At 40.6% G+C, this 109,370-nt stretch overlaps 4 protein-coding genes and 1 pseudogene across 6 annotated transcripts; all 5 read right to left on the bottom strand.

Moving 5' to 3' along the window:
* Positions 1-19,330: 19,330 nt before the first annotated feature.
* Positions 19,331-54,578, bottom strand: LOC117554419 (Na(+)/H(+) exchange regulatory cofactor NHE-RF2). Its single transcript, XM_034228869.1, is given in 7 exon segments — positions 19,331-21,329; positions 21,434-21,552; positions 22,240-22,393; positions 29,780-29,995; positions 52,624-52,917; positions 53,838-53,885; positions 53,887-54,578. Coding segments are annotated over 7 exon segments (1,155 nt in total). The 5' UTR covers positions 54,046-54,578; the 3' UTR covers positions 19,331-21,164.
* Positions 54,579-61,145: 6,567 nt separating this feature from the next.
* LOC117554443 (somatostatin receptor type 5-like) lies at positions 61,146-71,846 on the bottom strand. 3 transcript variants are annotated; one of them, XM_034228890.1, is made up of 4 exons: positions 71,586-71,846; positions 64,723-65,432; positions 63,403-63,813; positions 61,146-62,744 (listed from the first exon to the last, which is right to left on the bottom strand). In XM_034228890.1, exons 2-4 carry the CDS (start codon positions 65,407-65,409, stop codon positions 62,658-62,660), a joined length of 1,185 nt encoding a protein of 394 aa, XP_034084781.1. In that variant the 5' UTR covers positions 65,410-65,432; positions 71,586-71,846; the 3' UTR covers positions 61,146-62,657. The 3 variants fall into 3 exon arrangements, with proteins under 3 accessions (XP_034084781.1, XP_034084780.1, XP_034084779.1); XM_034228889.1 differs by having other exon boundaries at positions 71,575-71,846; XM_034228888.1 differs by lacking the exon at positions 71,586-71,846 and adding an exon at positions 70,662-71,559.
* A 1,092-nt stretch (positions 71,847-72,938) lies between these two features.
* LOC117554444 lies at positions 72,939-78,021 on the bottom strand (annotated as a pseudogene).
* Positions 78,022-96,119: 18,098 nt separating this feature from the next.
* Positions 96,120-98,734, bottom strand: LOC117554440 (myeloid-associated differentiation marker-like). Its single transcript, XM_034228886.1, has one exon. It carries the CDS (start codon positions 98,571-98,573, stop codon positions 97,722-97,724), a length of 852 nt encoding a protein of 283 aa, XP_034084777.1. The 5' UTR covers positions 98,574-98,734; the 3' UTR covers positions 96,120-97,721.
* A 1,407-nt stretch (positions 98,735-100,141) lies between these two features.
* LOC117554441 (myeloid-associated differentiation marker homolog) lies at positions 100,142-102,898 on the bottom strand. Its single transcript, XM_034228887.1, has 2 exons — positions 102,282-102,898; positions 100,142-101,161 (listed from the first exon to the last, which is right to left on the bottom strand). Exons 1-2 carry the CDS (start codon positions 102,546-102,548, stop codon positions 100,571-100,573), a joined length of 858 nt encoding a protein of 285 aa, XP_034084778.1. The 5' UTR covers positions 102,549-102,898; the 3' UTR covers positions 100,142-100,570.
* Between the last annotated feature and the right edge of the window lie 6,472 nt (positions 102,899-109,370).

The following is a 109,370-nucleotide window of genomic DNA, read 5'->3' on the forward strand; positions in this document are numbered from 1 at the left end:
TTGCATCATGTGGATATTTGTATTTGTTAAAATAGGATATGATATAACACCTTTAATAGTACAAATAACTTTTCAAAGAATTACATAGACAAAATTATCGTAAAAAAGGCCCACAGGATATAAAACCAAGGTAAAAGTCATACATGTTTTTGTTGAGTTGAGCATTATGAAGTCTATTGAAAGATGGCAAAGATTTTTATAAGGTCAAACCCAAACTGTGACTTTTGAAGCTGAGGATTTTTTGACAGATACGCAACCATGCTGAAATAGTGATACAATCGTTACCTTATCAATTCTGAATGTTTTTGATAAAGTTGGTGAGAAGTGACTTTGTCTCTTGTTTTGGTGAAACTTTAAGCTGCTTTTACCCAGAGGGACTTAAACTGGGGCAAAAGTGCAGGGTTTCAGTTATCAAAGCAAAAAGAGATACACAAATGTTCCAGATAACTTAAGCCTGATGCTTTTCAAATATGAAAATGAGTGAGAGAAATCTTTGGGTATGATTCAACAGATACAATGTAATTGAATTAAATTTGAGTTTGCGTGAGACTCTTTGTGGTGTCACAGCCAGGGCAATTCTTCTTCCATGTGTTTTACTGATAGCGAATATAAATAATCCTATATACATCACCACTGTTTTAAATCAACGATTACTAGTTGTGTTTTCACTTAGAAAACATCTGAAACTTATGAACATCAAGGTCTTTGCAGATTCAAACCTGGGTTAGGCTGTTGTAGTTTTGCGTGTGTGTGAGATGTTTGTGTTCAAATCAAGCTTGATCTGCACCTGTCAATAATAGGACCCCCTTCCATCTACACACTATACCCTTCCCCACAGAGAGACAGTAACATGAGCTTCAGAGAGGGGCTATTAGAGGCTTTATGACTTCCCCTTCTTTCCCCGAAGACTTTGGGTGTGTGTGTGTGTGGCCATGTCTGTGAGTGTGTGTGTGAGCGGCACAGACAACCACGCCCCTGCGAGGGAGCGGACGTCACACATTCCACAATCACATACACACTCATGTGTCTCTTAGCAACACATACACAGCTTAGTGAAATGACTATGCCAGTAAGACACATCACCGCGGCACATCGTTTATCCTCAGATGGGATAATGTTTTGTTTATGGACCTCAGTTTCTATGTTTTCTTCGGCGGGGATTTACAACTTTGCATAGCAGCCGGATTTGAACGAAGTCTAATGAATACCTTACCTTTTTGATTGTTGGTTAGCAAAGATTACTTGTGGTGTGGCTGAAAACTTTCCCAATCTGCATCATGTGTTTTTTCTTTTGTGTAGAAAATTTGTATCAATGCATGAACGCTGATTATGTGTTCAAATTAGGCCATTGTAAGACTCATTGTATGAAAATACAATGAGTCTGAAGACACTGTAGTATGTGATAAACTCGTCTCTGGTAAAAACAAATTAAAAACAGCCCCAAAAACGTTTCCATCCCCGGTCTGTGGTCTAAACCTCAGTGCGTGCCATGCACACTTCCCTTTCATTTTGCCTCACAAAGATGACAATTAGCGGACCCGCACGCAACACCAGTACTGTAATGAGTAAGATGACACACATCTGTAGCAAAGATTCTCTCAAAAGCTACTCAACAACTTTCATTTCTGACCAATACCACCTCTTTCAGCCTGGATTAAATCTGATCCAAATAAACGTGGTATGAAGCTGTAGATAGGCAGCCATTTCTGGCTTCTTTTCTACCAATGCCAGTTAACTGAGAGCAACTCTGGTTCGCATGTTCTGCAATCATTCCTGCTGGCAGTAAAAACTGATGCTGCAAGAGACTGCTATGCTTCTTCTTACCCTGAGGGCATACTCTTTATGGTTCTGTTAAACATTATATACTAGCCTATATATATTATCTACTATAGACATATCTACACTATGGAAAGTGTAGTGATATGTTAGCATGGTTGTAAATGCTCCAGCTGCGTATGCCTTTCAACTGTTGTGTCCATTTTCAAAAGATAACGTGCAGGTGTACCTATGGCAATGTGTGAGTGTGTGTGCAGTTTGTGTAAGCATGTGTGTATAATAAAGAAGTCATTCATTACAACTTTGGCCTCGAAGGTCACTGTTAGCTGCAGATCTAGAGCTCCAGTGGGTGAATGTGTCGTCTTTAGTTAATGGTTCATTGAGAATATTGTTACATTGTACTGTATATCCTGTTTTACGTTAAAGGTTGACGTACAGACCTTTATGTTTTTGACTGTAAAAACTGTTTCAAATCATGACTTTCAATGTTTAATCTCACAGTTATTTTTGATAGTGTATGTGTAACGAAGACGTCGTCACTATTTGCATTACAGCACTGACAGTCATTCAAACAACCATACATCCATTTGGTCATTGTGTTCCTGGGTCTCAAACAGATCATCAAAAATAGTGCCGCTTTAAATAGCTGCAGGTGTGCTCATTTCAAAAGTACCATGTTAACCAGGAAGCATGGGTAACACTATTTCCTTATAACAAAACATGTCATTGTTTGGGGGTTTAATAATCAGAAATGAGTAGAATCTGATGATTCATTATTTTAAGATAACTGGGTGTAAATGTGTAGCTTATTACAATTAAGTTAATTAATTTGATCAACAGTTGGTTGGCCTATGGGGAGGGGCTTAATAAGCCTCTCGCCACAAATGCTTTGGGGGAGTCTAATGGTGGCTGTATAGCAGACAGGTGACCATAACAACTTTTTTTCAGCAAGCTGTATATGTATATTTTTCACTCTCTGTTTTTGGGTTGGACGTCCAAGAGAGTAAGTTTTTTCCACAATTTTTTGTATATTAAATCTGTTTTTGTCATCTTATAATTATATTCTTAATTATTTGACCCAAAGCTTTTGTAAAAAAAAGTTTGTGTCAAACGGCTTGTACTGTATGTGTGTGTGTGTGTGTGTGGGGGGGGTGTGTGTGTGCGCGTGTGCGTGCGTGTGTGTGTACTGTTTGCATGCCTAGATGTGTGTACGTCATGGGGTCACACGGGATGTTTGACTTGATCGTCTTAGACAGTGAGTCAGACGACAGTAAGCGACTGGGCCACTGGGTTTGGGAGTCAAAAACAGAAGAAAAAAACTCCATCGACTTCCATTCGGTCGTCATGGTGAGTCAGATCCAATTATGCAACAAGCAGTGGAAAATGGTTTTGGAGAGAAAAAGAAAATGTAGGAGAGCGAGAGAAATAGCTACTGTCGGTGCCAGCTGATCTGTGAGGTTTGAACGTTAAACTTATTTAGCCAGACACGTTGGCTGGAAAGGCTTTCGTATTGACAGCAGCAGTTTCTGCACGGAGAGGCAAAACTTGTCAGCATGGAGTCCTTCGTTGTCTCTTTTTACATTTTGCAACTTTTTAAAGCAAGTCAGCTGAATGGTAATACCATGTATAAGGGTGATGGCATTGGTGGAGGTACATTTACTTAAAGGTGGGGTATGTAATTTATTTCAGAAACACTTTTTGTTATATTCCATGGAATGCTCTTAACATCCCGATAGCAATGAATATATTAAATGCTTTGACAATAAATACATACAAAAATCTGTGGAAGCCGTGGCGCTGTAAAAAGCACGACCAATCATTTTAGCCGGCCCTCCTAAAATAACTGGATGGCCTACCTGCCTGTCAGCCTTCCATCTGTGCACAAATTTATCTTGTGCCCTCATTGGTCATGTGCGCGTTTGTGTGTGTTGGAGGAGCGGCTCTGTAAGGAAGTGGCAGATTTTTTCCGGTTGTGTATTTTCAAATTCTAGGGCACTCAAGCTGGTTTCTCCAAAAATGACACCTTTAAGTATTGTACCTTTTGGACATTTTGGTACTTTATTATTTTTGTATTGCTATTTTATACTTTAAAATGTATTTAAACACTCATGGTTAATTGTACAAAAACCTGACATGCTGATATGGTTTAATGCAGTACAGTACTAATCTACACAATATTTTTACTATCTAAATGTGGTCCTCATCGACAAATTACAATCCTAAAATGCTCTTGTAAAATAATAATATTATAATAATGTGAAAAGATCCATTCTGCATAACAAGTAATTTCACTTGTGTGGCATTTACTGAATTTGAAAATTATCTCTATCATGTGCTAAACTGGTGCTAGATAGTGCTATCCACCCTGCAAGCAGTATTATGCACCATGCTGGAAAAGACAGGGCAACTTTTCTGAATCAACTTCTCAAATCTCATCCCTCTTTACCTTCTCCCAAATTCCCGGTGCTCTTTTTTTCCCTATCCACCCATGACCAACTCCCGGGACATTTTAGGTCACCCTTTTTACACACCTCATCCAAGCTGGACCAAGTCACTGGAAACCAGTCAATAACTCGGTCATTCAGCCCAAAAGAAGACCAGCATAAACTCAAACCAGGCAGCTTTGAGGCTTTAAAATGATCCACTTGACTTTGACTGTCCTTATTTTTTCTTTCCTTTACTCTCTCTCTCCTACCTCTCTGGTGTTGGCAGTTGCCGTGGAGACAGGACACACAAACACTGTGGCGGTAGACAGGAAGTGCTGCGGAACCACAATGGCGTCACTGCGGCTCTGCACTCGCTCTCCACTCTTTCTCTCCTCTGTCTGCCGGAGCCAGCTCGCATGCTATTATCCTTAGCAAGCTAAATGTAGACCACACTGCTCTCTCCTTCTCTCTGTTCGCTCTCATTTCTCTCATTATTATTAGCATTGCTTTTTCAGCTGTGTCCCTCACTCTCTCTCTGCCTCTCTTTCTTCAACTTTTATGCTACATTAGCTGGAAAAATCTCTGTCTGATTTGCGGTGTCTGGATGCCTGGTGTCAGTTGATGTGCTGAAAAGCTGTCGTTAAAGCGTTTTAAAAGTTCGACCTGTCTGCGGGGCGTTCACTGCCGAGAAGCTGCTACCCTGTTTCAAAACTGGGTCAAGAATGTGTGTACTGTATGTTTTGGAGTTTGCGTGGATGTGTGAAAAAACGTCAGTGGATTCATAGTTATAGGTACAAGGGCATCAGATTATATGCATACTGTATGTGTACTTTATATATCATCGAGTGAGTCACCAGGTGAAGTCAGAGGCTAATATAGCAACAAGGGCAGTACCACGGAGAAATATAAAGAATGTGTGTGGTCCTATTGCAGAGTCTTACATCAGGTTGACATTAGTGCACATCCCTCCTGTTTTCGCTCTGTCTTTTTTACACATCCCAGCTCTAAATATACTCCTCTGGAAAAACCCCTTGAGAACATACCGCCCTCTCCCACTCAACATGCTAAAAATATCCAGCCAAGACCACCTTAACTCACTCGCTTTACATTCTGTCCTCGCTCCCCCTCTCACTTGTTCACCTTTTGTACTCAACATCGGTTCATTATATTACATGACCCTTAACTCCTTTATGTGACGTGACCTTTCTTTTTTTTCCCTCCTACTTACTTTAACACCCCTTTCCGCTTCCACCTCCTCTCTGTATCGCTCTACTGATAGCGGCGTCTTCTTCCAATTCCTCAAGGCTGCTTTGCATTTCCAACCAGTCGCTGGACCAACCAGCTGGCCAGCTGATGTGGACTTGGCTGGAGGTCAAACCAGGTGAAACACATGAGTTCTTCTGTTACCAGAAAAACAGAGGTGGTTTTTGGAGTCAGCTCATAGTATACTAACAACTGAGAGAGAAAATCAAGGAGAGTTGAGAGATTAAAAACACATGTGAAGACCTAAGATTCACCCACAACTAACTACAATGCAAGCAGTCTCTTGACACCGTTTTTTCCCCACAACTTTCACACTAGTAGGGTGATTGCTGAGGACCCAAGGAAGTGCAGTATTGAGTGTGAAGTTCTTTGGATGAGAGGTTCCTGAAAAAGCTGCAAAAAGCAATACCATGGCCAAGCTATCAGACATGCTGCGTTCATAAAACAAATTCCATATAAAAACATAAAAGACAAGGGCGAGATTGTAAACAGGAAACCTATCCATGAGCATAATCATTAAACAAACACTAAAAATCAATGCCAAAATATCATCACATTGGCTTCTTACCCCTCTCTACTCATTAGGTGGATTCAGATTGAAACAGCAATGCGGTAGTAATTGTGAATTGAATGAATGTTGTTGATGGTGCTATGGCTGTAAAAAGAGGAAGAGGAAAAGGAAGCGAACCATCGAGAAACATTTGAGAATGAAATGTAGTTGTGAAACTGGCATATGGATATGTTTGTATTTTTCCATTTGAGGAACTAATTAAAAATAGTGAACTGTATACATAAGACAGTCATTTTCTCAATGTTTGTTTATGGTGGTCAACGAGAGAGGAAGCCTATCTGTGGCCATATGGAGTTTCTGTTCCTCCGTTCAACCGCTGACATAATTTGGAGTGACACACAGCCGGTGGACTTCCTCCATCCCATTAATCACTTGTGTGTTAACAGGCACACACACTCTCCCCAATTCCTGTAGCCTTTACAGCTCGGCACCACATTCCGCCCTCCCTTGTTAGCTTCCCGGCTTTAACATCAGTCTCCAACGCTTTTTCCCAGCTGGCCTGCCCACTTAGAAGTGACCTTTGACCCCTCCTCCTTCTCCACTCCATAAAACCTCCAACCTCCATGCTTTCTCCACCTGCTGCTCACCTGCTGTGTGAGTGCTGAAACCAGACGAGGGAGGACCTGTCTTTAAACTGATTTTTATCAAGAAAGGCCTCTCTTTTTTAAAATGTAGCTTTGTGTACTTTGGCTTTCTCGAACGTGTGTTGTAAAACAAAAATAAGTTGAACAACCCGAAAGCCGTTGGTGGACAGGTGATACCTCTAGCGTGTTTGCTTTACAGAGGTGAACCTGACAAGAAGGATTATCAACGCTGAGCTCTGATTGGCTGATTATGAGCTGAACTTTTGAACATTTGAGAGTTGAGGAGAGTGATTGAAAGTAGGGTTAACAAAGACTCAAAGAAAATGACACATGGTTATTTGATTTGTTGTAGATTTTCAGGGAGTTTGTTTGGTTATAGATATTGTTGATTATGTACATTTTAAGCCTTAATTTATGCAGTGCTGGCAAATTATAGTACTGTATAGTAGTGCCAAAGCCATAGCAATTAAACATGCTGTTAACTGAATGAAGAGGACAAGTAAAAGATGGAAAGAGAGAGAGAGAGTCATAAAGCCAGAGTGGAAGTTAGTAGTCAGCTTTATGAAGTGATGAGAACGAGCAGTATATCAACTTTTATGATACTGTAAAAACACACAGATACATCTCAGTAGGGAGAGTTAGGGGTCTGCACAGAGGTCTATTTCTGCCACTAGGGTCCACAGTAGCCAAAACACACATTCAGTGTGGGATGAGCAGTGGTCTGTCACTGTGTGTAAATCACAAGCTACACACATAAATCTGCAGACTCCTCAGTGTAAACAAAGTTAGTCATCGCCACCGCCTAAACTACTCCTTCACTGAAACAAAAAGGAGTAAGACAAGTCATTAAAAGAGTAAAAGTAAAAACACAAAACAACTCTTCACTCTTGAACAAGTTTTTTCCAAGTTTGTCAAAGAAAAAAGATTTGCAAAATTAAACAAAATTTGTTGTGAAAACCCGGTGGCTTTTCCAAAACTGTAGGCGTCAGGCACTAAATGGGTGGTTTAGCAAGTTAAGCCAAGGTGTGCACAAACTGGGTGTGTCTGTGTGTGTGTTTCCGCTACCCCCACCCATGTGAAGGGTGCTCTTGGGAGAGGGTATGTGCCTGCACTCGTGCCCACTGTTACTTCGGCTTCCCTCCATTTTGGCGTATTCAAGCTCCCAACCTAGCCTTCTGTCTTTGTTCCTTTCATATTTCTTACTTCATTTTGTTTCTGTGTTTTATGATTTTTGGGGTAAGCACAAATCATCGAACTTGTTTCCCTTGTTTTTTCTGCCCTCTCGTTCTCCCTCTCTCTCTGTGTGCATGTTGGTGTAGCTGTCCTTATTTGGCTTCTCTTCGAGTGAGTGGGAGCGTGAGTATGAATGTGACTGTGTGTGTTTCCTCCTGACTGTGAGTCACTGCTTGTCTGACTCACGAGCGCTAACAAAAACACAGAGTTACCATGGGGACCCACTCACCCCTCCTCTCCCTACCTCCCCTCCCCTTACAGTCTCAGCTCTCCCTCCTTGCGGGCACCGCTACATCCCGGGCATCCCTGGCACTGTTACATGGGTGGGATGGTGGTGGTGGTGGGAGAAAACAAGCATAAAAGTAAAGTAAAAGCTGGTTAAAAGAGGAATAAACTGTAAACTTAAATTCAAGTCCAGGAGCCTGCAGCAGGACATAAACCTATTGTGCTAGACAAACAATAAACTATCATCAATAGTAAGTAAAAAGGTTTTCGCTGGCTGTGACAGGGGAAACAGAAAAGTGCCCACCTGTGGCTCTATTCTCTGCTTTTGTTCGCTTGCTTTTACTGCTCTGAAATTGCAGCCTGCTTTGAACTGGGCCTGTGTTTGATGTGCTGGCGTCAGTTCTCGGCCTTGCTAACCTCCTGGGAGCTTGATAATGTGCGCACGTGTGGCGTTACATTTCGACAACCATCAGGTAGGGCATTGGACGTACCCACAGGCTCACTTTATAATCCCTACTTCCTGGATGTTAAATGCTGGTGGTGCGCCACCCAGTGGATCTATTCCTAGCGGACAGATGGGACAGATAAACTGTACTGTATCATTGGGTTATAATGGCAGGTAGTGTTCTGGACATTTGAATAACACTCTGACTGACCAACCAATAATTGAAGAATGTATGATGTTTAGACGTTAACAATTACCCCAAAGAGACTTTTCCCCTCGAAACTACTCCCATTAATTTCCCTTAAAAAACTGTTTGAGGTGAACCCAATATTTCAGAAATATAGCTTTTCAAAACACACAAATAATTTTTCATTTGGGAGTAGAGCTGGAGTGTTTGGTTGAGGATGCTGAGGAAACATTTTAGTATTATGAAAACCTCTCCTCCTTTTGTACGCCACACTGGAGTCATATCAGAACACCTGTAGTTCAAACCGGAGAGACGTGATGTATGGAATACATATTTATTGTTACACGTCATATGAATGAAATGATTGCCATGATAATACAACAGGAGAATGTAATGGTGTTTGGCGATTAGGCCCCGGTTTGCAGGATAATCATTCAGGAGGGAAAGAACCGCTCCGATGAAATCCCCGGGGTCTAGACACTGGTGGTGGTGATAAGTAGGTGGGATCGGTCTGAAGGAGGAAGGTTTAGCTTTGTCCTGGAGGAGACGGGAGGCGAGAGGGGTGGAGGCGGGTTGCGTGTGGTCACCTGAAATGACAACTGACAGGGAGGAAGAGCAGGCATTTAAGGAATTTAGCATGTGCAGCAATTGGCTGCTGAGGGGTGACGCCCTCGCATTTAATGAGGGGGAGGGAGCAATAGAGTGACATGTAGGTGACTCATTGTTAGGTCTTCCTTATTGAACTTGCGCTAAAGCTTTCATCAGTATACTAAGACCAGTGTCTATTTAAATGTCCAACTTCTAAACCTTTGAAAAATACACAACAATAACATCCACATAATGTGCAATAATACTTTTTCAACATCACGTGCAAACTTACATTCTATTACCAGTGGCAATATTACTGCACACATTTATTTTTCTATTCAGGTTTACTTATGTTTAGATTAGATTACTTTTATTGTTATTACATTTTGAAATTATGTGAGTAGTTTCTTTTAAACACTTCAGGCAGCTCTTGTTTTTATTAATTTATTTTACATTGCTATTCATTAGTGTTTCTTCCTATAACTGTTCATGTTAGTCATTCATATTGTCATTTTTGGGGTAGTCTCTAGAATATTCTTCTGGATAAATAAGGCACTATTTTTTATTTTATCTTGTGTCAACACATCAGATTTAGGCCAGAAGGTTGTGAACCACTGGACTGGATACCAAACTGCCAGGGGTGGGAATAGGCCTATGTAACATTTTACTACACAAACTACTACTCTATCAAAGGAGTAAAACTATACAACACTGATTGAGGATCATTATGGGTTTGGTTATCATTCTTGTACTTCAGAATGGATTAAAAAAAAATCCATTCGATTTCATATCACATAAACACCATATCCCGACGTGCATTGCGGCGTGATTTTAGCCTATCAAAACCTCTGAAAAAAGAAATGTGTCTCTCAGAATCGAAAGAGAAAACCCTATGGGAAAAACACAAAAGCATTGTACACAATTTAAACCAATTAATGTCGTATAATTAACTAGGATAAACTGATGTTTTTTAGTGGATGAGTACTGCAGATATCACTGTTAAATCATTTGATCGCGCTGTCTTTAAACAACTCTCCTGTTATCTCAATCAGAACAACCTTCTGGATCCGCACCAGTATGGTTTCAAGGCAGGTCACTCCACAGAAACTGCTCTCATTGCTGTCACGGAGGAACTGCACACTGCCAAAACTGCATCCCTCTCCTCTGTCATCATCCTGTTGGACCTGTCTGCTGCATTCGACACGGTGAATCATCAGATCCTCCTTCGCACTCTCCAAAAACTTGGAGTTTCAGGCTCTGCACTTTCCCTCCTCACCTCATACCTGAAAGACCGTACCTACAGGGTGACTTGGAGAGGGTCTGAGTCAGGCGCGCCGGATTCATTTTAGAAGTGGGGGGGCCAAAAAAAGTGCGTGTGTATGGCCCAATCCCAAACCACGCCCTACACCTACACACACACCCTCCGTGACGGAGTGAACTCCGTGGAGTGACACATGAGGCTCCCTCCTGTCTGTCAGATGGAGGGAGTAAATACAGCAGCAAGCTTTGGGACAAACTCCCCTCTCTCTGGCAGAAACAGGAAATGCGTAACTGTATGTAACAACGGTTTCAAATCAGCATCTCTTAGACAAAACATTTAAATGAATAACTCAAATAAAACTCCAAACATCTTTGGTTACTTTTTTGTAAAGCTCTTTTAGTTTTAAACCTGATGTTTATAAGCTTCTTAGTTTTTGCAATAGTCTGTAAATATACACAGCTTTATAATAAAATGCACACATTTACCTTTTTCTAGACTAAACACAGGTATGATCCTAAGTTAAAAAAATACGAGGTTATCATGAGGTTGTTAACATCGCAATTTATCACTATCGTTTAGTGGTTTTGCAAAGAATGAACCACTCTCTGTTTTTGTACCATTCTGCGTTGAAGTATCCTTCTCTTTGCTCAAATAATCTACTAGCGGTCTCCTTTTTTCCGATAGTTAGCTGTACAGCTTTACCCGCCTCAATGTCCCGACAACAATCCTCCATGCAGTCGGAACCAGCCTGTTTCGGTTCAACGACGGCGGCGGTGGTTTTGACAGTTTCTGCGGCCGCAGAGGTGCTGCTTTTGGGTTCATCTGGCTTCGCTGTTTCTATGATTGATGAAGGTCCAGGCTCCGGAGATGTGGATGTCAGGGATGTGACCTTCCAGTTGTTACATTTAAGTTTAGATTGACTGTATTTGTGACCTGCTCCATCGAAATCAGTCGCATTGACCCGAAGACACATTTTGAGTTGTATACACGGTTGGAAAGAGGATATTCCTAGCTTTCTAATGATATCAGGATTGTTTTTGTACTCCAAATATTAAGCGAAATATGTCACATTATATAATGACTATCACCGAGTCCTCATTTTGAGAAAAAGGCCTTAAAAGTTTCCTCTTCTCTGGAATCCATCGATCTGATTGATTATTAGTGGAGCAAATGATCAAATACTACGGAGGGAAGATATTTTCGTTTGGAGGGGAAGCTCGCGAGTGTGTGTGTATAAGTGTGTGTGTGTTTGTGTAATTTTGCGTTTGTGTGTATTGTGTTTGTTTCCCGGGGAAAACACTCACGAGAAACACTGGCTGTTGTTATGCCTGCTATGACGTTAAATTACTCCGTTCTCCGCTTGTAATTATGCCGTTACAAGCTTCAAAGTTGTATTTATCATCTTAATTTGCCGAAACAAGTTTAATATTCTGAAAGCCAAGACTTTGTTTAATTAAAATCAGATGAAAACAAACTGTAACGGACCCTGCCGTGTTATCTATGATTACTATACTCTTACATTCATAATTTCAGCGGAGGGAGGGGGGCTGCGCTGCTGGAAGAGCAGATTGCGAGTGAGAGGTGCCTGTCTTCGTCCCTTTACAAGCTTAAAAAATGTATTTATCGTGTGATTTTGGAAATAAAAGTTTCATATTCTGAAAGCCAAGACTTTGTTTGTTTAAAATCAAACAAAACACCCGAACCCTGAAAAAATAGTTTTTTACGTAAATCCACGTTTATTCTGAAATGAGCCGTTGCGACTTCCGACTGATTTCGATAGAGCGGGTCACATTTAGTTTTCTTCTGCGCTGGTTCTTCTGACATGTTTGCAAGTGTATATATTATTTCTAGGTTAACGGCTGACACACACAGAACAACGTAACAAATAAAGTAAACAACGTAACAAATAAACAAATCTAAGCTTTTTTATTGGTTGTAATTTACATGGATACATTTGAATGGTGTGACAATGTCCTATTTGATTGGGTTACAATGTACATATTCTTCCTGTTATGTCTGCCTGCTTTATTTTACCTAATGCAAAGTTACCTGCTGCTCCATCGAAATCAGTTGCATTGATCCGAAGACATATTTTGATTCCTAGCTTTCTAATGATATGAGGATTGTTTTTGTACTCCAAATATTAAGCAAAATATGTCACATTATATAATGACTGTTACAGAGTCATCATTTTGAGAAAAAGGCCTTTAAAGTTTTCTCTTCTCTGGAATCCATCATTTCTCATCATCAATCATCATGATTGATTATTAGCGGAGCAAATGATCAAAATACTACGGAGGAAAGATATTTTCGTTTGGATTACTGTACTCACGAGAAACACCGGCTGTTGTTATGCCTGCTGTGACGTTAAATTACTCCGTTCTCCGCTTGTAATTATGCCGTCACAAGCTTCAAAGTTGTAGGCCTATTTATCATCTGAATTTGCCGAAACAAGTTTAATATTCTGAAACCCAAGACTTTGCTTATTTGAAATCAGATAAAAACAAACTGTAACGGACCCTGCCGTGTTATCTATGATTACTATACACCTTACATTCATAATTTCATCGGGAGGGAGGGGGGCGGCGCTGAGGAACAGCAGAGTGGCGAGAGCTGTCATCTTCCCTTTACAAGCTTCAAACATGCCTGTAGCTAGTGAGATTTAATATAACAATCAAAAATAACAAAATATACACAGCTAGATCAGATCACGTTTTAGATGCGACTTTAGAGTAGAGGGGAATTATTGAAACGGGATTTGTACAGTTTTCCGCGGCACAGTTTCATGGAAACACATGAGCTTTTGGACGACAGTCAATATGGATTCAGGAAAGATAGATCAACATCTATGGCACTAATGGAATTAAGTGAGGAAATAGCTAACTGCATGGACAATAAAAAACAAGCAGTGGGAATATTTATAGACTTACAAAAAGCATTTGACACCATAGATCACAATATTTTACTGATAAAACTGGAACGGTATGGCATCAGAGGGGTGGGATTAAACTGGGTGAGAGATTATTTAAGCAACAGACAACAATTTGTTGAATTTGTTGAAAACATAAAACAAATCCACAGATACAATTAATACTAGATAACATACACATAGAAAGAGTATATGAAATTAAGTTCCTTGGTGTGGTTTGAGACCACAACATCAGCTGGAAACCTCATATCACTCATGTAAAAGCAAAACTGGCTAAGACTATCGCAATATTGGGAAAAGCCAGATACATTCTGGACTATAACTCATTGTATACTCTATATAACACACTAATATTGCCATATCTGATTTACTGTGTGGAGATTTGGGGAAACACGTACAAAACCAACCTATAGCCGTTATGCACAGTACAAAAAAGGGCTATAAGAGTTATCAATAATGTTGGATATCTTGAACACACTAATGTATTATTTTTGAAGTCACACATATTGAAGTTCATTGATCTGGTTAAATTTAAAACGGCACAAATCATGTACAGAGACATAATCTACTTCCTAGGAAATTAAAAACATTGTTCATAGACAGAGAGGGTGGGTATAATTTGAGAGGAAATCTACATTTTAAACAACTCAAGGTCAGAACAACTCTGAGAAGTATAAGTTTAACAATCTGTGGGGTGATTTTATGGAATGGTTTGGAGCAGGAGTTCAAACAAAGCACAAGCATAATTCAGTTTAAAAGGATGTACAGAAACACTTTTTGGGAAAAATATGAGAATGAAGAAAGGTGATTGAAGACGAGAAATTATTGTATATGTATGTATAAATGTAAATCTAAGTAGGAATAACTTGCATAATGATTTAAAGGACAATCATTGATCAAGTAAGGGGTGGGAATTAATAAGCATTTGCTTCCTCCTACTCCCTTTCGGACACATATGATTTATTATTATTATTAATATGAAGACTTTTTTTGTTTTGTTTGTTGAATATACAAATATTACCATGAATGTGGATAAATACTGTATTATAACAATACGGTATTCTGTTTTTCACATTTGTTATTTTTTATTTGTTATTTTTGAATCTGTTCGAAATAAAGACTGAAAAAAAAATAAAAAAAATAAATAAATCTGCTGCTGCGAAAATGTGGGGCAGGGCTGAAAAGTGGGGGGGCCAATGGCCCCCCCGCTTCCGGCGCCCTTGGTCTGAGTCCGACCCTTGTCAATTAACTACGGGGGTCCCTCAGGGCTCTGTTCTTGGTCCCCTCCTCTTCTCCCTGTACACAAACTCGCTCGGATCAGTCATTAGCCCGCATGGTTTTTCTTACCACCGCTACGCTGATGACACCCAATTAATTCTGTCCTTTCCCCGCTCAGAGACCCAGGTCGTCGCACGCATCTCTGCTTGTCTAGCTGACATCTCTCAGTGGATGTCTGCTCACCACCTCAAGCTCAACCTTGACAAGACTGAGCTGCTCTTCCTCCCGGGAAAAGATTGTCCAACTCTTGACCTGACAATCAACATCGGCACCTCAGTTGTTTCCCCGACTCAGACTGCAAGGAATCTGGGTGTGACCCTAGATAACAACCTGTCCTTCACTGCAAACATCGCTGCTACAACCCGTTGCTGCAGATACACGCTTTACAACATCAGGAAGATACGTCCCCAGCTGACTCAGAAAGCGACTCAGGTTCTGGTCCAGGCTCTCGTCATCTCACGCCTAGACTACTGCAACTCCCTCCTGGCTGGTCTACCTGCATGTGCCATCCGACCTCTGCAGCTCATCCAGAATGCAGCGGCTCGTCTGGTCTTCAACCTTCCTAAATTCTCCCACACCACTCCGCTCCTCCGCTCCCTTCACTGGCTTCCGGTAACTGCTAGAATCCACTTCAAGACACTGGTACTTGCTTACCATGCTGCGAATGGATCTGGCCCTTCCTACATCCAGGACATGGTTAAAACCGTACACCCCAGCGCGTGCACTACGCTCTGCATCAGCCAAACGACTCGTTGCGCCCTCGCTGCGAGGGGGACCCAAGTTCCCATCGGCGAAAACACGTGGGTTTGCTGTCCTGGCTCCAAGATGGTGGAATGAGCTCCCCATTGACATCAGGACGGCAGATAGCTTGCACATCTTCCGGCGCAAACTGAAAACTCATCTCTTTCGACTCCACTTCGAGCGTTAGAACTATTAACGAAGCACTTTTATACTAATAAAGGACTGGCTTACCTAAAGCCAGTTGAGTAGCACTTGAAATGTTTGGCTCTATGAAAGCTGATGTACTTATATGATTCTGTTTTCTTCAAGGTTGTGTCTTCCTGGTCGAATGTACTTATTGTAAGTCGCTTTGGATAAAAGCGTCAGCTAAATGCAATGTAATGTAAATGTAATGATCATTGGTTTTATTATGAAAACGTCGAGACCGGAAATACTGTTTTCAACCCGTAACTTTACATGGAAGCTTGCCGCATATACACGTTCTCCTGACGAAACCTCAAATCATCTTCGTAATATCTATCAAACTATAGATCCTACATAACGACTGGACGTGGATTCTAAAAGTACAATATATACTTCTCGCTAGAAATCTAATCATAAAGCGTTTTAATGGCCAAACTATCCTACAATTTAGGATTTTACAGAGAGGGTTATTTGTGAATAAACGACCATCTGTAACGTTTGCATTCAACGGGAGCACTAGAGGCCGACAACTTTAAAACGTAATTATAGGTCGTATTAAGCGCTTGAACAAACGACATATTTGGTCGTAATAAGGGCTTAAACAATCGACCCATTTGGTCGTATGAGTTGGAGGACTTGTTGTTTATTTGTTACCTTTATTGATTACATCCACAGGGCAATCATGTTTAGTGACGCAAATCAAACACACCCATTGATTGCGTCCTCAACAGGTGCATGCTGGGACTAGCTAACACCTATGGTATGTTTTTAAAGCTCGGTTGGATGCTACACAATCAGATGCTGTTGGTACCTGTACATGTGGTTAGATATGTAAATTGGAATCCCTGTACATGTTGCTATGATGTTCTTTTGTTGTTTATGTTTTTATGTCTTCATGTGGAACCTATACTGCTGCAGGTCTCCCTTGAAAAATAGATCATTGATCTCAATGGGATTTCACCTTGATAAATAAAGGTTTTGAATTGAATTGAATTGAATGCATACCGCTAAAATGCCGATGTAAAAATCTGGACCCTCCAGATGGGATTCTGCTTTTAATAAGGAACTTTTTACCTTCTTTGGGTGTCATGGGGCCTTCGCGAAAATATTCCCTGTTCTGTTTGTTTGCAGAGCCTTTTCTCAAAATGTTTGAAAACTTTAAGAAGTGCATTTGGATCGAGAGATGAAGTGGACTAGTTTGCCTATTTTGATTTGAAGAGGACCGTGCAGAATAAGGAGAACTCCGTCTAACAGGATGCCGTTCATACAGGTGAGTGCAACAACAGCAACACACTTCCTGCACTCACTGTACACATGAAGCCACTGCGCATGTGCACCACGACACTAAAAACTGTGCGTCTCTTCCTTTCTGTTGTGCATGAGTTTGTGTGATGTTGCTGCAGCGTCTGTGGCAGGCACGTGCACACATAGACATCAAAGTGGGCTTGAGCCCCTGCCCTTTTTCTTCCTCCAGAGAAAGTGCCCTTTTTATGGGGTGCTTTTTTTTCCATTTGTTTTTCTCCAATAAATGAATATATATCTACTGCTGTTTGCGCACAGTTTCCCTTTCCAAAAATATATTGATTGAATACAAAATAAAAATATCATGTCGGGAGATTAGACTGTGAAGTTCGATGCTCTCTCTCTACCCTTCCTCCCTCCACTTCTCGCGCACAGCGGTGCGGACAGTCATCGGCAGTCATTTCAGACCGACAGGTAGCAGCACCTCCCACCTTAAAGTCCCATGTTATGCCGGCTTTTCTTGGCTTGTCTGAAGGTGAGTGGAGATGAACAAATGACTAAACTGCCAGTGCCTCGAGTTTACAGCTAATTAGCCAAAAGACAGAAACAAATATAGTTAAAGTAGGGTACAGCTAATGGATAAGTTAGCTCAAGGTTTAGCTAAGGCAATTTATCATGGGCATACAGGCTAATGTAGGCCTACTGCACTTAGGGGGAGACACTACAGGTGAATACAGTACAATGTGTATCTAATAACGTAATCACAATCACCACATTGATATGCAAATTTGGCGTTAACTAGGCCTAATTAAAATGCGCAAATTTGCATGCAGTTACCAAGGCATTGCAGGTGAAAAGGATAAAAAACATAGCACCTCACAACTTCCCCAGATTTTTACTTACGTCAAGTCAGTATTTCCCCCGGAAATGTTATGTTTAAAAACTTTAAATGCAGATTAGTTTTATATCTAAGAATTCAGACATAACGATCTTTTTGCCTGTAATGTCCTGCCTTAAACAGTAACTTCATAATTTTGATTGTTTGTTGCTCATTTAATAACTATTAATTGTACTAGTTTGTTGTCTGCTCTTGTGCTTAGTGAATACTAAAGAAGACCATTGTCTCTGTGTTAGCTGATTATTTTTGTAGAATTCTGTTGAGTATTAAACAATTGCGTGAGTGTGAGGGTATTAAAATAAATTGGTCAGTAAGTCAGAGATGTGCAACTATTTTTTACTTTTTGTTTTAAAACATTTTTTTATAAATTATTATGGGAAGTGCCCTTTTTCTCACTTGAGCTCCTGCCCCCCAAAAGGTCTGTGCACGTCCCTGGTCTGTGGAGTTTATTGTTCATACCGCATGTGTTGTCTGTCTGCTTTGGCCATGTTTAATTCTGCCGATGACTCTATAATATGTGGCATGGTAGTTTTCTAGTCTATTACCGCCGTGGTGTCCATAGACACCATGCTTTTGTGTCTTTTCTGGTTAATTCTAGTAACGGTAAACAGAGTAAGGATGCTGTATAATTCATAATCAGTTGCAAGCCTTTATATGAACAGGCTCCATCTACAGAATAGATGTTCTTGTTTGTTTGGACATCACTTGTTGCTGATGTTGATCATTCATAACACCCTCCTCAACATTAACTCAGAAAAGCTCAATTTTAACTGACCAACCCTTTACTTGTATGCAGGTCAATTTTTACCCTTGTATTTCGACTGTATTGAGATAAAGCTAGCACCAACAACATCAACAGTTTATGCTGTTTACACGATAAGGCATCAGTATTAAAAATCCTGAACAAAATACTCGAAACATTTGTATTTTTGGCTAAACCTGTCCATTTTGCTTTATTAAACTCACTTACATTGTTATGTCAGCAATTTTATTTAAGTAACACATCCTTATATTTCGTCCAGCACTTTCTTTCGGCAACTTGATACATGCAGACTGAAGGGAGATTTAGACCAAAAATACAGCTGCATACTGTACTCCTGACCCTGTATGCTGCCAGACAGAGAATCACATGAAAGTACGGAGACACACTCTTCCCCGTCAACCCCTCACACACATGCACAGACTCTCTCACACACACCAGACACACAGTTCAATTACTTTTGAACTCTATTTAACCTTTGCTTGGCCTTTAAGCTCTCAGCAGCTGGCTGGTGGAGAATTGTGAGAACTGAAACTGAAAACTGAACACTAGCGTAATCCTCTGCAAGAGAGAAGGAGGGAATTAAAGAGGAATCATAACAGAGAGACTAATAACGAGGAAGAATGTGAGATAATACATTTCCATTCACACAAAGAGCTTTAAAACAAAGTGTGTGCCTTTAGAGCAGATAGATGGGAAAGCAAAATGTTAAGTATTGAAGAGACCGACTACAGAAGGCATGAGAGATAATGACAACAGTTTAATATATTCAAAAACACCATTGTCACACTTTATTGAAAAAAATGCCACCTGCCGTGTGCTTTTACTGTATATATACATGAGCCATGGTATCATAGAGTTTTCTTTACTGTGACTGTCAGAACATACATAGTGAAACGCTAATGCACACACAGAATGATGTACAAAGATGAATTAGGACACTGTAAAGGTATGAACAGGTACAAAAAGACAAGTTCTCCAATTTGCACTTTCACTTGTTGCAATGCATTGTATCAACATAGCTTGGATTGCGGCATGTATACCTTCTCTACACTCGTACACATTGTGCTCCAGCATGACAGCTGTGACCCTGTGTGTATAATAATCCTCAGTAAGCTCAATGGCTCCTGCATTCTCTTTCACTAGATCCCCCGGAGCATCTCTGACCTCACTGTGCAGCCTTAGCTACACCTCTCTGCCCCACAACCTGCTCACACTCTGCTCACGTTGGACCCCATCACATCCTATAACTATCTTTCACGGCTATAGTTGCACTTCTGAGCTCATTCCCGGCCCTGACCATCATCTAATTAATGGAATAGTACAGCATTTTTGGGAAAACCCCTTTTCACTTTTGGTTGGAAAGTGTCACCTGTGCTAAATGTGAAGCTACTGCAAACGGCAGGTTAGCTTAGGTTAGCATAAAATAGAAAAATGGGGGAAACAGCTTGCTTGCCACATCTTAATCAATGTTTTTAATATGTAAAAAAATCACATTTGTTTAATAGGTACGAGTGTAAAAACATCCACTTGCAATTTGTGCCGGACTGTTCCCTGGCCATGACAACTAGTGGACACCAAAATACGTTACTCTTCTTAACTAAGTAATAGTCCTCTAGTGTCACAATAAAACCAGCCTGCTTAACCATCTTCTCTGTTTTATTTCCCGGGCCAAACCGGACCTCTTATTTGTGGAGCAAGATTGCCCCCTGCTGTACACATCAGGCCTCCTCCAATGATAAACTCTATTTGTACTTTTTGCCCAGACAAAACCTTCCTCGCCTACTTTCCAGCTTCCATGGTTAAATGTATCAATACATTTGATGTTAGTGGTGCTTCCCTTTGTTGTGCACCGGAGCATTTTGGAAAAGAGTTTAGTGGTAATACATTATTAAAAGTGAGTGCTAAATAACACGGAATAATGTGTTATTTAGGATAATGGATATAATGGATAATGGATTACCTTTTTGAACAAAAGCAGGGCTGATCTGATGACCAGTTAATACACTCTGTAAAAATACATGTAGGAAATGCTGCAACCAGAACACACAGCCATCCTTTTCTTTATGCGTGATAATAAAATAGATCTGCGTGGGCTGAAGGTGGAGGCTCTGAACTCTTTCACAGTGATCTTCTGCCCATCTTGGGCTTCCTCTGACTGATGGGCCAAAACTCCCACATTGTCCACAATCATTGTTGTCACAGTGTCCATAAAGCTCTTTTAAAATGCATGAAGATGGGATAATATTTTCTTTTTATAGTTTGTTTATACTTTTCTCTCCCTCATTTGTTTGAAACAAGTCTCTAGAAGTGTGGATAAAGGAGGATTAAAGTGATGGGGATGTACATACATTTGTAAAAACTTGACTTTAAAATATGCTTTTCCTTCATAGTTCCTTCAGTCAGTTAGCACTTCCTTCATGTTGTGCTTTAAAAAGGAGAAAATAAGCTGTTAAAGAGTCTCTGAAGTGGCTTAAAAAGTCAAATCCATAGTACAACTTTTTTCCTTTTGTCTTCTTATATCGTGATATCCTTCGCAGAGCGCTCAAACATCTGTCATTGGAAGGGAAAGTCTCAGAAGTTGCTGAACAGCTCATATTTCTTCATCCAGTCCATTTGTGGAGCCTTTCTCTTTTCTTTGTTATGGACCTTCATCTTTTCCTCTGCTGCCGTAGCGCTCAGACTCAGACCCATCTCAGCGAAAGGGTCCATCAGCTGGCTGCCTTCATCTTCTGCCAGCTAAATGGGAGATGGAATTAAAGACGCACAGACAGAGATAAAGGTTGAGGGTACTGACTTCTAAGTAAAAGACCAAACAGAATACATGTAATCCTCACACCCACCTGTGTGCTGTTGCCCTGGCTGCTGAGGTCGGAGCGTGTGGACCTGAAGGACTGCGTGGTGGAGCTGCCGTTGATCTGAGGGTTCGGGGAGCCGTTGGATATGGAGGGACCGTCATAGTCTATAGAAAGGAAAATCCCATTGATTCTTGTTGTCTTTATACATAGTCGATATTCAAAGGAATGGGTTCCCAGTCCAACAATGTTTGTATTAGGGTTCCCTGAGGTCTAATCCAAAAAAAGGCTTGTTTCCTTCCACTACGGTTTATTGTGAGGTTTTTAAGGAAGGTTATCATCATGTTCATCATGTATGTACTGTATGTTAAATCTGTTTCCAGTGCACATGTCTCACCTGCTTACTTAAACTTTTCCACCTCAGCCGAGTATTACAACTTTTTTGCAATATTGAAAGGTTATTTTGCCCGTTGAATGAGAATGCAACTAATGTTTTAGTCGAGAACTATATACAATTCTTAAATGTTCTTGGTTTCCCAGAAATAACCATGTCATTTTCCACTCATTATAGGAAAAATCAGTTGATTTAAATTGAATTACTTCCAATAATGGTTAATATAACCTCTGATATTTTAGTTGAGCATGCAGGAAATGTAAATGTACACAAAGAAACAAGTGAGAATGTAGCTGATCTTCAAGTACTTTCCAAAAAAAAGTGATTGAACTCTAAAATAGTAACCAGTTTTGTTGACCACCTCAGTCTTTGCAGTGAAATACCTGCTATCACTATCTATTATGAAATGACCATAACATGCATGTTAATGTGGTGTTCTGACAGTTATGTGCAGGTTTACCTCTGAGATGGCTGATTGTAGGGACGACCCCACTCCTCTTGAAGTGTTCGTCTGTCTCTTGGTCCACCACCAGCAGCCAGGTCTCGTCTCCCCCTTTCTTAACGAAGGCCACCACCTCTGCATGCCGCATGCCTTCGATGTTCACACCATTTACCTGGAAAACAGAGAAAAAAAGAGAAGGGTTTATTTGGAAAGAAAGAGATTTTTTTTCCTAAGACAAACTTTTCCATGTCCATGAATTGCTTAAATGACACTCAACTTAGTTTTGAATGCAACACCTGACTCAGTAAACCATCTTCCACGACTTTCATTTATACCACACTGAGAGCTGTGCTACCTAAATTATCCAGTAGGTGGAGCTGTGGGACAATATACTGATTACACATTTTTCAACATGACCTCTCTACAAAACGTTACGCAAACTCTTGTTATGAATTCTTGAAACAGGGTTTGAGGGAAGCATTAAGGGCAGCTCTACAGGGCAGCTGTTGAGTTATGATTTACCACGATTAAAGACTCCTTCAATTCCAAAAGGGGTTACAACAATCGTCCCTCAGAGGGACAAAATGATATCTGCACGTGATTGACCATTTATGTCACAATATTGGCATAACAAAACAGAATAGCCTTTCTCTTATCTTGATGCTGTCTACATTTGGAGGCCTGCTTTGTCTAGACCCTGGCTTCTCTGAGGCAGGTAGCTTCGCACCATGCCAAGTTAGTGTTGGTGCACAATCAATTATTGATGGCTCTCCTGGGCTCCGGCTATAGTGCGGGTTTCAGGTGTCCAATTCCTGAGGGGGAATTTGTTTAAAATTCACCGCTTATGACAAGATGGGACACATTAGTGAAGCAGAGGGAAATAAACCCTTAACAACTGCTTTTGGGCGCCTTGGTGTGTGGAAAGTGGGTTATATATAAAAAATAAGACAAATGGGTTGAATGAGAGAGACGTTATGGGCTTTTCAGGGAAGAAAGGAAACAAGATCAAGAGAGAGTGGAAGGAAGATAGAAAAGAGAGAGGAATCGACAGATGGAAAATGTGAACTGCTCCTCTCCTCTGTTAAAAAAACGTATCCTTTCTTCCCAGGACTCATGATAGACAAGCAGACGGACATACAAAAAATAGACATCAGTCAGCCAGGGACCCAGACAGACAGTTTGATATAGAGAGAACAAGCATCTTTGTATTGGGCCAAACAACAGGTGTTGTGTCATGTTTCACAGCCCTTCATTAGCAGTCCATCCCACACAAGACAATACACTCTGCTCCCTGCGCACAATGGGCTAATTAATACGAGCTGCAGGAACAGTACAGAAGCTTATTTCTCATGGGAATATTCCTAAGGGAACCTCTCGATACTTGTCGTGTTTGTCTGTGTGTGTGTGTGTGTGTGTGTGTGTGTGTGTGTGTGCGCATGTGTGTTCAGGTGTATAACTCATGAAAGTCATGTAGAGTCCAGCCACCTGACACATTTTTGATGTCGTTTGGTTGTGTTAGTGCAGCTAGTCTAACCTTGGATCAATCAAAACAAACAATTTCCGTTGCGTCTGCACATCTGTGTGCACGTTGCATGTGTGGCAATTAACTCTTCTGTCTCCAGTTTAATTTAGCAAAGAGAGACGCAATCTCATAAGCTCCTTTTCACACTGACCATGCAGCAAACAATGAGGTGATTAAGATGAAGTCTGCACCCCATTGTTAGAAAATCTGTTATAGATAATGCATGATTCAGCAACTGCACATCCTGTTAGATAAATGAGTGGAAAATGTAATGTTCCCACAACAGCTGTGATGTTTTCTTTTCCAGTGGAAAGAGTACTTATCACTCTGCGTAGAAAGATTTCATGGTAATGTCTCACCATTTGTTGTTTAAAACGATGGACAGATCATTTTGTTCTTTGATCATTTTGTTCTATGCTCCTCAAAACATACCTGCATGACTACAGTTACAATGAAAATCAATATGCATCTAAGTGGCTATGTGAACAGTTTGACCATGGTCACCAAATCTGGTCTGTCAGGGATTTTTGTGTGTGTGCAATTCAGTATCTCGCTTGTTTTTTCATGCATTTGTATATCGAACCTAAAGGAACAAGGACAGATTTACTTTTTTATGTTTAAGTGGTGCACATGATATCTCTGAATGTATTTATTTGTGTCTGCTAAAAATAACTTTACAAAAGAGACTTCTGCTGTACTTAGGCACAGCGAGGCTAATAACAGAATGTGAATGACACCACAAAGCTAAAAGATGATGTACTGGAAACTAAAACATTGGACCTGTGCAAAATGTCATGTCAGTCCCTCCAATAGTTTAGTTTATGTCCATCTGGAACAAAGAGGGTTACAGACCGACATTACCACCCATACAGCCACATTGCTAAAATGGTTAAAGCTAATAATTTCTGAAGCTTTTTATAGTTGTCTACAGTCTTGTGCATTAAAAATATAAAAGTAAAATGCCTGACAACAACTTAGAATCAAGTTTCTTTGATGTGGAACAGCGTGAAAAGGTTGATCCAGGTATCAGGTGGGCTACCAAGAAGTTAACCTCAAGTGTGAGTATGGTGCACTTTTCTATGTTCTTTAGTGTCACTCTCAAGTTTGTAAAGGTACAGAGTACGCACTGTTGAGCACAGGCTGAGCAGAAAGCCTGATGAAGCATTCACTGGTGTCACTGCTTCTGCCAAGCATCGACAGCTGGGCTCTCATCATAGCCTTTACAGCGCTAGCTGCTGATACACCTCCAGCGTAATGGGGCGTGGTGAGAAAGAGACGGAGAGAGAGAGAGATCTGTCATGGTTGTTCACCTCTCTAACGGGCTGCTGACAGATAACACAAGCGCTGTCTTGACGCATGGTTAGACGGTTGCAATTATCAGCATGTGGACACACACACACACACACACACACACACACACACACACACACACACACACACACACACACACACACACACACACACACACATGCGCGCACGCGCACACACACACACACACACACACACACACACACACACACACACACACACACACACACACACACACACACACACACACACACACACACACACACACACACACACACACACACACACACACACACACACACACACACACACACACACACACACACACTACAGCCACCCAACCCGACGGGGACTCAGATTTTTCTCTCAACCAAACTAAAGCACTGAGATAGTTATTAAGCTAATGTTAAACCACATTTTCTACCAGGACAATCATAAAGTTGACCTTAAAGCGTCCCACAGGAAATGCAAAATGCTTCCAAAACAAAAACAGTGCGAAGTCTTATGCAAACAGAAAGCAAAACGAGATTCAATGTGTTAAATTCTATTTGTATTACATTCACACAGTCCCAGGCTAGCAGTTTACCATGTTGTCTTTGTGCTAAGCTAAGCTAACCAGCTGCTGGCTCATGTTATATTACACTTGATTCATCATTAGGAAAGAACATTATCTTTTTGTTGTGCAAAGCAACTTTCATATCTCTGCAAGGGGCTTTTAGGATATTAGTCTCCTATCAAATAATACCAGTAGCTGTCTGGGAAATAAGAAATTAACCAAAGATTTGATTGAAAAGTTGTCTTAAAGGGCCCATGTCATGGCCATTTCTACTGATCATAATTCCATTGTTGAGGTATACTAAAATAGATTTATACTGTGCAATTTTCCAAACTCACATTGGTTTCTCATACAGCATCTCTGTAAAGTATGTGAATTCACCGGTATTCACTCTCTGTCCCAAACGGCTTGTTGAAGCTCCTGCCCCCCCCCCCCCCCCCCCCCCCCCCCCCCCCCCCCCCTCTGTGTGCCCAGTATTCACACGTCACAGTACCCAGGAAGTAAACAATGGAAAATGAGAAATCTCCAACGAGGCGTTTTGGGGCAGCATAGACTGTGTTAGAGTTTTACTTGCTAGAGGGTGTACTTTGAGGGGTTTTGACTCTGCAGACCGTTTACATGCATATAAACCTTCATAACACACAAGGGGACGGGTAATAACCGGAAAAGCATGACATGGGCCCTTTAAACATGCAAAAAAAAAAACGTATATGTTGGGAGATCCTATATATTTGAACTCTGTTTAGCCTCCCTATCAGACCCCACTGAGTCCTGTTTGGCCTGGTCTGCACCCTGATGTTCAGCCAGTGAGCACAAAGGTCATGGGAATGAAGGATGAATGTTGTGTGTGTAAACTCAGATGGAAAACTGCTTATAATGAAAATTATGATGTTACTGCCAGCGTAATTGGTTGTACTTTTCATCGTGGCAAACTTGATAAAACACGCATGACCTTGTCACCTATTTGCTCATGTCGAGATGAATCGAATATCTTTTAACTTTCATTTGACTGACACTTAAATGCATGAGATTCAGTTTGGGACAGAAACATTTAGAGTCTGCTTTTGTTATCTGTTGTTGGGGACACTCCTTTTGTCCTTGCATCTTCACTATCCACTGCTTTTTTGTAATCCAACACACACTGTCTACCTCTTTTTCTCTATGTTTTAAAAGAAGCGGCATACACACACACTCCTCCTCCCCCTGCCACCCCCTGCGATCGGACTGATTTATAACGGACTCTCCTCCCCCCTTTGACCGGCCTCTTCTCTCTCTGCAGTCTGACACACAGTGAAGATTGAGTCCAGGCTTCAGGTCCTGTTATCTTTAGTAACAGAGGCCTGGCAGCAGACACACGTGTGACTCCTGCCTTGTTAATTACAGCTGTGACAGTTTATATAGATGGGGTCACATCTGTATTTGATCAAGTGTGAAAACGCAAACGTTTCTGTAACTTTAGACAAAAGGTATATCTACTTTTGTTTTGGACCAGCTCTCTGTATAATGATTCTTCCACAGATGACTGACTTTTATTTCTACTATTGTTGGATTGAGTTATTCTCGAAGAAATGGACAATGACATCTGTTGACTTTTAGTGACGTTCTGAGCAGCCTGGAGCTACTTTAGCTGAGAAGCACTGGTAAGCAGTGCTGTGTGTTGGTGTGTTGGTGTGTCATGGATTTAATGCTAAACAGAAGGTCAAATAAGTGTACATGGAGATTTATTTGGAGATAATGGACTGGATGGTTGTGTGGAAATGTGGGCACATGTGTAAAATCAGGAGTGTAGGCACACAGCAGCACACGTATACAGTTCAAACACACCTACAAAGCAACAGAAAAAATGACACAACGCAGGGCGAGAAGAGGCTTATAGACAGGGGTGCACATAACTTTTTTGCCCTGGTTCTCAAAGGAGCACCTGGAGATGTTGCTTGGTGCTCATCCTTAAAATGAAATAAACCGTAACTTTTGAGGGGGTCTTGACTTTATTTGCCAGACACACGGCACAGAACACACATGCAGAGGTGAACACAAGACAACATTAGCACGACCAGTAATCCTACAAGCTGTCATCACTACCCTCCTGACTGTTCTCCTCACTGTCTTCCTCTCTGTCAGACATGGTAGCTGATGATGTAGGCCTACTACTTCCTCTCTGGTTGAGTCTGCGATTAGCTGCTTGCATCCACAAGTCAACAGCTGGGTTTGGGTCGAAAGTCTCTGTTGTCATCTTAGACAAGTGGATGTAATCAAATAAGTATGTGAACATAACCAATAGCCTACCATAGCCAATAACAAATTAATGTAACTTATTTTATTTGTGTTGTTCATATCTTATTTTACCTTAACATTTATTTATTTATGCATTTTTTTTAAATCTCCAGTTTTAAAGGATATTTTTGGTTACTGTCCTATAGTATACATTGGAATGATTTCAAACCTGTTTATCCCAATAATTACAAAGGAGTGCCTTGGAAATACGTGTTTGCATAAATTGTGACCAAACCGTCTGAATTTAGACTAAGAGTCCTTTACCTCACTGAGCTGTAGTTAACTTATCAGCCTCTCAGTCTGACTGGAGAGGACTCTCCCTCCACATTATTGTAGAAACATCTTCTTCTTATCTCCGTTAGAGCAGCTAACACGGCACCAGATTATAATAACAACAGCGCTGGTACCACCCTCCCTCTCTCCCTCGCTCACTCGCATTTTGTCTGTGAGCTGCGGGCGCCAGATAAGCCAACATCCCCCATTTTCATCACTTACAGCGCCCATCATACAGGGCAAATGAAAGGTGGAACCGGGGTGAAAAGGGTGTTACATTTACTTAATTGTAAATATTGTTACATCAAGGCCGAAAATTAGGATGAGCCCCAACGGTCAAAATGTTTTTTTCCCTCCCAGAACTGCCAGCGCAGCGCCTCCACAGATCTAGCGCCCTAGGCGAACATCTAGCCAGTGCTACGGGCCGGCCCTGAGTTCATATCATGGTTAATATGCAACTCGCAAATATCTTTCTCTCTCTCTTTCTTCTCTCTCTCTCATCTCTCCTCTCTCCTCTCTTTTCTCTTCTCTCTCTCCCTCTCAATGATGGTACGCAAATGCGCTTTGTTTCAAATGACCCGGTGCTCTTTGTTTGTTAGTTATGTGCAGCCCTGCTTATAGAGGGATTTTCTCACACCCAGTAAATCATATTACTCTCAGACATCTACCAGATTAACCCAGAATAATTCATCAGTAGTCACCTCATTAGTATGGGTTCATTTCTCTGCCTGGGTCTGCTGTCAAAGTTCATACATGCATGTAAACACTCACTTAATACTCCTTAATATTCCTTTAAGCTTATCACAACCATGGAGGTCTCTCGCCATCCCATTAACTTCTGACACAAAAACACTCCTAACTGATCCACCACATATGCATATACACTGGGGCTATAACCTTGTATTTGTTTATGTCACATACACATCTGTTTTTGTATCTGTATCTACAGCTGCACTAGTTCGTTTTTGAAAATCTACTTTTCATTTTGTATCTTATTTCTTTTTCTATTGCAATCTATGCTCTTATAGCTTCCAACTCAATAATATGTTAACCATCATACAAGTCAAATAATAAAACATGCAATACAGAATTGCATTGAGCCATATTGCATGCATTTTCTTAACAAACTCAAGGTGGAATTTATAGTGGCCAGAGTTTAGATTCATTAAAAATGTCAACAAAAGGTTTTGAGGAAATATCGTATAGGCAAAAAAGTGCTACAGTCATCATTCTACAGTTGGTCAAATATCAAAGGATATTGAAGTGTCAGGAAGTCCAGATAAATACATTGAATTAATCCCACCCTTTGGGAAAAAATATACAAACCTATTTAGCTTGCTTTGTTTCTGAGGAACGCTCTCAAGACACAATTTCAGAAACTATTTGTATTTGTTTATAGGTAAATCTATTCATAGCTAAATAATGTATCTGTTAATCTTTACATCTAATCATACACAACAACAACAATTATAAAATGCAGTCCAATCAGCAAAAAGGTAACAGAGCTTCAAATCTGACCATGTTCACACAAAACGAGACCAGAGGAGGATTTACTGCAGTGTTGTTGTATTAGATTGCACTGTTCTGTAATACCCAGACAATACATCCACGCTCCTTTGTCCTACCTCAATCAGCCTGTCCTGGGCCCGGAGCCCGGCGTGGTCTGCAGCTGATCCGGGGTCCAGGGAGCGGATGTATTGTCCGGGCCTGGATCGATCACTGTGGAGGTTAAAGCCGTAGCCGGCGTCAGACCGGATCAGGTGGCAGAGGCGTGGAACGAGCTCGGACGGGTCGACCGGGGGCCGCAACTGGACCTCGGCTTCAACCTGGGCAACAGCCTCCTGCAAGGGAAAAGTAAAAAACATAAATGTACAAGTTCATACTTTAGTTACTGATGACAAACGGGTTAAATTCTGAAATGCTCGAGACATGGGATCATTCTCAGAAAGGAGCTAGAAATTAAATCACAACATTTATATTGCCTTAAAGGTCTCCTATTGTACTCTTTTTCATCAATATATTATAGGTCTCAGATATATACAAAACATGTCTCTGAAGTGTTTGCTTCGAAATACCAAACAGATCATGCATTGTAGCATCCCATAATCCCCTCTGTTTCAGCCCTGTTCCAAAAGTGCTGATTTTCTGTCTGTTACTTTAGATGAAAATAAGGAGCCCCTCCCCACGCCCCTCTGAGAGATATTTGGTTACAAATAACACAATGGTGCTCTAGGAGGAGATTCAGGTGATAATTTGATCAGCTAATTTCCTGTAAAGAAATCACGTTGTTTATAATAATAATAATGCATTTTATTTATGGGCGCCTTTCAAAGCTCTCAAGGACACCTTACAGAGCATAATTAAAAACAAGCAACAAAGAAGATCACACAGTAATACAAGACTTAAAAACAAAGACTTAAAAACAACAATCAGTTTAGAAAAATTATTAAGATTGATAGTCAACCTAACCTCATACAATGATTCACAAGATATCTTGGGCAAGCCCTTGCAGTGCAGAACCTTTTTAGGCAACACAACTACATAAGCTCGTGGAAAAGATTGTGTATTGGGCTAACATTTGCAACAAAGTTGTGTAATAAATAGGTAAATGCTAATTTCTGGTTTCACAGTCTGTTGGGTGAGAATCCATTGTTTTTAGACCCATCCAATCACCCCGAAATCCTCCATTCACAGTCGCCCTTTATACGTCACGTCTCCTGTTATTTTAGAATTTGAGTGCATTTATTTTGTATAAGTATGGATCCTAATAGTAATAGTGGTAATAATAATAATAGTTATTTTCTATAACATCACTCTTTCCTGATGCATCTCCTTTGTCAAAGTTGTTGAATAGATTGTATGTACTTGGAGTGAAAATGTCCATTTGCAGCTCATCACTGACAAGCCTTAAAGCCTGCGTGAAGACATTTATAGAACCTGTATAATCACACTGATTTTCCACCCACACACCGGGTAAAACATGTGCAGTGAGAGGGATGAGAGCTGGTGGCCAGCTCTGTAACCTCAGCTGATATTAGCTGTGAGGTTACTGACAGGTAGAGTGGGTGTTGGGTGACCAAATATGAGTCTACATATGGTGCACATACTGTGTTCATCGGACAGATCTGTATTACGTAATCTGATAACTCCATTGTTTCATGTGAAGCAACTATCATGGTCCGTTTTGTGCATGCTAAAAATACAAATGGAGTATGTGGGTGGCATGAGAGAGAGAAAGAGAGACAAAAGTACGGTAGAGAGGAGAAGATGGTTCATGATTTATAATGAAAGAAAGAAACATTTTTTTTAAACTTCCCCTTCAACATTCTTGTGCAATTATTGCAAATATATTTGAGGAATTATGGCTGAGTCTGGATCACCACAACAGAGCCTGCAAACGTAAGCCTCGACAAAAATAACACAGATGGCAACATATAATTCTTTAGGGTAACTGTGATCTAGGCAGTCTGCCCTGAGACGGAGGTAGAAATCAAGAGCAAACACTCTAATGAATCCCTCCAAATCTTCCTTTCCTGGCCAGAAAGGAAGTTCCTGTGTTGGGCAGCTGGGTTAGATATTCCAATATATATATATATCTCCCTCCTTGGAATATCTAATATATTAGCATCCTGGGATCGAGGCAATGAAGAAACAGCAGAGAGAGGGAGAGGAGGAAAAGAACAAGCAAGGAGGAAGAGAGTGCGTGGGAAGGAAGAAAATTAGATGCAGCGAGAGGATTGAGAAGGAGAGTTCAAGAGGAGAAACAGTAGATTTAAGAACAGCCTGCAGAGCCCAGAGAAATACTGCAGACTGATAGATAAACAGAGCCTTACAGAAAAATCAAAATGACAGAAGTTTACAGTTAGCGACCATGGAGAGGAAAAGAGCTCGCAGTGGAACTCATTTAACATAAACAGTGAGAGTAGCACAGCTGGGAGTCATTATGTGGGGGAGACGCAAGTGTCTGCCAATCTAACCTCTGACTGCCTCTCGATGAATGTCCACACCCACTAATCACCCCCTGGGGCCTGTACCATCTCTCAACGTCTCAGTCTTTGGTGTTTAAGTGCATTTTGGACCTTTTTGATTTGGTCTTTTGGTACTGTGGGTTTGATCTAACAAGCTTAATTGTGCATGTTTGTGTCAGTGATGGAGGGAGACAGCACGACTGTGTGTCCTTGGTTTATTATTGATAGTGCATAGATCCAACTGTCCTACTTGTGTGTTAAAGATAGAGATTTTAGTGTCAGGCAGAGGGTATTTGAGGGCCTGAAGTTACCATTCGCTCTCTACCATACGAGAGGTCATTGATTGAAATGGGTTCACCATGTTTGTTTGAACTGTGGGTGTTGAAAATGGAAAAATGTGAAAAATATTTGTATCTGAGTGGAGGAAAAATAGATGTTTTCCATCTTTGTCGGCAAACAGGCTGTCATCAGGAAAGCGACCGCTTATCTGCATCTGTACATTTTTCAAAACAGTCCCAATGGGAGGAGACGCAGTAACTGGTTGGAAAACACTGTCCATGTTTTGTTCCAGGCCCATAAATGTCCACATGGAAAATTCTTCAATTAATCAGAGTGCTTTTTCTATACGGAAAACAATATGGAATATTTCACGCCCACAGTAGAACATTATGGAGTTTGGTAACACAACACACACACACAGTGACATTCTCAGACATACGTACTGGCCTCTGTGTGACTGTGGCACACTGAGAGGATGTAGCCTGTTGTCAATGGGACAAGTGCCATCCCATGAATTCCTTTAGCTTCCTGTCACAATCAGCCTTTGTTTGTCAGTCTGTGTGAGTACATGTGTGGGAGAGTGCAGTGTACACGCAAGACTTGTGTTTGACTTTGTGGTTGGGTTACGCCACTTTGACTACATTATAAAATACACAATTTTTTTTGTTTATTATAGTGCAACATGAATTGTCACGCAAGGTCAGACAGGGGCTGCAGCTTTGACTTGAAAGCCCATGTAATTTCTTTGAACTTTATAAAGGTAAGCTACATTTTCACAAAACACCAGCCCCCTAGGTTACAGTTGCATTGCCTATGGAAATATCAGTTTCCACACAACCGTAGCTAGCTAGCTGAACAATGTTAGCTTCATGAGTTTTTTGAAAATGCTGTGTCTATCTGACTTTAACATATCCAGCTAACATTAGACAAATCTGAATCTTACATTAGAGGCATCAAATAATCAAACGCTGGCAAAACATTCTGTCTAAACGAACAATTAAAGAAGTTAGTTAGTAGTAAGCTAGTTCAGCGGACATGCTAATGCTGATAATTACAGCTTGATGTATATGCTGTGTTTTACATTTTGGTGATGATTGGATAACCTTTTTTTTTTTTTTATACGTTTAATGTTTATATTTCTCTCTGCATGCGACCACTGGCAGTGGCGTTGGCAGTTGATGAAACTAGATCGCAGCTTATTGAATAATTTAGCGGTGGGATGGCTCATGACCGCTGTTAACCCTTTCACAGCCAACAATCATTTGCTCACTGTTTGCACACACACAATGGAGTGTGTTTGGGCACGCATATGTTTGTGTGTGCTGTTATACTGTCGTTAAGTTGTTACAAAGCTAATTTAAATCTAGTGTGTGTGTGTATGCATGCATGTAAAGTAGTCCACTGAGACAAATGTAACATTTGTAACATTTGTGATATTGGGCTATATAAATAAACATTGATTGATTGATTGATTGATGTAAAGGATTTTGTTAACAATACTCTCACTTGCATGCTTTCCAAAAGGGGATTAACGTAAACTTAATATCCCGGTTATAATAAATCAGGAGGTCAAGTTTCCTTTGAGCCCTCAGTCCTGCTGAGTTTGGTTGCTAAAGGCAGATGTGGCAGATTACCATATCTTGAAAGCTGTGTGAGAACTGCATTGGATATAGAACACATTATTGAGAATAAATGATATACTTGACAAAAACTACATCTCCTGAATGCAACCAGGTAAAGTTAAGAGTTATAAAAGCATATAATTGGTAAACTGATCAATCGATAGACGCCAGGTTAAACAAACAATAAAGAATTGAAGTCATTTTAAGGGAAAATCTAATCTGCAGTTAAACTAAAAGATAATTTATTTTATGACTTTCCATAACTTGACCGGAGTTCTTTCCTGAGCTGAAAACTGAATCCCAGTTTTTATTTTTCTATTTTCAGGTTAGAACACTTCAGCTTGATTGAAAATCCTGTTTTCCTGCTGCGCTATGTAGACCTAAGCATACAACGTTCAAAACAGCTGTAAACATTGACTTTAGCCCCAAATAAATTGCAATGAAGTTGGAGCTTACATTTGAGTTTATGTCTCTAGTTGTTTAACTTTTGGAACATTGACTGGCTCATGTATAGTTTTTAGAGTTTAGTTATAACCTTACAGTATAGTATAACCTTGATGGTAGACAGAGTTTTCCAACAACTAGGCAAGGCAAGGCAAGGCAAGCTTATTTATATAGCACTTTTCAACACAAGGCAATTCAAAGTTCTTTACAAAAAATGAAAGACATTAAGAAAAAGGCATTTAAAATCAGTCATTAAAAAGAAAAGCTAATAAAATAAACATTAAAAGAAAAAATACATGGATAAAAGTTACAGTGCAGACTAAGATATGAATAGTTCAATTAAAAGCAGCGACAAAAAGAAAAGTCTTCAGCCTGGATTTAAAAGTAGTCAGAGTTGCAGCGGACCTGCAGGTTTCTGGGAGTTTGTTCCAGATATTTGGAGCATAATAACTGAAAGCTGCTTCTCCATTGTTTAGTTCTGACTCTGGGGACAGAAAGCTGACCAGTCCCTGAAGACCTGAGAGATCTGGATGGTTCATAATTTAGCAGGAGGTCAGAAATGTATTTTGGGCCTAAACCATTCAGTGCTTTATAAACCAGCAGCAGTATTTTGAAATCTATTCTTTGACACACAGGAAGCCAGTGTAAAGACTTCAGAACAGGAGTGATGTGATCCACTTTCTTAGTGTTAGTGAGGACTCGAGCAGCGGTGTTCTGAATCAGCTGCAGCTTCCTAATAGATTTTTTAGTGAGACCTGTGAAGACACCATTGCAGTAGTCGAGTCTACTGAAGATAAAAGCATGGACAAGTTTTTCCAAATCCTGCTGTGACATTAGTCTTTTAATCCTAGATATATTCTTTAGGTGATAGTAGGCTGATTTAGTAACTGTTTTAATGTGACTGTTGAAACTCAGGTCAGAGTCCATGACTACACCTAGATTTCTGGCTTTATCTGTTGTTTTGAACATTGCAGACTGAAGCTCAGCGCTAACTTTTATACGTTCTGACTTGGCTCCAAAAACCATTACCTCAGTTTTATCTTTGTTTAATTGGAGAAAGTTCTGACACATCCAGTCATTGATTTGTTCAATGCACTTACTCAGTGTTTGAATTGGAGCATAGTCTCCTGGTGAAATGGTTATGTAAATGTGTGTGTCATCTGCATAGCTATGGTAACTTATTTTGTTGTTCTTCATTATCTGAGCCAGTGGTAGCATGTAGATGTTAAAGAGAAGAGGCCCCAAGATGGAGCATTGAGGAACCCCACATGTCATATTTGTCAACTCAGATGTGTATTTACCTATAGAAACAAAGTTGTTTCTGTCCTTTAAGTAGGATTCAAACCAATTCAGAACTGTTTCCGAAAGTCCCACCCAGTTCTCCAGTCGGTCTAGTAATATGCTATGGTCAACAGTGTCAAACGCAGCACTGAGATCTAATAATACTAACACTGAAGTTCTGCCACTGTCTGTGTTTAAGTGGATGTCATTAAAGACCTTTACAAGAGCAGTCTCAGTGCTGTGGTTTGGACGAAAGCCTGACTGGAACACATCAAAACAGCTATTTAAATGCAAGAAATTACTCAACTGTTGAAAAACAACTTTTTCAATGATTTTACCTAGAAATGGGAGGTTTGATATGGGCCTGTAATTGTTCATTACTGAAGCATCTAGATTATTCTTTTTTAAGAGCGGTTTAATGACTGCAGTTTTCAGGGCCTGTGGAAAAATACCTGAGTGAAGAGATTTGTTTACTATATGAAGTAGATCTGAGGCCATGCAAGGCAAAACATCTTTAAAAAATCCTGTTGGAATAATATCAAGGCAGCAGGAGGAGGATTTCAGAAGTTGAATAATGTCCTCTAGGTTTTTATCATTAATCTGATGGAATTGTGTCATGGTGTTTGAATTGATGTTAGGTGGACATAGGGACAACACATTTGCTGTACCTGATGCAGAGGCACTGACTGCTTGTCTGATTTTCTGAATGTTGTCAGTGAAGAAGGAGGCAAAATCATTGCACGCCCTGGTGGATAGAAATTCAGAGGCTACTGACACTGGGGGGTTAGTTAGTCTGTCGACGGTAGCAAACAAGGCACGTGCGTTGTTTTTGTTTTTGGTAATGATGTCAGAGAAGAACTATTGTCGTGCGTTTTTCAATTCCAAATGATAAATTATTTATAGATTTCAAAGTGAACCTGGAGATTTGTTTTTCGCCACCTGCGTTCAGCTTTTCGACATTCTCTTTTTTCTGTTTTCACGCTCATGGCCTTTCTCCATGGAGATATTTTCTTGCCAGACACTTCCTTTACCTTAGTTGGAGCAATGGCATCTATAATATTTTTAATTTTTGAATTAAAATGATCTACTAGCTCATTTACTGAGATGTTAGCAGGGGCAAGTGTGGAAGAAAAATTCTGAGTAAACATTTCCCTAGTATTTTCAGTTAAATATCGCTTTGTGGTTACCTCTTTTTGAACATTTTTGTGAACAGAAATAGAGCTCTCAAAGAAAACACAGGAATGGTCAGAGAGTGCAACATCAGTCACCACAACCTTAGAGATATTCAGACCCTTTGAGATAATTAAGTCCAGAGTGTGCCCCTTATTGTGCGTGGGCTCCGTCACATGCTGAGTCAGTCCATAGCTATCAAGAACACAAAACAGTTCTTTTGCCCCTCTGTCCTGGAGGTTGTCAACATGGATGTTAAAATCACCAACAATGACTAGACGGTCAAAGTCAATACACACTATAGACAGCAGTTCAGTAAAGTCATCAAAAAAGCTTGCACAGTATTTGGGTGGTCTATAGATATTTAGGAACTCTGAGCTCGAGAGGAGCATTTCAGCTGAAGGGCCACATATTCAAAAGAATCAAAGTTTCCATACGATGTCTTCCTGCATTGAAGGGAATCATTGAACAGAATAGCAACTCCACCCCCTTTCTTATGCATTCTTTCCTGACTCATAAACTAAAGTTGGGAGGGGTTGATTCGATAAGAACAGCTGCACTGTTATTTTGTTCAATCCAAGTTTCTGTTAAAAACATAAAATAGAGATTGTGCTCAGTGATAAAATCATTGATTAAAAATGTTTTTCCTGCCAAAGACCTGACATTTAATAAAGCTAGTTTGAGTTCGTTAAACACACTATCAGTCATGTTTTTTGTAACAAGCTGTGGCTGACATGGAATCACTGCTAAATTAGATAAACTCACACAAACGTTTGAGCGCTTCCTGTATCTAAGATGATTCACTGCTCTTAATCTATTACCTATCAACACAGATATCGGCAAAGCTATAGGCAGACAGGGCCCCGGCATGTCCTGGAAAGAGTTGAGAGTGCCATACGCCCTTGAGCCTGGACCCAGCAAATATCAGTTTGCAGCGTTTAGTACACACACATCCTTATCAGGCTTCGGAGACTGCAGATGCCCTCTCGAAGGGAGGGGAGGCGGCCGACGCAGGCACGGTGATGGAGACGTGGGAGATGGTGCGGGGGTAGCACAGTTTTCGTGTTAGCATTAGCTTGTGCTACCTAGCTATGGCTGCTGAAAGGTAACATTGCAAATAGATTATCATCCAATGCTGATGTTGTGTAACGCCAGTGTAGCAAAAACAACTGAAGCATTTCGCACTTTTGCTTATGTAATGGGTGACAACAAGTTGTTTTTGAGACAGTAGTGGAACCAGTTCCAAACGTCTGTGAGAAAACATGCATTATCTACATGTAATGAGATTGATGTAGTTTGAAGAGTTCTGAGTGTACTCACATTACTCTGTATCTGCGTGACAGCACAGTGCACAGGCTTCATAGCTTTAAAGAGTTCAACCAAACCTCGAACGAGGATAATTTACAAGGGTTTTACCAAATTAATGAAATTGGTGTGTCTCAGACATTCTGGCCGTGACAGCTCTACCCTGAAATTGATAGTATGTGTGTGTGCCTGCAGTTGCCTTAAGTGTTGCTCAATCAGAGAAGAGAGCAGATCTGGCCAGCTCTCAGAGGGCGAAAAAGAGAGAGAGGATTGGGAAAGGACCAAGAACAGCTGGAGAAATCCAAAAGTGGGATTTGGAGCTTTTAAAAATGAAACTGAATAAAAGGTCATGGGGGAAAGCAGCGACAGGAGAGAGCAGATAGAGTGAAATAGGACATGCAGAGAGGAAGATGGAGCACAGCATGTGTAGGAGAGCACGAAAGGCAGCACTAGACAGCAAAGTGAACATGAGGATTGGCCAGAGATTTTGATAACCAAACGTTTTTTCCCACTGGTGTTGTGGTGTGTTGCGTAACAGCTCAATGATACGAAAGCTGGTTGTGTGGTTTGTGTGTCCAGCTCGGCTCTACCAGCGGTCTCTAAACTCTAGAAAGTTTCCTGCTCTGCTGAAGTTTGTGTGAGTTATGTGTGGTATTTGTGGTACAGGCAGTTTGAGTGTCTCCTGAGATCATAACTCAGTAGCAAGTAAAAGAGAGAGAGGAGCTTGAGGTGGAAAAAACATAACTCAAGGAGCTGCATTGTCAAATTGTAAAACTGCCTGTATACTGAATTGCTCATGAAGCAAGTATTAGTGTGACCATGTATCTATCTTTGTGACTAGTTGGACTAAACATCAGAATTCTAGGTTGATGGGTAATACAGATTCAAGATGCAAAGTGGATCCCCTGCAATTTAAGTCAAATTCAATGTTTTGGAGAGTCTTGCATTGTGATCTTTTGCAAACATCCCATCTGCTTGCATTATGCTATTTATTATGCCTATTACCACATGCCGTTATTTTCACTGCCACAAACCATGTGTTGCAGGGATATTTGTTTCAAAGAAGAGCAGCAGTCCTTAAAAATGTGCAGTTTGTAAATGTCAGTTCACTTTAAATAGACTGAGGCAACATTTCCTAAAAAAAAGCAATGGTACAAGAAAAATAAATGCTTATGGGCTAGATCCACAACACAACATTCACATTCCTTCTTCATGCAAATGATAAATTCAACCAACAAAAGAGTAAAACAAATGTATACGCTTTCGAAGGTTGAAGATTACTTCTCCCAACATGGGTCACACTCTCCAAAACATCTGATAAAGTGGGCATGGATGTTTTCTGTCATTTAACACTTGTTGCAGATGCTTGCAGCTGAACTGTCAAGCTGATTGAAAAGCTGCAGGGCTGAAGCTGCAAAACTCCTGAGAGTGCAAACATATTGTGAAGGGTGTCATAGCTGCAGGCTGAGCTGTCACTGAGCACTGATGAGATCATGGTGGATTTATTGGCCGTCAGCTCAATAATTGTACAAATAATTAGCACAGAACAAGAGCTTTGATAGTGAACAGATAATAACTCCCTCCAAGGTGTTACTTCATGCTGTAGAAATGTCTATAACAATTGCCTTGTAAATGCCAACAATAATGTATATCGTACAAAATGTCAAGGCTTATAAGACCCCTGAGGGTTCAGAAGTCTCCAATGTGGCGATCAAACAGAGAGAGAGTCGTCAAAGGCAGTTCCATACCATGAGTACTTTGTCAACAACAACAACAACAATAACAACAACAAGTGTACACACATACAGCCTCTTTGTGAGAGGAAGTGTGGCTTTGGTTTCCATAAAATCCTGCTGTATAGGGTTGATTGAATTGAATGGGACCTGCTTAATGCTATATTTATTATCTTAGGGCACTGCAGTAGGAAAAGGATCAAAGCATTAATCTGGACAAATATCAGTCCTGCTTCATGTTCATGTACACATCACAAATCGGCTTTGAAAGCTGGCTCTTCCACTCTATCAGCATATTGTACAATGAGTCTCGACATATCCTTTAGCGTTTCATTCTCACGGAGTATAACATGAGGAGGTTAGTGAAACTATACAGACAGACAGACAGACAGACAGACAGACAGACAGACAGACAGACAGACAGACAGACAGACAGACAGACAGACAGACAGACAGACAGACAGACAGAAAGAGAGGTGAAAGACAACAAAACAACAGGTGGTTTAAACCCACCTCATATATTTTCTCCATCTGTCCCTGCATTAATTTCATACGCTACATTCTTCCTTAATGTCATCTCATTTACATTGATCCTCCTCAGAATACTTTCTTATCTTCTTTCGAACTACATTCTTTAACCATTGTCTAATCTTATCTTTGAGTACCGCACATTACAACACATTCCCATAGTGAAGTGGCTGCAGAATACAAAACTTCTGTCTATTTGCATCTTAATGTCAATTTATATTATGTGGGCTGCTGGCTAGTGTATGTGTGTGTGTCACAGATGACGGAGTAACATTTCTGCTTCTTAGAATCAATTATTCAGTTATTTTAAGATATAGTTCGTTTACACTTTCCACTGCAGATCCTTTAAAAAAAGTCTTAAAAATGAATGGATTAATCTAAAAACAAGGCCTTGATTAGGATTGAAATGTCTTAAATCAATCTTACAAAAGTCCTAAAATGCTAAGACATTTGAAGTAAGATTTTTTTTTGTCTGTTACTCCATAAATACAAATTGTAACATCTATATTTACTGAATACCTCTTCAAAACATTTTTTAAATCTAACTTCCCCTTAGCTGTAGGAACCCGGTTTCCATCTACCTCTGTTTTTTTTTACGTGTAACAAGACAGCAGTTGATGTTGTTGATGTACAGTAATATGTGTCTGTTTGTATGTCCACACCCCTACAAGACAGCAGTTGATGTTGTTGATGTACAGTAATATGTGTCTGTTTGTATGTCCACACCCCTGTTATCAGTGTGTGGCAGATAGCCCTATCACTTGGTTAGGACTTAAAGTGAAAGAGACGGGCAAGAGGCAGATGGAGACAGTTTTTTAACAAAAAACGAAAACTAAAAGTAAGGCTATAATTTGAAGATGCCACCTTGAAGGGTGATGGATATGTGATAATTATCTATTTGCAATATTTTAGACCAATTACAGTTAAGTTTATGATTTTGTTTAAAGTTCCTTATCTTCACCCACTTTCTAGACACACATTACACTACTCCTATGTTTATGTATAAGCCTCTGGGTCCAAAAGCTGTGAAGAGGCACTATATATGACATCATGTAGACACAAACATGCTCTGTAGGGGAGCTGTTGTACATTACATCAGGCTGAACATTCCGTAGCTCTATATGTGTGTGTTTATCAGCAAAAGACAGCAGAAAGATATACTTTACATGTAGACTTTCGAAAAAAGGAATCAATTAGAGGGGATTCCCACCTGGTGCACATCTTGTACTTTAACCCACGCTAATGTCACACACCCATAAACTATACCTCCCCCCTGTTTGTCAAGTGTTACTCAAGTATCAATAGAATTCCCAATTGATACATACGGATACAAAGCCTCCCATCACATCTTTGACTCCCACAGACAGTGTGTGCACACTGCAGGGATCGATTGTGTGGGAACGTATGCTGGCTCACAGCTGTGAGAGCAGCAGAGAGAGAGCAGATGCAAACTGAACATGTGAAGGGACCAAAACACGAGTAACCGGTCAGGAGTGAGAAGAACAGCTATAAAATGGCGCAGTTGTTACAAAGGCTAAAGTCTTGAATAGGTGTGCAAATCATGAACCCATAATGTTAGCAACATATTAAGTGCTCTCTTTACTGCTTTCAAAGACATCTCTATCGACAACAGAAGGTTTGTTTTCTCTTTCTCTCCAATTGCTGGTGAGGCTGCTGTGTGGGCAGCACATTAATCAATCTTTGGCCTGGCCACAGCCGACCTTCTCTCCACTGGTATTCCCACATCGAACAACTCGGGGCGCATGTCACTATTTGGTATTTCTTTGGATAGAAAGCTCTAGTAACGGACAAAATACAAGCATTAATGACTTAAAGAAGGGATTTTAAAGATCAGTCCCAGAAGATCTAAAGAGGGCAGGAGATGGCAGGCCTGTTTTTCACATATTCTGACCCAGTAAGGTCTATATAAAAGTAGTGCAATCTATAAATAATGCTGAAGATTTGGGTCAAGGGTTTTAATTGCTACAGTTCATTTGTGGATAGGTGAAGTTCAGTCAAGAAATGTAACAGCTTCATAATCTGTATAGTCATGGTTTGGGTGACAACTATAATAATACACTAGCAAATAATGAATATCTTTATTAAAAACTGACACAAGATCACAAATATATGCTGGAGCTAGACAATGGAATGCATTTCAAAGTAATACAAATAAAAAATATAACTTTTTATCAACTGAAACTAAAAGCAATTGTTATCATAATATACATTCTGTATAACTTAAATGCGAGTGGGCTTTGCTACTCAGCCAAGTTAACTGTCAATTATTATTAGGTAAACAATCAGATTTTAAACATTTTATAAAAAAAGTTTTTACCAACTTCATTATAATTCCAGGTTCTGATATTAATAGATTTTTTTCAGTCTGCTTGTTGGTCCTGATAATACAGATAAATAAAGTCATCGGCATAGCTATGAAAATATATTTTTACGATAACATATTTAACAACCAAGCATATAGATAAAATAGATGGGGACCGAGCATAGAGCCCTGAGATACTCCACAGTTTAGGAGGTCAGTAATCACTAGAGCAATGTCTCTGACAAAACAGATTTAGATGTTGTGGTCTGTTGTATCAAATAAAAGTTTAATTGTATTAAAATCTGGCTGAACCCAAACCTTCATCCCTACCAAAAAATATATTTACACATTTTGTAGAGCAGTGTCATTTCTACGCTTTGCCAGATAGAAACTTGAGATCATGGAGATGAAAGCGTTCTTTATTATTTTATTTATAATTATATTATCACAGCAACCTAATCCAGGACAATTGGCATTTCCTGTAGTTAAATCATTATTTCTGCTGTTAAACTGAGCCTGCAGAGACAGTAAGGTTGACGTCTTCTAGGTTAACAAGGGCAATGTTTGATATTATCAGCTGTGCATGGGGAGATATTAAATAGAGACACAGCTGTGTACACACACACACACACACACACACACACACACACACACACACACACACACACACACACACACACACACACACACACACACACACACACACACACACACACACACACACACACACACACACACACACACACACACACACACACACACACACACACACACACACACACACACAATGTATACATAACTTCAGGGGACATTACATTGACTTACATGCATTTCCTGGAGACTTATCCTAACCTTAACCATAACCAACACATGCCTAACCCTTAACCTAAACCTAACCCTAATCCTAAACCTAACCAAGTCTTCACCCTAAAATTAATGATTCCCCTCATGAGGACCTCCAATTTGTCCCCATAAGGGAGGTGAGTCCCCACACGTGACTGTGTAAACAGATTTAGGTCCCCACAAGTATAGTAATGCTAGGCCACACACACACACACACACACACACACACACACACACACACACACACACACACACACACACACACACACACACACACACACACACACACACACACACACACACACACACACACACACACACACACACACACACACACACACACACACACACACCTGGTACAATACATTCAGTTGTTCATGTCTCTCTTATATTACCCACCTTAATAATGTCTCCATTTCTCTTCCTCAATTCTCCAGACACCCCCCCCCACTAGTGACCCTTCCACTTCCTACAGGCCATGTTCTTACTCCGGGAATTTGGTTCACCCTTCTTTTTTTTTAAACCCAACCCACACACACACACACACACACACACACACACACACACACACACACACACACACACACACACACACACACACACACACACACACACACACACACACACACACACACACACACACACACACACACACACACACACACACACACACACACACACACACACACACACACACACACACACATAATCTGGACCCCTGCATCTTGATGTAACACAGTTGGTATTCGCAGGAGGGGGGGTGAAACACCAGTTCCAGATGTTACTAAAGAGTATTTTACACTAACTCACTCTTACCAATGTAAAGCTAAATGTATATATCTTCATATTTTGTCTGGTATCCAAGCTGAATAGGAATGTTTTGATAGTTGATATGCCAGGTTAAATAAGGTTAGATAAATAAAATACATTATCTTTGCCAAAAAGGAAGATTGGGGAGAGGATTTTTTATATGCTCCAACGTCAGCTGTATTGCTCCACTTCAGCCCTTGTATTATACTGTACATAACCTCAAACGTTTTGTCGAAGCAACAAGAAACAACCTCACGTTTGTCTTATGCTCTTCAAATCATGTCTGGGTAGCAGGCATAAATCGTGAACAGATGATCACACAGACAGAAGTGTTGAATAGTTCAGCATCTTTTCCCAATTATCCCGATCAAATTCAGAAATTGAGTCTGTGTAGGGGGCAAGGAGGAGATGTCAGAGAGCGTGACCTCGGCAATCTTCTCATCTTCTCGTAAAGGTGGTGGCGAAGTCCATAGGGACTTGGCTTGGCAACTGGAAGGTCACCAGTTCAAGTCCCGGAAAGACCAAGTGCTACCGACGTGTCCCTGAGCAAGGCACCGTTCCCTACACTGCTCCCCGGGCGCTGTACATAATGGCAGCCCACTGCTCTTAACACTAGGATGTGTCAAATGCAGAGAAACCGTTTTGTTACATAGTACCTGTACTACGTAATGACAATAAGTTGAATCTTCTTCAATCTTCAATTTTGCATTTAGATAAACTAATACCCTGAGATGATCATGTTTTTCATGCCAGGGACAAAAAAAGAAAAGATCCCAGTGATAAGAAGTGAGAACAATATTTCCTGTCATGATGACATTCAACATCTGCAAAGAGATGGAGCAAATAACTTTTTCTAAAGAACAATGTGGAGAACCTTGTTTTGTCATCAAAGACCTCTCTTTTGTTTCTTTTCCCCCCAATTTCTGTTTATGTTCCCCCAACAGATCCAACAGAGTTACTATTTGTGTTTATTCAATTCTGACCCTGTGACTTTAAGCCCTGACCCTTAAAAACAGTGCTCTCTGTTCATGGTTTTCTCACGCAGATCTCTTTTACGCCAGCACCACAAATATGCACATGTTTAAGTATTTAGAAGTTGTCTGTAGCATTTTCAGAAAATGGTTTGGCCTCTCTTGTTTACTCCGTCTTCGTGTCTGACTTGTTTAGTCTCTGCTGGTGTTTACATGGAGTTTGTTAAGGTTTCACCACCTGTGACACACATGTGTCTTCCCAAAGTTACAAATGAACAAATGCTCATAAACTTCACAATGCACTCACACTTAATAAAACACGTTGTGAATCTTCATAGAAAGCAGTGTTTCATTCTTTACAGAGCAAAGACAGTTTTGCGCACACAAAGAGCACCTCTACGAACACACACCCCTCCTTTCACTCTTAGTGTTTTAACAGATGTGTGTGTGTGTGTCTGTTTAATGTTCTCTATAGGGAGCAGATGATCTCTTGCAGGCCTCTGCAAATCCTACACATGATGTAGTGAAGTTTATTACAACACAAAGTGCTGTTCACATGTCATCTGGACTACTGATATGTTTCTGACTGAGCCAAACCATCATATTATGTTACAAAGCAAATAACCATTTTAAAAGGTCAAAGTCATAATAGACATATCAGAGAGAAACCAAGACACTGCCTGCACACGCTAATGCTCTTTTCTGCAAAACCATTTTTCCTTTTTCTTGTTGTCCCTCTTTTTTCTCACAAAACCTGTCGGTACTTTATTATTATTATTTTTTTTTCTATCTTTCCAGGCACAAATTCAAATGCTGACTGTTACCGTAGCAACGACTTTCCATGTACTTCCTATCAAGCGTGGTGTTAAACTGACCAGGAGTGCAGCAGGGCTGGAAAGAACAACAGCAATCCACAGTGTGTTTGTGCATGTGGTGGAGGCCTCACCACCAACAGAGAGGGAAAGTGCAGGCCAGGGAGAGGTGAAAAACAATATCTCCCCCATAATACAGAAACTGTCCTGCCAGGAACATGTCTGTCATGGATTTGTGGAAAGGAATATGTCTATCTATTTGTCTTTGTGCACGGCATAACACAAAGGCAAAACATGCCTATCACAATATAGAATCAACAGTGATCAAATGTCACCTTTTTCTCTGACCCAGAGTCCAAAGATATTCATTATATTATGTTTTAATACCACTTTATTATTATTATGTGAGCCCAAGAAAAACTGCAAATATCCACATCTGAGAACTTTGAATTGATTATCAACCATAAAAGTAACCGATAATTTTCTGTGCTTGTGTTTGTTATAAAATAATAAAAGGTTCTGGTGAGAAAGTGACACCTGACACTTCATCTTGAGCTTTAATGACATACCCACGTCTGCACAGAGAAAGAGCACCTCAGGTGAGTTAGGGTAAAATGATACGTCTTAAACCAAGTCGTAATGTTTTTGTCTTTGAGACGTCTCATCCTTTCTGACTCTAGCATCAATCTTAGTTCCTGCTAAATGTCTTGTTGATTGTCAAGAAAGTGAAAAGAAAATTGTTAGAAAGCGACAGCAAACGTGTCTGAGCTTTTTTTCAGTTTCAAACTATTTTCTCTAATTTTGTCACAGAGAAATGGATCGAGAACCAGATAATATTTTCATTTCATTTCATTTCAAACCTTTATTTAGACAGATAGGTCCCTTGAGATCACGGATCTCTTTTACAAGGGAGACCTGCATCAATTTAGTTCCACATGAAACATAAAAACAAACAATAGAGGACATCATATTTACCAACACTTACAAACACCCATAGTGTCAGAAAGCATCTCGTGCAGACGTGCCTTAAAAACATTCAGAGAAATAAAATTGCTCAAATTCAATTTGGACTGTAGGCTGTTCCAAGCAAGTGGAGCTGCGCACATAAAAGCTGTCTTACCTAAAACAGTCCTTACCCTTGGTACATCTAACAAGACCACATCCTGCGATCTCAGACAATAGCTGCTTGCAACTTTCTGCTTTACCAGAGAACAGATGTAATACGGGAGTTTGCCCAACATAGCTTTATAAATAAAAGTGTACCAGTGACTGAGCCTCCGTACTGAGAGTGATGGTAAACCTGCCTTGGTATACAGTGTACAGTGATGTGTAAGCGCTTTACAATTTGTGACAAATCTCAGAGCACTGTGATACGCAGCATCCAATTTGCTCAGGTAATTGGCAGGTGCATTCATGTACAACAAATCACCATAGTCTCCAGCACAGGTAAAAAGGTGACAGTGACTAGCCTTTTCCTGGCCTCAAGCGAGAAACAGGACTTGTTTCTGAAAAAGAACCCTAGCCTAACCCTTAGTTTTTTAAGCAGGTTATTGATATGAAGTTTAAAAGAGAGACAATCATCAAGCCAGATACCAAGGTATTTGTAACTGGTAACCACTATATGTCTTTAAAGTTTTTTTTCTGTTTTATCGAGCCAACATATTTGATATGGGTTTTCAGTCTCAATATGCTTAACAGTGATACACTTTAAGGTTCTGTGAAAGACACCCATTGCATAGTATTTATTCGCACATGACACGGATTGGCCATAAAACTGAAGAAAGGCAGTGTAATTTAACCGAGGGAACATGCACACTCACAAAGCCCGTAACAGGAAAATGAATGGACAAAGTGATTACAGGTCCAGAAAGGACCAGGGGTGCGTTTCACTTTGGTTAAATGGAATCCTTGCGTCCCTCACTTGCGTCGTTTACCTGCGACTAGTCCCTCCCACCAGGGAAGCATGGAGAGACACAAGGAAACCACGAGAAGCAGGGGCTGCTCCTCAGGTCGACTATTTTCATTTCCTCGCTCCTCGGTCCTCGGTCTCACCGGAAGTTGATTTGCCTGCACCATCTTGAGTACCGTCCCATGGCTCTTATTTCTGCCGGAGGACCGAGGATCGAGGATCGAGGAGCGAGGAGCGATCATGGAGGAGCGATAACCGAGGAACCACCAGACCATCCTCCGATGAAATCCTCAGATACTCACCCCGCCCCCTTACTGTGTATCGCTCACTGATTGGACGAGGCAGTGCATGCACTGATCTGATGCTTCTTGACATGAGAGCAGTTTCTCAGCGGAGTGAAGAAAATACATGAACCTCACGGGAGTCACTCCTCAGTTTATACTGTGTTTTGTTTCAATTCATGTATCATTTAGTTACAAATATGTGATATATCTGAACAACAAAGTGGTCAAACATTTTTTTATTCATTTATTGGAAACATTTTCATGATCGCTTTTTTCGTTTATACATTTTAAGAATGGCGTTTATCTTTTTTGAGAATGACTTCTTATTTTATTTCATGTATTTGGATCTACAACAGATGATACTAATTTTTATGTCAGTAAATGTGCACTAACAGAGGCGGGGGTGTGTGGAAATAACGGGTACAGAGCTGGCTGCTGCCAGACGAACAGCTGTGCAGCGTCATCACAAACGGACGTCGCTTCACGTGACACTCCGGAGGAAAGGACGTCCCATTGCTCTTAAAACTCATTTCCCTGCTTCTCGTGGTTTCCTTGCGTCCCTCCATGCTTCCCTGGTGGGAGGGACTAAACGCAGGGAAACGACGCAAGTGAGGGAAGCAAGGATTTCATTTAATCGTCCTGAGAAGCAGCCCGGGAAATGAGTTTTAAGAGCAATGGGACGTCGTTTCCTCCGGAGCGTCACGTGAAGCGATGTCCGTTTGTGATGACGCCGCACAGCTGATCGTCTGACAGCAACCAGATCAGTGCATGCGCTGCATCATCAAATCAGTGAGCGATACACAGTAAGGGGGCGGGGCGAGTGTATGAGGATTTCAACGGAGGATGGTCCGATGGTGGTTCCTCGATTATCGCTCCTCCGTTATCGCTCCTCGATCTTCCGGCAAAAATAAGGCCACTGGGACGATACTCAAGATGGCACAGACAAATCAACTTCCGGTGATACCGAGACCGAGGAGCGAGGAAAGGAAAAATAAGAGAAGTGAAACGCACCCCATGTCTACCCATGTTTCTGCTGTAACCATGTATTCTGCCAGCTTCTATCAAACCTCTTCACCAAGTCTCCCCCTCACTGTGTGACTCCACTACCTCAAAACCTTCTACTTTCCCCACTCCCCTGCCCCACTGAGGGGGGCCCACATCCTGAAAAGTCCCTCCAACAAATCTTCAAGGTTGTTATTGCCTTGGCTCCTCTTACTTGGGTTCCCTCTGTCCAAAAGCTGTCTGCTCTCCATCCCTCCCTCATTCTTTCTCTCCTGCCTTTCTTTGAAAATAAAACTTATGAGAAGAAATGTGTTGATCTCAGCAGTCTCGCTGAAACAAACTGACTTTTACAGCTGTGACAGAGTCAAAGAATTAGGAGAAGCGATTCATCTTTCATCTTTTTAGATACGATTGTTCACTTGGTGATTAATGTTTCCATGCTGATCAGTCTGTTTTCCCCTCTGCTTTCGTGGTTGTAATTACACGGCACTGATTGCCAAAGATCCTTGACTGCCACATGGACAAATGACAAACAAGTCGAAATATGTTATATTAGCATGCAGTGTCAATACTGAGTCTGCATATCTGTTGTGGAACCAGGGAAATGGAAACATCTTACATTTTCCACACTATCAAGGTAACAATTGAGAAACAGAGGCAGGTTTCAATGTGCCAGTCTCAACAGGAGGTTGCTTATGGTCATCAAAGTACAAGTTAAAAATGTCCCAATAGCAGCTTCTACATTTTATATGCGCTGATGCTTTTTGGCTTAATCTGCCAAACTTTTTTCCATCCTTTCATAAGTCATACAAAAAAAAGAGAGGAACAAAAGACCTCTAAGCATTTCCCTGAGACTCAGCCAGGCCAATCCGAACCCACCAGGCACTGGGATTTCTTGCCATAGGTCACACACACACACACACACACACACACACACACACACACACACACACACACACACACACACACACACACACACACACACACACACACACACACACACACACACACACACACACACACACACACACACACACACACACACACACACACACACATACATTTAAGATTTAACTGATTGGCCCTGTCGCTGCAGTGCATTTGTAGAAGTAGTGAGTGCTGCTCACATATGGGGTAAGCCTAAGTGAAAACACATGTTTGTGTAAATGCAGAAAGCAGAAGTGGAGCGGCCTCATCCCGCTGATAGAGGCCATGTGAAACCAAAGCCCATCAGATCTTTGTGTTCCAGGAGAGACAGAGCGAACGGAAACACATCCTGTTTTCCAATTTAACATGGAATAACCAAACAGTGAATCTGATTTAGAAAAAAAAAGTGTATCAAATGACTATTGAGAAATATCCAAACAACTGTGACAAGGAGTTATGAAAACAAACACAGGAAGATGTGAATGTCCTGTAAAGTAAAATTCCTGCTTGAATATCATTTCACAATATTATCAATATCTACAGGGTTAAGAGGGTTAAAAACCCTAATCTTAGAATCACACTTTAAAACTAATGTAACCTCATTACTTCTCTTTATATTTGGATTACCTCGATACAAAATGAAATGCCAAAACAAAACAATGTAACATTAGAAAAGAAGAGAGGTCATAATGATGAACTGGAAATGTAGCAATGGTTTCACTCGAGCCTCAATTCATTTTATGTTGTGAGACTTGTGAAGTGCTTTTTTTGTCTAATCTAAATCTGATCTTTCTAATCTAAAACAAAAGGCTTTTAGAACATCTCCCAAACATCTTTCTTGATTCATAAATCTTTAACTATTTCTGTGCATTTCCCGTTCTTCAGAGCCACTGCGTTGTCCGTTTCCAGATTCTTAACTTCTGAAGGGTCACCCCCTCTGACCTTTCCTTGCCCTCTGTGACCTAACTCAACATCTGGAGCGAATTCAGCTGCCATGTTCCTCCCTCAGGACACACACATTCATTATCAGACATACCCTAAACATGCAAGGAAGGCTGCAGAACAAGATGGGAACTTGCATAACATATACTAATCAAATCTGAAACTGGCAAAGCAGCAAGAGAACAAGTCCGGGGTGAGGAGATTCTGTTATGGGATGACTCACTTATCTGCAATCTGTTCGCTGATGGGTTCAGTATTTTTAACTCTTGTGTTTGGAGGTTGACATACTCCAAGAATGCTTTGTTTGAGTGTCTGAAAAAGACTTGTGTTTTAGGCTGAATGACAAGGCCTTATGTTCTCTACACATAGAATATAATTGACTTGATGTTAACAAAAAAAAAGCTCACATAATAAGAAAATAGTTAGAGAATTTGGGGAATACTCTTGCTCTTTTTCTGCTAAGCGTTACATGAGAAGATAAGTGTGCAGTTACAGGCAGCAGCGTTAGCTTAAATCAAGACTGAAAATGGCTAAACAGTAAGTTTTGCTCGGTTGTAGATCTTTAAAAAAAAATCTAGCATTATAGATGCTCATAGGCTGATTTTGTTACTTTGTTTGCCAGAGCCCGTCAAGCTGTTTCCCTCCATTTCCAGTCCCCTATGCTAAGCTAAGCTAATCGTCTGTTGATATCTTCGAATTCACTGCACACATACTGTAAGTGTGCTGTTGATCTTCTTATCCAACTCTCTGCAAGAAAGCTAATCAGTATATTTTCCAAACTGTTAAAATCACTAGTTGAAGAACTGTAAATGTAAAATGCTGCCGATTTCCTTTGTCCTGGGGTTTTGGACTGAGGATCAGACAAAGCAATTCATTTAAATACAGTACGTCAACTGGGGCTTAGGGAAGTTGTGATGGGCTTTTTTCATAAATAACTATTGTTAGGCACTTCACAGTTGTTTGATCAAATAATCATGAAAATAACATACAGAAACTATCTGTTATAAAAGGATTGTTAGCTGCAGCACTAAACTGGTCATATTCTGTTCTGACAGATACAAGTTTGAGCCGGAAAACATCCTTTGGTTTCTTGCGACCAACCAGGAGGTTTGCAGGCAGTATATATACGGAATAACAAGATAGGGCCTACATATTTGGAAAAAGGGAGACCTATACATATTAAAACTATTGATCAATACTCCACCTGTACAGTATGTCCCCCCTTAGAAACCACACACCATTAAAAGAGTAACACAAGTATAAAAGATAACTAAATTAGACTGTTTTTACTGTTCTCTCCTGTCAGGCCAGCTTACCTTCTTCGCAGCCTTGGAAGGCGACCTCCTGGTGGGCTTCTGCACCTGGCTGCTCGGAGTGACCGGCTGCTTGGACACCGAGCCGTTCTCCCGCTTCTTGCTTGGGGAGGATGGGACCGAGGATGGGGGTGGTGAGGGGGAGGCTGGGGGAGAGGAGGAGGACGGAGGTGAAACCCTGACGATGGCCATCTCTTCTGTGGGTGTGAGGCGGAGGCTGCGCAGACTTTCATGTGTCTCTTGGTCCACCACCAGCAACCTGGTCTCACTTTCCACCGCTTTGATCCGCTGTACCACCTGAGGGACGGGAGAGGACGGTTGTTCACTGCTCATTTTGTTTCTTAATAGAAGGATTAACTCCACAGCTTGGCAGCAGTCAAACACTACAGACTGCAGCTATAGGAAAATAACCCAATCGCATCAAATAATATTTGGTTAACCAGCTCCGTTAGAGGCATCCAGTCAGCGCAAAGACATCTTTCTAAATGATTTAACACATTCACACTGTTCTCAGACATGTGGGTGTACAGTGCCTGTCACAGGGGTGATAGAAATATGTAAACATTGACCAAAATATCAGACACTATGGCAACTAATCGTAATATTTCAGGAAAAAAGCCAACAATTTGATGATTTTGCCAATATTTTGTACTTTATCTTTGTCTTGATATTTAAGAAAAGACCGTCTGATTAATTTAGTGCAAACATTTGCTCTGAATCAATCCTTCGTGTCATTGATGGAGATACAGACTGGGCTCTCCAACCCTTAAATGTGGGCAAACATCATTAGATGACAAAACAAGCAACTTTGCAATTATTTGTGCAAAGCCTACATTTAAAGCACCAGGGATGCAGAAATGTTCTGAGAGCTTCAAACAGTCAACAGTTTGTTGTTATCTCTGTTGTAACAAGGTTACAGATAAACCTAATGTTCCTCTGTGAGCCTGGGAAAATGATTATCTGAGGCTGCTGTCTCTTTCTGACAGCCGTTGCGAAAACAGTCTCTCAGCTCTATGTCCTTTGACAGACAAAGAGATGGTGCAGGTTAGTCACATGTTTCTAGTAAAGAAAACTGTCAGGTCTAATTAGAAGCTAAAAGAAAAGTTATGTATCACAATAGGAGGAGGGTAATGCATGCAAAACCGGTGTGTGGAGTAACATTCCTCCTGTAACATGAGGTAAAACCACATATATCGTATGAATGCACATCTACTTGCCTGGTGATGTGTCTCTTTCTCCACGTTCACCCCATTCACCGACACCACCCCGGTCCCCCGCGCGCAGACCGGTCGCTTCTGCGGGGGACCCAGCCTCCACTTTGCGGATGTACTGTCCGCTCTTCCCTTTCTCGCCATGCAAGTGAAATCCATACCCGTCCTCCGATTTTGCCATGACACAAAGCCGTGGTTTCCGCTCACTGGCCATTTTTTCACTGACGTTTTTAAAACCTCCTGCAGTTTTTAGTTAAAGTATTATAAATAAGATGCAAAGAGAATAGTTTAGGAGAGCTGTTGCAGGGCTAACTTCCACGGAGCGAAAACATATCTGCACGATACGCACGCTTTCCATGTAATAAAAACACTCAATACAAGCAGCTCCAAATGCACTTCACAAGAAGAAATCCCATGGATAAAAATACCAACAAAACAGGCATCAAACTTCAATAAAACGATGAAGCCAGTCCTCCAGATCGTGTGTCCTGTGTCCAGCTGAGGCGCACTGCTGGCGACTCCAAAACTGATCCGCTGCAGCGCGCACAGACTTCAGAGCCTCCAGGAGAGCATCATTGATGTGACTGCAGACGTGTTGGAGTCGAAATGATCAGCAGGGCCTCACCTCTCCCTCCACATTTATCCATAACAACTGATCGGAGAATATGCATGCAGTTATGCTGTAGTTTGCGCAGGTTGAGCGCCCGTGTGCGCAATAGCACCACCTCCCTCTGGCCAGGCTACCTGTTTGTCTCTCAGGAAAGTGAAATATTCGGAGCACAGTGAGAGGATTCAGAGTTATACAATACTGCCCCTAGGTGGTGGGTTGTAAAGTACATATAAAGCACTGTCTGCATGCTGCATTGGGTTTAAGAAATATACATAAAATATACATCTTCTCAGCTCAATAAACAAGATTCAACATGTGTTTTTATTAACATATAATTCAATAAGACCATGCAAACCACAAGATGACTGACTGTAGTTTTCCATTCATAATTTAGACCAGGTTCTTGGCTAAATTGTTAATTTAATCTATAACCCCTTAAACCCCATGGGAAGAAATGCCCCAAATGACTAACCCAAAGCGAATCACAGATCTTCAACCAAGGCTTAAAGTAAATGCATATTTGTGGTCACCATTAAAGAGTAGACATATGATATGAATCCTTAGTAAGTAAACCAATTTCTGTTTTGATTATTTGTTTAGTCTACTATATAATCAACATTTTAAAGGCAATATTACCACTACTTAACTACAAAACACTATTCATTTTCATTTATATATGCTATAAATAAAAAAAATCTCCTCACAACATTAAAATAATAATAAACACAATGAATCTATACAGTAGTTACATGACTGTAGCTCATAGTTTGGATGGATTCTCAAAGCTAAAGGGCCAACATTATCTTATCTTATATTGCAACTTTTTGTATCCGTTTTGTATTCTTGTAGTTATTACAATACTTTTGTTACTATTATTTGTAATGTTGACTTAAAAATCTGCTGAACTATTGCTGTTCATACATTTTTGGTAATATAATACATAGAAACTAATGTTAAAGGGGCCATATTATGCTTTTTGGGAGTTTCCCTTACCGGAAGTGTAGGTTTTTGGGTATGTCTGCAAAGGTTAAAACCCCAGAGCACCCCCCCCCCCCCCCCCCTGTCTACATTGGACTCCTTTGTTTACTTCTGTAACATAGTGATATCACTATACGTAACACTCACATTTCTATTGGCTAGCGCTCCAACACATGATACGTGATAGGCTAAGGGGTGGGACATCTCTAAGCGGTTGACCAATTACAACGTAGCATGCGCGCTAACCAATCAGAGCATACTGGGCTCTGGTTCCAGACAGAGGGTGAAAAGAGGTGCTGCAGCAGGCAGTATGAGACCATTTTCTTTTGGAACATTAAAGCATGCAAACCTGTCACTGTAGTCACATGAGTATGATATATCCTTTTTAAACCAATGCTTTATTATTGCAGTTTCTAACAATGACCACTGGAGGTCAATGAACACTCATGATTCAAAAGGTGTTTCAACTACTACACAACACACTTCTGGTCAAACCTTTTAAATCAAGTTATTGTGTCCACTGGAATTAAATAAGGGTAGACAAAACTTTAACAAAATCATATTTTTTCTTGGAATGCATGATGGGGAGATATCACTTCATTGCAATATGATATAATTAATACAGACATTATTGGCATCATCAATGATACTAACATGAATACCTATCCTACAGTTACGATTAGGAAGAAGAGCTTTGCTGCAACCAGGGGCGGTTCTAAGGGGGGGGGGACAGTGCCCCCCTAACACTGACTTTGGACCCCCCTGTGGCCCCCCTAAAAAAAAAGAGTTTATGATTAAATGATTTCTTGGCTGACGGAATAGGCGGAAGTAACGATATTTGTCATTCTAGTCGGACCCAATAGAGCAGGGGTCTCCAACACTTCGATCACGAGCTACCGGTATCTCGCAAGCCCTCAATAGCCCCCACTTTACAAATATGTTTTAACGCAAGCCGTCATCGCCACGGAGGAGCACACAGCCTCTGTGAGCGAGCGAGACAGAGAGAGAGAGAGAGAGCTAGAGAGAGCACACCTTTAACTATTTAATGTGTTGTAACAAATAAATAAATCATTCCAATGTGTACTTTAGGACAGTAAAAAACAGTTTGAAAGGGGAGTGATTAGTAAAATATGCATAAATAAAAAGAAAGAATGCTAACTATAGGTAACATAAAATAAGAATAAACTAGTTGAATGATTTGTTATTGGTTGTGATCATATTCTAAAGATTTGTTGATTATTGAAAGTATACAGCTCTCTTTCATGAGTGTTGAGAGCTGTATCCATAAATTCATTTTGTGCTCAAAGTGCACCAGATTGATGCATTTAACTTCAACAAAAAATCTTCCCGGGGCTGCATGCCCCCGGACCCCCCTAGAGGATTTGAGGTCCACCCCCAAATAAAGCAGGTTCAAATAATTAAATTGCATACATTTTCTTTTAGTAAACACTGAAAACGGGTCCCACAGACCCAAACAGCACACAAATGTAAGCATATAATAATGTGTAATGAAACAAATACCAATAACTGTATTGCATTTTTTTCTTAGGTGTATGCGCAATTACTTCATACTGTCGTTGTCTTTTTCGTCCTGCATTTATTGTGCCCCCCTCAGAAAATAACTGGCCCCAGCCTGGCCCCCCCCAGTCAAATTGGTCTACTGTAGAACCGCCACTGGCTGCAACGAACAACAAACATCCGATCTCCGGTATTTCCATCATGCTATCCTACAGATCTTCCTGTCCTCAGCAATGGCTCCATTTGCTCATAGCATTTTCCTTTATTAGATCATTCGGAGAAAACACAATCAGATTATTGTTTGTCTGCTATGGGATCTGGATTCACTTGCAACTTTGTTATGATGTCCACACGCTGATGGTCTATTATCTTGATGACCATTTTAATTAATACATCAGGGTTCAACTTAATCAGGCCAGGAAGGACCATCATTTTAATGGAGGAGACTTAAGTTAATTAATTAATCACAACACAGTTACAGCAACAGTATTGTCTTGAGGAACGAACACATACGTCATGCTTTATACTGTTGAAAATGGGACAAACCTGCTGATCATTTTGTTTAGTCCCTAAATGATCCAGGGGGAACGGAGCTGCAGAGATTCAACATGTATTGGCAATCTTTGATCACTGATTTAAGGGTTATTAGGGCATAAATAGTGGCTCCTGATTCTTAAATTTGACAGTTTGCAGATTTTCTTAATCTTCTATATTTATTGAGTCAGACAAAACAAGCAATGCAAACACCTCACTTTGTGCCATGGAGAAATTGGCGAAAGGCATGAAATCAGAGGTTTGATATTTTTCTTTTCATGGACTTTGCCTTGTGTATTTTGTTTTCGAGTGTATGAAAGGAGATTAAAAGTGTCAGCTTGGCATTCGGAGCACAAGGTTTGTATCAGTTACCAAAAATGTACATGAAATGATGTGGTGTGTGCTCTATCTGACAAACACACACTAGTCTGCAAATTAATAAGAAAACAAAACGTCAGCTACAGTGAGCACCACATTAATATTGTCCGTCGAGCCTTAATTGTGTTTTGAAGGAGCTCTTAATGTGTTAGTCATCTGTCAGCACACACACACACACACACACACACACACACACACACACACACACACACACACACACACACACACACACACACACACACACACACACACACACACACACACACACACACACACACACACACACACACACCACACACACACACACACACACACACACACACACACACACGCACACGCACACACATCTTAACAGCACAGGAGAGGTATTTGGCTCAGTTGCCTTGTGTCTAGATTAAAGAAGACAGTTGCTGGCATCAGAGGAGAACCTCAGGGCAAAGTCCAAGTTTAGTCTTCAATGTCTCCATGAGTCACAAACACACAGGACACACACAACAACCACCACAGACAATATTATGTATAAGCTGCAGGTTTTCTTAAGCCATATGATAGAAACAAACGTCGGTTAAATTAAGTGTGTTTTAATCTTTTAGCCAGTGAAATCTGGCTTATAAAACATCTGCCATAGGTGCTGTCATTTTCAATATAAGTGTTTAGAGGATGTGATAACTCGAAACAAGGCATATCACCTTGCATTGCTATTGTTTGTTTCAACAAGTGAAATGATTCAATGTATCATCCACAACAATGGTGTCTTCCATCTGTCTGCATAAACACACACATGATTTGGATATAAATGTAACCAACACATTGATCCACTCCCCTGCTGCGCTTTTCCTTCTGCTTCAGTTTTAAAGAGTCACCTAAATATCAAATAACCTTTTGAGAAATAAACCTATGAGAGGAAAATGCCACTCTGAAGTCACAAAGTAGGTTGCTGTGACTATTATATTCCTGCTATTATATCAGGATTGTAGCACTGCATGCATTCTTCTTCAGATACATTTATAAACACTTTGACACTTTCCAAATAATAATATCTAAACAGTGAGAGTGGTCAAGTGATAAGGATTGAGAAGGAAAGCATGAACAATTTGGTTTTTGGTTTGTTGTGATACTGAGTGGCAACATGCATTTATCTTGGGCTTGGTTTACTGCAGGGAACTTTTTAAAAACATAATTGAAATGCCCTCCCCATGTCAAAGGCAGGAACAAGATCACAGCTCTCAGCTTTAATTAACTGAGTCTCCCCCTCTCCCTGTTGTAGCCAAAACACCAAGCAAGCTTCAAGAGAAAGTGTTCTTGGCTTTTTCAGGTTGGGCTGTGATTGGCTTCTTGTTTTGCTGCAATGCAACACACATTTAAAAAAAGCAGCAATGATGCACAATTATAATTATAACACTCATGAGAATTAAACTTTTACCATTTACTTTTCAAATATCAGCCACTGTCTTTTTCACCTCCACTTAAATAAATGCTTGCATTCCTTTCCGCTCTCACCACACATACTGACATGTTGTTTATTTAAACAAACAAGATACTCACCTTCTTCCTCCTCTCCCTGAATTGGCAACAAACACATATTGTGTGTCCATAAAGCCATGTGTGGTCAGTTTGATGGCGTCTGATTTGTGTCTTCCCAGAAAACAATAAATCCCTGGAATTCCTGTTTACATTGAACAACGACAGTATCTATCTATCTATCTATCTATCTATCTATCTATCTATCTATCTATCTATCTTTCTATCTTTCTATCTATCTATCTATCTATCTATCTATCTATCTATCTATCTATCTATCTATCTATCTATCTATCTATCTATCTATCTATCTATCTATCTGCGAGCGATAGGCATTTGCTAGCATATTGACCTTAGAAAGTCCTCAGGCCTTAATTGTTTATTCTAGTACAAGGTTTTTCCTTTGTTTAAGTTCTTTGAAAATAAGTCGGCCTCTCATGGCTAGTTTTTCTCGGAATCATCTTAAAGGCTAAACAAGTTGTAATGTGCTCTTTTCTCTGCTTGGTAAAAATATGTGTCCTTCACTTGACATTGAGGTCGATGGAACAAAAGCAGCATTACCCCAAACACAGAGGTAACCAGAAGCTGCAGAAGGCACAGAGTGTGTTTCTACCCCCACACCCTGCCACACAAACAGGTTGTCAGTAAACATAGAATAAGGGCTGCGTATAGAAGTGCACTAATGAGGGAGGGGACATAAAGACAAGTGGAAGGCGCAGCAGCAAAGAGAGGAAATGGCAATACAGTAGAAGAGGAAATACCAACGAACTATGTGCAATATGTGCTATTTGTGCAATATATATACATGCCGTTAATAAATGTGCAATATATGCCTGGCTGCTAAATCCACAGAACTGTTACAGGGTGTGTATTTTTGTAAATTGTGTAACCTTTTATTTTATTCTATTTTTTATTCTATTTTACCTTTTTTTCTACTTTTTTATGCATGTAACATACGCAACATAATGTAACATAAAGCTGTCTTTGGCTCTTTTTCTGCTGTAACAACGTAAATGTCCCTTCTGTGGGACTAATAAAGGTATTCTGATGATTCTGAAAATGCTCAGGGGGAGAAAATGATAAAGGATACTGGAAACCCATGCTGTACAGCGATGGACATTAGTTACATTGCATAGACTAGATAAGCTTCACTGAATCAAATAATGTCAATGATATGTGTTGTAATTTAGTACAACTCCATTGGAATATAACAGGTTGATAGGCATAAACTTACTTTTTGTTTACATCTCAACCTGCATAAGTTAACTGCTAGATGTGTAAATGACCAATTGTTTGCTGACATGTTTTTTATATCAGCTTAAAAGATGACGTGTTATTGTTGAGTTTACAACTCCCCCACAATTAGTTATCCGTGTTTAAGAGAGTTCTCTAGTTAATTTGAAATATTTATTTTTCTGCACATTTGCGCATTATGTTGATTTCAAGTTACATCCTAAAATATGTTTACAAAAAGGTTTTATAGTCAGCTTTTCCTATTTTGTTGTATCACTTCTTACTTACTCAGTTTTTATTTTTATTTTGTGTGCCTTCTGAACAAGTTAAAAAGTAGTTACTTAAGACCCATACTATTATGCATTTATTCAACTTGAGAATGGAGATGGATCAAAGTTCCAGTAAGTCTTTCAACGTGTTCATGACATTGTAATTGAATATACTTCAAAACGGGAAAAAGTGAAGTGTATATCTATAGCTTTAATTTGGAGGAAACCAAACAAACAAAATCCCACCACCATTAACACAAATTGAAAGTCATCTGATTTTATTTTTCTGACATTAGATCTTTTATTTGTTTAAGGATGTAGAACTCAAAACTCCACAACTAAAGTGGCCTATAATCTTATTTTTGTTTTAATTCAGTGCTTTTCACACACAAACAATGTATCCTTCAAGGTATCAATTTTTCCACAGGTCCTTCTTGCTGAACTCAAACCCACCACAAACATTGTTAGCATGGTTTTGCTTGGCTTACGTTAAAATTTGCCACAGCAATTTCCCAATAAGGTTGGCATACAATATGAAAGCTCAAAGTCCAGGAGCTAAATGCTCACTTTACTTCTCCATGGCATCTGCTCCAGCAGATTCTGTTTTAGAAATATAAGATAGAAGAGATAGACGTATATGTACAATATTTGGCTGAGCGACTTCAAGGAATGTTTATAGATTAGTTACATTGATGTTAAAATGTCACAAAAAAGCCCTATCTAACAAGCCAGGAAAAATATAATTGTAATGGACATGACAAATGTTTTAACAAGCTTTACAATTAACCAACAGAGCAGTGCTCAATCTACTTAAAGCAGCACAAGTTTACTGTAAGAAAGAGAACAACTGCGGAATTTCAATATTACCGTAACTCCCGGTAAAAAAACAAAAAAACAAGGTGAAATGATCTGTACTAAAATGGCTCACATGATAAATTCAGCATAATGTATCGCAGCACCAAATATCAGAGAAAATAGCAGATTAATATTTGGGGAAGTACGGCTGTATCATTTATTGTTGACTGTTAGATGAAAGCGTTTTACAAGAAACAAAATGTGTTTACGAAACAAATATTTCCAAGATTCTTCCCTGAATGTTAAAGCTAGGGTATATGCAAATAGTTGTTTTTGTTGAAATTCTCTACTTTCCAACAATTATCAATAAATAAAAAAAACAAAAAACTACAAACGTTAACTGAAGTTTTTGCAGGCCTGTCCAATCAATTCATTTGGCCTGCAAGAAGTGATTGGACGGCCTACCTGCCCGTCTACCTGCCCAACCGTCCACCTGCACAAACTGGTGTTTCACGTGCTGGCTAATGTACATTATACAGTTTTCATCAAGATAACAGGTATACAGTGATTGCATCAATAGCAAAAAGCACCAGCAGTACATTTAACAAGGCTTCTTATATGATCAAATGTGAAAATAAATTGGAGAAAAATGCCTCCTGTATTTTTGTCTATGCAGTTAAGGTAAAAACAGCAGTTTGAGAGCATACAGCTTTTGAAACGTGTTTTGTTTCATTTTGAGATGTTGCATCTTTACATAGCCTAATGCTTGTACACTGCAGCCAGCCTAAATACAGTTCAAAGACATAGAGAACAAACACAAATCAGTAATGAGGGTTATTTGCTCACTCTGGTCCTCTCTACAAAAGTCCCAGTCAGATAGGGAGTATCAGCAATAAAGACAGGAAATACCTATCAAAGAATGGTCCAGGAGTGAACAGTCCCACGTCCCATTTTGTAGCACACTAGATCATGGTGACCATGCTTGAAGACTCAAAGCAATTGCTGGCCATTCAGCTCTGTTTTTGTAGTAAAAGGGTGATTGTCAAGGTCCTCAATAACCGGCATTTGGACAGGCTGCTGAAACATACCACAGACACATAGATTAGGAATACAATAAAGACAAAATGAAAAAACATTGACATAGGCTGAGACTTGTTGTCCATAAATAAATTCCTGGACATGTTATTGTTGAGAGTTACCACCTGGGGCTCAGTTCATTCGTGTTTATTACATTAAGTGGGCTTCATTACAAGAGTCACATTTCATTCAACTATGAAACATGTTTCTACTATAAGTATGACTTTAAATAATACAATACAATGACAAGGCTATATATTTTTTAAACACAACGATTATGCCTGCCCGGGTCCTTCTTTTGAAAGGGGCCCTATTATGCTCATTTTCAGGTTCATATTCGTATTTAACACAATAGGCACTTAGCATATCATATATAATAGTATAATGTGTTGGTGCAATGGAAGCGTGAGTGTTACGTAGTGAGGCGTTTCAGGCAGGGGGGGGGGGGGGACTTTGGGATTTTAACCTTTGCAGACCATTTACACACACATAAACCTATATTACACACTACAGGAAAGGGAAAACCCCCAAAAGGCATAAAAGGGCCTCTTTATGGTTAAGTACAGTATACCAGTTGTAAAATCTATTAGGCATGAGGTCGGAATGTTGGCTTTAATCAGAAACTAGATGGATCACATGAATATGGTTTACACAATACCTGAATGCTCTGCATGGTTCCATTCTGTGTGTGATTTTCTGGCGAGGAAACAGGATTGTGGTTTTCCTCGGGGGAAGTCGGTCTACCTCTCATCTGGCCTGCGTTCCCAGCAGTGTTTGGCTTCTGGATGCAGAGCACCTTCTTGAAGCTCTGCCTGAAGTTGTCAGAGAGGAAGCCGTAGAGGATTGGGTTGGCGCAGGAGTTGACATAGGTGAGGATGACCAGGAAGAAGTAGATGGCAGCATTGGTATTGCTCTCAGGGATGATATGAATCAGGTTGACCATGTTGGTAGTGAAGAAGGGCAGCCAACAAAGTACGAACACCAATACGATGATCACCACCATGCGTGTCACCTTCCGCTCTGATCTACGCCACCTGGTCCGGCCTGCACGCACACCCGCTGACCTCACCTGAAAGTGAGATGGGACGTTGAGAAGGTTTCATGAGACTTTGACAGAAGAAGCTACAGGGAAATTCAAAAGTGTATTCCAGCCTGATCTTCCGGGAATTGTGCCATACAACACAATTGCATTCTCAATAACTTTTTGAGGAAAACAAAACTTGCCCCAGATTACGTTTGTATACAGATATACAATATATTACAGATATGTTTCTAATCATGATCCATAGACGTCCATTCAGTGTGGAGGGCAGGGGGAAGAGTCAATGTTTACTTTATTTACTTCATACCTTAAAGGTGGGGTAGGTAATTTTCTTCAGAAACACTTTTTGTTATATTCCATGGAATGCTCTTAACGTCCCGATAGCAATGAATACATTAAATGCTTTGACAATAAATACATTAAAAAATGTCGTCTGTGGAAGCCGTGGCGCTTTAAAAAGCACGACCAATCATTTTAGCCGGCCTGGCTAAAATAACTGGATGGCCTACCTGCCTGTCAGCCTTCCATCTGTGCACAAACTTATCTCGTGCCCTCATTGGTCATGTGCGCGTTCGTGTGTGTTGGAGGAGGGGCTCTGTAAGGAAGTCTGAAGGAAGGAAGGGGCAGATTTTTTTCGGCTGCGTAGTTTCAAATTCTAGCGCACTCGAGCTGGTTTCTCCATTCTTACCTACCCTACCTTTAATGTCAATGTAAAGCACATACTTATTTTAAGACAAGCATGATATTTTACTTGAGCTATACAAGTAGTAGTGTGGACTAAACACAAGCAAGTAGTTTTGTTACGCTTTAGTTATCCTTAGTTTAAAATTAGAACATTAACTATATTGTTGTTTTTTAACTTAATCTTAATATGAGGCAGGAGTGTGTATTTAGAGACCATTAAAAGCCAAAGGCCAGTTCAATTTATCTCATTACCTTGATGACAATGAGCAGGTAGCAGAGGCAGATGACAACCAGAGGACCAAAGAAGCCCAAGATGGATGTGTAGAGGATGAAGGCAATGGCCCACAAATCGTGCGGCTCAGGCCAGGTAATGTTGCAGGTGTTGAACTCCTCCTGTACATGTGAGTAGATTGTGACGGGCAGCACGACCACAAAGGACACAACCCACACCATGCCATTCAAAGTCTTGGCCACCTGGGGCTTCCGCCAATTGGCACTGCGACCAGGATGAACCACAGCCATGTAGCGATCAATGCTCATCACCGTCAGGCAAAAGGTGGAGGAGAACTGGCACATGGCATCAGCAGTCATGTACACCTTGCAGAAGAAATCTCCATAAGGCCAGTAGGAAAGCACACTACTGGTGCCTAGGAAAGGAATTCCCAGGATGTAGAGTTCATCCGCCAAGGCTAGATTGAGGATGTACATGTTGGTTATAGTCTTCATCTTGGTGTAGCGAACCACCACATAGATGACCAGAGTGTTACCCAGAAGACCCACAATAAAGACGATGCTGTAGACAACTGCAGTGACCACGTTGAAGGACATTGGTTCGGGCAAGTCTGAGTTATTTGTGTGTGTGGGGTAGCTTGGGTAGGGCTTGGAGGAAGGCAAGGTGACGTTGTCAGATATTGACGTCCAATTGTAGTAGCCATCCATGTTGAAGGAGGTAGTGCTGGTGTCTGTTAGGATTACAGTAAATTAGGGAAAATGCAGACACAAATGTACAAATGTGATACTTGAAAACAACACATGTTAACTATACTAAGGAAATGCAATGTTCAGCTTGGATTGTCTGTCTGGCAGTTTGGCAGTTTGGGAAATGGGACCATCCAAGCAGTATCTGAACCCCGGGGCTGTTCTAAGGCGAGTTTTGTCTTTAAACAATCTATGTTATGTATACCTCTGCACCTTACAACAACACATGGGTTTGAGGCATTCTGGGCAAGGTGCCAATATTATTAGGGAAACGTTCCACTAAATGTCCTGGGCCAGTGGCCAACAGTCCATTTCTCTTAATGGGAAGTTAATCTTCCTAGAAAATTATAAGCAGGTTCCAAGTACTGTCATTGGAGTTGAATTACAGTAGATGTCCATAAATGTGGGAACAAGAACCAGCAGCAGCAAGTGGCACGTAGCCAAAATCCTCAAAGAGCTAGAGTGCCACAATGAAAAATATAAATTACGGGATTTGAAGTGGAACATAAGTAATTGATTTTATCAACTATTCCATTTGTTTTGTGAAATCCCTCAAGTGTGATAAAGTGTACTGGTTCTGAGGTAGCAATATACTTTAGGACTATATTCTAGCATATAAAAGTGTGATTGTATGTTGAGCTGATAATTTAAATGACAACAGGAAGTCATCTTGTCACTTGTCCCGCCAACTGGAAACATTTTTATTTTAGAATTGAGGTTCAACAGGAGATGAGTTAGACAATGGATAACTTCACTGATTGATGGATGTGTGCTCGTGTGCATTCATGCAGTCTGGGAACATCAGGAAGTTTGAGCTGAAGATGAATTCAAATCAGTGTCTTGTGTCCTTTCACTGCTGTTAACATCTTTTTTTTCAAAGTCAATTTAGTTCTAATTTTGCCTTGTAATATAATCTGTGTGGTAGAAGTTCTCAGATATTTAACCATATTGAAGGTAGTAAAACAATGGAGTAAAAATAGTCTGCTACAAGTTAAAATAAAACAACATTGAATTAAATGACTAGAAGTAACATTTAGCAAATTGACTCACTTCATATTTAAAATATATTTTAATTGGTGATGGATTCATGTGAACATTGTTCTAATGTTGCAGCCGGTAAAGGTGGAGTTAATTGTAAAGTGTGCAGCACCTCAATATTGTACATAATAAATGTACGTAAATTCCACCAATTATAATGCAGCTGAATGTTAGTGAATTTAAGACCCTTGATTCAGATAGTAAAATGTTGATTCCACCACAGAGCAATTGATTAAAGAGTAATTCATAATTTAATTTTAGACGTTCATCTTTAATATTACAACCAAACTTAAAATAATGATATAAGGTTGTGAAGGTATCCCTAATTGACATATAACATATAAAGCATATTACAGCAATTAAAACAATGGCTGCCCCCATTAATAATGGAATTTCTACTGCCATTATGAGACTTCATCAACAATATCCCCACCTGCTGCCTTGTGTTTGACCTATAATAATAATACTAATAATAACCTTAAAGCAGTCAGTTGTCAGCCAAAAATGTGTTGCACAAATAAGAAGTGTGACGTAAAGATGCATTGAACCGCGCTTCAAAACACGGGAATGACGCGAAGCCCGCACTGTGATGTTGAGAACACAAACACAGGAGCCCACACAGGAGCCCCTGTCCCCCTTTACACTGCTTGGTATTTGAAATGGTGTCAACTGATCTATAACACCTTCAGCACACAGCCATCCGATGCCTGGCTCGTTATTATTAAATCTTAATTTTGCCAAATAAACCTTTATGGCTCACAAGTTTTCCAAACGCACATGTCCACGCAGGGCCGTCCCTGGCCAACATGAGGCCCCATGCAAAGTTATATGATGAGGCCCTCTGTTTCGCGAGCGTCAACGGAGGGGAGCCTCGCAGCGGCGAAACCCTGCCGCGCCACTACCCCTCGATTCCACCGGGTCCGTCTGCGTCGCGGTTTTGGTCCGGCCTCCTCCGGCGTCATACCCTACCGGGCGCGTTTCAGGAGCATTTCAGGGCTCGCAGTTTCGTAACGGCCCCTACACACGGCGGCGTGCGTTGCCGCTTCAACGCTTCTGCCCATTCACTTTGAATGGGGTGACGTCACGATTCGCCGAACTGCATTGTGGGAGCAAAGCGTAGCTTCTCTCGCGGTGCTCGCTGCAAAAGTAGAGCAATGTTCTACTTTTGCCGCCTCACGGAGGCGTCAGCCAATCAAATCCCGCGTATGCAAATCTGACAGCACAAGCGCTAGCCAATCAATGTTGGGAGAGCCAGACCGCAGTTATTTCCCATATATCAAAAAATGGAGGAGGAAATTATCGTGGCGTTAGGGAATCACCCGGTACTATATGACCAGTCCCTCTTTACATACAGGGATACAAACCGGAGGAGCCAGGCATGGGGGGAGGTGGCAGAGACAGTGGGTGAAACTGGTAGGTTTTCGCCTGTTTGGGGAGTTTATAGCCAGTGTACTTCGTTTGAATGGACAGCTAGCAAGCATAGACAGTATATTTAGCCAGCATGGATGTAGCATGAATGCTTTGCTTTGTATGTCCGGGGCGGGACATTCATGTGATTGGTTGTTGGTCGCGTTGTTCGTAAAAAATCCCCAAGCTTCAGACACGCCCACCGCCAAGCGGTAACGCACGCCGCCGTGTGTAGGGGCCGTAACTTTATTCGTAACCCCTAGATTCCTCCGGGTCCGTCTGCGCCGCGTTACGGCCGCGTCACGGGTGTGCCGTGGCGTTCGAAAGGATCGCGGCCACTCTAGTCAATGGGTGCTATTCCACCAGACGCGCCATGTTACGGCTCAGAAGCGTCCCAGAAGCGTCTCGGCGCTGGGCTCCGCTCAAAATAGGATTCAAGTCTATTTTTCGACGCGAGGCGTTGCAGAGGCGGCAGGCAGGAAGTGGACCGGTGACAACATCCGGCCCATCCCCCAAATAAACTAATTTGCAGACCCTATCCCTCGTAGTCTTTCAAGTAGGAGAAATGCCAGCGTTCTCCTCCGGTCAGGCACTGTGTAAATGATATATATAGAATAATTATGATGATGAATGCATTTTTTTACCACTAAAATACAGCAACACATCTTTGATTCATGTCGTTTATAACTGGAATATTACAATTATTATTAACCCTTAGATGCACGAGTGACTGGACCCTACACTCTTCCATAAGTGGGTCTAAAAGGACCTGTATTAGAATGTGTTGTTATGCCATTTTTGTCAGTTTGGTTAAGAAAAATCATTTGTATAATATTTATTATTATATTTTGGTTCACATTAGAAATATTTAATATTTAATTTTTCACAATTTATAATTTTAGACATTTTTTTTACATTTTGAAAAAAAAAACATTTTGAGCATATTGATGCAAAGATCTCCGCTATTCGGAGACCCTCACAGTATTCCAGTCCCTTTTCAAAACTCATCTCTTCCCCCCCACCCCCATCAATCCATGCCGGTTGATCAAGTTTGATAGTCCTATACCCCCCACCCTAACCTTCTCTTATTTTGTAAAGTGATTTTGAGTCCTTGAAAAGCCCTATACAAATAAAATGTAGTATTATTATTATTATTATCATTATCATTATTATTATTATTATTATTATTATTATTATTATTATTATTATTATTATTATTATTATTATTATTATTATTATTATTATTATTATTATTATTATACTTACAGGTATCAGATCTTGCTGTGTAAAATAATCTTCCTGCGAGGTGTCACTTGTGATGTAGTCTGTGTGGTATACAGTGAATGTATTCCTGACAGCAACAGGTGATAAGAATCAAAGATTCCCATAGGATTCCATAGAAAATGCATGCGGGTCATTTTTGACCCACTTATGGAAGCTTGGGGTAGTAATACAACAACTACAATTTCTTAAAATGTCAATTTAAAATGTGAATGGCATGATATCCAAAACATGTTTTTTGAGGAATAACTGGAATATGAAATGATAAAAAAATGGAATTACAAAGGTAGGCTACTTCAAGAAAACCACCTCCCCGGGTCCAAAAAGACCCACTTATGCATCTAAGGGTTAACTTTGTCTGTACAAAGTAGCCTGTCCAGGAAATATGCCCAAATCAACAAAAACTGCGAGCCGGCACGCAAGACACTCCGCTTCTGAAATGCTTCTGAAACGCTCCTGCAACGCGCCCGGTAGGGTATGACGCCGGACCAAAACCGCGGCGCAGCCGTGACGCGACGTAGACGGACCCGGTGGAATCGAGGGGTTAGTGTGCGGAGTTTAAATCTATCAAGTCATATTACAGTATAAAGGAAATACAGTTTAAACTGCCGTATGAGAAGACGCCGACGTGTCACACTTATCATTCATATCACACTGATATGTATCACATCATCAATCAGATCATTGATCATATAATATCACAATATTTCCTTATCTGACTCAGCTTCTCGAGCCGTATCTGGCCGTGCAATACTTGGTTAGCCTACATTGTCACATATACTGTATGCAGACGTATTATTTTAAGCAACACATTAAGTTGACGAAACACTCAACTCAAATGTAGCCTAATTAAAGTCAGATCCCCTCGTGTCTTAGATGACATAAAACTGTTGCAGCCTACGCTTTCAAACACTTGGTAGTTTATTTTTTAACCAGTTGTTCTGTATTCTCCTTGCAGGTGCAATTATGTGGCTTGTATCCTGGATTATATGTTTAAGTAATGGATGTTTAAAGTTCATATTTGTCTAATATTTGTTTACTTTTCATTAATGAAGTATGACGCTGCGCTGTCAGTACACTTGTCCCTGTTTGTGGTTGGTCAAATGTAGCTAACCCCGCCCCTTTCACGTGAACGCGCTCTCAGCTGGAGAGAGAAACCCTGGCTTGATTGACCGAGTTGATAACCAGCATCGTAGGACCGCTTAGCGAGATCTCGTTTGTTAGGGTTAGTTAAAATAACTCAAACATATCCAGGGTCTGTTGAACTGGCTTCGTACAGGGCACAGGTGGCTGCATAGCAGCGCTAATGTCAAAGACACAAACATTATAGCCTACATTATATTTGTATTTGACCAGGATGCAGTGACACAAATATTTGGGAAGGAGCCTGCTCTAGCCTACAGCACCCGTCGCCCCTGACTATGATACAAGTATTTCATTAATTTACATTTACATTTCTCTTTTAAATTGCGTGGTATTCAACGTACCTGTGCGCCTTTTCCTCTCCACCTATATCAGTAGGCGTGTTGCGCGTCTCCCGCGATATTCATCAGGTATCTCTGGGGTCAAAATCAACTCTCTCGTTATTTTCCTCAGTCGCTTGAAAGAGAAACCTCACACTTGAATTTTCATCCTGCGGCATTTTCTTGATGTCACCACGCTCAGATTTCCATTTCCACAGTCGCTAAAAGCAACCTTATCTTCCAAGTCTCAAGGAAATTCTGTGCGTCCTAAAGCTGATCTTTCCCAGGGTCATTTAGCGCTTCGACGCATTCTGCGAGTATTTATGTGGAAAACGTCCCCCCGCCTTTTGGATGGGAAAGTCCCACCCATCGGTGGTTGCAATCACCTGACAGCACGAGACTAGTTGTTGGTGTAAAAACACACTTTTTTTCCCCGTTTTTTATTTAGAGGCAGTGGTGGGAATATAACTTAGATCTTGAGTAAAAGTAGAAGTACCATAGAGTAGGAATACTCTGTAACAACAAGTGAAAGTCCTGCCATCAAAATGTTACTCAATTAAAAGTAGAAAAGTATTGGCATCAAAATAAACTTAAAGTACCAAAAGTACTCATTTTGCAGATCGGTCCATTTCAGCATATTATATACTACATGTTTTGATTATACATATTGCTGCATTAATGAGTTTAATAAAACTGGTAAAGGTACAGTTTAATTGCTTTGTATACTGCAGGGTAGCTTGTGAATTTACTCCAGGTTTAATTAAGTCTTATTTAAATAAGCTAAGTAACTAAAGATAATTAAAAACAAATGACTGGGAGAAAAATGACACAATTTACCTCTGAATTGTAGTGGAGTAGAAGTACAAAGTAACACAAAATTGTACTTGAATAGTATACACCACTGTTTAGAGGTTCCAGTAAATATAGTCATACAAACTTTTTCCCTACTGTGAATGAGAGACAGCCAGAGTTATGGAGGTGCAGCCTGGGGAACAGATCACCTTGATGGTGGCCCGGGGCACCTGAGACGGAGGGAGAGATAAATTAGGCTAAAACGGAAAAGTGGTGGAAGGAGGATGAAATTGCACATTGAAGGAGATGTGATGATAATTGTTTGGGAAAGCTGCCTAATTTGAAGCCATTAGCTTCATGTTGTTGTCATCCAATGCAGCGTTAACAACAGGCTGCCACACACACACACACACACACACACACACACACACACACACACACACACACACACACACACACACACACACACACACACACACACACACACACACACACACACACACACACACACACACACACACACACACACACACACACACACACACACACACACACACACACACACACACTAACAGAGCTGAGATTTGTTCTGCTGTAAAGCTGTGGCAACCATACTATACTCTGCATGAATCAAGCTGAACAAACACCTGACACAGCCCTTATGATGAGTGATTAAGTTGTTAATGTGTGACATTATTGAAGGTGACAGTGTGATCTGGTGTCTGCATGATGATGATGATGATGATGATGATGCAGTGAGCCCGGCTGTGTGAGGCGTCTCTATCTCAGCCGTTTGCATCACTGCCTCTCAGTCTCTCCCACAATCGCACACACACACACACACACGCACGCACGCACGCACGCACGCACGCACGCACGCACGCACGCACGCACGCACACACACCAAACACAAGATAAAGTTGCCAGTATAAAATGCCTCTGTAGGGAACAAAAGTGTGTATGTGCAAATCCAAGCATGTGTGTGTTTGCATGCGTGTTTACAGTGTGTACTACACCATTGCATTTTTTTGTAAGCTATTAGTCTGAAGCATCAATTGGGGTTAATAGGGGACAGTAGGAAGTTGATGATGTCTCATTCTTTATGGGCCAGTCTGACTGGTCCTAACCAGACCAAACAGGCAGATATATGAGACTTGTGATTGAGTGTTTAAGTAAACACTTTCAAAGCCAGGTTGTCTAGTGTGTGTTTTTTGGACCTTATTGTCTGACCACTGGATTTTGGTTTCCTTATCTGCTACTGGTGAGGTTTTGCCTGTTTTGCCAGTTCCTCTAAGTCTTTTGCATTCATGTATTTTGTGTCCTTTTCTTGTTTGCAACTAGTTTTGTTACCTGAAGCTCCACCAAGTGTAAACACCAAAATGTGTCTCCAGAGAAAGAGAAAAAACGATCTGGTGTAAGGAGTGAGCTTAACCTCTGTATCCCCGCACTCCTCATGAGGAGCAGCTCGAGAGTAAATTAGCTGCTATTTGTAAAAGACCTCCCAGAATATATATTTAAAAAAAACCTCTCGTTTTGTTTTATTGATTCTGGAGAAAAAAATGGAGACAAGATGATCACAAAACAGTGTATAAAAAAAGCCTGATTTAGTCTACTCTCATTGATATGAATGGATGGGTAAACACCTGAACTATGATGCGTTTTTGCATCCTATGTTCTGCTAACAAAAAACACCAGCCTATAAGAATAATCAATGTTAGCACCAAGGTTAAAAGCGGTCATGAAGGAGATAGCCACTAAATTATGAAGCTGTACAAAGGCCAGATGACCACAGCTGTGAGGTACATCAACACCGCCAACACGTTGCATGCGGTCAGGACTTTGTCAAATGGTGCGGGGAAGAGAGACAGAAGGCGGCAGACGGTAAAGATGATGACGAGGAGGGCAAAGATGAAGCAAATGGAGTAGACAGCGACACACCACTGGAGGCCTTGATAACTAAGTACTGGCGGTGGTCCAAGCAGATGAAGATGATGCAGGCCACGAAGGCCTCCAGAACCTTGAGGAGGCCCGGGACTGTGGACAGGAACCCACTCAGCTCGTCGGGTTTGGCTCGGGTCAGCCCCACTTCAACGGCGTACAGGATAAAGACCGGACAGGAAGTGACTGTGGCACCGATCTGTCTGCTGCAGCTGGAGAAAGTGTAGAACCTGGGATAGATGATGCACGCTGCTAGCACCTGTGTGAGGAAAAGGTAATTATACACTGAACAAAAATATAAACACAACACTTTTGTTTTTGCTCCCATTTTTCATGAGATGAACTCAAAGATCTAAAACATTTTCTATAAACACAAAATAACCATTTCTCTCAAATATTGTAAATCTGTGATCGTGAGCACTTCTCCTTTGCCGAGATAATCCATCCCACCTCACAGGTGTGGCATATCAAGATGCTGATTAGACAGCATGATTATTGCACAGGTATGCCTTAGGCTGCGTTCAGACCAGACGCGATGCAATGTTTGGGGGCGGCGCGATTACATGTAAAGTCAATGCAGAGACGCGATCAGACGCGAATTCGCTCCGACGGCGCGCATGAAGCGGTGGATGCGGCGCGAATTACGCGATTGAGGCGATTGAAGGGGGCCGCGTCAAACACGAGAGTTCAATTTTTTCAACTCGGGCGTCAAATTCACGTGACGCGTTCTCGCGGAAGCCAATCAGCGGTGAGGATCTCAGCCTGCCGTCACTGACGTTCAACCGGAAAACATCAGCCATTAGCTGTTAGCAGTTAGCACACAGAGATCACAGATCCTCATATTCAGAGTTGGGTGTAACGCGTTACAAAGTAATATTACTTTTGTCGGTAACGGAGTAGTGTAACGCGCTACTTTTATAATTCAGTAATCAAACTACAGTTACTACCATTGCCCCGACACGCGTTACTTCGTTACTTAGGCTACTAAAATCAGTCATAATCAAACCTCAACAAACACCTGCAAAGAACACATGCTAAGGTGAAGCTAACGCACAGCTATTTGTTGTTTGTTTATATCACGTAGTCTGTTCTTCTTCTCTGTTTTCCGGTTGTTGCCTGTTTTGAATGACGAATACACACTACCGCCGCCTGCTGGTAAGGAGAGTTATTGCCACTCACGCATGTGCAGTTCGTACGTGCTCGGCTGAAGTCTTGGCGGTGTGCTCCAGTCTGGTTCCAGTGCAACACATGGCCAACACGCAGGAGAACACGCCGACGCAACAGCGTGAGCAGAGATAGACTGCGCAAAATATACAGATAGCAGGAGACAGAGGACAGCCATGGTCAGATAGGAAAATATTCAGGATCTGGATCAGTCTTATGCGACAATGGAAACTGAACTAAAGAGAACATTTGAAACTTTAGCAGTCTGCGTGATCTGCCTGCAGGGAGGGGCGGGCCGGCCCTGCGAGTAAAGTAACGAGTAAAGTAACGAGTTACTTTATGTAGAGAGTAACGAAGTAGTGTAATATATTACTTTTTTTTAGTAACGACCCCATCTCTGCTCATATCTGTTCAGAAACTGTACAAAAGTTGAACAAGAACAAACCACAGACTGTCTGTGTCATGGCGAATACAGTCGCTGGTTTATTTATGTCTGTAGGCCATTGTTATGAGTGTGGAGTGAGCATATACAACGTTAGCTTAGCCTGGTCGACCCAATCTCCATTCAGAAAACAAGCATTTTAAAAGGTTTTTCGCCTGCCGTCTTGTCAAAGCATTAATTCATGGTTTTTACTAACCGGTATCAGTATGTTGTTACGTCGGCATCATTTAGAAACGTGTATTACAATTTAATCACGGTAAAATATGTTCATTTTGTTGTAGTTGTAGCTCCCGAGCCAGCGCGTCTTGTTTGAATGATGCAGTAAACACAGCTGGCAGCCGCGGTGAAACTCGACCGACTAGAGCGATGCGATAGGAGCGTTTAGAGCGAAGCGAATATTCGCATCGCGTCCGGTCTGAACGCAGCATTAGGCTGGCCACAATAAAAGGCCACTCTAAAATGTTCAGTTTTATCACACAGCACAATGCCACAGATGTCGCAAGTTTTGAGGGAGCGTGCAATTGGCATGCTGACAGCAGGAATGTCCACCAGAGCTGTTGCCCGTGAATTGAATGTTCATTTCTCTACCATAAGCCGTCTCCAAAGGCGTTTCAGAGAATTTGGCAGTACATCCAACCGGCCTCACAACCGCAGACCACGTGTAACCACACCAGCCCAGGACCTCCACATCCAGCATGTTCACCTCCAAGATCGTCTGAGACCAGCCACTCGGACAGCTGCTGCAACAATCGGTTTGCATAACCAAAGAATTTCTGCACAAACTGTCAGAAACCGTCTCAGGGAAGCTCATCTGCATGCTCGTCGTCCTCATCGGGGTCTAGACCTGACTCCGGTTCGTCGTCGTAACCGACTTGAGCGGGCAAATGCTCACATTCGATGGCGTCTGGCACGTTGGAGAGGTGTTCTCTTCACGGATGAATCCCGGTTTTCACTGTTCAGGGCAGATGGCAGACAGCGTGTGTGGCGTCGTGTGGGTGAGCGGTTTTCTGATGTCAATGTTGTGAATCGAGTGGCCCATGGTGGTGGTGGGGTTATGGTATGGGCAAGCGTATGTTATGGACGACGAACACAGGTGCATTTTATTGATGGCATTGTGAATGCACAGAGATACCGTGACGAGATCCTGAGGCCCATTGTTGTGCCATTCATCCACGACCATCACCTCATGTTGCAGCATGATAATGCACGGCCCCATGTTGCAAGGATATGTACACAATTCCTGGAGGCTGAAAACATCCCAGTTCTTGCATGGCCAGCATACTCACCGGACATGTCACCCATTGAGCATGTTTGGGATGCTCTGGATCGGCGTATACGACAGCGTGTTCCAGTTCCTGCCAATATCCAGCAACTTCGCACAGCCATTGAAGAGGAGTGGACCAACATTCCACAGGCCACAATCAACAACCTGATCAACTCTATGCGAAGGAGATGTGTTGCACTGCGTGAGGCAAATGGCGGTCACACCAGATACTGACTGGTTTTCGGACCCCCCCAATAAAGCAAAACTGCACGTTTCAGAGTGGCCTTTTATTGTGGCCAGCCTAAGGCACACCTGTGCAATAATCATGCTGTCTAATCAGCATCTTGATATGCCACACCAGTGAGGTGGGATGGATTATCTCGGCAAAGGAGAAGTGCTCACTATCACGGATATTTTCAGATTTGTGAACAATATTTGAGAGAAATGGTTATTTTGTGTTTATAGAAAATGTTTTAGATCTTTGAGTTCATCTCATGAAAGATGGGAGCAAAAACAAAAGTGTTGCATTTATATTTTGTTCAGTGTACGTATGAGAAATGATTAATTCTAACCTTACTGTCAGTCTTTTTTACTTATAAGAACAATTGCACACTTAATGTAAATTATATCCTACTCTTACATTTTGTTAGCTGTAATTTGACCTTCATTGTGTTCATTTGATAGATAGTCTACAGATTATATATTTTACTTTTCAGTTCTGTGTTTCTGTTATTTTTGTGTTTGTTAATTTCTTTTTTTTGTTCTCACATTATGTGCAAGGCCTTGTTTTAACTTGCTGCTGTGATGAAAGGGTTCACTTATCACTTATTGATAACCCCTTTTTTTATATTAGCAACAGTAAAAAGTATATTAGCACCAGTAAATAATAAACATACATTTTTACAACAGCCTAATGTCAAAGTTAGTCAAATGTGATTATTATCATCTGGTTTGGGGAGTTGTGGCTATATTAAAATATAATTTTTTATGTTAATAAAACTCAGCTTCTGTAAATCTCTTTTTAATTGAATTGTAGGGGTTAAAAACAAAGTGAACCAAATGAAACAATTTCAGGACATTTTTCTTAAAAAGTACATCAATTAATTGTGTGATAAGGTGGATTTGTTTTCCCTCTGTACCCTTATGTTTACATTTTCATCTTGGCTCACATACTGTATTTATTTAAAAGGTTAGCTCGTTCATTTAGGTTAAAATGCATCTTCTTTTCAACCTGTAGACTTTAATATTCCCAATAACACTAATGTCACTGGCTTCAACAACAACCCATGTCAAGTTTATAATACAAATATTTGTAAACAAAGACAAATGAGAAGATACCAACCATTAGAGTTGCCAACATGGCAAACGCGGCAGTGAAGTCCTCCCAGGAGATCGGCAACTTAGAGCTGAGGCTGAAGAACTCCAGGAAGAGTATGAGAAAGGTGACGCAGAAGCACAAGCACCAGGTGAACATGCACCACGTTCAGAAGGACTCTGCCCTGTTTCCCACTGAAGCCACCAGGCTGAAGGAGATACAGGTGAGGATCAGCTCCAGTATCCGCACGATGCCCACAGGCACTGTCAGTGTCCTGAAATCCAGTGTCACCATGGTGGTTGTAATCCTGTTACTGTGGTTCTAGAGAGATATTTAATAAGATATCCTCTTTTCACCAGCTTGTTTCCTCTTCCTTTTTAATTTGTTTTATTATTTTTGCTTTCTCAGGTCTCGCAGCTCATCCGGTTAGTCCTGCCTGAATGACGGATACAGAAAAGATGAATTCAGAAACAATGGCCGGTCCCTTGTCAACGCCCATCCGTACCTTCTTCCTTAAATGGTCAGTAAGGAAATGTTAAATAAGCGTGTGAGATATATGGAGGGTTTTTCTAGGGGTGGGGTATCAGGTGTTTCCCTTTTTTTTTTGCTTATCAGTTGTATGCATATGGCATGCCTCAATACAATAATTCAAATGATTTACAGCAGTTGTGTCCAACAGGAACTGCACCCTATGAAGTGTCCTTTCACTTCACCCTTTTTCTTATTCATTATGTTTGCTAACTTAACGGCTTGCCCAAACATCTATGGATTCAATCTGTAAATGCGTTACAGGAGGCTTAAAGGAATCTGGCCTCAGTGCTACAGAAGAATAATGTAAGATATACACGGAGCTTATATTTGTCTTTCACTGGATATGAAATGTAGGTCTGAAATACTGCATAGTATGATATTAATGTTGCTTTTTAGGACATGGATTAATCAACTAAGGGCTTTAAATTACAGTACTGTTCCAAATGAAAACCACTTTACTGCCAACTGTTTTAGATGACCACACACACACACATGCACGCACACACGCACGCACACACACACACACACACACACACACACACACACACACACACACACACACACACACACACACACACACACACACACACACACACACACACACACACACACACACACACACACATACCATGTATACATCACTTCAGGGGACATTACATTGACTTACATGCATTTCCTGGAGACTTATCCTAACCTTAACCATAACCAACACATGCCTAACCCTTAACCTTACCCTAACCCTAATCCTAACAAAGTCTTCACCCTAAAATTAATGATTCCCCTCATGGGGACCTCCAATTTGTCCCCATAAGGGAAGCCAGTCCCCACACGTGACTATGTAAACAGATTTAGGTCCCCACAAGTATAGTAATGCTAGGCCACACACACACACACACACACACACACACACACACACACACACACACACACACACACACACACACACACACACACACACACACACACACACACACACCACACACACACACACACACACACCTGGTACAATACATTCATGTGTTTGCATGCGTGTTTACAGTGTGTACTACACCATTGCATTTTTTTGTAAGCATTTAGTCTGAAGCATCAATTGGGGTTAATAGGGGACAGTAGGAAGTTGATGATGTCTCATTCTTTATGGGCCAGTCTGACTGGTCCTAACCAGACCAAACAGGCAGATATATGAGACTTGTGATTGAGTGTTTAAGTAAACACTTTCAAAGCCTGTGTATAGAGGCTTGCCCTGCAGGGACAGTGGTGTGCAGTGGTACTGTTACGATAATGACATGGCTCATTCACACTGTATTTTGTCCAATGAGGGCAATGCCAGCTGTCAGTTTCAAGGTTACTACGTCAATAAAAAATCCTTTTGAACCATGCACACCATATTTTCAGGTGTATATTTTACCTTGTAAAACGATTTGCTTTTCTTACAGAGTCAACCAAAGCTGTTGGCATTACAGAAAGCGGACCAAACCTAAACGTGTCAAACTGGAGTTATGGGGAATCAAGCAGAACAGATCTTTTGAATTACTCAGAGACCTCTCCGTCCCTCTTCTTATTTCCTTCTCCCTTGAGTTTCCTCACTAACCTTATTCCCTTTATCACCCACTCATTTCATATAGGGAACAGATCCATTGTTTTCCTGCCAGGTTGTCTAGTGTGTGTTTTTTGGACCTTATTGTCTGACCACTGGATTTTGGTTTCCTTATCTGCTACTGGTGAGGTTTTGCCTGTTTTGCCGGTTCCTTTAAGCCTTTTGCATTCATGTATTTTGTGTCCTTTTCTTGTTTGCAACTAGTTTTGTTACCTGAAGCTCCACCAAGTGTAAACACCAAAGTGTGTCTACAGAGAAAGAGAAAAAACGATCTGGTGTAAGGAGTGAGCTTAACCTCGGTATCCCCACACTCCTCATCGCAGCATGAGGAGCAGCTCCAGCCTAAATTAGCTGCTATTTGCAAAAGACCTCCCAGAATATATATTTTTTTTAAAAGAGTCTACTCTCATTGATATGAATGGATGGGTAAACATATGTAAAACTCAGGCAATTTAATAGTACCCCACAGTGTAGTCAATCTGGCAAAAATGTTTTTCTCTTTTATAAAATGACAAGAACAGCAGCTCATTGTATGTTTCTATACAGAAGTACCCTAAATCGTCCTTGAATGGCCTTTAAATCAATAGAGTGTACATTCTTATAACATTGGCTGCAGTGATCTAATTTCCTTACACTAATTTCCTCAAAACAAACCTAACCCTTTTTACAGGTAATAAGTTATTGTAACGGACTACATTTCTAAAGTTACTTTATCATCCCAACTCCTTACTGAGCTGAATCAATACTCCACCTCTGATCACCACGATGAGGCAAAACATGTGTGTGTGTGTTTTGGTGTGCAGGAAAGGGTTGAGTGGAGGACAAAGAAAGTTGAAGTGAATTAATGAGAGGAGTCCAGAGTGGCGACGCTGTGGCTGGCGCTGTGTGTTCATGTCAGAAGATGAAAAGGTTTTAAAAATATAAAAAATCAATCGGTATCTGTGCTGTATGATCACTCTTCTAGAAAACCCACACACAATATCAATGAGAGTTTTTTTTAAAAATGTATCATTAAATTACATTTTACACAATATATCCGTACTTAAAGGAATACCAGTAGAAAGTATGAAAGCAAATTACATCTGTTGTTTCACTATGGGATTAATTACTTTGAGAACGTTTGAATTCATAGTTGTGATGCGCATGAGCTTGGGGAATTATTTTGCATGTAAAGATTGTTCATTTAATTAACTGCAGACTTATGACTAGCTAGTTAGGTTAATAACTTGTGCTTAACTGTGAGAGCAAAGCAAACTGCTGTGTGTTTCCTCTGATTGTATCAATAAAATAAGATAAAAAACATCTTAAAACAATCTGAGTTTCCAGGAAATGTTTCTCCTAATCTGAAGATTTAAAAAAAAAAAAAGAGTATCACCCAGACATCATACTCAGTCTTTGATAAGCTATAAAAGTCCTCAGTGTGTCTTTTTGCATTATGCTAATTTGTTAAGAACTCAGGCACTTAGGAGGTAGGACCCAATTGCACACCCGGGAGACAGAGGTAAAGTATTGGTAAGATACTTTATTTTTCCAAAAAACAGGCAAGATGAACAAAAACAAAGTCACTATTGAATCTCAGGTTGAGATGACAAAAAAAAATAAGAACAAAATGAAAATTGCTCACGTGGTGAGGAACAAAACTTTTCACGAGTACAAAAGAGCATAGACCTGACCAAGGCAAAAGACAAGGAGCATAGACCTGACCATGACAAGAAACAAGACGAACTGACAAAGAACACACGGGAAACATGGGAATTTAAACACTGGATAACAAGACACAGGTGGGGACAATCAGGGGCGGGGCTGACGCTGATGAGGGCGGGAGACACACAAGGGCTGACAGGTGAAAACAATCAGGAAATTAGACACACCAGGGAAACTAACGACAGACAGGAAAACACAGGGAAAAAGACCAGACAATACACAGGGAGGAAAACATGACAAGGAGTCCTTCTCACTTCGGTTAAATGGATTCCTTGCGTCCCTCACTTGCGTCGTTTCCCTGCGTCTTGTCCCTCCCACCAGGGAAGCATGGAGAGACGCAAGAGAGGCTTCTCAATACTCAAATTTCCCCTCCTCGACTCCCCTCCTCGGTTCCCCTCCTCGAGACTTAGACCCGCCCACAGGAGATGCGAGCGGAGGACCGAGGAGGGGAACCGAGGAGAGGGGAAGCAGCAGACGTTTTAAGAAATGAGAACTCCTCTCCTCTGAGCGGTCATTTTAAAGAGACGTCCGTTCATTATTACGTGGCAACAGCTGCATCAGCTGTCGAGTGTTTTGTCATAGCCATGGGCGTCGCCTGGGGTAGGCATCCGGGGCTTTAGCCCCGGATGTTTTTTCTTTAGCCCCGGACAAATTCTCCCTCAATAATATAATACATTAACCTACTTTACCTATAGGACGGACGGCAGAAATGTAATTTCCCAAGTTCAGTGAATGCAACACAGAGGCAAGACGACGCCACCAGACCAATCAGAGAGTTGCATGGAAATAAACGTGTTTTATTGGCTGACAGGTACGTACCTCTCCTCTGTGACAATGTTTACACTTTAAACTGTCAGCCCCGGACGCGGAGATTCTGAAGATGGACATTAGAAGTTTTTTTAATAAAAAAGACGGTAATTCTCAAGTGGTGGCTCACACAACAACCCCAGAGCCACCACCTGAGCCAGGTGAACAAGGTATGTACATGTCAGTAAACTTACAAGTTATGCGAACATGTAAGCAAAGCATAAAATACAGCTACGTTGACGTTACTTTGAATCGCGCGGGTAAGCTAAACCGTTAGCAAGTAGCTATAGCTAGCCAGATTAAATAAACACTTTGTCATACAATCTAAATGTTGTGTTTTTTAGCGTTACCTGGTGATTTCAAAGAAAGCTCTCTGGGAAATGTTGACTTACTGTCAGTGTTCGACATGTAGCTATAAGCTACTTTACAGTAGTACAGTTGATCCTGATTCCTGAGTCCTGTCAGTTAAAGTGGTTCATAGTTAGCTTAGCTAAGCATCAATGTAGCACTGAAATATATGGATGTGAATTACTCAAACTACATTTGTATAGGAATGATTCTGTCCTATTGGCAGATAACTACTCTTAACAGTGATATCTACAAGAGGTTTCCAATGTAAATTTAACTATTTTCAATTGGTTAGTATTACATTTTGTGACAGTGTGGTGACACTCATTTTAATGAAGACACATTTGTGTATCTTGAAATTCATTTATTTGACAGAGCTGGAAACTGATACATACTTGTTTGTGTTTACCTACACAGTCATCACAGATGAGCCAAACAGAGTAGAGGATGAAGAAATGAGAACAGGAGAAAGGGACACACAAGAAGGAGATACAACAGATAAGAACAACAATGAACAGGAACATCAGAACAGACAAGAGTCAATGGGTAACTGGGGAACTGATTTAGGGACTGCAGATACAGGGCCAAGGCAAGTGAGACATCACTGCTTTCCATCCGGCATGTTTGGCCAGCAAAAAAGATCATTTCAACCAAGTTGGTTTGATACTTTTAAATGGCTTGAATATTCTACAACTGCCAATGCAGCATTCTGCTTTAGTTTTAGAATATATGGCAAACCAAAGCAGTCAAGGGATCAAAGGGACACCCTCACCACCTCAGGATACACAAACTGGAAGCGTTCATTGGATTCTTTTCGAGAACATGAAAAGTCAAACGTACACAAGGCCTCAATTATTCTCTGGAAGAGCTTTAAAGCCACCCAGGTCCACAGGGACATCACACAGCAGCTACATGCTGCAAATGTCAGTGAGATTCAGGAACGTAGGGAGTATCTGAAACGCATAGCAGCAGTGACAGCCTTTCTTGGGAAGCAAGGGATTGCTTTCAGAGGGCACAACGAAGCAGCAGAGAGTGATAACAAGGGTAATTTTTATGGAATTCATGAAGCTTCTTGAAAACTTTGATCCTTTTCTGCAAACCTATAAGCCACCTTCATGTGTGACCTACCTCTCACCCTCATCACAGAATGAGATGATTGAAAGCACCGCCAACGTTATAATGGCAAGGATAATATCTGAGATCAAAGAGGCAAAAATGTACTCGGTAATGGTGGATGAAGCAAGAGATAATCACACAGAGCAGCTTGCATTGTGTGTGCGATATGTAAGTCCACAAGGCTCAGTGATAGAAAGGTTCCTTGGACTTTCTCAGCTTGCAGCATTTGATGCTAAAACCATCACTGACACAATAGAGCAGCTACTTGACAAACATGGAATAGGACATCTTAAATGTGTTGCCCAGAGTTATGATGGTGCTGCTGTTATGAGTGGAAAAGTGAGAGGTGTACAAGCTCGGTTTAGAGAGAAGCATCCAGAAGCACTTTATGTTCACTGCTATGCCCATGAACTCAATCTTGTCCTTTGCGCCACTTGCAAAGCCATCCCAGAGGCACGTGACTTCTTTGATCTCCTGGAGTGTCTCTACTCTTTCTTCTCCACATCTCTTGTCCACCATCAGAGATTGGAAACATTTCAGAAACAGCTAGAGGTAGGGAACAAACAACTTGTTCAGCTGTCACACACTCGCTGGGCATGTCAAATTGAGTCGGTGAATGCAATCCTAAAAAACCTCCCTGCTTTGATCCAGACTTTAGGGAGCCTTCCAGCCCCTCTGGCAAAGGGACTGGAAAGCAAGCTTTGCAAATTCAGTACCATATACATGCTTGTCCTGTTCCAGACACTGCTCTCAACCACTCAGGGCCTGCACAAATACCTGCAGAAAGAAACAATTGACTTGGTGCAGGCAGTAAATTACAAAACAGCAGTTGAGAACACACTGAAAAGTTACCGAAGTGACGAGAAAGCACATGAGGTCTATGACAAGACCAAGGCCCTGTGCAATGATCTGGATATTCCCGAAACTGTGACACAGAGGAAGAAGCGAAGAAACATGGAAGACTTTGTAGTTGAGGCATCATGTGGAGCAAGGTCAGACCTGACAACAGGAGATGACTTGAGAGGGAGAATCTTCTTTCCAGTTCTCGACAGAATGCTGGAGGAGCTTCAAAACAGGTTTTCTGGAGTTGGGGAAAAAATATTAATCGGCATACAGGCATGTCACCCTGCTTCTGAGAATTTCCTGAATGAAGAGGCACTCAAAAATCTTCCAAGCTGCTTTGACAATCCCAGTCACCAGCTGCAGTTGTGAAAGGTCCTTCAGTGCCCTGCGAAGGCTACACACTTGGCTGAGAAGTACAATGGGCCAGGTGAGGCTTAGTCATTTGGCCATCATTTCCATTGAGAAGGAGGTCTTGGCTAATGTGGCCCATGGAGAGGTCATCGACCAATTTGCGAATGTCAAACCAAGGCGATTCAGCCTAACACTTCCACCTACAAAACAATAAAGAGTCTGAAGACAGCGAGTGATGATGGGGAGAAAAACGAAGCAAATGAAAGGTAATGTGATGAAGGAAGCAAGTGATGACGGAAGAAAGTGATGAGGGGAAACGGCAAGTGAGGAAGGAAGCAGAAAGTGATGAAGGAAGCAAGTGATGACAGAAGCAAGTGATGACAGAAGCAAGTGATGAGGGGAAACGGCAAGTGAGGAAGGAAGCAGAAAGTGATGAAGGAAGCAAGTGATGACAGAAGCAAGTGATGAGGGGAAACGGCAAGTGAGGAAGGAAGCAGAAAGTGATGAAGGAAGCAAGTGATGACAGAAGCAAGTGATGAGGGGAAACGGCAAGTGAGGAAGGAAGCAGAAAGTGATGAAGGAAGCAAGTGATGACGGAAGCAAGTGATGAGGGGAAACGGCAAGTGAGGAAGGAAGCAGAAAGTGATGACGGAAGCAAGTGATGAGGGGAAACGGCAAGTGAGGAAGGAAGCAGAAAGTGACTTGAAAATCAAGTGTTTTTAAATATTAAACCCCTTTCTGATTCTTTGATTTTTTTTACATATGGGTGTTGAGAAATGTATCCATAGCTCTTAATGTTGCTCTCAAAGTGCATCAGATTGATGCTTTTAACTTCAATATTTAAAAAAAATCTTCCTGGGGGAGTTTCCCCCAAAATAGTACTTTACCTCTGCTTATGTAACTCCGGTGTATTGTCCCCTCGGCAACAGATCACTCACAGTTGGTGATTACTTTCCAGCATTTCAATTGACAGCATATAAAAAGGACATGTGAGCTTCATTGCTTAAGAGATCCTCACATGCTATCTCTTTTAAAAAAGAAGTGTCCAGTCAACAACAAAATATCAGTGATCGTATCGTGATAGTATATTTTTCATAAGCGATGTGAAACATTAAGCTTAAAAAAACTCTGTGAGGGCCTAAGATATTCTACAAAATAATATTTAAAAACATTTTAGTTATATTTTTCATTACTTTTACCAAAATAACTTGATTTAATTGTATTTAAAATAACATTTCCAAAGAAATAAATCCTTCGAATCTGCCTGTTCAGTTTCTGTTGGAATGTGAAGGGTTAAATGAAAGAAGCTCCTCTCTGTGAGTGTGAAGACAGGAGCTGTTGGACGTCCAGCTAGAATTCACAGAGGGCCAGCTATAGTAACTAAAATGAGAGAGTAATGTCAAATGACAGTACAATTGACCAATCATATCTTCCTTCTAAATGGGTGGGTGTTATTATCGCGGACTTTATGACATAATAACTCGAGGGAAGGGGGTGGGGGTCAGAGGGCCTAGGTATAAGTGCACGGCTCGCCACTGCAAATAGCCAATCACACAAAAAACATGTTGCTGTGACTGTGAGCATTAAGCAATTAAAATTAAACTAAACAAACACAACAGTACGTTATTGTCCTTATAAAATAAAAACATACATTTTGTCCACCGATATAATACAGGCACCTTACCCTCAAGAGATCCTCACGTGCTATGAGAATCTCCCACAATCTATTGCCATAACAAAGCTAATGCAGGCATACGTTTGTGACACTAGATGGCGCAATTGTGTATGTGCGTGTGGGGAGTCTTGCAGTAGAACATTTGACTGTAGTGCCGCCACTGTGGGCTAAGCCCCGAATGTTTCCAGGTCCAGGCAACGCCCCTGGTCATAGCGCTGTATTTTATAATCTCTGTTAGATCAGCTGAACATTGTTCCCCCACATATTTACTTTGAATTCATTGAGAGTGCGGTATCATGAGACAATAACAGGCTACAGATGCGGACACACACACACACACACATATATTTATATAAATATATACAATTTAAAGTATGAGAGCACTCTCATAATAACGTAACACAATCAGAGACTGGATATATCCCCCCCTCTCTCTGGTCGCTGAAATGGGGAATTGAAATGACGGGCCAACAATTGTATTTACAAGTAGGCCTATTAAAAGTAAGCAGAGGACACCACACCAACTGAGACCCGTCTGTCCGCCGCATTTACGCACTGTACAACACACACCTACACACTGTACCACACACACCTACAGCTCCTAAAGCATAAGCCGTTGTGTATTTTATTATGTGAAGCAATGGTCTTAGAAAAATATCGACTCTTTGTTTGTAGATATCTAGGCTACTAAACTAAAGCAAATAAAGAGAGTAGGCCTGTTATACTGAGTGATATATATTATACACACTGCTCTGCTTTCTGCATGGACCTTACAGCTGTTCCCTCTGGAAACATCGCGACGCGATGAAAGCAGTTTCTAAAATATATCCAGGGGATGCATGCATAACTGTCATTGGCTGAGATAAGTCCGGCCGTGCGTCACGCCTCCACCGTTCCCGGAAATGCATCCGTGGAGGAGCCGTGGAGGAACCATCAGTGTATCCTCGGTTATAGCTCCTCCAGAGAGCCTCCTCGACGCTCGATGCTCGGTCCTCGGTGTGCATTTAGAGAAATGAGACGTCCTTCAAAATGGCGCACTGAAATTCATTTCCAGGTCACTACCGGAGGACCGAGGAGTCGAGCAGTCGAGGAGGGGAAATTTGAGTATTGAGAAGCCTCTAAGGAAACCACGAGAAGCAGGGAAATGAGTTTTAAGAGCAATGGGACGTCCTTTCCTCCGGGGCACCACGTGAAGCGACGTCCGTTTGTGATGACGCCGCACAGCTTATCGTCTGACAGCAGCTCTGTCCCCGTTATTTCCACACACACCCCCGCCTCTGTTAGCACACATTTACTGACACAAACATGTGTATCATCTGTTGTAGACCCAAATACATTAAATCAAATAAGAACTCATTCTCGAAAAAGATAAACGCCATTCTTAAAATGTATAAACGAACAATAGTTAGATTAATATTGATTAGAGTGCACAATAGAAATAAAATAATTGAGAGAAGAAAAAGAGTTATATTATCTATCAAAACCCAGTTAGATTAACATTCATTGGATTGCACACTTTGTTTGTTTGTGTGGATATGTAGCACATTAACATGTTAATAGCACTTAATGACTGACAGAATGGAAATGACAATAAATTAAATAGTAAAACGAAAAAAGCGATCATGAAAATGTTTCCAAAAAATTCATAAAATAATTTTTGCCCACTTTCTTGTTCAGATATATCACATATTTGTAACAAAATGAAACATTAATTGAAACAAAACACGGTATAAACTGAGGAGTGAGTCCCGTGAGGTTCATGTGTTTTCTTCTCTCCGCTGGGAAACTGCTCTCATGTCAAGAAGCATGAGATCAGTGCATGCGCTGCATCGTCCAATCAGTGAGCGATACACAGTAAGGGGGCGGGGCGAGTGTCTGAGGATTTAATCGAAGGATGGTCTGGTGGTTCCTCGATTATAGCTCCTCCATTATCGCTCCTCGCTCCTCGGTCCTCGATCCTCCGGTGTCAGTGTCACTACCCGATCTGCAGCTCTGCCCGATCTGCAGTGCGCGTGTGCGAGATGGTCCGCCATATTGGACAACTCCGGACGGCAACCCAAGTAGGACAACATTGACAGAGTGGCTGTTGACAAAGCTCAAAAGGAAAACTCGAGAGAGATGAGTTATTGTTATTACAACGTGACTTCACTATTATTTAACAACTCTTTTTATTGGGTTATTTTATTTGGGGTTAAGTACATTGTCAGAATAAGTGAGACATTGATTTAACTTCTGTTAGACAGCTATATGCCATACATTTTTGCACACATTCACAGTAAATATTTATTCAGTATGATAGCTGTCTAAGAAGTTAAATCTATTTCTCACTTATTCTGACAATGTACTTAACCCCAAATAAAAGAACCCAATAAAAAGAGTTGTTAAATAATAGTGAAGTCACGTTGTAATAACAATAACTCATCTCTCTCTCGTTTTATTTTTGAGCTTTGTCAAATGCCACTGTGTCAATATTGTCCTACTTGGGTTGCCGTCCGGAGTTGTCCAATATGGCGGACCATCTCGCACATGCGCACTGCAGATCGGGCAGAGCTGCAGATCGGGTAGTGACAGTCACTACGCCAAGTAGCACATAAATAATGTTTCTAATTATTTACAATTAAAAAAATATATATATTCTGCGTTACTTTAGCCAACACTTTTATAATATATAAGCCTGATCATGTCGTTGAAAGCAAGTACAGCTTTTCCACAGTTCTGTGTGAATTTCATCTAAGGCAGATGCTTTGCTTCTGCACCAGTTTAGCAGAAGTCTGTTTTGTAAGACTGGTTTTGTTGCAGTCTGTTCATGCTATGTGTTTCTTGCGTAAGACTATATACACACGGAACACATGTATTACAGGGCTGTACCCAGTGTGCTTCATAAAACATTTTTGAAGCTTATTTTTTTAAATTAAGCCGTTTCCATGTTATAACAGCATCTCGTTAAATCAATATCGGAAACAATAATTGTTTTTTTGTGGTTGTTTAAATGTAATTTATGGTGCTGTTAGAGTGCTTATAGACTGACCCGTTAATACAGATGCCCCCCCCCCCCCCCCCTTTGTGTGCGGTGAGCTGGAGAGAAGGCAGTCTATTTATTGTGGTGAAAATGTTGTTTAAAAAAACCCCTAACATATATGGATTGAATCAGAATATTGTGTTGGATCAAAACATATTGTACATTTTGAGAATTCTTACATCTATTACAATACATTTTGAGCTTTGGACAATGTTTGGATCAAACGAGCCAGAAACAACCTTAAGCAGCCACCACTGGAATATTATTGCAGTAATATTATAATACTAGTAGCCTTATATTAGTGTAGCCTAATATTGATCGACAAATATTTAGAAATAAATCTGGTTCTGCCTGCCTGCCTCATCGCACTCTGCCCTGCTGCATTACCATGTATAGTATTTACATTCATAATGATCCTTTTTTGTTGCAGAGCTTTAGAGGCTTTAAGAGACGAACTGTCAATGATGCCAACTTGGCGACCTACAAACTAGATATAGCAATCTTGGATGCTATTGCGGCTAGCTACTTTCATTGGAAAGAATTTCGCAGTCATTATGGGGAAGCGGAGGGATCTAGATCGTTCACACATAACAAGCTGTACCGAGTTCCTCCGGCTGCAGTTCTGCAGACGGCCGGTGTGTGGCAGCAGAGCGCTGGGAGCAGAGGGAGGTGAGTAGACGGATATGACGGATGCGACGGAAATATACCTGAACATATCTGGTAGCCCGAACATATCTGGTACTGACACCGGCAGAAATAAGGCCATTGGGATGCTACTCAAGATGGCGCAGACAAATCAACTTCCAGTGAGACCGAGACCGAGGAGCGAGGAAATGAAAAATAAGAGAAGTGAGAAGGGCCCAAGGAGAACAGCAAAACACCCACTACCAGACACACAAAACTAAAAACGTGACACAACACAAGAATCGTGACATAATTAATTGCAGTACATTATCTTCCTGTTAACACAACCCTTTATCATTTCCCCTGAGGGAAAACCAGAGTTGTTAATTAGGAAAGACAGAAAGGCTATATTTTATTATTAAAGGAAACCCCATTTGACAATCATAATTATAACTTGCCAGGATTTTCGAAAGAAGACATATCATTAAGCATTCAGGCGACATTAAGCTTTCATGGAAGTGACAGTGTCAGCCTGCATTTAACCCTCTGTCTGAAGAAAGGGAGGATTTGCACAAAGCGGAAGCTCGAAATAACAACTCCTGGCGTCTGGTGTGGGAATGTTTGAGAACACTTGTCCTTCAATGGTGAACATAACATTTTCTGAGCTGGATAAAAAAATACTGACTCTCCTCAGATCTTTCAGAAAGCGTTATGGCTCTAAAGCAGGGGTGTCCAAACTACGGCCCGGGGGCCAAATGAGGCCCGCGGACCATTTTGAATCGGCCCTCAGCAAATTAAAAAAGTATAATGGAATATCGCCCACAAATAAAACTTGTGCTTGTCTTCTATTGTACTTCTTAAATATAAATGTAAACATATATTACACATATTATTCATGTGATAATATAATAAGACCACTTTTCAAATAAATTCAGTCAATTAAAGTTGGAAACATTTTCTAACATATCTTAATTGAAAAAAGCCCAATGACTTATAACAAGCTTGAAATACACCCTTCCTATTTCTCCTTAATATAATCAATCTGAGGCTTCTGTTGTTAAGCCCCGAGCCTGTTTTTCAGGTCTCAGGCTCGAAAATGACATTCCCAGAACAAATGACCATATCTTCCCTTCTAAAAGGGTTAAATTAATAATCTTTTTTCTCAAAGCAAGGTTACATCTGTGAATTGGATGTAGAAGTGTCAGAATCAATATAGATGTTTTTATTTTAAAGTAAATTCAGATTGAACACAGTAAAAAAATGTAAATTATTGCGTCCGTCCAAAAAAAAAAAGTACTTATAGTGAAAACCACCCTTGAATGATGGGATGGTAGACTAAAAGCTTTAGGAATCCAAACTACAACATATAATAAGTACCCTGTATCAAGATTGATGCAAAACAAGTGAAACTTGACCTTTTTAGAGAGATATAGCAAAACAAAATTTGGGCGGATTTGACCTATCTCTGGCCCCCCTTGCTCGATTTTGCTGATTGACATCTCTTTCTAACCGTCAGAGCCAATGGAATCGAGGGGAACTCCCACATACTCCTTATTTGGTAAGGTGTGTGTGTAAGACTGACGCATAGCCAAAGCCGGAAGCCGCGATAACTCTGGTGACTACCATTAGCAGCTAACTTTTACTCTCCGATCTTTACATAAAAATGGAATTATGGATTATAAATCATTTTTTCAAATTCACAGAAACATTATCAACCTATGGATTAACCGATTCAGCCGCGTTCAGCCTCGTTTTAATGTCATTGAACAAGTCTTTTGATCAGATTGACAGCTACGGTGAGACGATCTCACGTAAAAGCTCCGTAAAGGTAGCCTACGTGTTGTGATGTCTGTGTTTGCTTCCCCTGTCGCGAGTTCGGATCACTCAGTGATGATACTAATACCTAAATAATCTGTGGAACCTCAGCTTTAATCGGATATCTTGTATGTGCAGCTACGATAAGTAATAAGGGTATTTTTCGCTCAGGGGTCATTTTTCGCTCAGGGGTCATTTAGATGCTTCTTATGAGACTTGTGTTTTGTTTTGGTAAAAATAGTTTGTATCGTCAGTTAGCTGAGACTCTTCCCGTTAATCTGGTATAACACATTAATAGGTTCTTAAATATTAAGATGCCCTGAGACACGGTGTCGTGAAAAAGGGTGGCTTTGGGGCTTAACAGGTTAAGGGATGAGCTGCCAACACTCACAAGCATCATTTACCTACATTTGATTGATTTTGCTAACTTATAACTGAATTTATGACGCAATATATCTCTAGTGAGTGGCCCAGCCCTTCGTATATTTTTCTGTATGTGGCCCTCAGTGAAAACAGTTTGGACACCCCTGCTCTAAAGGTTAGTCTGGCTAAGATCTGGGATATCAGGGGATAATGTACTAGCTGGTAGGATTGGAAAACACATTTTAATTTGGCCTTTTGCAAAAGGGGTTGGAGTTAGTGTTGTTTCTTGTTAAATCCTCTTGGCAGGTTTAATCTAAAATGACAAGTTAAAGTGAAAGTAAATAACTGAGGTGTTGACCTTGTTGACCTTCTGAAAGCGCAGACATTTAAATACAGTGTGAATATAATACATATTAAAACTTAGATTATGTTTTGTAAATGTATTGGACTCAAGACTCAAAGTTTCAACATTTTCAAATGGTCTGTGTTGATGACAGATGCCTCCATATAGCATTAACCACAGGAAGAGTGAGTTTTTTGGCTTCTTGAAATTATTTGTTCTTAAATTAGATTTAAGTGCTCATTTAGGATCCTTGTGATCATTTTTTAAAAATCACTGAGGCTACAGTATATTAGCTATGAGCAATTAGCTGAAAGAACCTTTGACATTGTATCTTCAAGGTACAGTTACATGTTTAACCCTCCTGTTGTGTTCGGGTCAAATCTGACCAATTTACTACTTTCATCAATCATAACTTTTTTGCTTTACATTCAATTGCATTAAGGCTTTATGATATCCTTCACAGTAGATATTTGAACATGTAAAATTGCTGATCACCACTTTCATTGCATTTTGGATGATTTTGTCAACTTTGTATCACCCATAGTGTTCCCGGTCAAAAATGACCGCCATAAAGAAAAGGAATTAGTAACCATCCGGATCAGATAACACACACACACACACACACACACACACACACACACACACACACACACACACACGCACACAGAACAATTTGATACATTTCCCGCTCGTATATGCCCATCCCCCCACATGGATCACACCTGGCAATACATGTTCAGTGTCTATTCTTTGTATATTTACTGCAGTTGTTCATGTATACCTGATACAATATGTACAGTTTGAGAGGGTGTTAAATGAAATGTGGTGATGATTAATGGTTTTTGTGTTAATGTAATAGCAGTTAAAACAGGACCGGTCAAATTTGACCGCGAACACCAAAGTAAGGGGGGGAAAACGAACATAACGGGAGGGTTAAATAAAGACATTCTTGTGTTTTTGTCTGTGCAGGAGCACAGGGGAACAGAGGCGACGGCTGCACTTCAGTAATATATCTGAACATAACCCACTGACAGTGTGACAGGGAATATGTCACACAGGAGCTCACATGCATCCCACACATTATTATTAGATCTACCAGCTGGGCCATGCTCGTTCTACCTGGATAAGTGTCACGATCTGTCTATGTTTTATTTTGTCCTGCCTAGATCTGTCTTTGTTTTCACTCCCCATCTTGTCTGTTGGGTTCAGAATTCCAGAAAAGACAGACAACTTCTAAGTTTAACTATTTATTGTAAAGAGAGCAACAGATATACTGTATATTACTTGGCCAAGGACTCATCACGTCTTTAGGAATCACAGGCAGCAAAGCTGTAATCTGTAACCACCAAATCCGTCAAGAGCCTCGAACCTCGTGCAACAATACATTTTATTACATAGGGCGTTGCCCGTATATTTTTGATTGGTCAAGACTAGCTGAAGAGATACCATGGTTTAGACTTGGTTCTCTTTGGTTGGTGCGCAGACACAGATAGTCTCTTGGCAAAACGATCCTCCAATCAGCTTTCGGCCGGCTTGTGGAAGCCCCTCCCTACTCTGGCACCATCATACGTAATTTGTTTTGATGAAGCTTCTACAGAAAAGTGGAATCTTGGTTATACTGATTCCCAGCTATGCGTGGGCGCGGAGCTAACCCAGGCGGCCAAGGCCATAGCCTCAATCACTCAATTGTTTCTACAGTGCCTGCATCTGGCTTCTGCTACTTTCTATTGCAAGCTAAAACTTTCTTCTGACTATTCCCCTCGTTGGTATCTAACCCATCAGAACCTGGGATTAGTGATTGTGTCTATTTATTCTATAGTCATAGCAATCTCATGAGCACAATAAGCATATAATGTAATAATAAGAATCAGTCTTGTAATGTTATATAAAAATAGCCTCCACACTTCCTGTCTCTGGCCCTTTCTCATTTCACTAATTCTCCTCCTCGACTCCCCTCCTCGACTCCTATCCTCGAGACTTAGTCCCGCCCACAGGAGATGCGAGCGGAAGAGCCGAGGAGGGGAACCGAGGAGAGAGGAGGGGAAGCAGCAGGCGGTTAGAGAAATGAGAACTCCTCTCCTCTAAGCGGTCATTTAAAATGACGTCCATTAACGATGACAGGAGGCACAGCAGCCCTCTGTGTGATGGACAGGTGTGTTCATGACGACTTATATATTTACTTTTAATTTATTCACAGTGCGGTATAATGAGACAATAACAGGCTACAGATGCAGACACACACACACACACACACACACACACACACACACACACACACATATTATGTATATATTTATATAAATATATACAATTTCAGAATCAAACAGAGCACTCTCATAATAACATATCAGAGACTGGATATATCCCCCCCCTCTCTCTGGTCGCAACAATGAGGAAAATAAATTACGAGCCAAAAGTTTTATTTACAAGTATTAAAAGTAAGCAGAGGACACCAAACCAACTGAGACCTGTCTGTCCACTGCATCTACGCACACACTGTACCACACACACACACACACACACACACACACACACACACACACACACACACACACACACACACACACACACACACACACACACACACACACACACACACACACACACACACACACACACACACACACGGTGCTGCCCCTCACACACACACACACACGCTTCAAATCAAGTTGCATAAAGCTTGAGCTACGTTTTTATTATAATTACTGTGAAATCTGCCTATTATGTTTTCGTCATTATTACAACAAATACACACTTGCAACTGATAACACTGGCAATGTATTTATATTTATTAGACTGTTAAAAAAAAATCATGCTTCAAATAAGTGGGGGTACGGCGTACCCCCGCGTCCAACGCCCACTACACCACTGGTTGTCACTATAAGTACAACATATTTTTTGGACGGACACTATAATTTACAGTTTTTTACCATGTTCAATCTGGGTAAGCAGCTCTAAAAAGTAGTGTTTTTAGCCTGACTAGTGTCTTAAAAGAACTCAGCGTTGGTGAAGACCTCAGGTTTTCTGGAAGTTTGTTCAATTTGTGGGGAGCATACAAACTAAAAGCAGCTACATTTTGTATCTTGTCACTGATTGGTCCAAAAGGTATCCACATTATTTTGGATAAAATAAAAAAAAGATCCCTTTTAAAATGAGTATGAGGTTATTGGGAAATAAGATTAATTAAGTAAATAATTGACCTGAAGTTAAGAAATGTGTTTATTGCTGATAACTAAATGTCGATACATTGAGGTTTATTCTTTACATTAAAACGTCAATGTAAATTCCCTAGAATAAGAAAATTGATATAAAATAGTCTAAAAGAAATAGCTTTTTTTTTTTTTTATATCTTAATAAGCAAATATCATCATAAACCAGAGATGATAGAGGGTATTGAAACACCTTTGACAGGCATTGTTTTTTCCCTAATATTAAACAATATAAACGTAATGTAATAAACTGTGTGAATTAAGGACAAGTTAGAGGTAAAACATTTAAATCCATTAAACTTGATTTATTTTAAAACATATAAACACATTAAGGGTCAACGATTATTGTTGCTTAAAAATACTGTACACTGAGAATTAAACATGTCCTTACAGCTGCGTTCCCTGAAATTCCTTCTTGGGGAGAATCAAAGTAAATGAGTTCCAAGATAAGTTTTGCCATTGCCATTAATTGCAATCATTTATTTAGTTTAAACGGCACTTAATTAATAGTGTTTGACACACTCCCTCAGATAACAGAGTTAGAGCAGGTTGGACGAATGTCATTGATTTAATGAACATACAGCACAGAAACACTTTCCCACTGCTGCGTCTAGGAGATCCTTTCGAAAGTACAAGCTTAGATTTCATGAACAAATGTCATTCTTACAACTGATCTGTAGCTGCAGCCCAGTTTAAATTGCCACCATATTTATTCAGTTTTATGTAGAAGAAAACACTCTGTTTAATGCATTTCTGTCTCAATTTCTTGTGCAATCTAAATGAAAGCAGATTGTGCATGCCTCTGTGTCTGACAGAAACAGACAATTGACTTAAAAAAGCTCTGTCTTTCTGACAGACTGACATGAGAAGAAAAGCTAAATTTCCACGCTCCGGTTGCTCCTTTTGACTCCAGATCACTCACACGGATTGGTGTGCCAGGTAGCACAAAGGCTGCAGGATTACAAGTGAGATTTGGTTGATGTCTTTTTACACTTCCTTTTGGTTAAAAAAGGAAAATAATGAATTGACGTCATACTTTTTGTAGCTTTCCGTTCCTACCCACCACAACTTTGAGCAAGAAAAGAAGCTAAATAAGAAAAAAAGAAAGATAACACCTTGAAAAAAAACAACAACTCCTGCAGCAGTTAGCAGTTAATTAAAGGGTTTTCTCTTCCACTTTTCCCACACATCGCTTCAACTTGGAAATCTCTCGCTGTCTCGCCTCTACCTGTTTCTCTTCCTCTTCTCTTCCCGTTGCATCTTTCAATGGACGCACTGCTTGTCACTGTCCATGCATCATGTTAAACTCATTGTTATCTGTAGGCATTTACTTTACCAGAACATCATTTTACGAATAAAGGAATAGTACATTTTAATTGCTTTTTTGTGGAACATTAGATTAGATGATCATGAGGGTGCTACTCTGCAAGTATTTTTAACCAACCGCTATGCCTTTAATCAGCAGGCCACCCACGAATGATGACATCACAATCATTTAAGTGTAGGCATAGATTAACATGTGGCCTTATTTGACTGTGACTCAGTGTTATAAAAACTAAAGTAGGAGCTCAAAATGATGACCTGCACTATTTGATTTACATCAGGATCCAAAGTTCTACTAGGCTAATTTATATTTTTACAACAGTGATATAATAGTTGTAATCATTAACTAACTCCACATAGTATACAGGGCACCAAACATGCTGTTAATTTAATCATTCATCTTTAGCAGAATATATGTATTGTATTCAGCATTGTCTGTAAAAGAACAGTACATCTATAAATCCCTGGATTGTTTTCAGTTCACGTTGAGAGGCAGCTGCTTCACTCATTGCTTACAAAGAACACAAGGCGTATGGAGTAAACCGTGTCCAGGGTGTAAACAATGACGTTGAATATCGTCATGAAGGTGACCACCACCAGTTTATCCCAGGGACAGAGGGAGGCACAGGTAATGGGTCTCTTATTGTTGCGGAAACTGTACAGTGGCCAGATCACCATTGCTGTTGTATACATCACTGCTGCCAAAATGTTATAGACAATCACAACTTTGTCAAAGAATGGAACAAAAGAGGTCAGCTGTGCAGTGGTGAGCAGGATTATGAGGAGGGCGAAGATGAAGCACAAGGAGTACGCGGCCACGCACCACTGCAGTCCTGGGAAGCTTGAATACTGTCCTGTCTCCAGGGACATGAAGATAAGACAGGCGAGGAATGTCTCCAGCATCTTCATGATGCCGGGCAACGTGGAGAGGAACCCGATGTTCTGCCCGCTTGGACGAAGGCGAGTTAAAACCACCTCGCCTGCGTACACCCCGAAACAAACCCAGGACACAACAGAGGCTCCGATCTGTCGGTAGCAGGTCTTGCAAGTGAAAAATGTGGGGTATATGATGGAGACGGAAAGACACATGAGGGTCGACAGCATGGCAAAGCCAGTGGTGAAATCCTCCCAGGCAAAAGGTAATTTGGCGTTGACAGTTGTGAACTCCAGGATGAGAATGAGAAGAGTGAAGAAGAAGCAGAAACACCAGGTGAACATGCACCACGCCCAGTAGGGGGACTGTACGTATCCCACTGTTGCCACCAGGCTAAAACACATACAGGTGAGGATGGCCGCCATTATTCGCATGATGCCCACTGGCTGAGTGAGCGCCCGCAAGTCCACACCAATCATGACTGCACAGGATGAATCCGTTTGACCCCAAAAAAAAAATGTTTCCAATGTCAGATGATTCTTCTCAGTGCACCCCTCGTTCAGCAAGGCCTTGTTTTTCAAACCAGCTCCTGTCAAAGAAATCCATGTAGCCAAGAGCTCCTGAGCAGGTGTGTTCTTTGAAACTGAAACTCAAAGTGTGGTGGGTGTATACTCAAACAGAGCATCCCAGGCTTATCTGCACAGTTTATGGCCCGTGTTTGACTTCACGGATTGGACACAGGTTGTCTGTTATCATATTCATCTCATGCCACACACATTGAACTCTGGTCCTCAGTGCAAGCCTTGTTCAGAAACTAATCTCCAACACAATGATGGGGTGTAAGGTCAAGTCCTACGGAAAATCACACTCTGGATCCAAAGATAGATCTCATATTTGTCCCTGGGTAGTTTAATAATGTTTTTTTAAATCAAATATATAGTTTTTTAATTGAAGTGTATACACTTTGTCAGTTAACAGCATAAAAACACTCCATGGTATACTAGTTAGAGCAATACATAATACTTATATATAAAACAAAACAACAGGACATTTTGAATGGTTGGTGTAAAATAATCTGAAAATCAACAATTACGTGGATCAAATCAGATCATAAAAGATCCTCGTAGTGTAAGAAAACTCAAGAGACCCTTTAATGCTTTAGCATATATAACAGTTCACGTCTTTAGCCACATTTATTAGAGTTGACTTTAACTACATTAAAATAACGTGAAGAAAGTTTATATTATTCTATTCCACATAAAAAAGAGAAAAATAACAATAGATTGTTTAGTGTATTTACTCAATGTTAGTCATTACATCAGTGTTGACATTGCCCTCTACCAAAAGCAAAATATACTGTTAAAACTTAAACTCACTTTCTATACATTAAGCCAAGAAGCAAAACAAATTATAAAAAAATCTCCTCGTATATGACAACAAAAGCACTCATTACAAAATAGATATGTTGTATTTTGGTGCCTTTGGTACCCTAAGGGTAAGTTTGCATTATGGTTTGGGTCCAAAATAACATTGTGTAATGTGGTCGATAACCTATAACTTATAGACACAGAAAGCCCTTTTTAAATTGATGTTTGATTTTACTCTCTCTCTCCTTCTCTTGATTTGTGTTTACAAGATCATTATTACTTCTTCTCGTGATTCTCCATTTTTACTGTAGAGGGCAGCAATGCTTGGACTGGAGTAAGATTGTGTATCTAACTTCAAAAGATATTATTACGATAAGCAACCAGACTTTAATCCTGACCTATCACTTCCTTGTTATAAAACACATTACCGTCACTACTTTTTTATTTTGACAGTTTCATCATTAAATGTGGCAAACACAGAGGAGTAACTACATATCATGATAGAGAACAGTTTGTTTCTACGAAAAGCAGAAAAGTTTGAGTGGAGTTGTGGAAGGTACACACTTTGGCACACCTTTGCAAACATCCTTAGAAAAGGATAGGAGAGGGCCAACTGCGCCGGTTTAAATATTACACAGTTTATTAGGTCATTAAACATATTACTCATTTACAAGTCCAAATCCAGGAATGTTTTTAATTAGTTACCGAGGTGCTGAAACAGTTAAGAAATAGCGACACTTGTGTTGATGACAAAAATCACACTTTTATTCCTATTTCAAACACTGGAATTTACAACAATATAACTGAGACTATCATTGTCATATCAATGCTGTATCAAAAATAACGGAATTAAGAGTCAATTGAGAATAATGCAAGTAAACAATAGATTGAGATAGCATCTTCTTAATGTTAAAAACTAGACACAGGACTGTTATTCCATGTCCTCAGAGAATGTATCATTAATAAATAGAAGTAAGCAAATTAAAACTACCACAAAGAGTGTCAGGGTTATCATGAACAAAACTACAGTGAATTTTTAACAGTAGTTATCAAAGAGCTGCTTTATCTAAGTTCTGTTTGACACCTGAACTATGATGCGTTTTTGCACCCTATGTTCTGCTAACAAAAAACACCAGCCTACAAGAATAAATAGTATCGGCAATGTAAGCACCAAGGTTAAAAGCGGTCATGAAGGAGATAACCACTAAATTATCCCACTGACATAGAACACCTGCCTTGCAAGTGCTCGGCCTGGGATTGTTCTGGAAGCTATACAACGGCCAGATGACCACAGCTGTGAGGTACATCAACACCGCCAACACGTTGCATGCTGTCAGGACTTTGTCAAATGGTGCGGGGAAGAGAGACAGAAGGCGGCAGACGGTAAAGATGATGACGAGGAGGGCAAAGATGAAGCAAATGGAGTAGACAGCGACACACCACTGGAGCCCTGGATAACTAGAGTACTGGTGGTGGTCCAAGCAGATGAAGATGATGCAGGCCACGAAGGCCTCCAGAACCTTGAGGAGGCCCGGGACTGTGGACAGGAACCCACTCAGCTCGCCGGGTTTAGCTCGGGTCAGCCCCACTTCAACGGCGTACAGGATAAAGACCAGACAGGAAGTGACTGTGGCACCGATCTGTCTGCTGCAGCTGGAGCAAGTGTAGAACCTGGGATAGATTATGGACGCTGCTAGCACCTGTGTGAGGAAAAGGTAATTATAAGAATGAGAAACGATTAATTCTAACCTTACTGTCTGTCAGTCTGTTTTACTTATAAGAACAATTGCACACTTAAAGGTGGGGTAGGTAAGTTTGAGAAACCGGCTCGAGATACACTTTGTGTTATATTCCATGGAATGCTCTTAACATCCCGATAGCAATGAATATCTTAAGTGCTTTGACAAAAAATCCATAAAAAAATATCTGTGGAAGCCGTGGCGCTGTAAAAAGCACGACCAATCATCTGAGCCGGCCCGGCTAAAATAACTGGATGGCCTACCTGCCTGTCAGCCTTCCATCTGTGCACAAACTTATCTCGTGCCCTCATTGGTCATGTGCGCGTTCGTGTGTGTTGGAGGAGGGGCTCTGTAAGGAAGTGGCAGATTTTTTCCGGCTGTGTATTTTCAAATTCCAGCGCACTCTAGCTGGTTTCTCCAAAATTGATATCCTACTCTTACATTTTGTTAGCTGTAATTTGGCTTTCATTGTGTTCATTTGATAGTCTACATATTTTTCACTGTCAACGTGTATATATTTTACTTTTCAGTTCTGTGTTCTTTTTGTGTTTGTTTATTTCTTTTTTTTTGTTTTAACTTGCTGCTGTGATGAAAAAAAAAACAAATTGGGATCAATAAAATAAATCTTATCTCTTTATCACTTATTGATAACCCCTTTTTTAAAATTATATTAGCAACAGTAAAAAGTATATTAGCACCAGTAAATAATAAACATACATTTTTACAACAGCCTAATGTCAAAGTTAGTCAAATGTGATTATAATCTCTTTTCATTGAATTGTAGGGGTTAAAAACAAAGTGAAACAATTTCAGGACATTTTTCTTAAAAAGTACATCAATTAATTGTGTAATAAGGTGGATTTGTTCTCCCTCTGTACCCTTATGTTTACATTTTCATCTTGGCTCACATACTGTATTTATTTAAAAGGTTAGCTCGTTCATTTAGGTTAAAATGCATCTTATTTTCAACCTGTAGACTTTAATATTCCCAAGAACACTAATGTCACTGGCTTCAACAACAACCCATGTCAAGTTTATAATACAAATATTTGTAAACAAAGACAAATGAGAAGATACCAACCATTAGAGTTGCCAACATGGCAAACGCAGCAGTGAAGTCCTCCCAGGAGATCGGCAACTTCGAGCTGAGGCTGAAGAACTCCAGGAAGAGTATGAGAAAGGTGACGCAGAAGCACAAGCACCAGGTGAACATGCACCACGTCCAGAAGGACTCTGCCCTGTTTCCCACTGAAGCCACCAGGCTGAAGGAGATACAGGTGAGGATCAGCTCCAGTATCCGCACGATGCCCACAGGCACTGTCAGTGTCCTGAAATCCAGTGTCACCATGGTGGTTGTAATCCTGTTACTGTGGTTCTAGAGAGATATTTAATAAGATATCCTCTTTTCACCAGCTTGTTTCCTCTTCCTTCTTAATTTGTTTTATTATTTTTGCTTTCTCAGGTCTCGCAGCTCATCCGGTTAGTCCTGCCTGAATGACGGATACAGAAAAGATTAATGCAGAACCAATGGCCGGTCCCTTGTCAACGCCCATCCGTACCTTCTTCCTTAAATGGTCAGTAAGGAAATGAGCGTGTGAGATATATGGAGGGTTTTTCTAGGGGTGGGGTATCTGGTATTTCCCTTTTTTTCGTTGCTTATCAGTTGTATATATGGCATGGTCAATAAAATAATTCAAATGATTTACAGCAGTTGTGTCCAACAGGAACTGCACCCTATGAAGTGTCCTTTCACTTCACCCTTTTTCTTATTCATTATGTTTGCTAACTTAACGGCTTGCCCAAACATCTATGGATTCAATCTGTAAATGCGTTACAGGAGGCTTAAAGGAATCTGGCCTCAGTGCTACAGAAGAATAATGTAAGATATACACGGAGCTTATATTTGTCTTTCACTGGATATGAAATGTAGGTCTGAAATATTGCATAGTATGATATTAATGTTGCTTTTTAGGACATGGATTAATCAACTAAGGGCTTTACAGTACTGTTCCAAATGAAAACCATTTTACTGCCAACTGTTTTAGATGGCCACACACACACACACACACAACACACACACACCACACACACACACACACACACACCCACACACACACACACACACACCCACACACACACACACACACACATCTGAAAGTGTCCTTTATCTACGTAACAGAACATTTAGATTAAATGTTGCTGTACAAGAAGTATTTTCGCCCAAATCGTAAAGAAAATGTATATAAAATGTGTTTGTGTTTTCATCCAGTCTTCATTGGAGTACCCATTAGAAAAAGAAAACAGGTTTTGCCACATGATTCATTAGCCAAACCTCTTCAAACATGATTAAAATAAATCTCTATATTGTTTAGATGAGTCTGCAATACTGTGACTTTGGCCCAAAATGGGTAGTGGTTTTGATATGTTCCCATGAAGCAGGTGTCAATGGTTAACTAACAGCCTCTCCCACCCCCCCCCACCCCCCCCCCCACCTTTCAAACACTGTGTCACAAGTTAGACACTTCTATTATTGTTTGTTTGGTGGCTCAACTAAACTCTCCTGTCATTTTTTCTTTATGGAAAATCCTAATCAGTTTACCTTTAAGCCCCAACTGAGACTCTACATAAAGCTGACCCACACAGGAAATCATAGTCAACATCTTTAATGTGTTCTGTTGATAATGTACATAACCGTTTACATTAATAGATTTGACATCGTTTAAAAAAAACATACATTCAAAGTTCAAGTTTCTGGAGGCCAATATGATGTGTTTTATATATATTTAAAACAAAGTCTCAAACTGAAAAAAACACCTATTTTTACACTAAATGTTTTGTCACTTATCTTTCACACTCTGAGCACCATCTTTCAACCAACACTCTGTAAAATAAACTGTAATAAAAGACTAAAGAAATCAGACATCATCCTCATCGGCCCCCCATCCCGTATCAAAGACATCCAGAATTTCAACTTCACCATTGACAGCCAGACTCTATCTCCCCCCCTCACATCCGCAACCTCGGAGTCATCTTCGACAGTCAGCTCAAATTCAACCACCATATCAATCACATCACCAGGACCGCCTTTTTCCACCTCAAAAACATTGCCCGTCTCCGCCAATCACTCTCCTCCTCTGCTGCTGAAACCCTGATTCATGCATTCATCACTTCACGACTCGACTACTGCAATAGCATCCTCTACGGCATACCATCCAACCTAATCAATAAACTCCAACATATCCAGAACTCTGCTGCCCGCCTCCTCACCCACACCCGCTCCCGAGACCACATCACTCCCGTCCTCCAGAACCTCCACTGGCTCCCCGTCCGTCAAAGAATCAACTTCAAAGTCCTCCTCATTACTCACAAAGCCCTCAACAATCAGGCCTCACAGACCTGCTGCACCACCACGCCCCTTCCCGCTGCCTCCGCTCATCAGAAGCCAACCTCCTATCCATCCCCACCCGCACCAATCACCGGACCTGGGGGGACAGAGCCTTCTCCGTCGCTGCCCCCTCCCTCTGGAACTCACTCCCCCAACCCATCAGAGACTGCACTGACCTCACCACCTTCAAAAAACTCACAAAACTCACCTCTTCAATCTGGCTTTTAATGTGTGATTGTTTTTGTATTATTTGACTTTAACTTTAACTATATATTTATTTGTTGTTCCTTCCTTTTCTTTTTTTCCCTTCACTATATCTGTAAAGCGTCTTTGAGCACCTGTAAAAGCGTAACAAATTAAATCTATTATTATTATTTATTATTAAAGACACAAAGAAAAATAAATGAATGGTGGTGAGAGGAAGAGCTGCAATAATAATATATTGAAGACAGTAGAGGCACTGACGCTCTAATAAGATTATTTGTCTGGTTTCCAAGCAGAAGGGAACTGAAAAGAGACAAAGAAGAGAGCTATCTCTAAAAGTCTCTTTGGGTGGGACCGTCCTTGAAGACATTTCCCTGTCTGTCGATTGGCTTGTCTCCTCTGGGCTCCAAATCCAGTGTACTGTTTATTTATATCCTGTCCTGTCCCATCAAAGATTCATCCATGAAGACTGCCACAATATTCCTTCGACATGGTCTTACAATACCTCTGGCCTTAAACCAGAATCTCCTTTTATTACTTTGCATTACTGATAACAAGAGATAGATCAATAGAGAAAATGGGCGAAGGTCTTGGGCCTGCCTGTAATTAAATAACCTCTGCAGGAGTCAGGAATTGCACTTTGTTAAAGGAAATGTACTTTGATATTTCCAAATCATTGGTACATTTTCATCAGAAATAAAGTAGTTTACAGCCATGTTTTAACCTATCACTTATGAAAGCTTTAGCGCAAGTTCAATAAGGAAGACCTAACACGAGTCACTTACACGTCACTCTATGGCTCCCTTCCCCCCTCATTAAATATGAGGGCGTCACCCCTCAGCAGCCAATCGCTGCACATGCTAAATTCCTTAAATGCCTGCTCTTCCTCCCTGTCAGTTGTCATTGCAGATGATCTCACGCAACCCGCCTCCACCCCTCTCACCTCCTGTCTCCTTCAGGACAAAGCTAAACCTTCCTCCTTCAGACCGGTCTCACCTACTCATCACCACCACCAGTGTCTAGACCCCGGGGATTTAATCGGAGCGGTTCTTTCCCTCCTGAATGATTATCCTGCAAACCGGGGCCTAATCGCCAAACACCATTACATTCTCCTGTTGTATTATCATGGCAATCATTTCATTCATATGACGTGTAAACAATAAATATGTAATTCTTACATCACGTCTCTCCGGTTTGAACTATTTGTGTTAGAAGGTGCCCGTGTGTACAGCCTACTGCTAAAGCATAAAATGACATGCTTGTTTTAATTGATGCATCCAATATGAAATATGTTACTGGAAGTTGTTTGGCTGTCTGCTTTTCAAAAGCTGCCTTCATTATACCTCTTTAGTCTTAGTCTAAAGTTAGCTTAGTTTCATGTGTTTCTCCCATGATCTGGAATACAGCCCATTGAATTTAACTCATGTTGCTCTCTCTGATGGTGTTAGGTCACAGCTACGCTCTGTCTCATCTGACTCCCTGTGTTGCTCACTTCATAATTCCCTGTATCCAGTATAATAGGATAAAATAGAGATGTAATTGAGGCGAACCGATTATTTCACAAATGTGTGAAAACCGTTAACCAAACACTCTTTTATAATTACACAGCAGAAACAGAAATGATGTAGTAGGCACTCAAATAGAACTCTCTCCTAAAGAAAACACTAACCTGTAATACTTCAAGAACAATACAAGTACCTAAAGCCTTACCAAACAATGTATGACACATCACTTGCAAAGCCCTCCTTGCATGTTTACAGTCTTGGATACAGCAGGTGTCATCGTGAAATGTGCCTTTTCCTGTTAAGATGTGCTTCAATTGACCCCACATTCTGCTCTCTGTTAAAGGATGGAGGGGGAACGGGCCTCAAACATTACAATCTTGCAAGTCTGCCGTCCTCTAGTGGCCATATATATGAACAATAGGAAATGTTTTCTTTGGATTCCCTTCCTATGTCGACCTGCAATTATCAAGTGTGGCTGTAGCGGAGTGCATTCCAGATGTAATGGGTAATGTCCTTGTGACAGTCCTGTGACCTCTCGGTATCCTCAGCCTGACTGTCATCAGGAACCTCATGTGTCAAAGTCATGTGTTTAACGTTAGAGGTTCACACAGTATGTGGAAGATGAGGAACATCTAGTGTTGCAAAAGAATGTGTCTAATTTCCTGCTTAACCATAAATTACAAATATTGACCGTTGGAAGAATCCTGCTTATAAAACTACTAACATAATGTTCTCCTCCGTATCATAACTTATTATTACTAAATAGTTTATCTGAACATTTTAGATTCCCCATGTTAATACTTTACTTTCACTCCCTTACTTCTGCTTCTTACGTGATTTAAATAAATAAAAACATTTTTTAATCCAAAATGTTATTTTATTGTTTAGAACTGCTCTACTTAGCCTTAAACGTGTGCTGTCATTAAGTATAAAGTATTCAGCTGCTCCATACACAATTTATATGGACATTTTAGACCCTTCCTCAGGGTGCTAACATATTTCTAAATGTATTGTCTATGGAGCAGTTCCTGGCATTATACTTAGTGACAGCACCATTTTGAGTTTTAGAACTTTTGGATTTCTGAGAGAGTTGTTCATGTTACGTCATACTCTTGGATTGTTTTAGCCAATAGACATCATGAATTGAAAAATAAACAGACCCACCAGGGTAGATTAGAAATGGTCACTAGGGAAGGAGGACAGTTCAACTTTTATTCATCCAGATAAAAGTGTAGGAAAGCACAGTTACTGGTGTTACAAGTCAGAAAACAACATGGATGTCAGTTTTCTTTTAGTGGGGAATAAAAGGCAGGCAGCTGGTCATCTTTTTCACTATCGTAGCTTTAACCTTTTAAATGAAGTTTGGAATATCTCACACTATCTGGATGAAACAGGATTTTTACAGCTAAAAAACTTGAAGCTGGTTTCGTTTCCGTAGAAATTCTCACATGGTTTTCATTGGGTGAGTCAGACTGAGATAGTGTTAGACCACAGGAAACTACACAGGAAAAACACATACATACAGATGTTATGACAGAGAGAGTTTAGTTATCATTCATCGACAAACAAAGTAACATTATTTTCTGTTAATCGGTCAAAAATAAGCCTTGGTCCCTAGTGTTTAGTACTACTAACTTTATGTACGTGTTTTTGTTGTTGTTTGTTTTGCCAACAAAAAATTATTTGTTCTTACAGGCGTCATTCACCATCTCTTTTTGCTGAATTCTGTGTTCATATTTGTTATTGCCATTATGTTCATTATTTGAACAACAATATACAAGCACTTTATATTATACTAGTTATTATTTTAAGACCCACCCATCCACAAGGAATGAAAGGGAGTGAAAGAAGGGAGGGTTTATCATGAATCTGTCGAGCTCCAGTCCGTCGACTGGATCCTAGTAACTGTAAGACTTCCTCTATCATTGTTTCAGAACGCTCTCGCTTTTAATGCGTTTCTTCCTGCCTCACTCAGTGACAAACAGCTCCAGTAGAGAGGCTGCATGATTCTCCTTTATTTTGTTTGAAGGTAAGTGGTAGAAAAACCTTTTATTTTTACAAATGCAAAGTTACATAATGATCAGCTGCTGTTGCTACTATGTTAGAGTATGTTGTTTATGAATGTGTATGTTGACCTGATTTAGCTGATGTTATTAACCCACTTGTTTACAACAGATACAAATAAATATAAACAGTGAATAGTCGGAAGTAGACATAAAAACCTCTATCTAGCCACATCGTCAAAGCAAAACAGTGCGAGGCACTAGTGACATGGAAGATGGGTGAAGTTACTGTAAATTATTTACTATTATAGATTCAGCATGAGTCACAGGAAGTTCAGCAGGGATTTACTGGCAGTCCGGAAGTATGAGTGAGAATGACCAGCATATGGAGACCACAATATTTCATAGCATCAAGTACAGCACTTTACCAGTTTGCTTCACTTCAGGGTCTTAAAATGTCCATCTGGAAGCTTTTTGTTTATATAGCTGTCCGTTAAGTCACTTTCTATCGCAGAATGAGGTACCACAATGGTGGTAGAGTCGATGACCCATTTATCTAAACGCTCTCTTTCCTAAAAAATGTGTCAAGTAAACAGGATGACGGTAATTTGGGGAATTTTTTGACACTGGATCAGTTCCACATTTTGCATAGAGTAACAGTCTGGAGTAGCCACAGGGAGCTGATGAGTTTCAGACTAAAGGCCGCAAACCTCTTTTCAGGGTTTAAACCAACTAGCTTCACTTTAGGCTGTTCTCATGTTCATGGCCTGAACAGCATGACATCACATCCTGACGGCTCAGAGTCATGGAAAAAGGCCAATTATTGCCTAACTTCTTATTACAACTGTTTGTTTTTCGGCCCCAATAATCTGAAACCTTAAGAATCAAAGAACATTTTTCAGTATTAGCAAATCAACCAGTACTAAAATCTTAAGGAAGGTCTTTTTGAGAACCTGGACAAGTATATCGCAACATTATCAAAGCAAGGCGCTTATAACAATGACTTCATTGGTCTGCTTCTCTCACTACAAGCACATGTTCGTCTTGTATATTACCTCTTTTCACTGTTTTAT

The sequence above is a fragment of the Gymnodraco acuticeps genome, unplaced genomic scaffold (assembly GCF_902827175.1).
Source record: "Gymnodraco acuticeps unplaced genomic scaffold, fGymAcu1.1, whole genome shotgun sequence".
Taxonomy (NCBI): Eukaryota; Metazoa; Chordata; class Actinopteri; order Perciformes; family Bathydraconidae; genus Gymnodraco; species Gymnodraco acuticeps.

Coding starts and splice junctions, on each gene's coding strand:
- LOC117554440 (XM_034228886.1), bottom strand. CDS start 98,573: ATGATTGGTGTGGACTTGCGGGCGCTCACTCAGCCAGTGGGCATCATG.
- LOC117554441 (XM_034228887.1), bottom strand. CDS start 102,548: ATGGTGACACTGGATTTCAGGACACTGACAGTGCCTGTGGGCATCGTG. Junction 101,162..102,281: donor CCATGTTGGCAACTCTAATG/GTTGGTATCTTC, acceptor TTCCTCACACAG/GTGCTAGCAGCGTCCATAAT.
- LOC117554443 (XM_034228890.1), bottom strand. CDS start 65,409: ATGGATGGCTACTACAATTGGACGTCAATATCTGACAACGTCACCTTG. Junction 63,814..64,722: donor ACCTGCTCATTGTCATCAAG/GTAATGAGATAA, acceptor TCTCACTTTCAG/GTGAGGTCAGCGGGTGTGCG. Junction 62,745..63,402: donor GAACCATGCAGAGCATTCAG/GTATTGTGTAAA, acceptor GGTATGTTTCAG/CAGCCTGTCCAAATGCCGGT.